General features: G+C 37.6%; 2 protein-coding genes across 2 annotated transcripts; one reads left to right on the forward strand and one right to left on the reverse strand.

Moving 5' to 3' along the window:
- Positions 1 to 28,406: 28,406 nt before the first annotated feature.
- Positions 28,407 to 29,805, forward strand: NKX2-4 (NK2 homeobox 4). Its single transcript, XM_028123722.2, has 2 exons — positions 28,407 to 28,857; positions 29,183 to 29,805. Exons 1-2 carry the CDS (start codon positions 28,407 to 28,409, stop codon positions 29,803 to 29,805), a joined length of 1,074 nt encoding a protein of 357 aa, XP_027979523.1.
- A 6,606-nt stretch (positions 29,806 to 36,411) lies between these two features.
- XRN2 (5'-3' exoribonuclease 2) lies at positions 36,412 to 121,612 on the reverse strand. Its single transcript, XM_028123730.2, has 30 exons — positions 121,422 to 121,612; positions 98,598 to 98,725; positions 98,399 to 98,510; positions 95,945 to 96,056; positions 93,417 to 93,475; positions 93,251 to 93,340; positions 92,164 to 92,236; positions 91,971 to 92,021; positions 91,371 to 91,528; positions 90,284 to 90,358; positions 90,064 to 90,197; positions 89,907 to 89,964; positions 89,716 to 89,823; positions 85,260 to 85,304; positions 83,727 to 83,858; positions 80,273 to 80,391; positions 78,033 to 78,168; positions 76,640 to 76,747; positions 76,464 to 76,553; positions 75,727 to 75,799; positions 70,023 to 70,106; positions 68,612 to 68,709; positions 67,703 to 67,782; positions 66,421 to 66,477; positions 58,018 to 58,086; positions 57,789 to 57,920; positions 56,669 to 56,796; positions 45,393 to 45,456; positions 38,892 to 39,030; positions 36,412 to 36,598 (listed from the first exon to the last, which is right to left on the reverse strand). The coding sequence occupies exons 1-30, from the start codon at positions 121,494 to 121,496 to the stop codon at positions 36,533 to 36,535; spliced, it is 2,853 nt and encodes a 950-aa protein (XP_027979531.1). The 5' UTR covers positions 121,497 to 121,612; the 3' UTR covers positions 36,412 to 36,532.
- Between the last annotated feature and the right edge of the window lie 284 nt (positions 121,613 to 121,896).

Below are 121,896 nucleotides of genomic sequence, written 5' to 3' on the forward strand. Positions count from 1 at the left end.
CTGCATGGAGCACTGGGTGTTATATGCAAACAATGAATCATGGAACACTACATCAAAAACTAATGATGTAATGTATGGTGATTAACATAACATAAAAAAAATAGTTACTATTCCTAACAAACAAAAGTCACTTAAAAATCAAAAATGGAAAAAAATAGACAAATACCTTAACAGACATGAACATGAACAGATAACTCAGAAAAATAAAAACTTTTTATTATTTATTTATTATTATTATTTATGACTAATAAATATGTAAAAGATGTTTGGCATCATTTAAAATTTTAAATATGAAAATAATAAAAATCAAGATATCATTTTTTATTTACCAGTTTGTCAAATATTAAAAACCCATTGTTGCCCAGGAGTGATAAGCAATCCCCTGCACGGATGGGGACAGAGCATCTCAATTGGACCATCTTCCTGGAAGGCAGTTTAGCATTGAATAAAAAATATGCATGCCATATGACTCAGCAATTTTACTTTTATGAATTATCTACAAAGTTTATTTTTTCCTTAAGTATAACTTAATTGTAGTAAAATTCCCTTTTCAGTGTAGTTTTGACAAATGCATACATTCCTACAGAAGAGGTCCATTACCCTCCACCAAAAAATTCCCTTATTCTTTCTCTTTGTAGTCAAACCATTCCCCCAATATCACTACTGATCTGTTCTCTGTCACTATAGTGGTGGCTTTTCCCGGACATCATATAGTGGAATTATACAGGAGGTAGCCTTTTGAGGCTAGCTTCTCTCACTTAGTACAGTACATCTGAAATTCCTTCACAGTGTTGCATGTGGCATGACTGTACTAGCTGTTTCCATTGAATCACCTTTGTACTTTCATTGAAAATTGACAATATATATGTGGGTTTACATCTGGACTCTATTCTATTTCATTGATCTATATGTTTGTCTTTTCACTAATGTCACACTATCATGATTACTTGTAGCTTTATAGTAAGCCTTGAAAACAAGTAGTATTAGTTTTTCCAACTTTATTCTTTTACTTTCCTTTTTTTCCCCCCAAAATCATCTTGGCAATTCTAGGTCTCTTGCCTTTCCTTATAAAATTTTAGAATCAGCCTCTCAATTTCTATAAAAATTTCTGCTGGAAATTTTGCTTGATTGTGTTGAATCAATATGAGGAGAAGTGACATCTCAGTAGTAGGAGTCTTCCAAAGAACATGATATAGCCCTCCGTTTATTTAAATATTTGATTTCTTACATCAATGTTTTGTAGTTTTAGGTATACAGATCCTGAACACATTTTGCTAGACTTATATTTAAATATTTCTTGGGGCGCCTGGATGGCTCAGTCGTTGAGCGTCTGCCTTTGGCTCAGGTCATGATCCCAGGGTCCTGGGGTCGAGCCCCGCATCGGGCTCCCTGCTCTGCGGGAAGCCTGCTTCTCCCTCTCCCACTCCCCCTGCTTGTGTTCCCTCTCTCACTGTGTCTCTCACTGTCGGATAAATAAAATCTTTAAAAATAAATAAATAAATAAAATAAATAAATAAATAAATAAATAAATATTTCTTTTCTGGTACTATTGTAAATGGTACCTTTTAAAAATTTCAATTTCTAATTATTCATTGCTAATATATATATTTAATATTTGTATATTGGCCTGTATCTTATGATCTTGCTAAACTCACTTATTAGTTCTTGTAGCTTTTCTTAAATTGAGATATAATTAACATATACAATTGTATTAGCTTTAGGTGTACAACATAATGATATGTATAAATTGCAAAGTGATTACCATAATAAATTAACATCCATCACTACACAGTTTTTTTCCTTGTGATAAGAACTTTTAAGATCTACTCTCAGCATCTTTCAAGTATGCAATATGGTACAAGTTAACTATAGTCATTATGTTGTATATTACATACCCAGGACTTTTTTATCCTATAATTGGAAGTTTGTACCTTTAGGCCACCTTCACCCATTTCACCCACTCCCATGCCCTGCTTCTGGCAACCACCAATCTGTTCTCTAGGAATTCTTTTTTTAGATTCCACATATAAGTGATATCATATACTATTTGTCTCTGTCTGACTTATTTCACTTAATGCCCTCCGTCTATATTGTCATAAATGGCAAGATTTCCTTCTATTTATATAGCTAAATTACACACACACACACACACACACACACCCCTACATATAACATTTTCTTTATCCACTCTTCCAATGATGGACACTTAGGTTGCTTCCACATCTTGGCTATTGTAAATAGTGGTGCAGTGAACATGGGGGTCCAGATATTTTTTCAAGATAATGATTTTGTTTCCTTTGAATAAATACCGAGAAGTAGAATTGCTGGATCATATAATAGTTCTATTTTTAATTTTTTAAGCATCTTCATACTGTTTTCCATAATGACTATACCAATGTACTTTCCCACCATCAATGCACAAATGTTCCCTTTTCTCCACATTCTTGCCAGCATTTGTTGTCTTGTCTTTTTTGATAATAGTCATTCTGCAGGTGTGAAGTGATATCTCGTGGTTTTGATTGTGTTTCCCTGATGATTCATGATGTTGAGCACCTTTTCATGCACCAGTAGGCCATCTCTATGTATTCTTTGGAAAAATGTCTACTCAGATCCTCTGCTCATTTTTTTAATCAGATTATTTGGGGTTTTTTTCTATTGAGTTGTAGGAGTTCTATTCCTAACTTTTCTGAGAATTTTTATCATGAATGGATATTGAATTTTGTCAAATGCTCTTTCTGCACCTATTGAAGATATCATATGCTTTTTTCTTCTTTCATCTGTTGATACAGTGCATTAATTACACTGATGATTTTTAATTTTGAACTAGCCTGCAATGTCATGAGGTATTTTAAGGATGGAAAAACATTTAAAACCATTCTTATTCACAGACAATAGGATTGTGTGTGTAGAAAGTTCAAAATAATCTACAAATAAATTATTAGAATTAGTGCATTTAGCAAATTCGCTGGAATTAAAGTATTTCTAGGGCACCTGGGTGGCTCAATCAGTTAAGGATCTGCCTTTGGCTCAGGTCATCATCCTGGAGTCCTGGAATGGAGCCCCACATCTGGCTCCCTGCTCAGCAGGGAGTCTGCTTCTGCCCTTCCCCCTGGTCCTTCTCTCTCTTGCTCGCTCATTTTCACTCTCTCAAATAAAATCTTTAAAAAATTAAGTATTTCTATACAACTATATTTCTATATATAATCAGAAAATGAAAAATTTAGGTATTTGTTATACAATAAAATTTAAAAATCATTTTATTAGAAGTATATTTAACAAAATATGTGTAAGACTTTTACACAGTAAGCTATAAAACACTGAGATACCTAAACAAATGGAGAGACATGCCATGTTCATGGATGGAAAACCAACATCATAAATAAGTCCATTCTTCCAAAATGATCCATTCCAAACATCCTAAAAGCTTTTTTTAATAGAAGCTGACAAAGTGATTCTAATGTAACTATGTATGGTGAGGGATGGTAACTAGACTTATTGTGTTCATTTCACAATGTATACAAGTATCAAATCATTTTGTGGTATACCTGAAACTAATATAATGTTGTATGTCAACTATACCTTAAAAAAAGACTTCAACACCAATATGTAGCAATACCTTTACATTGGCTTTCCTCTAAACTCTGCTCAGCCTTTTATTTTAATCTAAAGGATATTTTTGATTTTAATCTTTAATTCCATTTCTTCCTGAACAATTGTTTCTGTGTTTTGTGACCTATTAAGTATTGTGTTCACACTGAAGTTGAAAGATGGCTTATGTGTGTGTGATAATTAACCATAGAGAGAATTATCATATTAATTTCCTGCCTGAAATATAGACTTGACTCCAGTGTAGGCCTTCCCCATACTTTTGTAACACCTTGTTTCACATGTCTCTTGATAAACTATAAAATGAATATCTCCATTAGGCTAGGGCTGAGATGCAGAGCAAATTACACTCTTTATGCCCTCTTCCCTTGCCTTTCCACTCCAGCATTTCTTTCTGAGGGTAAAGCCAGGTTAATCTGGAAGGGGAAAGAAGTCACAGAAGGTTTGTGTGGTCTGAAGTTTGTGTGTGGAAGTTGAGAAGAAGCAGTTGTATTTTCCTTGGTGGTAACAGTGGTGGTGGTGTCACAGGTCAAATAGGCTCAGGGAGCACCAGTTGATGTGGTATCCTGCTACTCTCATTCCCATCTATCATTGCAGAGTAACCTATTAGTGAAACAGCACAGGAACCCCTGAAACATGTGGCTTCTAGTGATCTTTTCTTAGGGTTTTAGTCATTTATTTGTATGTGCTATCAGCATTTTGTGAGTGATTCTAAAATTTATATGGAAATGTATAGGGCAAAGAATAGCCGACAACTGAAGAAAAGCAAAGTAGGAGGACTTAATCAGGTATCCAAAATTATAAAGTCACAGTAAACAACACAGTGTGGTTTAGTGCTTGGAAAGACAAATGGACTAATGGCAGAGAATAGAATCCAGAAAGAGACCCAAACCTAGATTTGTGAAAGGAGGCATAAACTAGAACATTAAATAGTAATGTTGGAGGAAAAGTTTAACCTTTTCTTGGAAGCTGATAACATCATGATTATACCTATATAGCATTTCATCATCATATTAGTACTATGTTTATTTTCATAGGGAACAATATATAATTATCTTTCAATAATCAATGTGTAGGTATGTTGAATGTAATTTTGATAGATTATAATGATTACCTAGGTCATGTTATACGGTAGGTTATATCAAGATTGTACAGCACTTGCTGAAATTTTTCTGAGTTCGGAGCTTAGTGATTTAATCCCATTTAAGAAACAAATCTAATCCATGTTAATGCTGATAGAACAATCCCTTTGCATTTTATTCATGAGTTTCTGATTATAAGAACAGGGAGCTAACATTACTCTTTTGATTGGAAAATTATTGACCCTATTTAAAATTAAATTTGTTCAACATTTTCCAAGAAAGCTGGACCAAAGACTGTTTCCTATTTTTAACTTTTGAGATTTTTATTTTAACAGTTTTTATATTTGCCAAATATGTCTAGTAAAGAAATACCTCAACTCCATGAATTTGATATCAGTGTGAAATTCCTGTTGATCTCTCAGAAATCTCTGGTTTGTAATTCCAAAAAATAGGATAATGGAAAAGGATTCATGCAGTGAAAGGTGCTTGAGTAATACCTTGAAAAAGGAAGCAAATTTTTGTACATATAGTAAAAACCTATGCAGGAAGCATGGATGAAAGGATTAAAAAACAGTAGTATAAAAACAAAAGGACAGAATACTAACTCTCTAAAAACAAATAGCTGCAAATGGAATTTGTGACTCAAGAGCCTGGTGTATGACAAGCAGAAGGCAAAAATTAATTATATAGCATAGCATTAGGGTGGTGAAAAAATAAGTAATATTTGATTCTTTGGTTTTCCCAACCAATCATTCAGGCCCTAAAAATTAGTATTAAACATGAAACCAAACTTACCTCAGAACTAAATAGATTCACAAAGATATAGGTAACTAATCTAAGTCAAAGAACCCACTGAAATAAAATAGCCACTTACACTCTCAACAAAAGCAGGAATATCTAAGAAGTAAATGCTCCACTATGTCTGTTTGTACTGTTGAAAGTGGTTACCAAGACAGACAGAAAATCTGAAAAGCAAGCAGTCAAGGGTAGTAACTGCTGCCTAAAGAGAGAGAATAAAATTACTGACAATGATGGAATGATTTCAGCAGGAAATGAGAAAATCATGTATCAACAAATAGAATTTTTACAAAGAAAAATAGCCACAGTGTCTAGATACTCAACATTCTAGGAATAAATGCATTGCTGACATCTGATTCATAGGACATTAGTAACTAAATCACCAAATAATGGAAAAACTTAGGACTGAGGCATTATTGTTAGAGGAGTATAAAGTCAGATGTATCCATGTGGCTGAGGAAATCATTTAAAATCTGTTTCAACATAAATGTCTGGGCTATCAAGAAGCCTCAGGTTAGGTGTGATGAACACCCACATCATGATTATCTGCAATTCCTGACACAAATATTCTCATTTTTTTAAAAGGTGTTTGGTTGGTTAGTTGGTCATTTCTGGCTATTAGCAACTACATGAACACCATTCAGTACAAACCAGCATTTTGGGGGGAGTGTAAATTCTTCAATATACTGGTGCTCCCACCTTTCAGGATATGTAAATGCTACTGTTCAGTCATCAGTGGTTATAATAAGAATCTGATCGCTGTGTGAAAGTGAGAAGAAGCAATGCCTCTCTAGAAGCCTGTAAGCCACACCCCTGCCTGTAACCTGCCCCTCTACCCCACATCTGGGAAAGCTGATAAGAAAGCCTGGGTGCTCCTCCTTTGACCCCAGAAGATTCAAACCAAGCAAGTTCCTGCCCACACACAGGAACCTTTTCCCCAGCTCCATCCCCAACCACAATAGCCATGCCAGTCTCCTTTCCTTACTCTCTCAAGCCATTTTGGATCTCTTCAGATGCCTGCCCTGCTCTGCTCTCCCTAAAGACCGGTATTACATAGATAATTAACATTTTCATACCCTCTTGGTGTGTGTGTGGTGTCATCAGTCTCAACATCTGAAACTAATTTTTATTTTTTTTTAAAGATTTTTTATTTATTTATTTGAGAGAGAGAATGAGAGAGAGAGAGAGAGCACGAGAGAGGGGAGGGTCAGAGGGAGAGGCAGACTCCCCGCTGAGCGGGGAGCCCAATGTGGGACTCGATCCCGGGACTCCAGGATCATGACCTGAGCCGAAGGCAGTCGCTTAACCAACTGAGCCACCCAAGCGCCCCTGAAACTAATTTTTAGAGGGTGTCCATTCTGTTTCTCAGAGTGGCTACAACATTAATTAATAACATATTGCTTACCTGGGCTTCTTTCCCCTTACACAAAAATCTAAGCCAATTGGTTAGTGGCCTAAAAATTATAAAGCTGGTATATATTTGGTCAAGGCTGGAAACAAAAGATTTGTTCAACTTAATAAAAGAGAAACATAGGTTCTATCTTTCATTTACTTATGAAACATTTGGGGCAATTATTTAAACAACTGTGTAGACATACCCAATGTCATTGAATTAGGCTCTTGGCTGCACTCAACTTCTATGGTGCTCATAAGATTCTATTTCACCAGACCTATGAAGAAGTGACTTCATATTATTCTTCTTTATTCAGCATGGGAAGTCATCCTACAATAATCCTTCCCTTAACAAAACAAATTCTCCAAGCTAAGAAGATTTTTAAAAATCATTAGGAGCAATAAACACATTTAAATATTTTTATAATCATTAAGTGGGAAAAGAGTGAAAAACCAGAAGTCAAAAAGGAAAATACCAACACATCTGACTGCATAAAAATTTGAAATGACATTCAACAAAAGACACTAGAATCAAAATTAAAAGGCAAACTGGGGAAAATATCTGCAATATATACACAAAACAAAAAGTTAACATATTTACTACATAAAGAACTCTTACAAATCAATACAGAAAAGATGAACACTACAGTAGAGAAGATCATGAACAGACAATTCACAGAAAAAAAGCTCAAATGACTATTAAGTATAAAAAATGATTCTCAACCCCACTGATAATCACAAAGATGCAAATGAAAATATTAAAATACTCTGTTTCCCATGGCATGGGTATGATGTGAGACAGATGAAAAAAAATAATCAAGTCCAAAGCTAGTAAAAGTGTAGGGGAAAGGTGATCCTTATGTACTGCTGGTGACAATATAAATGGTGTTGCTTTCCCAAAGGGTAACGTGTATCAAAATATAAACTCTATATTCAGTTCACTTCTAAGTATACATCCTAAGCAAATCATTGTTCAGGTGCACAAACACGTACATACGTGGATGTTCAAGGAATTGATATTTGCAATATCTGATACTTAGAGCAACATGAATATTTGTCAGTAAAGATCTGGTGAAGTAAACCATGCTAGAACTATACCTTTCCATGAACATGGAAAATGCCATCAACATAGGAGTAAATAAAGACTACTGTCTGTGTAGTATCACCCCATGTATATTTTTAAAAATGCATAAAGGAATGTAGAAGATGACATATCAAATCTTTAAATGGCTCACCCTGGAAAAGAGGGCAGGGGAAGGCATGACTAAAGGCCTTGGGATCATTTGCACAAGTGCCTCTCTAGAAGACTGAAATTTGGAAAGCAAAACAGAGACATGAAGCCTACAGGTAAAAGCCCCAGCTGGTTGCTGCTCCAAGTATTGGGTCATTAAGGGTACAGGAAGATGTCTTCCACTTACAACAGTCCCTTCAAATAAGGCACCATGAACACAATGAGTTTGGGTCACTGAATCAGGAGGCTTAGAATGTTTTTTCATTTAGCACCACTGAAATAGCTATTCCTGGCTATAGTGCCCTCAAAAAAAAGGAGATGAAAGGGTCTGTTGTAACAGTGGAGTGGGGTGGAGTTGTATGTGTGTAGGGGGGGTGTGTTAAAAAGTGCTGAGGAAATCTGCAAACCCCCAAGACTGTCTTAATGAGTTGTACTCTGGTCTAGGCAGAGGGGAGGGTAAAAACAACTCACTTTATCAGGGAGGGAGGGGAATGGCATCAAGTAAAGGGCAATGGCTTGCCTTTCGGGAGCTGTCAAAGAGCGTGTTGGGCAGAGTCCCTTCCAAGGCACACTCTGCAAAGTGTCAATTAAAAGAGAGAGAGCCAAGGTTTGGTAAGCAGGAAACACCACAGTATAGTGGAGGCAACGTAGTGTGACCCTTAGTAGGTGCAGTAAAGAATTGTCCTATCTGTAAGCCCAGCTGTGGCATTCTGGAATCTTGTGCTCGGCCATGTGCATAGTACAGAGTAGGAGATAGCCATGGTCTGGGAGTGACCATGCTCATCCAGTGTCATGGCAGAGGTGTACATTTCCAAGGCTATAGAAAGCCAACCCAATCAATGGTAGAGAATAAGAGTCACTGAGGAAGAGAATAGAACATATCAGGGTGGTCTGGGTCAAGGTAAACAACAACAACTGCTACAAAAACTCTTCTCCTTCCTCTCTCTTCTATAGCCATGGCCACTCCCAGGAATGAGTGATTTAGAACCCCAGACCTGGAGGTGTAGGGAGCAGAGATTTTAGCAGTTGGTACTCCATCCCTTGCTCCCTGCAACCCATCACCTCCAACAATAGAGACAAAACCTATCTATAGGTAAACATGGGTTTGAAGAGAGAGTACCTGAGAAACAAAATAACTGCTGGAATAAAGCTCTTGTCAGAGGAACCAAAGAAGTCTTGCTTTGAATGTAGGCAAGGGAGAAGTTGGAATCCCACCAATTTTGATATACACTCTGCAACTCAAATTCAGGCCAGACAAGATGAAGTTAGACAAAAACAAAGAGACTTGTACTAAGAGTTAAGAGAAGGAAATATCTCTACTTTCTTAGTAATGTTTTACTCTTGAATACTTTTAATATTGAAACAGATTTTCTCGAAACTAAAAAGTAATTATGGGACCAGAGACAAACAGGATGGCAAAATGGTTTCACTGTGATATCTGAAATAGTTTCACATGACAGATTTAAACATGTTAACTTTTTCATTTCATTATACTGGCAACATAATTAGTTTCAGGATATAAGTACCAAAGGTGTTGATCCAAATGTAATCTCAGTATTTTAGATTAGAAATATAAATGTGAATGAGTTATAGTAAGACATTTTTTAAAAGTCAAAATATATATGTATATATACATAGAAATCTTTGCTTTGTACTTTTTTGGCATGTCACAGCTCAAGCAGTGGGATAACGATGGCCATGTTAGGTCTTATCCACACTAATAAATTTAAAATCCATGAGACTTATAGACATATAGATTAATGAAATAAAAGTGAGAGCTCAGAAATTTTATATATGCACATATAAGGTGAATTGATCTTCAACAAAAACAAAAAGGCGAGGCAACAAATGGTCCTCAAATAATTGGATATCCACTTTTGAAAGGAAAAAAGGGAAAAAGAAAGGAGGGAGAGATGATAGGATGGAGAGAGAGAAGAAATGATAGAAGGAAGAAAAAATAACTACATCCATACTTCCTCACATCCTCACAAAAAGACTGAAAATGGATCATAGACCTAAAAGTAAAATCTAAAACTTTAAACGGAGGGGCACCTGGGTGGCTCAGTCATTAAGCATCTCCCTTCGGCTCAGGTCATGATCCCAGGGTCCTAGGATCGAGGCCAGCATGGGGATCCCTGCTCAGCAGGAAGCCTGCTTCTCCCTCTCCCATCCCCCCTGCTTGTGTTCCCTCTCTTGCTGTCTCTCTCTGTCAAATAAATAAATAAAATAAATAAATAAAACATACTTTAAAAGGACACAATTGAATTTTTTTGGTTAATGGAAATATTCTATATTTTTTTTATTTTTTTAAGATTGTATTTATTTGACAGACAGAGACAGCAAGAGAGGGAACACAAGCAGGGGGAGTGGGAGAGGGAGAAGCAGACTTCCTGCAGAGCAGAGAGCCCAATACTGGGCTCGATCCCAGGACCCTGGGATCATGACCTGAGCCGAAGGGAGACACTTAACGACTGAACCACTCAGGTGCCCCAAAGAAATATTCTATATTTTAATTGTGGTGGTGGTTATATGACTGTATGCCTTTGTCAAAGCTCACAGAACTAAACACTAAAAAGAATGAATTTTAATGTTTATAAATTATAATTTAATTTTTTTTAAGATTATGAGTGTTAGGAAAGAATCACTTTATATAAAACCTATGAACTCTGCTACTAACATCAAATGTGACTTGGGCAAAACTTAAATTTTCTGGGCCCAGTTCTATAATAAGTATATTGAAGTCAACATAAGTGGTTCCTGGAAAATAAAATGAGAAAATATATTCATAAATATATCTTGAGTTCATCAGTAGGGGGGGAAAACCAATGAATTGTATAGAGTTCAGAAACCATGAATTATATACAATTCAGAAACATTATTATTTCAAAATATTTCTTAGCCCTTGAAAACAACTTTTTAAAGACCTTATTTTTTAACCTTTGGAAACATGACTATTTCTTCAAAATAAAACACTAAGATGTAAAACAACCAACCAAGGTCTTTCCCTCTTTTTCATTAACAATAAAGCTTTTAGTGCAAAAGCAATACAAAATAGCCATGCCACACATGAGCTTTGTATTTGCAGCAAGCATGCTACATAAAGCAGTTTCCCAGCAATGTGGATAAATTTTTAAGACATGTTGAGCCTATCTCTTCCCTGAACATAAGTTCCTGCATAAGGGGAAAGTCACTTCACAGGAGCTTGTACAAAGGCATTTTCTTTCTCCTCTACTTCATAGGCACCCTTGTGAACAATGTCAAGACAGCTCAGCACTACACATACATGCAAGTTTGCCCACTGGGGTCTCCTTTGGAGGCATGGCTACTACTGGGGCATCCTGCTGCAGATGGGTTCCATGCCTAGCCCTTAGCTGCAAGCCCGGAACGGCGTTCAGGACACTCTACATCAGCTTCCTCAAAGGCCATCACATTACAAGTGTGTAAATGGATTTAAACTCTATTTAGACAAAAATTGAAAAAGGAATGGACTTTTTCTCCTTTGGGAGGCTTAAAAGATACACTGAGAATCAAAGAATCTCCTCATCAGAAGCTATATAGGACCATCTCTCATCCAAGATAGTTTTTCTTTTACTGCAAGTACCTGAAGATTTGTCACTTAGCTTCTGCTTCCACATATTCACCCATGGGAGTAGGAAAGACTTACTGACATTCCCAAATCAATTCACAATTAGAAATGGATTTTCAAATGATAAACCTATATGTCAACATTGTTGAATAATTTTCCTAAAAGTTTCTTATATTAAGATCTGCCTACATATATAAAATTTCTACTAGATCTTTCGATGCCATTGAGAATAAATCTAATCTTTCATATTATAACTCTCTAAATATTTGAAAATGGCTTTAATTTTTCATTTAAAAACTTTTATGTAAGCTGGCAATTTGCAGAACAAAAAAGTTGTAAATATACAAAATTCTACAGTCTAATATAATTTAGTGGCTACTAAATGTTTAGCACATATCACCTAAAACATGCAAAATATTTGGAAGTCATAACTCTCCTTACAATAAGCAAAAAACTGAACACATTGAAAAGCAATGGTTTTTCTTGTACCCATTAGAAAACTGAGGATGCAAGGCTATGTGCTACCTTGAAATCTGGCAAGATGGAAAACCTGGAGTGTCACAACTATCTGCTTGCCTGGAGCAGAAATGCTAAAGCCATAAACTGGTAGGGACCCTTAAATGGTAAATTTGATTAACTTCTGGAGGCTGAGGGCAGACTGGCAAAACAATGATAATCTCTTGGGGGCTTAGCCTTAGTGGGGTTTACACTTTTTGTGGCAGGGAGGGGGGTCCCCACCAACCTCTTATGGTAAAAAGCCAAGAAAGATTTCCTCAACACTGTGGCAGGGGAAGGGGAAAAGTGACATTGTTAAATACACACAGGGAATTCCCCTACAGATGCCCACTCTCCAGGGGGAAGGACTTTACCAGAGACTTATCCAATCTGAGGGAAGAGAATTTCTCCAACTCCAGCCCTCTCTAGGTTTCCTGCCTCACCAGAAATTGTGGGGAGCTAAGAGACACTTCTGAAGTGATCCACTAAAAGACTGAGATTTAATAATAAGATTACAGAATACTTCCCTTACCCACATTTTACCACCACACCGTCAGGGCTCTATTAGAATCAGTGGATTATAGCTGAAAGAGATTCAAGAAACAGATTCTATTTAAGAGAGAGTCCTTAGTTAAGCCCTATAACAACAGGAGAGCCAAAAGCAAGGACACTAGAGAAATTTGAAGCCTCCAGTACCTACCGTTACAGAAAACATTAAACACAGCCCAAATCCTAGCCAGATTAACATTACAATCTTACACTAAAAAGCCTATTTGACACTTACTATTACCTGACACATAATGTCTGACTGTCAGCAAAAAAAAAATTAAAAGCCATGTTGAAAGGCAAGAAAAAGCACAGTGTGAAGAGACAAAAAAAGCATCAGAACCACACTCAGGCATGGCACAGATTTTTTTTTATCAGACAGTGATTAATATGTTATGAGATCTAATGGGAAAAAATAATGGCCAAGAATGCTCCAAATTTAATGGCAGACAGCAAACTAAAAATCCAGGAAGCTGACAGAACACCAAATAAGAAAAATACTAAAAAAATCTACACCTAAGCATATAAAATTCAAACTGTAGAAAACCAAAGACAAAATAAAATCTTTTAAGAAGTCAGAGGAGGATAGGGGCTAACATTATATTATAGAGGAATAAGGATAAAAATTGCAGCAGACTACTAATCAGACACCATGTAAGAAAGTGAATAGTAGAGTCAAGTATTTAAATGATCAGCACTGTGATAAGTGCTACCAGGAAGAGATGATGTTATCTGGAGCCAGAGTTAAATAATTGGAGAGACAAGATTAACATATTAAAAACAGATAATCCTAACAATTGCAGCCATATTTAAAAGGTGAAAATTCCTCACTTTATTTCTCCTACTTCTGCTCCCTAGGGGTAATTCTTTGTAACTGGTGTGACTCTTTCCAAATAATTTTCCAGGCATATAAACAGAATGATCAAGTTTTAAGTATATGTTTAAATACTTTCCTTCCTTCTTTCTTTTACACAATGTGATTATATTGTATGGTTTTGCAACCTGCAAAATCATTCATTTCTATTCATGGCTGTGAATGCAGCTGAATTCTGGCCTTCTCCACTCTTTTCAGCAACTACCTGGCATTTTCCTGTTGATGGGAATTCATATTATTTATAATACTACAAATTATGCTACCATCAGGACAGTGTATGTGTGTGTGTATCCTTGTCCAACACTTTCAGACCAAAAAAACTTTGTCACTTTAAACTGTCATCAACAATGTGCCTTTGCGGTCCTATAGTCTCAAATTCTAGATAGACTATAAATCTTTCTGGGAGAGAGAAATGGCTTCTAATGGCTGTTTTAATTTGCAAATCCCTAATACTTCTGGGGAATGAACACCTTTTCAGGTGGTTATTGGTTATTTGCATTCTTTTGTAAATTGTCCATTCTCTAATGGCTTATTTGTTGGAAGACACTTTTATAGTAGCAATATTAATCTTTTGCATATGTTACATGAAAAGGTGCTCAACATCACCAGGGAAATACAAATCAAACCACATTGAGACATCACCTCACATTTGTTAGAATGGCTATTATCAAAAGACAAGAAATAACAAGTGTTGGCAAAGATATGGAGAACAGGGAACCCTTGTGCACTGTTGGTGGAAATGTAAATTGGTGCAGTCACTATGGAAAACAGTATGGGGTTCTTCAGAAAATTAAAAATAGAACTATTATATGATCCAGCAAGTCCACTTTTGGGTATTTATCCAAAGGAAACAAAATCACTGTTTTGAATAGATATCTAGACTCCCATGTTCTAGTGGTAGCTGCCTATCATAGAATTGTGGCCAAAGTGAACAGCCAAGCCAATGTTAGGATTAAAGGAGAAATGACTCTGAGAAGGGAACCACAGAATCGGAGGCCCAGAACTGTTACTGGCCATTTCCTGCCACATTTAGGAAACTGATCTGTATAGGAGAAACACTACCAACATGCTGAAAGATGTCAGGAAATGAGTGTGCTGGTGACATTTAAGTTTCTGGTTCCATTTGTCTCTAACATCCAGCTGCATGCCTATCCTTCTCTGGTCTATGAAACAAACTGCAGTATCATGCAAAACCCCCTCTTCACATAAGCTACTTCAAGGTAGGTTCCTGTAATCTGCAGCCAAAAATAGTTGTGTATAATATGGGCTTAAATGGAAATTAATGGCATGAATTCCTACATGGGGCTATATATTTTTTAATTTACTAAGTTGACAGGTCTAAAACTGCTAATGGGGGATAAGGGAGATGGCTTCATATGTGGTGACTCTTAGATTTCTAGATCTATTTATTCCACCCCTTAAATATCTTTTAAATCTGTCCTCCATTTCCATGGCTGCTGCTTTAGTTTAAGCCCTCATACATTTTTATAATAGCCTCCTAATTGGATGCCCTACCTCCAACATTAGTATTCCTGAATTCATTCTTTATACTAATGCCAGTATGACTTTCCAAAACATAAATCCAGTCTTGTTGTTCTCTATGGATAAAGTCCAATCTATTTAGCATGGTATATAAGGCTTTTCATGGTCTGGCTCCTGCTTAACTTTCCAGTCGATCTCCCACTAATTCCCAATTTGTATCTTATACTCCAGTCACATGCAGCTGCTTGCCATTCCCTGAACACACTCCATGCTTCCTTGGGCTTGGCACATGGTAGACATTCACTAAATGTTCATTGACTTAAAATGCCTTTTCGAACATGCTCTTTTTTATCTAGAATACCATTTCCATCTTCTAACTCCCTGATCTATAAAGTTCATCCCATATATTACTTCAGCCAAGTCACCTTCCTTGATCTTCCACAATCCATCTTCTCCTCAGACTGAGTTAGGGGTTCCTCCTTTGTACTTTCATAGTACCTTATGCGTAACTACCATAGCACTTTTAAAAATAAATTATAAATGTTGGCTCACTTATCCCTCTCTTTCCCCCTTCCCTGCCCCCTACTAGAGGGCTTCATTGAGGACAGACCCTGTTCTGTCTTCTTTGTATCTATAGCTTGGCATGTGGTGGGCAATTCACAAATGCTACTGAACAAAGGACTGAGTGGGTAAAGCACGTATTCATGTATATGTGGAAAAGGGCTAAAAGCCATTCCATCTCTAGACAAAGATTCTGTAATTGTTAGTTTAGCACCCAAACAATACTGGATGCAATACAAAACACTGTTCTAGTTACAGAAGTGTCCTTCAGTAGCATACCATATATTGTACTGTAGAGTTCCCATCTAGGCTTTATTAAAGATATAACCTTTGAGGTATTTCTACACGGGCACAGAACTTTCCAAACGCAAATTATTTGCATAAGAAACTTTTCTGCTGGGGTACCTGGGTGGCTCAGTCATTAAGCATCTGCCTTTGGCTCGGGTCATGATCTCAGTGTCCTGGGATCGAGCCCTGCATTGGGCTCCCTGATCTGCAGGAAACCTGCTTCTCCCTCTCCCACTCCCCTGTTTGTGTTCCCTCTCTCGTTGTGTCTCTCTCTGTCAAATAAATAAATAAAATCTTTAAAAAAAAAAAGGAATAAAGAAACTTTTCTGCTTGGTTGAGTCCAGGATTATTCAGATAATTTTCTTCCAAAAGGAAAGAGAAAGGTATTTCCTTTGTGCCTGAAGATTCATGTTTTCCCAAAAGGGAGAACACTTTGGCTATAGAATGTGATGGGACAAGAGGAGATTAAGTGAAGGGGAGGTGCCAGAGGATGGTGAGGAAAGACTCAGTCCTCAAAGGTATAAATCTCTCCACAAGTCCAGAACCATTACTACGCTAACATTACTTCTCAGTTATGTCCTTTGACATATTGTGGGCTTCCAACCATTTTGATAAAACATAGTATTTTAGAAAATATGTCCTTTTGTTGTTCTCAGAAAGAAAGCAGTGAGAGCAAAACAAAGCACTAAAATAAAGCAAACATTTTATGGAACTGATATGTGATTTCGGCTATTAAACATATTTAAGCTAACCTTCACATTCTTTTAAAAGATTTATTTATTTGACTTATTTATTTGACAGAGAGAGACACAGCAAGAGAGAGAACACAAGCAGGGGGAGTGGGAGAGGGAGAAGCAGGCTTCCCGCAGAACAGGGAGCCCGATGCGGGGCTCGATCCCAGGACCCTGGGATCATGACCTGAGCCGAAGGCAGACGCTTAATGACTGAGCCAACAACGGACCCCTAGCCTTCACATTTTTACAGATGAGAAAATTGAGTTCAGAATGGTTAAGTAAAATCTGCAGCCAAATTTTACAGTTTGGTAGAGTAGGATTCAACTGAAGTCTAATTCTAAAGCACAATCAATTTGTATTATGCCATATTCCTCTCAAAGAAAAGTAGTAAGAAGAGAAATGCAAATATGTTAGAGTTGTAAGCTAAGATTTCTAGCTTGAATACTTATTTAAGTATTCTTAATCTGGGGGTGCCTGGGTGGCTCAGTAGGTTAAGTGTCTGACTCTTGGTACTGGCTCAGGTAATGACCTCACAGTTGTTAGATGGACCCTACATAGGGCTCCGTGCTGGGCATGGAGCCTGCTTAAGATTCTCTCTCTCTCCCTCTCCCTCCCTCCTCTGCCCCTTTTCCTGTGGTCTCTCTCTCTCTCAAATAAATAAATAAGTAAAATCTTAAAAAAAAAGAGACTGGTTATCTCTGGATGTATTTCAGGGGACTTTCCCCCCTCACACTTTATATATTTCTTGGCTAACTTTCTTTTTGTTTTTTAAATGAACAAATGTACTTCAGTAAAAGAAACATTAAAGAGATACTACATTATGTGTGTAAAACTGAAGTAGACTGGTAAAAAAATTTAATGATTATCTAGTGTTGGTGACAAATGCAGGGAGAAAAGAGTACATTATACACTGCTGTTGTGTAAACTGAGATGACCTTCTTGGATGGTAATTTCAGCATCTGCCAAAATGTATAATGAACTTACCTCTGACCCAATTTCACTTCTAGAAATCTATCCTGCCGAAATATTTGTACCAGTGCACAAAGATCTGCATGTGTGTTCACTGCACCACTGTTTGTAACCGAAAGAGGTGGTGGGGGGAGAAGAGAAGGGGAAGGTTGGGGATGGAGAGAGGAGAAGAAAGGAGAAGAGCCTAGACGCATTAACAGGGGCTGATAAAATAACATATAGTAAAACCATATCATAGACTATAACGTGATCATTAGAAAGAATGATGAACATCTATGTTCAATGCCTTAAGAGCATGTATTTGTACTGACAAGGAATATATGTATAGATACTGATGTGCAAATTAACATAAAATATAATTAAGTGAAAAAAGGAAGTCAGAATATGTATGTGATACCATTATATCTTTTTAAAGTATGAATATAAGATCTAGATACATAAAGAAATATGTATATATGAGTAGTATAAAATTACAAAGATTTAGTGACCAAAAATCTCCTTAATAATTTTAATGTTGGTTGTATTTTGAAATATTTGCATATATTGGGTTCAATAAGATATATTTTTGTTTAATCTCACCTGTTTCTTTTTATTTGTTTAATGTGGCTATTAGAAAATATAAAATCAGGGGCACCTGGGTGGTCCAGTAGGTTGGGCGTCTGACTCTTGCTTCTGGCTCAGGTCCTGATCTCAGGGTCGTGAAATTAGGCCTGTGACGGGGTCCACACTCAGCATGGAGTCTGCTTAAGATTCTCTCTCTCTCTCAAATAAATAAATCTTAAAAAAAAAAGAAAATTTAAAATCATACACGTGGCTCACATTGTATCACTCTTGGATAGAATTGCTTTATATACTTAGATAGTATTTTTAGTTTGTTTTGCATCAAGTTTCTATTTATTACTTTAATAATTTTAATAAGAAGAAGCTAATATCAATAATTAATGCCTATAATCTATAAATCAAATATTTATAATTAACTATAACCTGAGAAATTATATTGTTAATTTTTCTAAGAAAATTATTTTAGTAAGTATAGGAAAGAAACACCTTTTATCACTGCTCTATTAACTCTACTTATAGTCACTTAAAGCTTCCTAACTTTCTGCTGTCCTTATAAAGAAAATGTATACAAAACAAACATCAAGTTGAATAGTAAGTTTGTAAACTTTCTCTAGATAGCCATCAAAATAGTCTATGTAGGAATAGTCTCATTAACAATAGCTACTCAAAGATTGCATAAATTCTGATCCATCAACCTTGCAAAGATGCAGGAAAGCAGTATAAAGAATTTTCTTTGAGACTTCTTTCCCTACTCCTTTTCAAAATATTTTTTAACTTGAATTCACTGCAATGTCAATCAGACTTTAAGTTCTCTTCTATTATAACTATTAAATGAAATAAACACCTACAGTTCATGAACATGCCTAGCACATTAGCAAAAGATTAATAAATGTTCATGATTTAGGTATTAGCTTTATCTTCACCTTACAAATGGGCTATATTCTAAAAAGTTCATTAGTAAATCGACTGTTTAGAACCTGGCATGTATTCTCATACATACATATATACATTCATACACATACACAGACATTCACAAGCATATATAAACATAAACATATGTATATATAATTTGAAATAATACATAAAGTAATACATATATACATATAAAAGTGCTGTTTCAAGATCAAGATATGTATGCCAAGAGTAAGTTTCTGCTCTCTGGTATCAGAGGGGCTCTCTTCCCAATTTTCTAAAGCATTTAGGATACTCTTAAGCATTTAGTAATCACTTGACAAATTATTGGTTAATACAATTGTCTATGTTCATTCCAGATTTTTTTGTTCTGGGGGATTTTTTGTGTGTGAAAAGGAGAAAACATAAGATAATATGGTAATAATATATCTTCTTATATTTAGATGGCTTTATAGAAAAAGGCTAGACTTACAATTTAGCATGAAAGGACTAAATTAGGTAAGATTCATATAAATCACAGTAACTTAGTTAGCCTCAGTATAAGAACCTTCTAATACCAAATTGTTGAACATTGTTGTGGTTTTTAGGAAGTTTTCTTTGAAAAGTACGGAATTCATTCCTGGAATATCAGAAGGCTACATACCTGGACCATATTATTTTGCTCCCACCTTTCATTCAGAGTTACCTTAATTAAACTGATTTGGGGTTGAGGTCTCCAATTTTTGAGGAATGGCCACTGTAGTGAGCCAACCTTAAGGAATAACTCCATCTGCTATAGAACTATGAAGTACTTTATATTCAGTGCTCCCTAATGTGAAGTCCCCCATGAGGAATTTCTAAGTGAAGTGTAAGGTAATGCCTCTTTCCCTGAGGAATCAGGATTTTTTCTTCCTAAAAATAAAAAAAGTGGAAACTGGCTTTTTCATTTGACCACTAGAAAGCTTCGTGTGAGGTCCAACTATAGAACTTAGTAGGCTTCATGGCTTGTATATTTTTTTTCACCTATATCTTAACTTCCTACTCAGAGGATCTTTATTTTCGAGGTTCAGATTCTCACTAAATGTTAAAAGTACACAAATATATTTATAAATTGCCTCATATCCTTTATGAATCAATGTAGAGGAAGAATAAATATATAATTAAGCTTTGCTCTATTGCATCACATAATTAATTCCTCCTGAGTCTCTATGTTAAAATATCTACTTAAGAGAGGGACACCTGGGTGGCTCAGTCAGTTAAGCATTTGCTTTCAACTCAGGTCACGGTCCCAGGGTCCTGGAATAGAGCCCTGCATCGAGCTCCCTGCTCAGTGGGGAGCCTGCTTCTCCCTCTCCCTCTGCCCTCCACTTGTTCTCTCTGTCTCACTATCTCAAATAAAATCTTTTTAAAAATATCTGTGTAAGAGAGATACAACTTACTGCTTGAACACAAAGAAATATGACAATCTTTTTGGAGAAGAAAGCTAAGGACTATTCATGATTAGACTTTCTTGGTATGAAAAGTGTTTGATTTACATTTATTGACTTATTGCCAAGAAGTTAAAGCCAACCTGTATATTGAATATACAGAACATTCTCCATTTCTCCTTTTCAAACAGATATAGTATGACACTCCGATTTGTTCACTTAAGATCCATGACCAGGGCACCTGGGTGGCTCAGTCAGTTAAGTGTCTGCCTTCTGGTCAGGTCATGATCCTAGAGTCCTGGGATAGAGTCCCATGTGGGGCTTCCTGCTCAGCAGAGTCTGCTCTTCCCTCTCCCTCTGCCCCTACACCCAGCTTGCGCTCTCTCTCTCCCCCAAATAAATAAAATCTAAATAAATAAATAAATAAGATCCATGACCAAATAATCTTTTTTTTTTTTGCCACATAAATATTATTTTTCATGAGCAGAGCACTCACAAAACACTTGTACCTACTAAACCAGGGTTTTATGTGATGATCTCAGAGGGCACTGGAAACCCCAGGTTCCTTTTCCATCCTCCAGTGTCTTTAGAAAGCAATTTCTAAACTACCATTTCCACCATCACCCTTTGAATCTCAGCAAATTGTTCATAAGAGCTGCATCAAGGCAGTCTGCCATCAATTATGTTCACAATGGTGGCTTAGTCATATATGCACTATCACTGATTATTCTAAAGAAATACTACATTTCAGAGAATTAACTCTAGATGAAATCATCACACATACCAGATTATTTATAGAAAAATAAAATTTCATACGTGAAAGTTTTCATTCAGATCTTTCAGCATATTTTATGTTTATAACAGTAAGGACATAAAGCACAAATTAAACAATTATAAAGTATTTCATTACCTAATTCCTAGAACTTAAGCACAACATTCAGACTTAATATACCCTTCACAGTTCAAATTTATTTATCCCATTGAAAAGTGAACTTTAAACAATTAATTGTAAATTCAATTTTAAACTTCCCTTTTTTTTTTACTGTGTAATTTTATTTTTTTTTAAGATTTTATTTATTTATTTGGGGTGCCTGGGTGGCTCAGTTGGTTAAAGCCTTTGCCTTTGGCTCAGGTCATGATCCCAGGATCCTGGGATCAAGCTCCGCATCAGGCTCCCTGCTCAACGGAGAGCCTGCTTGCTTTTCCCTCTCCCTCTGCCTGCCGCTCCCTCTGTTGTGCTTGCTCTCTATCAAATAATTTTTTTTCATTTGACACACAGAGAGAGAGAGAGAGAGAGAACAAGCGGGGAGAGGGAGAAGCAGCCTCTCTGCTCAAGCAGGGCTCGGGGCTGGATCCCCGGACCTTGGGATCCTGACCTGAGCCGAAGGCAGAGGCTTAACCTACTACTGAGCCACCCAGGCACCCCATTTACCGTGTAATTTTAAAAAGTTTTTGCCCATTGAAGTTTGCCATTTATTTTTATGGCTTAGTTGGTTTTTTTTTTAACTTTTTTTGGATATATACGCTTTTTATTTTGGAAGAGATTACTCCAAATGTTATACATTTCTTCTACTAAGTAATTCTATATTACACTGTATACCAAATAAGTTTGTTTCATTCAAACCGGTACTTATGTTCTTAAGCAATTCTTATTTGGCATTTTTGGCCAAATTCCAATAGCTTGTGGCTTGTAGCACTTTTCTAAAATTTCCATTATTTCTAGTTCAATTTGAAACCAGTCTGAATCACTTTTTCAGTATTAACCTGTTGTCATTCCCTGAATGGTAAACTACCTTTTAAATTTAGTATTGTACTTCATTTTCAAAAACTTAATAAATACTAGGTTTACTGAAGAGTCAGATTCCATTATTAGTTTACTTCACAAACTTTTATCACTCAGTTCTTCACAGACTTTTATCTGTTCTCTTTATGGCATTTAACATCTATATAAAGTAGATTAACGAAATTATGTATATTTTTTAAAGCAAATTACTGAACCAACAATTAAGTTGCTTAAAATCTACCAAAACTCGGGTGCCTGGGTGGCTCAGTCAGTTAAGTGTCTGCCTTTGCTCAGGTCATGATCCCAGAGTCTTGGGATCGAGTCCCGCATCAGGCTCCCTGTTCCGCAGGGAGTCTGCTTCTCCCTTGGCTCCTCCTCCCACTCATTCTCTCAATCTCTCTCTCTCTCTCATAAGTGGGTAAAATCTTTAAAAAATAAAAATAAAAAAATAAAATATACTAAAACTCATACTGATTTATGAGGTAAACACTAGCCTATTGCTTCAAACACAGTTCTCAACCTAGAATGCAGACACATACATACAAATACCTCATCAACATTAGCAGTACACAGAACAAAAAAGGACAAAATTGGGCAAATTATTCTCAAATTATATTACCATCATAGTTACTTCTTCTAAAATGTATATAGTAAAACTCTATTAATAACAAATGCAACAAATAATTTATTAAAATGTCAAAAACTGGAATTTCTCCTTCAAGTGATGGCAGCAAATAACCCAATTATACCCAATTATATAATTACAATTCAATTTGTAAATGCAAGGTGATATACATCTTTAATGGGACTTGCTAAGAGAAAGAGATTTTACATTAAATTCACTGAAGCCCCTTAGATATAGAAAAATTGAAAGTGAGAAAAATGTTATAAAAATATGTATTTTTTTTAAAAAGCTATATGTACGCACTCTAATCAGGTATGTGTAGAGATATGGTTAAACCTTTAGAACAACTAGCTCCTTCCACAAAATAATACAGTTTTACCTAAAATTTAAAGGATTCTTTTTTCTTATAAAAGAGCTATTTAATGACGTTCCAAAACATGTAAAAATACGTTAAAGATATTGTTCAATGGAAATGCTATTATATTCTAAAAGGTCTTAAACTTTCTATGTAGGTAAGACACACAAGTGAACTTGTTATTCGGAAATAAAAAATAGGTGCGCCTGTGTGGTTCTGTCAGTTAAGTGGCTGCCTTTGGCTCAGGTCATGATCCCAGGGTCGTGGGATAAAGCATGGAGCATAGGGCTCCCTCCTCAGTGGGGAGCCTGCTTCTCCCTCCTGTTCACCGTGCTTGTGCTGTCAAATAAACAAAATCTTAAAAATATATATATATAAAATATATTTCAAAATTGCCATTGTTTCTGCTATCATGTATTTCATTACTCTAAAAAATGTTTTAAAACACACAAAAATTTAAATTTCTAGCCACGCTCATAATCCTAGGGTGAGAGAATTATGGCATACTAGTCAATTTTCATATACTTACATTCCTGGTGTAGCCTAATGTTATTCTCTATCAAAACTGAAAAAACTAGTTGTACAGCTTGACCTTAGAAAGACAGGCTTCTAGTTTTTGTTTTTTAGGAATCAATTGGACCTCATTATTACGATAATTTCAACAACAATAACGTCTTTAACACCTACCATTCATTCTCACATTGTATTAATAATCATCAATTTAAAATATATTCATTGGTCAGAAAACTATTTTCAATCTATTTGAATCTTAAGAAAGAGTAACTCAAGATTTTTTAATAGGAGCTAAATTGCAAAAAGTTTACATTTTGTGAAGAAAATATGAAAGGATGACTGCAGGGATTAGGTGAGGGGTATCAAGTTCTCTAGCCTCTTCCTCTTGTTCTCCCAAGAAGAGAGATTACCATTTCTCCTCAGTCAGAGTCCCTAGCTGCATTTCAGTGTACCATGGAGAGATGGACTGAAGATTCAGAGAGGGAAGTATGGCAGGGAGGCACACAGGTACCGCAAAAATCCTACCTCTGCTGTACCCATTAGAAGAGGGAAAGACAAATAACAAAGTCACATTAATCCAAGTATAAAATTATCATAAGAGATTCAAAATAATGAAATGAACATTTAAAACAAAAGACCTTTATGACTAAAAAGAAATAACCAAATTTCAGAAATTGATGGGAATCAGCAAAAACATTTTCTTAAGATTTTATTTTTAAAGTAATCTCTACACCTAACATGAGGATTGAATTTACAACCCTGAGATCAAGAGTCCCACACCTACAGACTGAGCCAGCCAGGCATCCCAGCAAATTTTTTTAAAATAATTTTTTTTAACTTTTGTTTTATTTCTGTAGTTTTATTTCCTCTTTATAACCTCAAATTTTGCGTCAAAGTACTATCCTCACATGTTTCTTTATTCCTTCCCTACTGTATTTTAAAGTTACTTCCACAAAATAGGAATTTTACTAATCAAATTATTTCACAACTATTTTAAACTAATCACAAATACAGAAAGTGTCTCATTTCTAAAAGTCACTTTTCTTGAGTATCAAACAGAAAGTTATATTTTCAAACACAGTATGTCCTTTTTAGGAAATCTGGGACACATTAGATATCTATTTGCTAGATAGAAAAGCAACAACCTAGAAAAATATTTCCCTTTAAGTACTGGCTAGATAGGTCAGGTTTCTCAACATCACTCAGACCCCTGTCTCTGAGCTTCTGACAGCAGCAAATCCCAAATCTTGAAAAAGCTTCAGATTTTTTTTTTTTTTGCCAAATACCTTTAGCCTTAAAATTAACTAACACATCAGAGATTTTCAATAAATACCTCATTTTTTATATTTTTGTCAAGAAGCCAAGAGAGCCTACTGAAACTTTTTGTCTAGGAAAATTTTCTATCTCTGCCAGAATCCATTTATTTATTGTTTCCAGTGCTAAATGTAATGTGTAAAATTACAAAAACCTAAACTATGAAAAAGGCAAGGTACCAAACCATATAGAACATGTTACCCCTAGTGTGTAAAAATGGTTATATGTTTCAAATTGTACAGACCATCCCAGAAAAAAACAGGTAATAGTGCCTCTGAAAAGGGAAGAGGCTGGAGGAGAGGAGGGCCATCTCTTTTCACTGTATTCCCTTTGGTGGTATTTGCTTTTTTCCCCTCTGTGTGCCAGCATTGTTTTTAAGGAAAGCAAACCGAACAAAAAACATTCCTTAAAAATACATTTCTGTGAAATCCAATTTAGTCAATAATATTTAAGAATCTATGGAGTATAAGTTTCCATACATAATTTAGACAGACAATAATCTGATGAAGTGAATTTGATGAAAAGCTTTAATGGAATATTAAGTGGACTGTTTTAATTTGTGTCTGTATATAAATGTATATATACATCCCCTAGACATCATCTGCATGTATCCAAATAGTGTTTTCAGCATGAAGGTATGTCATTTCTAGAATGAGACACAAATAATTGATAATGAGAAATGTTAAAGATTGTGAATTTTTTTCATAACTACTGACCTCCAGTGAAGGAGTAATATTCAGGGTATCAAGCTCCCCAGCAGCCAGAGTGACTCTCTGCAGAGAGCCTCCAAATATGATAAAGTGCTTTTTTATTTAAAAACGGGATCCTTCCATATGTAAATGAACCTGTAACAGGACTCAATACAGCTGAAAAAATAAGCAACAACTTGCAGTATAACCGCTTGATGTGAATTGCTATCCTGTAGTTCTATAAAACAAATTACACAAGATGAAATGTATAACCTGAAAACAGACTGAATAATAACTGGAAAAAATGTAATTATAAACACTTCTTCAACTTGGGTAACTAATCGACATGAACATATGACAATAAGTTTCATTTCTGAGACATGTTTGAACTTGAAAAATAAAATATAATGGTTCACATGGACTTTTTTATCCGTAAATGCCATCACACAAGTATTTTTACTTACCTTGTTGTCTCTGATAGAAGTTTGAAATGTCTTTCTACTATTTTTTGTTCAAGCCAGTACAAGTAAAGAATACAATTTTAATTAAGCCAAAATTTAAAAGCCAAATTGCTGTTTTCAGTGTTCCAGCAATCACTTAAGTACATACATAAATGCTTCTTTGTGTGTCACCAATTTTTAAAAATTAATAGACAATTCCAGTTGCAGGTGAGGATGAAGACCTAGCCCAAACATTTCAAGTTCAGGAAAGACCTGTAAAAGTAGCATCATGTTAAAATTGTAGCAATACTAACCTTGCTAAGTCAATTAACTGACAACTGCAAACAATTCATGTAACTTTGCCTTTTGTTCTTTCAGCATTTTTAAATACTACTCTACACACTTGTCTGGTTGACACTTTGTTCTCACAGAGGATCATACTGGTCCCTTCCCACCCCCTCACCCCTAGAGAGGGCAGATTCTTTGCAAAACTCACTGAAATGAACAAAACAATGATTAAAACAGTAAGAACAAAACTCTGGAAGACATTCCAACCAAAGGGCTAAAACCAAACAGGAAAAGGAATAGGTAACACTGTTCTTGCCTTCAAGACATGTACTGTTAGGTTGACCTGGAATGGTTTTCACACATCCTTTTCTTCTTCTTTTTAAACAATAAAATATGGCTTAAGAAAGCATTCTCCTTGTTTTTCTTTCTCCTGCCCCACCAGTATGCAGGAAAACTTAAGCACTGTATCTTTGTTTCCCATTTTCATTTTTTTTAACTGCAAGATTGTTTTCAAAATTTAGTCACTATGCTTTGCACACTTCTTTTGTCTTATTCTTTGTCGTGTTCAGCATTTGGTGGAGAGTTCACAATGTCTAAGTTCTTTGCTCTGCAGATAAATTTGCAAATTAAAGAATGACAAAGTTTTTTAAAAATCAGTTTATCTATGGCTTTGTATTTTTCAAGAGAAACTATCTTTTTTACCTGGTTTCTGCATCCATTTCATATTCCTTGAATATGTATTTTCTGACAACAAAAAGACCCATTTCAAACAGCTAGAAATACTTAGGTTTTCAGGGTTTTTTCTTTCTCTTCTTTTTGATCATTGTAGTGATAGGAGAATAAATCCTAAATTGAATATTTACTTTAGAGAGAGAGATGAGGGGGCAGAGAGAAAAACAGGGAAGGAGGGAGGGAGGATGGGGAGGAAAAGGAGCAGCAGCAAAGGAAAGAAAACTGTGAAGAACTTTACAGGTGCAAAATGAACATGAAACATTCTAACAAATAAAAATGTACCCTCTTTCCCTTATCCAACCTCCATCCCCACAGATAAAAACAGAATACTTACAAGTTAGTATCTGTGTATTTGTGGGTGTCTCTGTGTGCATGTTTTCTCTCTTCTTTGGATTTGGATACTTTGAGCTAATTTGGAAGTGCCCGTTTGGATGCCCACAAAATGATGCTTAAGGGTCTAAAGATGCATAAATTAGAAGTCCTACAATGGCAGAGGATGGTTATTGTACCTCATCTCTTCAGGCGCTCTTATGGTGGGACCCAAGAGCCTTTTTTTTTTTAACACTTTAGATGATGGAGGGAATGAGGGGTTGGTCGCTGTAGAGGACCAGGCGAGCCCTGCACAACCCCTCCAAATCAGCACCACATCCCCGCTCCCCAAATATGCTGGACTTTCCTACAAAGTCCCTTTAGGGAAACTCCGGTCTGGACGGAAAGAAGCGCTGAGTCCTTGACGTCAAGCCCCGACGCCAACCTCGGAGTTTCTATTTCTGGTGCTTGAGGGTTGGGGTAACTGCTGGGGATGGAGGCGGGAAGGATGGAGAAAGCAAAGGGGGGTGATCTTCTCAAGAAACACCCAACTGCCCCCTTTACCTTTTTTGCCTCCATTACGGGGGGTGGGGGGTAGAGAAAAAGATGTCAATGACCATTGTTTGCTCGTTTGGGACGTTGCTCCGCCCCCCGAGTCTGTCGTAAACCTGGCGGCGGACTAAAATAAACCCCAGATCCCGCGGCTCGAGGGCTCGCCGCGCCGCCGACTCCTCGTCACAGGCGCTGCCGCCGCAGCCGGGGTGGCGGCGACGAGCGGCCGCCGCGTTCCGCCCGCGCCCGCCCCGGGCCCCCCTACCTGGCCGTCCGCCGAGCCATGTCGTTGAGCCCCAAGCACACGACGCCCTTCTCCGTGTCCGACATCCTGAGCCCCATCGAGGAGACCTACAAGAAGTTCGGCGGCGCCATGGACGGCGCGCCGCCCGGCCTGGGGGCGCCCCTGGGGGCCGCGGCTGCCTACCGTGCGCCGCCGCTCGGCCCCTCCTCGCAGGCGGCGGCGGTGGCGGGCATGCAGCCACCCCACGCCATGGCGGGCCACAACGCGGCGGCGGCGGCGGCCGCGGCGGCGGCGGCGGCCGCGGCTGCCGCCACCTACCACATGCCGCCTGGCGTTTCGCAGTTCCCGCACGGCGCCATGGGCGGCTACTGCAACGGCGGCTTGGGTAACGTGGGCGAGCTGCCCGCCTACACGGACGGCATGCGGGGCGGCGCGGCCGCCGCGGCCACCGGCTGGTACGGCGCCAACCCGGACCCGCGCTACTCGTCAAGTGAGCGGGGCGGGCAGCGCGGGACTGAGGGCAGGCGGACGGCGCGGGCTTTGCCCGTCACAGCCCGGGGCGCGCGCGGAGCCGAGGGTCCCGGGCCTCTGGCCGGGGCGCGCGGGGGGTGCCGGGACTGGGCTGGGGGCGCGCGGAGAGTCCTGGGACCCGGCCGGGGGCACCGGGCCCCTAGGCGCGCGGAGCGTGCTGGGACCCAGCCGGGGTCCCACCGGTGTCGCGGCCCGCGCGGTGCGAAGAGCGTGGGGCAGCGGCGGGAGCGGGATCCCTGCAGGCCTGGCGCTCACCCGGCTTCTTCCCTTGGGGCCCTCCCCAGTCTCCAGGTTCATGGGGCCATCGGCGGGCGTGAACGTGGCCGGCATGGGGTCGCTGACGGGCATCGCGGACGCCGCCAAGACGCTGGCGCCGTTGCATGCGGCTGCGGCGGCTCCGCGAAGGAAGCGTCGCGTGCTCTTCTCGCAGGCGCAGGTCTACGAGCTGGAGCGTCGCTTCAAGCAGCAGAAGTACCTGTCGGCTCCCGAGCGCGAGCACCTGGCCAGCATGATCCACCTGACGCCCACGCAGGTCAAGATCTGGTTCCAGAACCACCGTTACAAGATGAAGCGGCAGGCCAAGGACAAGGCGGCGCAGCAGCTGCAGCAGGAGGGCGGCCTGGGCCCGCCGCCGCCTCCGCCGCCGTCCCCGCGTCGGGTGGCGGTGCCCGTGCTGGTCAAGGACGGCAAGCCGTGCCAGAACGATGCCAGCACGCCGACACCCGGCCAGGCCGGCCCGCAGCCACAGGCCCCGACGCCCGCGCCTGAGCTCGAGGAGCTGTCGCCCAGCCCGCCCGCGCTGCACGGCCCGGGGGGCGGCCTGGCGGTCCTGGACGCGGCCGCGGGGGACTACGGCGGCGGCGGCGGCGTGCTTGGCGCCAACCTGCTCTATGGCAGGACGTGGTGACCGCGCGGGCGCCCCGGGGCGGGGTCCCGCCTGCGGCGCGGAGGGTGTGTAAGAAACTTCGAGAACGGATGGGGAAAACACACCGAAGCTGACTCGAGTACACGGAGATCAAAAACTAATGAACGGGTCATGGAGAGGGGCAGCCTCAGAACCTCTTTGCTGGGGAGGGGGGGGAGGACAGCGACGGCCCCGGAATTGAATAATACGACACCAGGAGGCTGTGAGGTGGTGATTTCCTCCTTCAGAAGTTCCTAAATTATTCGAAAAGCTGGCTGAGTCCACATCCACCACGTTCCTAACCAAAGCTCTCAAGAGTTTTAAAAGTTGGAAACTTTGTTGGTGTTTGTAGCTCTAAAAATCAACCCAGCTTTAACAATGAATCCTTTTTTGAAGTGGAATTTGAGAGATTTTCAAAGGCCTCCCCCTTAAGTGCAATTTCATTAATGTTTGATTGAAAGTAACTTGTAGCTCAAGGTGGATCATGCACATAGCAACATTACTGCAGGGGAATTACTGCCATTTAGGTAATAGAGAAATGGAATAAAAATAATCAAAATACTGTTTATATGGCTTGATAGAGCTTTTTAAATTTAATGGCGATTTTAAAATGTTTTGATCGTTATTTGGCAAATGAGTGTTTATATATTACTCTAAAAGAGGATATTTCCTACCTAAGATGCAGCTCGTAAGAGGGAAGGGTTGTAAACTACTTTTTATGTGGAATCTGCTCTCCAAAATCAAAGGATAAAATAAATGTACGCTGTCTTTCCATGGACCTGTTATTTGCTCTAAGTTATTTGCCTGTCTGAATTTGAATACCTTGATAAAATACTAGAACAAGCAAGCGAATTTGCTAAAATTGACATCAGTCTATATTTCAAAGCATGTCAAGAAGGAAGAGAATAAGGTGATTTATTGAATTGTAATCAGAATGTAAAGAGTAAGAATTATAATTTTCCCATTATATTTGCAACTTAATAAGGGTTGCACACCGCTTTTGTTGGTGTTTTATTGTACAAATAATGTATTTACTCTTTAATATGCCAATTTATATTTCCTATGTTTCAAATGAATATTTAAATATAACTTAAAAGAATCTTAAGTACTTTTTTGGTTAAAGTCAAGTGGTCATTTCTTTTTCACTAAGTTGTATAGGTTTTATTTTGGTTTGGCTTTTTTTTTTTTTAACAGTAGTTGGCATGACAAGACAATGCAGCTCAGTTTACTCATGATTTAAATAACTGATATTGAAGTAAAAATACCAAAAGCAAGCTGAAGAATGTTAACTTATAAAATGAATGAAAATTAAAGACCTAACATGGATAAAGCATGATTTATAAATTATCACAAACTGTCACCAGAGACTCTAAAACTTTTACACATTTGAAGTTTTAGAATTAGTCTGAGACTGAAACATTTCACTTCATTGTTTGGGTGTTTTTCGAATGTGCAAAGTGAATCCTTCAGAAGGTGTTTTTAGAAATTAAACTTGCACTTTCTCTAAACGGTATTTTACATAATAATGATAAAACTCAGTCCCTTTCACAGAGGGGAAAAACAACCACTGAACAAGCAAGTGCATCATCTTTATCAAGGGTGTGTGAATGCATTTTTGGAAAATGAGAACTAATTTTTTAAAAAACATTTTACATAAAAGGAAATAATTTGAGCAGAAAAAAATAGTATGAAAATGGTGTAATACACTTACAGAAAATTCTCCCAATTTGGGTTTTTCCATATTGATAGAATTGACTTGCAAAATTTTTGCCAAGCTAGCATAATTATTACTGATGTGCCAAATTTCAAAATGCTTGTTTATATTGATTTGATTCCCTCATAGCAGTACAAGAATTCTGAAATTTTACTTCTAGAAAATGTATTCCAAAAGTCCACATGGTTTGCAATATTTATATTTTACAACCCACTATTTACCAATAATAGCTTATGGACTAAGGGCTCCAAGTAACATATTTAAAGAAAACAAAATCTTCATGGACAGTTTTTCCCTTGATAATTTATTTCTGGAACAAAGAGTCTAATCTTAGACAAGTGAACTCTGTATCCAAAAGATCATTAAGAAAAAACAGCCTTTATACAGTATTTTCTAAAAGTGTATTTGCTGTAGGCATATCTTTTTCCTTTCAGCATTCCTTTAAGTAATAGAGGAACCACTGCCAGAAGTAATCGCTGCAGAAGTAATCGCTGCAGATGGCTTAACATTCTACACCCAGAAATGCACTGAGTTTATGTGTGCACATTCCGAAATTAGGATAAGGTTTGTTTCTTGAAACACTGAAGTAGAAAATGTTTTTACTATAGAATTCTGCATTCTGATTAATGCAAAGCAAGAGCTTTTTTTCTTTTCTTGCAATTAGTGCTTTGCAGATCTTTTATAAAAACACAAATGGTCAGACTAGGTGAAACTCATTAACTGAAGAGGAGGATAAGTGTCTTCACAACCAAGAGGGAGGGCTGAGGCAGGGTCTGAGTGGAACAAAGCCCTCTCGAAGTTTAACAGAGGCCACAGCAAAACTCGGTTCCAGAAATGCTAACTGCAGATGTGATATTTTCCTAAATGTTTTGGGGCTGTACAACAAACTTATCTTTTCCAGTTGAGGCACAGAAACAAAAACCCAAAATCAAAGTTGCAGAGAGGAACAGCAGGGATTGCAAATACTTTTCTGTGATCTGCGTTGGGATATGAATGAAAGCTTTGAGTGTGTGGCAAGTGTGCAATGTTGAAGGCACAGGAATGGTGTTTTGTATATAAAGCATGGAGGGTGTAACCCAGTTGTTTTCTATTTAAGGCTTTGCTTAGAATTAAAACAGAACAAGTAGTCAATCAGACTTTTATCAACACAGATGTTGTATCCAAACTCCATTCTGCTATCAATTGTTTACTTTCAATTTAAAGCAAATCAGAAACTCTATCCCGTTCACTGAATGCAGGCACCTTCCAAAGAATGGCTTTGTTAGCTGCGTTGAATGATGATTTAGAAAGACTTTTGGAGTAAATTTGTAAGCCACAATCACATAAAGACCCATCAACTGGGTTTTTAGATATGAATTTGTGCATAAATAATGCATATGTAGTGGCAATACAAATTTCAGATGTTCAAAGCATGAATGATATTGCCCAACCGGTTAACACAACACTAACATGTGGATAAACCCCTGTATGTTGACTATTTTGGCCCAATTTTTTAAAATGCTGCTACTTGCCATGCCCAAACCCAATGAGACAGGGAACTAGGATACAACTTATTAAAAAAAAAAGTAAATAGCTTTTTACTGCTAGTGAGAATTGGTGAACATCTGGAGAAGATTCAGAAAAAATGACAGGCGCTGCATTCACATTCTGTCAGGAATTTGCTCTCCCTAGTAAGTATTGAAAAAACTTTGTGATTTCAAGATCACTTCTATTATTTTTAAGTTGGAGGGTAGTGGAAGCTTCTGGGAGAGTTTTTTGGTTTCATTGTTTTTGCTTTAGATGTTTACCTGCAATCGAATGACATGTGTACTGGAAATTGAATGAAAGGCCTTTTATTTTTTTAATCCCTTGTAACCTCTATTTCAGTCATTGTTTAGGTGACTTCTAATAAAGGTTTAACCACTAACATTGCCTAACTCTAAGTTGTGCTAACTATTTTGCAGTAATGAATAACTCTATTCCCATTTCCCATACAAAAATCAAAGCACGTTCTCTCTTGGCCCTCATTCCATAAATACGAAATCCAGAAACAAGCAACACAAGTGGTTAACTTTACCGAGTGGAGGAAAAATCCATCAAGAACGGGCCGTTTGTTATTTTATTGTTTGTTGACTTTTTTCTTGGTTAGAAATAGCAGGGCAGTCGATCTCCAGGAATAGTCTGGCGGGATCTCAGCTCCCTGACCCTCTGGAGTGATCTGGAAGAGGGGTCGGACGAGCCAGACGGAGCCAGACAGCTTTCAGCGGTCCGGGAATGGGGAGTCTTAGTTGACTCTTAAGAGAATGTCTAAACTTTAGATTTCTAAGCTTAGCTAAATTCGGTTACGCTCAGACTTAGAACTTAAAACTGCAGCCTCAGAAGTAAGATCTCCGCTCTCCCCTTACAGGATCGGTGTATGCATTTCGTGCAGGGAGTTGAGACGGTAAAACGAGCAGGTGAGAAAGCTGCGGCGCCACTTCCAGGAACTGAGGATTGCTGCTGCAGTGATCCACTTGGGGCCTGGCGGCGGCCGCGACACACAAACCACACTGCGGGTCGGGGGTTTGAACTTCCCTGTGACCACCCTGCTCGACACCGGCGGCTCGAGGGACTCCGGAGCCGGCGAACGGCTGGACGCGGGCCGTGGCGCCGGAGGGCGGGACAGGCGAGCGCTGAGAGGAGCGGATGGGCCCCGGGCGCGCTTCCCCACCTCGCGGCGCCCCGGCCCGCGGGCCTGGGACCTTGCCTCTGAGAAGCAGCCCTTCTGTCCCCTCCGTGCCAGGCCCGCAGCTCCCGGACGCCGCCACCGTCCCGCCCGGCTGCGATGTTACCGCGCCCCGAGGCCCTTGCCTCGGTCGGAGGTGCGCCCGACCTCCAACGCGCCCCGCGGAAAACCGGAGCTCGGAACCCTCAGCCCCACCCCGGCCCGCCCAGACGACCCGCGCCCTCGGACGAAAATTAACCATCGCTCATTACACGCAATTTGCCTTTGTAACACCAAACGGCAATCTAGTAGTTTGTACATGGCTTTGTATTTTAACGTGCATTACCTCATTTGATCCTTAAAAGGAAGACAACTGCTCATTAAGGGCCCTTAGCGCCACAATAAAGTCAGTTTCATGTTCTAAGATTTTTAAGCATCTTTAATATGAGACCCTGAAAACCTGTGTCCTACTTAAAGATAGTTAATTATTTAAATTTGGCCCATTAACTATTTTTACCCCCGAAAATGGAGGAAATGTTTATAGCTTTAAATACTCCATTTTAAGTTCTAAGAAGCGTTCACTTGTAGAATAGGGCATTTTTTCTGGCAGATTCAGACGGGGGGGAACAAGTTGGAAGGAGAGGGAGGGAGAGTAAGGGGCGAGAGGAGGGAGCAAGGATGAAGGAATGGAGCAGGTCCAGAAGTGAGGGTTCAGCTAGCTGGCAGGTGTCCTGCAGGGCACCCCACCAGGTAGAGGGAATCTAGCTGGCACTGCTTTTCCATCAGGCTTTTTGCTTAGATGTCTTCAAAATACTTTAAACATTCATTTTCAAATTTAATTTGTTATATGTTAATTATGCAAAGGCCGAGCAAAAAGTTATTTTATACACACTCATGATAGCTTAAGATTAAACAAAAACTGGAAATCTGAGAAAATATAGGTTATGTGGAAGTGTGGGTTTGGGGTACCTATAAAGCTATAGAGTAAGACATTTATATGGGCTCCTTTGGAACATGAAATACTTGATTTAGGTGGCTATTCATTTGTAGTATTTGGAAGATAGAGAAATTTAACAGAAGGTGTTATCACTTTAACATATTGTGAAGATTATAATGGTTGTGTTGTTAATTCCCAGCGGAGAGGCTTTGTCTCAACAATGAAGGACCCTACTCTATTCACCCACCACCAGCAAAGAACTCAATAGCTTCAAAATACCTTCCTATTTAAGATTAAGGCGGCCTTTTCTCTGCATAGGCTAAGATTAACAAGTGTACCTTAGCTGAAATATTAAAGCAAAAATGTCCTAAGTCAGAAGGTCAAAGAAAAACCTTATTCTACAATCTTGGCCTAGAATAGCAAATGGAAACAAAGCAGCAAGTCTACATGTGTGTGTAAATTTGTTGTGACAAACAAATGAAAGTACATATGGTAGTAGCATGTATGAACAGTAAGAATAAATTTAAGGAGTAATACTGTGCTGACAGGCAAGAAAAAAATGAGTACAAACTGAAATTATTACAAAAAATGCAAAAAATATGCTAAGGAGTAGAGACTAGCTACAAATTAAACTTTTCACCTTAAAGACGTAAAACGACTTAAGTCCTTAAAACTGGAGCACAAGTCTATATGAAATTTAATAAAATGTAAATAAATGATTCTTACAGAGATTGTACAGTTAGCCAAGTCAGTAGCTGACATACTAATTGAGTTCGTTGGGTTGTCTTGCTTCTTCACTGATTTTCTTTTGACATCTAATTGTAGAAATGAATTGTTTCTGAAAAAATGACTTAAAAAAACAACACGTGGCCAAGATTCTCAATGTTGAAATTTTATAATAAGGACACAAGAGACCAGAGTTTTCATTTTTTTTTTTTACTAAAGTCCAGAAATTTCCATAAGACAAGTACATTAATGAAATGTTTCCAAAGAAATACCGAGCAATATACACTCTAGTTAGCTGAGGGTTCCAGCTCAAGAGTTCATACCTAATTCTTGTGCATTAAAAATCAGCATGGATCTTAGATGATCTAGAATACACTGTGTTTTAAAATCCACAGCTGGTTTGATTTTAACCATAATGAAAAACCAGTATTCCTAATCCATCAAATGTGTTTTACAAGCAATAATAAATTCAGATCCACTGTATTATGCAACACACATCTTTGGAAAGCAACATAAACAGTGAGATCAAGTCAGTAGAAATATACACAGTTAAAAGAAATACACAAAGTACTGTAGTTTTATTAAAAACTACTACTTGAGAAAGAAATCTTTCCACAAATAGCATAAAATTGTAGAACGATGGAAGGATTTGGGAAAGCTTTACAAAAGCCTAATTCCAACTGTATCTTCCTGAGGGTGGTGGCAAAGGGTATTTCCTTCCTTCTCTGGGATACCCCTGAAAATAAGCAAAAGCAAGAGTTTATTTTCTGGATTAACACCCCTTCAAAGAAATTAATTTTACATTTCTCTGGAAAAACACACCATAAAGAAGCTGAATATGCCTTAAAAGTATATCCTATGGACGGTCTCTCATAAATAGGTACCTTAGGCCCCCAGTTTTATGTAACGCTTGCTACAAATGCTACCACAGAAAACTACCCAAAGGAGCCTTAACAAGCACTTAAGAACTCCTTAAAATGCACACAAATGAACTACAGTTAAGTGTTCTGTGTAAAAGACTAGTGGTTCTCAATCTTCCCTGCCATCCCTGGCAGTAATTCAAGTCACATTGTGGTAAGATGTCCACATCATGTTTAAACATATTATACTAGAAGTCATTTTGCTTAACCAAGGCAAGAGCTTGCTAATAAGTAAGTCAGCTGAAGCCTAATGAACTATTAATTTTAGGGATTTTTTTTTGTTTAGCTATAGATAGTAGAGTATTAAGTAACACATTAGATTATTACATAATCAATTACTGGTGACATTCACAACATACCCTAGTAAGCTTGCAAATAACATTTCTGTACAAAAAAATTCCCTCACAATTCCCTTTCCAGGCCTCTAGGATTCTCAAACAGACTCCCCACCCCAGGCCCTGCCTCTGTATTGTCATTCAGTAGTTTTAAATATGAGTGTGTGTAGACCATCAAGGCCTTTTTTAGTCATATAAACTTCACGAAATATAGTGAAGTCATAATTATACTGTTTTTAACAATGAACTTCTGCAATTTAATAGTGCTTTAAAACCTGTGATTTTATTTAAAAAGTAGCTCTGTGAGAAAAGAGACTGAAAAAAAGAAATGTATTTCTAAAAGATCCTAAAAGAATTATAAATTTACCAATTGGTTTATATCTTCTAAGTGAATAATGATTTTACCTGCTGTAACAGCAGAGTTCCTTCCAAGGAACACCTCCTCTGAAGGAGATGAGAAACCGGAGGAACTGGGCTCAGAAGGACTGGGCAGCCAGTCCCCAGCTCTGCTGCCCAAGTGCAGGTGCCGCAGGATTGTGATTTCCCACTTGGAAAATGAGGTGATCAGACTAAAAATTCTCCAGGGTTTCTTCTTGTTTATAAGTATGTCCCCATATCAAAAATACTCATTATGTAGACTGCCTACTATCATCCCGTATGAAGTGGAAAACTACTGATATGATTTTTAGAACTCTGGAGCTGACAGTAATTCAAAGTAAAATTCTTTGAACAGATTTTAATAAACTGTTAACAAAATTCTCTCAAAAGATAATTAAGATGATTATTTTCTTGTAAAGTGAACAGCCTTGTAAAAAGATACACAAAAAAGTATAAAAAAAAGATCTTCCTATGCTTTCAAGAGAGAGAGGTCTTACACAAACGGATGCATGGCAAGAACCTGTGTAAGAAAATTAATATTCAAAGCACTGCAAAAGGCCTATAGGCAAAATCAGGTAAGCAATTTTAAAACGACTTCACATCACCGCAGGTGCTAAACTCCATGAACACTGCCCACACTAAATCATAGCATTCTGACCCTGCTCTCTGGTAAGGATTTGATTGCAGAGCATGTAAATACGGGCCAGGGCATCAAATGGCTGGGGGACAAATAGACTGAGGCAAACAGACCTCTGTCTTAAATTTTGCTAAAACTGGATGCTTTATAGAGAAGGAAATGAAGCTTACACATACTAAATAAATTTGTCTAGGAATTGTTATACTCAATATACAGCTATTTTAAATTTAGCTGAAGAAATCTGGGAAAAAATGGAGAGATTTCTTTCCATGAAAAGGTATATCAAAGATGAATCAAGACAGGAGACCTCTAAGATGAATAAAGGTAACAGCTAAAAGGATAGACTGTTACTTTCAGCTTCTAGAAAATTATCATCTATTATGAAATCTAGTTTCTACTAAAACAAAGAACAACATCCTTAAAGGATAAAAAAATGTTTTGGCAACTGACTCTATTTATGCTAAATATTACTGACTGCTATGATTAAAAGGGCTATTGCTTCTCGGCCTTTTGGCTAAGATCAAGTGTATCATTAAAAGGGCTTTGGGGCTGGAAAATCTTTAGCATCTTCAGGGTAGAACAGATGTAGTAAGGCACATACTCACTCTATATGTTTTAAAATGAAGGACCCAGTTCAGCTGAGCTACTCTATCAGTATCTTATCCATAAATGTTTTTAAGAAAATATGGTGTCCTGAGAAGCATGGCTAAGTACAAAGAGAGCAGCATGCTTTTCATCCCACAGCCCACACTGTATCACCTGTCTCCCTCCACGATCATCACGTCTGGGTGGATACCCGCCAGGTCCAGCTAGCATCTGGTACTGGTTTGGCTGGAAAGCTGCATTTTGGGTTTGGAGCATCCGGTTCCATGGCAGCAGAGGTTCAGCCCCAACGCCTCTGTGGAGAAGTATGATGTCTGCATTGTAAGTCAAACCTGTTATATAGCCCAAAGTTTCAAATTGGCTAGCATCATCTCCAACTCTGAGGACAATTCAATTTGCCTGCATTTATCAAATGGGACATACAGCATCAGAGTGACCTTTATATGCCCCTCATATTTGATGTAGTCTAACATGTTCAAGTATCAGCATTTTGAAAAAAGGGATCTAAACTCGAATGAATCAGAAACATATGACTTAAAAATATTTTGTTCATTTTCAACTGTGAAATTTCTTTTTTGGTCACTTAAAGATTTGGATCCAAGATCACCAAGTTGGTTACATTTAAGATGCTATCCAAAGAGTAAACATGTACAAGACAAGAAAATGGGCTTTATTTTTAAAAATGTCTAGACTCGTTCTTGAAGTCCATTCTTTCTAGTTAATTGCAGGTTGCAAATGAATTCTTACTGCTCAGTATTTTGAATCTAGGGTAGGGGACTTGGCTGTTTTTTCCCATCCATTATTCTGCTCAATATGTCAGAAGGTCTGATCGGGAAGAAACCTTTTCAAGTTCTATTGATGCAGCTTTCAATTGACCACGGTGACCTAGCAACATGAGCACTAATTGGCATGGGCTGACTGGCATTTGGTGTACAGTTTACATGGGAACACAGATTCAACAGCTATTATAACCCAGTTTGCTGGCCCGGATTACTAGTCAAAAGAAATGTTTTAATTGTCTTCAAGTGCCTATTTTAACTTTGCAGATACAAAGCAACAGGTATGATGTATTAAATTATAATGTAAAACTGTCACATAAACAATGTAGCCAAGATATACCTTCTAAAGACAATCACCATTTAAGACACAATTTTCTTGAGGCATTTTCAACTTCCATTTTATAGAACAGTCACTATAAAGAATAAATAGAAGCAAAATTCTCCAATATATTTTAATACCAGATGCTTTGAGGCCATTACAGATTTTAGGAGAAATTACAGAACTTTAAAATTACTAAAGCACTGACTAGTATTAACTATAACCATACCAGCATATGAATTTCACTTCCCAGGTGTTGGGGGTGGGGAGAACAGCTTGAAGTTGGGCTTACTGGGTAATGCATTCTTCTCACAAGCTATTCAAACCTGAATCTATCCTCTCTACCCTCCCACTCTCCTTGCCTTCACTTGGAGCTTGCCCTTTTTTTTTTTTTTTTAATACCAAAGATAATTCTTTTTGTGTGATGACTCAAAGAACAACTCTTTGAAGAACTATAGAGAAGCCAATACTATTCTTCAGTTAGTGGTGAAACCAGAGCTCTAACCAATAAAATTTGCTGTACTCAAAATAAAAAATGTATCTCAGAAGGAATATCCATACATTCAGGGCTTCTAATTACTATTCAGGTTCCTTATTAATATAAATATATTTTAGCATGAGTGCCTCATCTCTTTAGCAAGAACAGTTATGCAGAGAGATAGGAATGTTCTCTTCTGGTCTGTACACGAGCGAGGGGTTAATGTTTTGTACTGTAACCAAGAAGGCTCATCAAAACTGGGTCATTAATGCAAAACCCACACGCCAAAAATGCAACTCACATGTTGTGTTAACTGTAATCAATTTTTATTTTCAGATCTGCAATGATCAAACTTACTCAACTGAGCTTCAGGAGAATCTGCTAGTATGGATGGTATATATTATAAATGCAATTTTACATTATTTTATGTTCTAAAAATAGGTTAGAAAGCCACAGTTTAAAAACAAAGTTCTCTCTTTGTTCAAAATAATTACTTAAAATGTTTTTGACTAAGATAATTTTTATAAAAATAATTTAATTGAAATTAGGGTGCCTGGGTGGCTCAGTTGGTTAAGCAACTGCCTTCGGCTCAGGTCATGATCCCAGCGTCCTGGGATCAAGTACCGCATTGGGTTCCCTGCTCCTTGGGGAGGCTGCTCCTCCCTCTGCCTGCAGCACCCCCTGCTTGTGCTCTGTCAAATAAATGAATAAAATTAAAAAAAATTAAAAAAAGAAAGAATTTAATTGAAATTAAGCAAAAAACAGTAAGAGGGGCAGGTACTATCCTCTTTTGCTTTTTACTGGCAGCCCCTTCTTTTCCACAGGTTTACCATATTTCTATACTAACTGTATTAATTTGCAAATAGTTACAGGTAAATTTGCCTTCAAAAATACACTTTAGGAGACGAACCATGAGAGACTATGGACTCTGAAAAACGAACTGAGGGTTCTAGAGGGGAGGGAGGTGGGGGGATGGGTTAGCCTGGTGATGGGTATTAAAGAGGGCACGTTCTGCGTGGAGCACTGGGTGTTATACGCAAACAATGAATCATGGAACACTACATCAAAAACTAATGATGTAATGTATGGTGATTAACATAATAATAATTTTAAAAAAAGTTGGGGTAAAAAAATACGCTTTAGGGCTACCGAGTGTCTCAGTTGTTAAACGTGTGCCTTCAACTCCTGTCATGATCTGAGCATTGGGCTCCCTGCTCAGCGGGGAGCCTGCTTCTCCCTCTCCCACTCCCCCTGCTTGTGTTCCCTCTCTTGCGGTCTCTGTCAAATAAATAAATAAAATCTTTAAAAAAATATACACTTTAAATCTGGGACTGAAGTACTGAGGTTGACACATTTTAACTTTTTTAAATTAGTGGCTATCTATTGAGGCAACTTATCTGAGGCACTTGGCATCATGGATGGTAAATATATATACAAAATTGCCAACATTCAATTTTTTTTTAGAATTTTTTTAAAGGGCTTTTTTAAGATTTTATTTATTTATTTGACAGAGAGAGAGAGAGACAAAGAGAGAGGGAACACAAGCAGGGGGAGTGGGAGAGGGAGAAGCAGGCCTCCCGCTGAGCAGGGAGCCCGATGCGGGGCTTGATCCCAGGACCCTGGGATCATGACCTGAGCCGAAGGCAGACGCTTAACGACTGAACCACCCAGGCGCCCCTTTTTTAAAAATATTTTTAAAAAATTTTAATTCTAGTATAGTTAACACACAGTGTTAGTTTTAGGTGTATAACGCAGTGATTCAACAATTCCATACATCACCTGGTGCTCATTATGACAAGTGAGTACCTTAATCCCCATCACCTATTTCACCCATCCCCCACCCACTTCCCCTCTGGTAATCAGCAGTTTGTCCTCTATGGTTAAGACTCTGTTTTTTGGTTTTTGTCTAGGACAATATTCTTAAGCTTCTAAATTTCCGTTCTGGAAAGTAGACTGCAATATGAAGTAACTAGTACCAATTTGGATATTTTTAATTTATATATATGGCAGTTTTTAAAGATTTTCCATGACTGACTAAGCTTAACCACCGTAAGTTAAAAACTAAATGGCCACCTTGGATATGGCCAGAAAAGAGAAGTCCCCACTGGCAAGAATTACATGGACAATAGGGTAGAACTCAAGCAACAAAAAGAACTCAGATACTCTGTCTACCATTTACTCAGTTCGCACTGGCTTGTCTCTGTGCGGGGAGGCAAGGGAGGGGCGGTGTTCCTGTTATATATATATTTTAAATATTTATTTATTTTTGAGAGAGAGAAAGAGAGCATAAGTGAAAGGGAGCAGAGAGAGAGGGAGAAAGAATCTCAAGCAGATTCCCTGTTGAGCATGAGCCCGAGGTAGGGCTCCATCCCACAACCGTGAGGATCATGACCTGCGCTGAAATCAAGACTCGGACACTTAACCCACTGAGCCACCCAGGTGCCCCTCTCTTGTATTTTTAAATGAAATGAACATACGGATTACAGATACTATCTCACAGTAGGAAATAATTCAAGAAAGTGTATTTTAGCAAAAAAAAAAAAAGTACACTCAACATTTTCTTTTCTAGTACGGTTCTCAACCAAACACTCAAAATAGTGCAATGGGCAAGTACTGAACTAATAATAAGGATCAGGGGCGCCTGGGTGGCTCAGGTGGCTAAGCGTTTGCCTTCGGCTCAGGTCATGATCCCAGGGTCCTGGGATCAAGCCCCGCATCGGGCTCCCTGCTCAGTGGGGAGCCTGCTTCTCCTTCTCCCTCTCCCTGCCGCCCCCACCCCCCGCTTGTGCTCTGTGTCAATTAAATAAAATCTTTAAAAAAAAAAAATTAAAACTGGTTACAGTAAGAATTCTACTACTTAACTAGTTGTGACATCTCAGCAAAGTCAAAGTGACTACAAGTCTGTATTTTCTCCTCTACGCCTTGTGAAGTCAGAATGGTTAGACACACTTGTCAGTCTGCTTCTGCTAACTGTATCTGCCAACAGGCTAATGGACAAGTTTTGAATGGCTGATTTCAAACTTCATTTTCTTTATGAATGTTATTTTTTTAAAAAAGATTTTATTTATTTGACAGAGAGAGACACAGCTAGAGAGGGAACACGAGCAGGCGGAGAGGGAGAGGGAGAAGCAGGCCTCCCGCAGAGCAAGGAGCCTGATGCAGGGCTGAATCCCAGGACCCCCTGAGCCGTCGGCAGACGGCTAACAACTGAGCCACCCAGGCGCCCCAGAATGTTATGTTTCTTAAATGACATGGTCTAAGACATAAGACAGAATTTTCTTACGCTCACATTTAACTTCTGCTTTAAGGTATGATTTCAAGTTTCTGACTAAAATTAAACCAAAAACGAATGCCCCACAAAACTTGTCCCTAACCTCCTGGGTTCACAAAGGCAGTCAAGATAATACAAGTACTTGGCTAGGGCAGAAGAACAAAAACCTGATGGAAATCAGGACAATGGTGATGATCTTAGGAAATCTTTTAGTGTGTAGAGGGAAGGAAAGCCGCCGGAAATGAAGAAAGAATGTCTCGCAAGTAGAAGGAGATCCTTTACTTCCCCTAAGTCCCTACAGCTTTACTATTATGCAAACATAAGCATTCTGATGAGTACTGTTCGTTCAAGTGAAAGTTTCTTAGTGAAGAATGGTACAGAAGAGAAATGTATGGAAACTGCTCGACTGCTGTGTGCCTAGGTTTCCTCATCTGTAAAAACAACATGTACTTCAGAAGCTTGCTAGGAGGAATAAATGAAGTCATGTTTCTAAAGGCATGTTAGCTCACAGTGCTGACACTTCGTAGGTGGACTGTAAATGTTAGTGATTATTAATAATGCGGGAAAGAAGCAAGCAACAAAGTAGGGGAAACTGAAAATCAAACTCAACAAACTTAATGCAGAAAGACAAATATTTAAAATGAGATCAGTCCCAATGTGGTAATCTGTAATTTAGGAAAAATTTAACCCTTACTCATTTTTAAATTAGTCTGAAAATGGTCCTATACCAAAGATATGGAAGTAGTGCATATGGTGTGCTTGCAACACTTATACTGAAAACAAAACATAAATTCAGGCATTGTATCAGTCATCTTGAATCTCTAAAGAAAAGTTTTCTTAAAGGGCGAGCAACATTTATAACTTCATAACAACACTTTTATTCATTTCAGATGTGAAAAGAATCAGACTGCTAAAATGCTAAAGGTGAGGGGAACAAAACACATTAGAATTGGGAAGGCAAAGAGGGAAGCCTTATTATGGGCTTAATTGGTTTCAGCATTTACTGATGCTGGCAAACCAGCATAAAATGATAGATTTGAAAGCTGCCCTGTAAACAATTATTCTACAGATGTTAATATAATTATTCATAACAAGCCTAGCTGTCTTGTCGTGTAGAGACCACCTGACTTAGGAGCACACAACTTATCAATGGAAGAACACAAGTCAAACATCCCTTGTTATTAAACCATGTCACACTCTTCCTAGTCCCCAGTACTTATTAGACTGCAGATCCCATAATCCTCTTCTGAGTCCCTTCTGCGTTTAATTCAGTTCAGTCTTAAGTAGTTAAAGAAACTGTTTTCAGTGGCAACTAATAACTACTGACCTACAGTGACACTGCCCTACAATAGGCTTGTCAGCCCTGAAAAAGTTGTACCAAAGAAGCTGATTAGGACTTCAAGAGGTTTGTAGCAAGAATCAATGGTTGGTCTGTACTAATGCTGTGTTGCCCGCACAGAAATGATAAAAGTGGAACACCATTAGTTATGCCTCATTAAGCTGCACAAGCCTTCTAAAAAGAAATTTGTTTAGCCTGATCAAAACCTAGTACAATTTTAAGCTCTCTGTGTTGCATTTTTCAGGGCACCTTAAAACATTCAAAAAAATAAAGGCCAAGGACCAAGGAAAGTGGGAAAGTATATAAAGAGGATTCTTTTAATTCAACATGTTAGGCATCTATTTTCCTACAGGACAAGCACAACAGAAACTGTTTAGAGGAAAGAAGGTACATTTTGAACCATGGAGAAAGCCCAAACCTCAAATGTTGATGTGGAAAAATATTTAAAAGTCATGTTTGCTTTAATATTACCTGTCAAATCTTTGCTGCTGGAAAAGGGGAGGAGGACCCCGCCAGGAATCCTGCGGCCTCATATCTGGAAAATAAACAGGGAAAGGTTAAAAGAAGATTTTAAGTGATCACAACCATAAAAATCCTAGAAGAGAGCACAGGCAGTAATTTCTCTGACACAGGAGATAGCAACTTTTTTCTAGATATGTCTCCTGAGGCAAGGGAAACAAAAGCAAAATTAAACTACTGGGACTACATCAAACTAAAAACCTTCTGCAGAGTGAAGGAAACAAAACTAAAAGACAACCTACAGAATGGAAGAAGGTATTTGCAAATGACACATCTGATAAAGGGTTAGTATCCAAAATATATAAAGAACTGATACAACTCAACACCAAAAAAAATCCCACAACCCAATTAAAAAGTAATCACTATTCTGCTACCCATATATTTGCATAATTAAAAATTCTTGAAAAAAATCTGAGACAGAATACAAACCAAATAAACTAGTATAATTACACAAACTGCAAATGTAAAAAGACAAAGAATCAACAGGGTCAGTAAATTTTTCATTATTTTTTTCTTTGATAATGAAACACAGTTTTAGGAGTCTTAGTCATTAAACTCCTACATTTCTCACTGCCTATGTATGTGTGCATGAGTATGTAAAGGTATATGTTTTCCACATTTTTATTTTAAATGCTGTGCAAAAGAAAGGGATTTAGGTTCTTTTCCACAAATGCAACTGAATGAATAGTAACTTCAAAAGAAATCCTGAGAATTTCCCCCTAAGCACGGAAACTGGAAGGAACCCTGGCTTACCTAGCTATCATAACAAAGTGGAGGGCACACATATCTCCAACACAGGCCAGGAAGATGCTAATAAGGGACCATCCACTTTTCTACTGTTTTCTGAGAGTCACACCTCCTCCCCTAACACAAAGCTGAATTGGCAACATCGGACTCCAAGAGACAATTACGTGGCTGCTGCTCCTGCACCTAACCAAGTGAAGCTGGAAGGAGCAGCCCCAAACACCGGCCAGGCGGGTGCTCAGCAGTTCAGCAGGTCGTGTTAACCAACTGCCGCTGCACTCCGGTCCCTAGTCTTGCAGTCACCTTGGCCACCCTTCAGCAGGGTCTGTGTGTGACCTAATTAAAACAGCTGGTTCCAGGAGTTGTCTAATGAGTTCACTGTGTGAGGACAGTAACCTCCTCCAGACTCCTGAGACCCAAGGACAACAAGGCTTACCATAATGTATTCAGGCTCACATTTTAATGGAAACACAAACTAGAAACATGCTTTTCAAAATTACTTTCTTAAAAGAAAGAAGAAATGAAAGCTTATCTCTGGTTAGGAACCAAAAAAATACAATCTGGGTTTACTTAAAAATGGGGGATGGGGTGGGAAGAAAAGTAGAACTGTGCTTAAAAGAAAGCCCCACAAAGGAGAATATGGAAAAAGTAGAGGATCTAGCTGTTCACATGATTCCAGTGTGAACAATCCACTCCTACTGCTTCGGGCTCCCCCCACCTCAACAAGGCTGACAATGCCCCCTGAAGACAGTTTCCTAAAAAGACAACCACCTTGGCCAGGGCAGGGGGGCAGCCATAGCGCACTGCCTCTCAGCCAGCACGAAGTGTCCAGCAGCCAAAGCCATAACAGATGCTTCTCTTGGAAAGGAGCAGGAAGCCTTCACCACCATTACTTTCAGGCAGAAACCCATTCTGAATTGAAAGGTGGCACCTCTAGTCAATTTCAATTAAGTCCCTTTCCTTTTCTTAAAAGCCAGACTAGTAGTGGTCAAACTGAGGAACACTGCTGAGGAGTTTTCATAGCAGTCATCAGATATTCCAAACCTGAATGGGGATGCACAAGGTTTATCACCATACAACCCCCAGGGAACAGGGCCAGAAGGATCCCTACACACCACCTAGAATAACATCTGAATCACTACTATAGACCATATACAATCAGGAAATCATAATCATGAGGTAAAACTCGAAATTCCTACAAAAACAGCAATGATCATCTGTGTGGTTTATTCCTATGGAAAAACATGACATACACTTACCTCAACACATGCATGATTTTCAACACATTACCACTTATGAGAAAGCAATCTACTGAAAGTAAATCAACTTTCGGGCCACTTTTTCTTTTTTTAAAGATTTATTTGAGAGAGAGAGCGAGAGCGAAGAGAGAGAGAGAACATGCGTGGGGGGCGGAGGGGCAGAAGGAGAGGAAGCAGCAAACTCCCCACTGAGCAGGAAGCCTGATTTGGTGCTCAACCCCAGGAGCCTGGGATCATGACCTGAGCCGAAGGCAGAAGACACTTAACTGACTGAGCCACCCAGGCGCCCCTCTGATCATTACTTGGTTAAATGTGGAAGGCCACTGGTCTATTCAGATATTGTACACAAGTTAGTTTCATGAGAACTGGTTAAAGTGTTTCCAGAAGTATATTTTATTTTAGTGTCTTACATATATAAAATTAGCTAATATAACCAAAGTCAAAAGAAATACATGAATTTCATTTGGACCCCTGTCTGTATTTCCCATGTCCCAGAATCACTGTAGTTACCCTGGAAACATGCCCCTTTTTACCATGAAGACTTATTTCCGTGATTCTGGTTCCATGGTGTCTCTATATACATGGTATCATCACAGAATACATACTCTCTGTGGTACTTGTAGAAGCTTCCACACAGGATCCCTAATAAATTTTAAATCAAGCAAAAATAATAAGATACATCTAAATCAAGAGAAACCTTCAGAAATGTTTATCCTAATGTTTCATGAAAAATAAAGGCAGAAAAAAATCTTGTATTATTTTCTCCTAGAAACAGTACAAATGGAGGGAAAGTCACCATCATCCAGCATACATATTCATTAGATTCAAATATGCTTCATGTTAGATTAAGTACAACAATATTTCTAAGTGGAACTGGAATGTAAAGTTCATTAAGTAGAAATAGTTTCTTTGGAGAGAAGGAATCCTTCGTAATAGTCTACCTATACACCTGCCTAGACAAATGGTAAAAGTCCCTATTTCCATCATTTTTAGTATGCCACGTACTTCGCACTCTATTTTGCTTTTAACTATTTCTCACTTCCAGAACAACTGCTTTCACATAAACTTAGCACGTGCAAAAACCATAGATTTCTGTTAAAACCTAGGCAAATTTCATGACATAAAAATTCTGTCATACAGTTTTAAAACATCTCTTGCTTTCAACCATTAAAAAAAAATAAAAAGGGGGGCGCCTGGGTGGCTCAGTTGGTTAAGCGACTGCCTTCGGCTCGGGTCATGATCCCGGAGTCCCGGGATCGAGTCCCACATCGGGCTCCCGGCTCAGCGGGGAGCCTGCTTCTCCCTCTGACCTTCTCCCCTCTCATGCTGTTTCTCTCTCTCTCTTTCTCTCAAATAAATAAATAAAATCTTAAAAAAAAATAAAATAAAAAATAAAAAAATAAAAAGGATCAAAGAAAACCTTCAAGGCTACTTTTAAACAAATCTCTTCATGTGGCTCTGAGAAATATATATAACCCTTAAGTATTCATAAAGCAGAAATATTTCCTGGCTGATAAGTAATGAAGTAGAAGGTAAAACAAACTTATTATCATTCATTTGTATGGCTCTAACAGAAGATCCATTGAGAGGGAGGGAAAAAAAAATTCTAAAGTAGTGAATTGCACTTCAGAAAGGTACCAGCGAGAGAGGAAAAATGAGTTAATTTTTTCCTTTGGTCTTTAAAAACTTATCCCTTTTCTAAAAGCTCTAAGGCCATATAAACCAAGGCTTCGCGAATAGCTCAAGTGACAATTTACCTAATCAGCGTGGCAATCACAGGAAAGATTCCATGTTTACTGATTGCACTAATAAAAAATCACTTTCCAAATGTGGCTAATTGACAAGTTTACCAAGTGAAATGAAGAGAAGTGACATACTGGGTTCTCTGGGTTGCAGGAATGAAATGCTTTATTCACACATGGAGTACTCAAGGCTGCACTTGACTCCAGCAAGTTATCAGCACCCAAACAATTACTCATCAGCCAAAAACTGACATATCAAAGACAAATCAAAAACCAACAGTGAAAAACACCTACAGCAGACACAGAGTTTGACCAAATGTGTTATTTTGTACCACATGAAAAAAATAGCTATGATACTACAAATATTTTTTTTTTTTAAATTAAAGATTTTATTTATTTATTCATGAAAGACAGAGAGAGAGAGAGAGAGGCAGAGGGAGAAGCAGGCTCCCAAGGAGCAGGGAGCCCGATGCGGGACTCGATCCCAGGACCCTGGGATCATGACCTGAGCCGAAGGCAGACGCTTAACCATCTGAGCCACCCAGGCGCCCCGATACTACAAATATTTTTAAAAATTAAATGGCTTAGATCTCAATTTTACTATAACTATTTCTGACCAAATTTCACAGTTTAAGATTCTATTAAAAAAAGAAAGCTTATCTTTTAACATTTATTTAATGCCTTCATAGCACTTACTGTGTGCTAGGCACCATTTCCACGCTTAATAACTTTAACTCCTTTCTTATGGATATTTTGTGAGGGGTGTATTCCCAGTACCATTTTAGAAATGAGGAAACGGGAGTACTGATAAAAACCCAGGGTCACAGGGCTACTAAGTGGCAGAGTAAAAGCCAGGGGCTATATGTTCTCTTAACCACTCTACACTATGCTACACTATGCTACTCCAAGGTTCACATGAACTTGTGCTGTTGGTAGAGGTGACTTGTCCAGGTTACTTACAGAAGATCAGAGAACCACTACCTTAACCAGGAGGCTCACAAGCTTAGGGTTTCAAGAAGGCAGGGTTAGGGATTTAAAAACTACTTTCAACATTTCTAAAGTTTAGAATTAACATTATTCCACACATCTAATTAAGACAGGAAGAAAAATAAATGTATTTAACACATGTACTTTGGTTACTATCTTGACAAACACAGATTCATGGGGAGAAAATAAAAAATTTTTGGTTAAAACATCTGAAATCACTGCTTATTTTTTTTTCTTTTTTTAAGTAATCTGTATACCCAGGCACTTCAACCTGCACAAAATTCACACTCAGCATATTCTTCCATATTCCTTCACCCTCCTGGGTTTCCAATTCTCATTAGTCACCCAGGTTTCCACACTACACACACGAGCCTCATCTTCTCTCCCTCATGTAACATATTCAATTACCCAGTCCTTCAGTTCCCCCTCTCCTATCTTTTCCACTTTGAATCCACTTTGCCACAGATCAGTTCAGACCTTCATTTTCCCTAACTAGAACCACCACCAAGTCTTTTCCAAAACCAACAGAGTTGTGGTTCTAGAAAGGAGATGTAACTGTGCACTCTTCTACTCAGAAAGTTTTCTTAAAGAGCTCTTATAAATAAAAAGTCTTTTTATTTATAATAATTATTAATTAAATTAATAAATTAGCAAGGGGCAAGAACAGGCAATTTATTAAGGAAAAACTGGTTAGTAAAAAGTATGACTGAAGCAGCAGTTTTAAAAAGTATACTTTAAAACAAAGATATATTATTCATTATCAAATAAGCAAGAACTTTCAAAAAATGGTAATACCTGGTATTGGTGGGAGTGGAGATATTAGAAATTCTCATCTGCTGCTATAGGAAGTGTAAATTGGTATACTCTTATCTGGAGGTTAATGTGGTGATATTCACCAGAAGTCTAGAAATTCAGCATACCTTTTGATACAGCAATACAATTTGCAGAAATTTAGCTTCAGTTAAATTAAGAAAGAAATCTATTTTAAAAGATCATTAGGAAAAGCATACATGCTTAAAAATTAAGCAAGCTACTTCTACATAATCCATGTGTATATTAGAAAACAAAATGGAATTCAAAAATTATGAACTGAAAATAAGATGACTATGACATAAAACTAAAATGATCAGAGGGAAATTGATAGAGCACTCAAGTGCATATATTAGATAAGACTGAAACAAATGATCTAAGTCTCTACCTCAAAAAATTAGAAAAAGGATAGCAATTTAATCCCAAAGAAATTAGAAGGGAATAATGAAGACAAAAGCAGAAATCAAAAAACAGAAAACGTATGATGACCAAAAAAAAAAAATTCAACTGTTAGTTCAGTGAAAAAAGAAAAAAAACATCTAAAGTAATAAAATTAAGAGATGCCTGGCTGGCTCAGTCAATAGAGCTTATGATTCTTTTTTTTAAGATTTTATTTATTAGAGAGAGAGAGCGTGAGAGACAGAAAGAGATCACGAGCAGCTGGGAGGGGTAGAGGGAGAAGCAGACTCCCCACTGAGCAGGGAGCCCAATGCAGAACTCGATCCAGGACCCTGGGATCATGACCTGAGCCTAAGATAGACGCTTAACAAACTCAGCCACGCAGGTGCCCAGAGCTTACAATTCTTGATCTTGGGGTCATGAGTCTGAGCCCCATAAATTGGGGGTAGAGATTATTTTAAAAAAATAAATAAGAATTAAAAAATGATAATAAAATATAAAATTAAATGGGCCCTAGCAACAATAATCAAGAAGCAATACTATACATTACCAATACCATAAATTAATTTTTAAAGTTTTACAGTCATTAAAAAGACATTAAGAACATATGATATTAGAATTCTGGCAATGAATGTGAAATTTCAGAATAAATGAACAAATTCCTACAAAAAAAGGGAAATTAGCAAAACCAAGACAAGTAACAAAACATCAGAATAACCTATATCTACTTAATTTGAATCTATAATTAAAAACCTCATGAAGAAACTGCTAGGCCCATATGGCTTTACAGCTTTACCACTGAATTCTATGGGATTAAGATATAACAGTGATCTTATAGTAACCCCTAGGGAGAACAGAAATGTAGGAAACAATTTCTAACTTGTTTTATGAGGCGAGAATGTACAAAGAAATCAGAGTCATAAGCTAATCTCTCATAGTACGCAGATGAAAAATACCCTACAATATACTGACCCACAGAAGGTAGTGGCATATAAAAAGGAATGCTATTATCACACTGAATTAGGCATATTCCAATAATGCCAGGTTGGTTTAATCACCTAACAGAAAGAAAGAAAAACAAAACCCTATTACCATCTCAACAGACAGAAGAAAAGCATTTGATAAAATTTAATACCCACCAGAAACAAGAAACAGAAGGAAACTTCCTCAGTATTTCTTATCTAAAAGAAAAAACTACAGCAAACATCTTATTTAATGGGTAAAATATTACAAGTTTTCTCCTTAAGACTAGGAATGAAACAAGGATGTCCACCATCACCCCTTCTAACCAATCACATTAGAGGTCCTAGTCAGTGCAATAAAGCAAAAAGACCAAAGGGCATTAGAGTTAGAAAGTCAATAAACAAACTGTCATCACTTGCAGATGACATGATTGCGTAGGTAAAAAATTCAGAACAAATGAATTTAGTAAGGTCGTTAGATACAAAGTCAATATGCAAAAATCTATTTCTACATACAAGCAAGCAACTGGAAAATGATATTTAAAATATTACTAAAAACATCAACACAGGGACACCAAACTCAGGTGGTTAAGCAACTGCCTTTGGCTCAAGTCATAATCCTGGAGTCCTGGGATCAAGTCCTGCATCGGGCTTCCTGCTCAGCAGGGAGTCTGCTTCTCCCTCTGACCCTCCCCCCTCTTGTGCTCTCTCTCTCATTCACTCTCTCTCAAATAAAATCTTTAAAAAATCAACACACATCAAATATTGATGAATATTTTTGTCCTCAATTTTTTATTGTGAGGATTTCAAGCCTTACAGAAAAGCTACAAGAAGAGCACAAAGAATTCCCACATCTTTACCCACAGTCCCCAAATGTCGGCATAAACCTCTGTTCCTCACATGGCACCAATTAAAGTGAAATGCAAGCTAGCAAGTGGAAAAAGGAAAGGAAAAAAGTACTTCCAATTAAAAAAAAAATCTCATAACCAGAATTATTTTATAGAACCCCTAAGAAAACAAAAGAACGGAGACAACTCAGTAGAAAAATAGACACTAGGCTCAAACAGGAACATCACAAAAAAAATAAAGCTCAACTAGAGCAGCAAGAAAATGCTAATTAAATGTCAGCAGGAGACCACTACCCATCCAGTAGAATGGCTACAAGTGTAAAGACTGACAATACCAAGTGTTGGTGAGGATGTGGAGCAACTGGAACTTCCCTGCACTGCTAAAAGAATGTAAATTGGTATAAACTGAATGTAACTTGGGAAATGTGTCTGGCACTTCTATTCACAAAAGCTGAACATGAACATGACCCTAGCCTTGTAATGCTACTACTGCTTTATTGCAGGACAGTGGGATTATGGGTGTTTATGTTTTATTATCTGCCATGTTTTATTTAATTAACATGTATTATGGTTAAAATCCATTTAAAATGTCACTAAAAATATGGAGGAAAAAAAATCATCAGCCTTCCCAACCTCATAATTGGTTCCCATTTATGCTCCCAGAATTTTGTACCAGTTATTCTAAGCTTAATACCACCTGACTTTTTGCCATATATTTCAAACTCTTTTTTTTTTTCCTGAACCCAGAGTATCCCAAATTCCCTTCTGTAGGCTCAATTTGGATAGCATATTCTTGCTGATTTGTTCCCATAAACTTTTTCATTCCTACCATTCCCATTCCCTTTGAAAGTCCCAGCACTAATGCTCAGGTGGCTCAATGTTTACAAGTCACCATCCAGAGAAGAACACTTACTTCTTGCTATAAGTCAATCCCTACTTTACAAAACGTATTTCCTATTTTTTAATGATGTAATTAAAATAGAGACTCTGACTGGAATAGATTCTAATTAAAGTCACTCATAAGACCTGTAACAATGGCAAATGAGTTACTCAAGGTAATAAAAAGGGAGAGGTGACCCCACTATTTGAAATAAAATGCACAGATGCTGATTAAGAGTTGACTGTTTATAAAGAAGACAAACTAAGAACTATAAAATTACAGGCCATGAAAGACATGAAATTCTTTACCTCTGGTGTGACCTTGATAAATAAAAGACCTTCCTGACTTCCTTCTTACTCTTACTGTTGGAGATGGATCCTGAGGATGGAAGGGGACCTGAGAATGAAGCACTTGGATTCACATGAATGCCACAATGAGTGAGTGATTTTCTGTGAAGGCAGTCCATGGTTTTTACAGATTCTCATATGGGTCTATGATTCCCTAGAAAATCTAGGGAATACTTCCCAAAGAGTGGTACGCATAACCACAGGTGGTACATAAGATCAGTTTCTGGGGACTGTGGACAAGCCTTTTATCTTCATGGTTATGTATTTATTTTTATGTATATTTGAAAAAATACAACAAGCACATCAAACTCATACTGTCATATACTTTTGATATAATCTTATATTTAAAATAAATCAATTTAAGTGGGGGGAAAAGAGGTTTTTAAATGGTTTTAGGTAGCTGTCTGGGTGAAAATCTGGATAGATGATGGTGGCAGCAGGCCCAGTGACTGGGCCTTAGGAAACATGAAATGGAAAGAAGCTATGTAATGTGGAACACATGCTTTCACCTTTCCTGCTCAAACCTCTTTCCAAATTTCTCCAAGTTTACTCAATGCAACAACCTCAGAAATGCCTCATAACCATCATCTTGAGAAATACCAGCTAACTTAAGGCATAGAGATTATACTTGGTTCTAGCATTCTGCATCTCAATTTTTTTCTTCCTATTTGGAAGCTATGATACCATTATGGATAGAAGTACATGGTGAAGAGCCATAAAAAAGGAACTGATAAGGAATGTGTCAATAAACAGCTGGCTTTATCAATAAACTGGATATGCTTTCACCATTTACTAGTAAAATGTCAGGGCACAGGTAGCTCTTTCAAAGTGATTAGATTTTGCTGTACGTGGCATGGCTTGATATTATATATGGAAATACTCAGAGATGTTATTTGCTAAATATTGGGGGTAAAGCAGCTAAGTAAACTACTGCACCAAGCAGATCCCCATTAAACTCTGGCCCATTAAACTCTGTGACCCTTTCTGTGTTTCACTAAATAGAATAAAACCGCTGAACTCCATAGTTCTCATGGAGTCTTAATAATGCTCCATTCAATGTCATAAAGCCAAAGAGAGAAAGAGAGAAACTGAGACAGACAGACAGAATACAGTGAAAAGAGAGGGCTCTGAAAGAGAATGAGACTTTCAGAACACATTTCTTCCTGGGTATTGTACCAAGAAAATTTGGTGGGCTTCAGGTTAAAAAAAAAAAAAAAAAATGGGTTTGTAACTTATTAGCATGAAAACAGTGGTAGGCACATAGGGTAAATACTTCCCAACAATCTTCACATTAATCTGGTATTTTTTTTTTGACAACTGTAACTTTGGTTTTAAAAGATTTCTCAGAAAGGCCCCTTCTGTTTTTGTTAATTTGCATGAAATATTTCCAACAATCAGAAAGAAACTTAATAAAATAACACTTAGATTTAACATATGTTTAGCATCTTGCGACAGTCATGTGTTGTGTCTCCCCCACCCGCCATGCTGTCCTGGTTTGGTTGGGTAGCAACCAGATAACCAGGAATGGAGAAGCAAAGGCTTTATGAAGAAGATGGTTTTGAGAACCCGGGACATGACTTGAACACAGCCATAGAACTCAAAAAAATAACAAAATGGGGACACAATTTAAAATGAATACAAAATCTATGAAAAGTCTAACATTTAACTCTTTCTTCTCCTTTTCCATTGTAATCCAAATGCCATGTAATTATTTTCAATGGGTAACATTTCTGAACAACTTCTATCCACAAACAGGTTACAAGGGGTCAGGGAAAGGCCAAGATTTTCACAGAACCACAGAATTAAAGGAGCATTCCTCCCTAAAGCAATGCCTGGCTTTATCTTAAGTAGTCCTGAGCTACAATGTGCATCATGAAAGGGATACTGTTGTCTTTCAATTGATTAAGAGGTTGCAATTCTGCATCTACTGCACCTGATTTAACTGCCCCAATACTTGTATTAATGGAATAAACAGCAATTCACTCCACATACCTCCTTCTACATATGTTCACTGTAGCAGATTTATAGATGAAAATAAGAAATCCAATTCTTATTATTCAATTAACTATATACAGCCAAGGTAAAAGTATCTGAAAGACTTTACATTCTCTTACAATTCTTCTAAATTATGTTTTTAAGTCCACTATTTCTGCCCTGATAAAATATATCTTTTTAGCAATGAGATTAGAAACCAACCTTTGTTGTAATATTTAATTTAGCATGTCAAATAATCAATTTGTAAAAACTTACTTGACATAAGTTTTGGAATCTGGGCTTGTCCTCTCAACAGTGGCCTGTATAAGTTCCCCTGATAAGTTGCAGGTGGTGGTGCAGCGTTGCCGTAAATGCCAGCCCCTGAGCCTCTTGGCATAACATGGCTATAAAAAGACCCCACCAACCAGAAAAAAATTTATAGACAGACCCATCACATCACAGCTGATATAAATTAAATAAATGCTAGTAGTTGTCTCTTTACTACTAGATCTGATTAAGATAATACAAACTTAAAAGATTTATGATTAACAAAGTTCAAAACAGTACCAATGGTAAGGGTGATAGCGTATATTCGTTGCCACATCAAGATTAATAATTACTTAAGTAGTAATTAATTACATCATGTAAAGAGTCTACTTTTCTTTTTTGTATCATATTTCAGTTTTGCCCTCAACGATTCATGCTGTTGCTATCACTATACTTCTGCTCTATACCTTGCCGTTTTCAATTCTATCAAACATTTCCCTGTATTTTTCATAGTCTTCATAATTATAGTATGCATATACCTATAGAGTACTTTACAATGTGATGTCTCTTATTTTATTAAACCAAACCATTCCTCTCATTTAGTACTACTATTATTGATAACAATGCACTACAGATTTAGGCATATAACTTTATGCTCCTCTAAAATTATTTTCTCAAGATAAATTCCAAGAAGTAGGAATATGGATCAAAGTTAAGAGTTATCTTCATGTACTGATCATATATTGTATTTTGTACTTGCTATGTATTATGTATCATATATTGTAATGTACTGATTAACACTTTAATCAGATTCTGCCATACATTAATTCAGCTAAAACTTTCTGGAAGGTAAAGAGAATGTTTTATTCCTTTGAAAGATCTGTCAGAAAGACAGGAGAACCTTTTAAGAGAAAATAACAGAATTCTCAAACAGCACATAAAGCATAATGCAAAGAAACAGAAGTGAATTTTAAAAATGAAGAGCATAAGAGTATCAAAGTCATTAAAATATTTGCCAAATAGTTTCATTTAATGGTCTCTTAAATATCTGTAGCATAAATACTGACTTAATCCTTGTGAATGATTCAGAAAAAGCAAAACATACAAAGGACAGCAACCTACCACTCACCCCAAAGTCCTGAATGCAGCCTGATCCAGGTGGACAGGCCGCCGGTCCCGATTAAAGCCAAGCTGGGGCTTCCACTGCCGTCCATTGCTGGACTTTTCCCAGTCACTAGGTTTCAGTACTGGTGCTGGTTTTCTGACCATTTGAAAATACAATATTCAGTACTGGGATAAACATTGTTCATACAAAATAAAACTAGACAGTTCATATTTTATAGCCACATCATTGTTACCTTGCTCCTGGAAGCATTACAGCTTTAAAAATGTAGTCTTCAGCAAACTGTGGGTCTTTAAAATTAATACTAGAAGAGAGCAACATACAATTTAATCACTTTATTATGTTACCTTGGCTCAACTATTATGTAAACTGAGGTACATTTCATGTTTAAAAAGAGTAACTAAAATTCCAAAAGTCTTCTCCAAAAATTTCACCAAATAGCTAAATATCTTTTTCACCAAACTGCTGCTAATTCCTAGTACACAGCCTTCATGTAATTTTCTCTGTGGGAAAAGCCATGCTCTAACTAACTGTGGGTGATCAGAGTGAAGAAACAGACACTGCTTCAAATCTCAAGAAATTCCAACAGGATACTGGAGACAGGTGGAAAAGGTTTACAAAAGCAACAACAACAACAACAAAAAAAACCACCTTTCATTTTGTTTCGTATGGGGCACTTACCCTCCAGCATCTTAGGGAAAATTAGTTCTTGTTGCAAGAAAGAAAAGATGCAAACACTACTAGAAACACTTGCAAAATCAGAAAGTGAACACAAATAATCTATGGGGAAAAAAACATTAAATTTCCCAGTTGGAGCCCTCTCTTAATGTTTCTCTTGTATCAGGAACAGTCACAATTTGAAAACTATACAGAAGGCTTATTTTATAAGTCTGTACACTCAGACTGTTGAGTATAAGCTGGATCAAGCTTCCTTTCTGGTGGGGTTTGTGTGTCCCAAAGGCTGGTAAATATTTAAGTTTTCCTTTTGATATAGCAATGCCTCTTTCTAGGACTCTGGATCTGTACCAAGTTTATACCTAAGGATGCTCACGACATTTGTATTCATGCTGAAAAACTAAAACCTAAGTGTATGACTAATAGTGGACTGGTTAAAGAAACTATGGTTCTCCCTAAAAATGGAATCCTCAATTGACATTTCAAAAAATATAGTAATAGAATACCTACTGACATGGGGAAAATACATATACAACAGACTAGACATATATTCATCAAAAAGTTATCAGTGATATTCTCTGTATAACTGTCTCCTTTCCTTCTTTGTGCTTTTTTAATATTTTCTAAAATTCCTCCATGATTACAATTGAAAACAGTTTTATTCAAGGTTTTATTGAAGTGGTTGACATCTTAGATAGCTAACTTTTTTCTCTTCAAATACTGCCACTTTAAATTATCAGGGCCTATTTTCATTGCACTGGGATTTAACTGTATATTTTAAGCACACAAAAATAACTTCATTTATAATAAAAATGATTTCAAGAGCAGCTGAACAATACTTCATTTACTGAACCCATTCCTCTTACAACTCACTCTTCACTGGCAACCGTCTTTATCTCAAATGTTCTCTACTGGGCAAAGTGGCTTAGGACAGTGTCACAGGTTTAAGAGGGTGACAGAGAAAATGGTAGTTAAGTATAGAGGTTCATTAGGGCCTTCAGATACAAAGAGAGAAAATCAGTAATAGAGCAAGACTTGCAACGAGAATGTCTCAAAAACAGTTATCTTTGTGTTAGCAGGGCTCTTCAGCAGTTTGTCTCAAAAACAGTTATCTTTATGTTAGCAGGGCTTTTCAGCAGTTTACCAAACAAACTTTAAGAGTTCCCAGGGCATAAACAGTCTCAGGGTGGGCGTGGGGTTACAAATACTGGCCAGGTATTAAGCTTGCCTCCCCTTCTGATAAAGGAAATGGGAAATATTTAATAACATTTTCGTAAGAAAGAGGAAAAGACAACAATAGACCAGAAAAGATGCTGAGTCAAAGCATGTGTGTGTACATACCTTCCACACATGTCTTTGTGAACGTGGGATAAAAGCATGTGTGTATGGGGGAGAGGGAAGAGGATTCTTTCACCTGGGACCAAAGAAACCATCATCCAAGAGTCCATGATATAAAGTGGTTATAGAATGGGAGAGGAAATAAATGTAACCAAGACATGGAAAGGGGTTCTAGAATCAAAGAATAGCTCAGTTTAATTGGAGTAGCCTTCTCAATGGGGATCTGGGAGAGAAGTAAGCCTTATACAAATGCTCTGAGTGATTGCATCCTCAATTCTCCTAAGAAAGACACAAAACTAGTCCCATTCTAAAGGAGCAGGACACAAACCAACTGGTTACATGCAATGAATGAAGTTCTCAGGCCTTTTTTAAAAAATTTGTATTTATTTATTTATTTAAAGATTTTATTTATTTGAGAGGGAGAGAGAGCACAGGAGGAGGAAGGGTCACAGAGGGAGAAGCAGACTCCTTGTGGAGCAGGGAGCCCGATGCAGGAACCGATCCTGGGACTCCAGGATCCTGACCTGAGCCGAAGGCAGACACTCAAATCGACTGAGCCACCCAGGCACCCAGGCCCTTTTTTTTTTTTTTTAATTTAAGTGGAGCTGGGCATGGAGTTTGGGTATGGAGCCCAATATAGGAGCTGAACTTACGACCCTGAAATCAAGATCTGAGCCGAGATCAAGAGTTGGTTGCTCAACCGAGCTACCCAGGTACCCCAAGTTCTCAAGCCTTAACTCCCAAGTGGGACCTCAGTTGAGAAGAGCTAGATTAGAGTGAGCAAGTTTATGAAAAGAAGTGAGCAGGAACACAGACTGACCAAACTGGGTTAATGTCATTGAGGGGCTGTTCTGACCACAACATGAAATCACTTCAGGTAGTCAGTCAGTGAGGGAGTAAATGAGATCAAGAATGCAACTCAAAAAGAACCTCCTGGCAGCAGTGTGTAAGAGAGCAGAGGGAGAGAACCAAAAGAAGATCATCGACACAGTCTAGGTAAGGGCCTTCAATATGTGCTGGAGGTGGGAATGCTGGGCAGGCAAAAGAAATGGCAGGGCTGGAACTGGAATGAAGATCACATTCCGATAGGGCTTGAGATGAAAATCTGCATGTCATGTACAGAAAGATGGAAACTAAATAAAGGAAACAGCCAAGGTAATTAGTTCCCAGGCAGAAGAGGTAACCCCAGGTTCACAGGGATAATCTCTCCAGAAGGACAATGGTTATAAGAGACATACTAAAACAGCTGAAACCAGTGTTTGAGAAAACAAACCCATTTATTTATGAAATATGTGCAGTTTACTGTCAATTGTTCCTCAATAAAACTTTAAAAATTCCATCATTCATGCTCATGTTCTAAAAGGGAAAAAATTTCCAAGATAATAGGAAAAAAATCTCCAAAATCTCCTCTACTTACCCTCAGAACTAAACTCCACAGAGTGATCTATATACTTCTTAGGGAACAAACCATTAGGAGACAAAAAAAGAGCATCTAAAAATAAGCTTGGAGGTCCCTACTGAACAGACAAGTGATACTATTTTTGATCTCCAAGATTAAAGCATTCTTTTCCCTTGGATCTTTGAGAACAATTTGAAGACTTATTCTCTCCTAAAATGAGTTAAGCTTTCACTGGTTGAGAGGTTTTTTTAGTAATTTGTTCCCAAAAATATATACTAAGAACTATTATATTTTTAGAAAATAAAGAACAAAAGAAAAGCACAACTCAACTATACTTTTCTAACGTGAAACACCAGCCACAACTTAAACAAACCTCTCCAAAAACTGAAATACATAAACCAGGCAGGAGCTCATTAGTCCCAAAGGGGAACTTTACTGAGATCCAAGCTTTCAAAGTTCCTTCATTTTCTTCAGGCTTATGTTCTTATAAACAGAGAAACTAAAATAACAGAAATAATGTTATTATAATAAAACTAGAAATAATAAAGAAGAAAAACAGATTATTCTTTGGCAAATTTCTACCACCAGAAACAAAAGAGCTTACTGTGGAGCACGTCAGGGGAGGGAAAGCAGTAACACTTAGATAAGACAGAAGCACCTTCAGGGGCACCTGGGTGGCTCAGTTGTTAAGCGTATGCCTTTGGCTCAGGTCATGATCCCAGAGTCCTGGGATGGAGCCCCGCATCAGGCTCCCTGCTCAGCAGGAAGCCTGCTTCTCCCTCTCCCACTTCCCCTGTCTGTGTTCCCTCTCTCGCTGTGTCTCTGTCAAATAAATTTTAAAAATCTTTAAAGAAAAAGACAGAAGCACCTTCAGAGAGGAAATGAGTTAACAGAATAGCTTATAGATTCAACAGGTGGCCCCTCGAGGTAAGAGAACTATGCTTAGATGTATACTGCTTCATCTAACTCTGTAAACACAAGCATTTTCCACCACTTCTTCCAGGTGGCACAGGGCTGACTTACCCAGCCTGGGCTTCTATCTACCAGCCCACCCAGGAGTAGCACAATGGACCCGTCCGTTGGTAGGGAACTTCCCTATTATTTTAATCACCTGTCAACACAAACACCCTAAGGACAAAATATAAAAACTGTAAACCTAAGCGTGGTTGAAAATAAAACTGAGCAGTGTTTTTATTTGTATTACAAGTAGCACTTTAGACACCATTAGTAACAAGAAAATACTATAGCAAAGTCTCAACAGAAAAGGAATGGAATGTATAACATCCCTTTCCAACTCAATTTACTGTAAGAATTATCCTTAGAAATGCTATTTTAAGTACTATTACTGTTTGAGTGCTAGCACACTTCACAAAGATACCAGAAAACTCCAAATATCAAGTTACATATTTTTACTCTACCTTTCCCTGATACATTCCTTAATTAATGCTAAATCAGCATACCAATGCAAACTGTTCTTGTAAGAAAAACTTCGTGATTCATATACTTGACATTTTAAAGCACTTTAAGAGTTTACAGGACTTAAGATGTCTTTTCTGACATTCTATCAGAAGAAGTTAACCCAGCAGTGGAAATTAAACCCTCCCAAGAGCTTTCACCATCAAGTCTGTGACTGATTGTATGTATTCCTCTTCTTCTAGGCTTCTGATTTCAAGTTATCTGCTTGCCAACCACAAGTCTTACAGATACTACAGTTAACGGTTACGTTTAAAAAAGCTCCTTGAAGAGAAAAAACATTCTACCCCTTGCCTGATTCACAGAAAGTCTGAGAAACACTCCTTTGAAGGAATAAGGGCTCCTGGAAGATGCTGGCAAACACTGGGCTTTGACACTATGAACACTTGGGCTTTTACCCAGGTTTAGAACTATGCCAGGTGTTATGAGGAAAAACAAACAAACAAAACACCCAAAAAAATTTAACAATGCTACTGATAAAAATAACATCTAAGATTATATAAATTCCAGATTACATTTCAGAAGAGAAAAAAAGCTATGAAAGATAGGCTACAAAGGAACGAACATTCCAAACAATGGAAGGAAGGTACAGAGGTCAATGGGATACTCATGGGAAGAGCCTGGGTTGAAGGAAGAGGTAGGTGTCCTTGAGGAACTGTGGGGATTCAGGCACAGAGATATGGCTCTGCCAAACCATGACAGGCCTTGAAAAAGCAAAGAAGTGTAATTCCACTGACACTACAGAGCAAAGATTTCTGAGGAGCAGTAGTGTTTAACAAAGATAAGCCTCACAGTGTATGCTAGTAGATTTAGTGGGAAGGTAGAATCAAATAAATTAGCTGGGAGATCATTACAGTAATTCAGGAGAAGAAACTACAAAATGAAGGGGAAAAAAAAAAACACTACAAAATACACGCTCACTGGGAAGAGCCAGATATAAAAAACAACTGGGAAAAAGAAAATCCAGAACAGTGGTGTATATATAGGGATTAAGGTAGAATGAGAAGCCAAAGCATATAGTGTAAGAGAGCAGAATCTAAGTCTGGGCAACAGGATGGTCAGGGACACAAAGGGGAGATCAACAAGGAGAACTGGTGAGGAGCACTGGACAAAGAGGTCTGGAACACTGAGTCTGAGGTAAAACAAAGGGGGGTGTGTGTGTGTGTGTGTGCGCGCGCGTGTGTGTGTGTGTGTGCGCGCGCGCGTGTGTGTGTGTGTGTGTGTACTCCTCCAGATGAATAGAACATTGTGCTGCTGCAGTACCTTTTCTTTAATTTTAAAATCATATGAGGTTTTATATATTTAAAATGTTTTTTTCTTAAAGATTTTATTTATTTATTTGAGGGCAGGGAAGAGCACAAGCAGGGAGAGTAGAGGGAGAGAGAGAAGGAGACTCCCTGCTGAGCAGGGAGCCCACCTGGAATCATGACCTGAGCCAAAGGCAGACACTTAACCGACTGAGCCACCCAGGCGCCCCTACATTTAAAGTTAACAAAGAATTAGTCTAAAGATACTACGTCTAAGCAAATTACAATGGTGAAGAGTGGGATGAGGAAAAATACGGGAGATAGCTCTGTTCTATTCAAAGTTAAGCGACTAATATGTTGACTGATTTATGGAATCAGAATTGGGAGGAAAAAAAAGATCTCCTAGGTCACACCTGCTTGTATTTTTCCTTCTAGGAACTTAAACACTTCAATAACCCCTATCATATACCTTTTTAACACTACAGGTAAGACCTCTGTGATGGGAAAAACCCACCTAAACTCAACTTGAAGAAACAACTTCTCAAATACAGGATGGAATACTGGATGCATCCAAATAGAGAAGGGAAAAAAATGACAGGAGTCAAAATAGAAATGACCAGCAACTGGCACCAGAGCCTGCACTCTCAGATTTTCATTTATAAAGCAAACACAACACTGGGATGAAAAACAAACCCCCAAACAAACAAACACACAAAAACTGTAATCAACTGGATCAACCTCATTACCCCTCAGAGGAAACACTGAAAATTAGCTCATAAGGTAAAAGTTAACATGGTCTTTCACAAATCTCTAGGAAATTAACTCAAATCAATTTTATTATGAAGTTATTTTCAACATATAGCTGAATATGCACCTAGATCTGGGATTTGTCTTATAAGTTTAATAATCTTATGAACACAATGGGTACCAAATAATATCAAAGGCCTCTTCAGGCTCAGAACCAACCAGCCAACAATAACACCACCATACAAACAGAAGCTAAAGGATTTGTCAATTTTGTAATTTTTCCCTTGGACAAGTCTTTCTATCCTAATTAGAAAGTTAAGTAGAATTAACTACTTCTAAAGGGCTGGGCAGAAAGGCCCCTGAAAATAAGGCAGAAAAACTGAGGAGCACGAGCAAGCACGTGACAATCCAAAGACAGAACTGGTGGGATTAACTGGCCTGAAGCACCGCTGGAAGGCAGAGACTCCACCGGTTAATACAGTGTCCACACTGGATGTGCCTGAACCAGACTGTTCATGATGGGTGCAAGAGCTTGGCTCACAATTCTAAACCCCACCCTTAACAGAAGAGCTCAAAGACAAAGAGCCAGAACAAATTACACGTAAAGATAAATTAAAAATGTGTGTAAAGATAAATAAAAGCAACTAATCCAGAAAGATTTTCCAAATTCATGACAGTTTTCTTTAAAATAAAAGCCCTTCTAAAGTGACAGTTGCTATCTAAATCCATTAAGGATAGGAAAATGAACATGCTTACACTTTACAATGATAAATCTAAATAAAATCTAAAATACTTCCCAAGAGTAAGAGAAATAGTAAGAATGACTGGGAAAAAAGGATTCAGTAACAGTCTTCCCAAGCAGGCTTTTACAAAATCCTTGAATTACTAGGCTGTGTTTGCCTTAGTCTTGCCTACAGACTGAAGAAAAAGGTAACATAAATCCTGCCATCAAGATCAGTAATTACATACAAGAATTAAGCAAATGAGTAGGGTGTTGGTTTTTATTCTCAACAGTCACATTATATTTTATACATATGGAATGTTGTCATCGTGACAGAAATGAAATACAGGGGGGTGGGAGGGATGGGGTGGCTGGGTGTTGGACACTGGGGAGGGCGTATGTTGTGGTGAATGCTGTGTATTATGTAAGACTGATGAATCACAGACCTGTTCCCCTGAAACAAATAATATATGTTAATAAAAAAAAAAATAAAGAAAGAAATGCAAGTACATTTTCCAGGTAGCAGAAGTTAACCCTTGATATAATTTTAGTTTTTATAGTAATTGTTGGTAAACATTTCCACAAATTCATTCTATCTCAACCAAAATAAAATATGTAATAGTTTTGTTTTTCAACTCTGCAGGGCCACACCTGTAAATATAATGAAAATAATCTGTTATAACACAGAGAAGCTGTGTGGGCCTCTGGGGTGAAGAGGTCTGTTTGCTCCTACATAGTAAACTACTCCTAGAAACTCCTACTTTCTACCTCCCACTTTCCTAATCCGGGAAGAATTAGAGGTTGTCAGGGGAAACCAGAAAGCAGAGAAGCAAGCTTGTTAAATCAGTAACCTTAACAATATACATAATTTAAAGTCAAGAGGCCGTGTTATGAGGTCTGCAACACAGGGACTCTCCAATCTCAAAGCACTGGTGGAATAATAGCTGCCATTTCCTTGTGATTCAGAGGTCTTCTTAAACTTATTTGCAAGTTCAGAGCTGTGTTTTGGTCAAACGACATGAATTTTGGAAGACTTACCTGATTGCAGTGTTCTGTGTTAGATCCCGTAACATGGGGACAGGAGAACATACTATTCTAAAGAGAAAGAAGAATAAGTTGTAACCTTTGGATAAGTGGAATTAAGATGTTGCTTTAGGAAAGAGAAATCATTAAAATATACCAACAAAAATGACATAACCAATTATATCTTTAAAAAAGGACCCTGTCTTCCTTGTTTGTAATCTCCTTAACAGAAAACTATGATGGGCAAACGGCTCATATCAGAATTTATAAAGGATACAAACAAACCAAAAAGGGGCACGGGGGGGGGGACGACAAATAACTGAACAGAAGAATAGAAAGGGACTTGATAAATGAGGAAAACCAAATGGTAAATGGTTAATAAATATACCATATGGCATTCCATTTCATTAGTAATCAGAGAAATGCAACTGTAAGCCACAGATGCCAATAAGCATCCACTAAACTGACAAAAATTAAGGTCATGACAATCAATTCCAAGGGTTTGCAAGAATGTAGAGCAACAAGATCTCTCACAAACTGCCACTGAGATTAGAAAATAGTGAATCGCTTTGGAAAACCACCCAATATTATCTACAAAAGAGGAAGATACAATTGACCGGCAATTCCCAAACTCTGATCTCAGAACCGCTTTAAAACATTCCTAAAAATCAAGGACCTCAAAGAGCTTCTGGTTATGTTGGTTATGTCTATCAATATTTACCTAATAAAAATTAAAACTAAGATATTTCTAAAATACTAATTTAAAGATAACAGTAATAAACCTATTACATGTTAACATAAGTAACATTTTTTATGAAAAACTATTTTACAGAGCAAAAAAAAGAGAAGTATCAGTGTCTTACATTTTTGAAAATTTCTTTAATATCTGGCTTAATATCTATCTTAATAGCTGGATTCTCTTATCTGCTTCTGATTCAATCTCTTGAGATAGCTATCACACTACATTCAGCTTCTGGAAAACTCCACTGTACACTCAAGAGAGAAAGAGAATGAGAAAAGCAAATAATATCATAGCATCTTAGTATTATTATGAAAATAGCTTTGACCTCATGGATCTCCTCGTAAGGGCTTTAGGGACCCTGAGGGCTCCCTGAACACAGTGACACAGCTATTAGGCTGAAGAGGTGGGCTCTGACCCCAAGTCTTTTTTATAGTCTAGCTGGTTTTCTGTTTTGTTTTCTCACTATTACCAGAAAATAAAACATTTAGGCAACAAGGAAAAAATGCTAGCTAAACTTCCTCCCAGTCACCCCAATGTGCACAAATGAATGCTTACTGATCTGGAAGAACAGCTTCTTCATCCAAAGAAAACTTTCCTTGAATCCCATGACATAGTTCAGGTGGTACATCCACTGGCTGTGGAAAAAAGCATTCCTGATCATAAACCCAAAAGAATGGAAAGCAGGGACTCACACATATACGTGTACACCAATGTTCATAGTAGCATTATTCTTAAATGCCAGGAGGAGGAAACAACTCAAGTTCCATCAATCAACAGATGAATGGATAAAGAAAATGTCGTATATACACACTATGGCCATAAAAGGAAGGAGGCCCTGATACATGCTACAACATGGATGAACCTTGAAAACATTATGCTAAGTAAAATAAGTCAGACAAAAGAGGACAAATATTATAGGATTCCATTTATTCCATTTACAAAGAACAGGTAAATTCAGAGACAGAAAGTAGAAGACAGGTTACCAGAAGTAAGGGGAGAGGAGAATGGAGATGTATTGTTTAAGGGATAACCAGTTTCTGTTTGGGAAGATAAGTAAGTTCTGCGAGTAGATAATGGTGATGGCTACACAACACTGTACACAGATTTAATGCCACAAAATTATACACTTTTTAAATGGTTTTTAAAGATTAAAATGGTACACTTGTTCCTATTTTTTTTTTTAAGATTTTATTTATTTTTGAGAGAGCAAGCACATGCGCACATGAGCTGGGGTAAAGGGCAGAGCGAGAAGCAGGCTCCCCGCTGAGCAGCGAGCAGGACACGGGACTCAATCCCAGGACCCCGGAATCATGACCTGAGCTGAAGGCAGATGCTTAACTGACTGAGCCACCCAGGTGCCCCACTTGTTTCTATTTTATCAACATTTAACAAATGTTTTTCTGATGAATTAACCAAATAATTATACTGTCTAAAAGCATTTTATGACGGAAAAAGAGACCATACCTCTGTGGAACCTGTCTGGTAGAGTTCTAAAATGAAGTCATGGAGTGGGTGATGTTTCCCCACAAATAAGACGTCACCGCCAAGACTGTTTCTTTTAGCTGGGGGGATAATAAGGAAAGAATAAAGATCAAACAATTATATCTGCAAGAGCAACTTTTATAAGAATAAAATAAAAACATCTAAAATTTAAAAACTTAAGTATAAGGTCTACAAAAAATAACGTAAAAGTGACAGACCTAAACTTGTGAGGTCTCTGTAGAAGAAAAACAAGTTTGACAATAAGGTTTCAAAGATCAATGACTATCAGAAAAAATTATCACTAAAACAATATCTGAATATAGTATTATAAGATAAGGGACAAAGTAATTTATACAGAACTCAATTTCTTACTGTAAGAAATATATAACCATTTCCTGAGCAAACCCAAACAAATTATACCATCTGATAACAAAAACTATTCTAAGGATGGCTGACAGAGAAATTATTTCTATAGGTTTATTATACTGGTGTTAAATAAATTTTCCAACTGAGTCTAGCATTGCAATTTCCCAATACTTTTAACTGTATTTTAAATGTCATTCTTTGTACAAAATAACATTTCAGGTTAGCAATCTAAGAGTAAATGCCTTTGTTTCAACATAACTTTTTAAACAAAGTTACTGTTATTTAGAGAGGATGAAGGGAAGAAGGGAGAAGGAGGCAATTAATACACTCCCAGCACAGAAAAATATTTGTGTGTGCGCATGTCATATAAGAATCAAAAAGCCAAGGGGCAGGTACTTGGGTGGCTCAGTCAGTTAAGCAGCTGACTCTGCATTTCGGCTCAGGTCATGAGCTCAGGGTCCTGGAAGTGAGCCCTATGTTGGGCTCTGCACTCAAGGCAGAGCCTGCTTGAGGATTTTCTCTCTCCCTCTCTCTCCTGCCCTTACCCCCCGCTCATGCATGCTTATGCTCTTTAAGATAAATAAACAAATCTTAAAAAAAAAAAAAAAAAAAGGATCAGAAAATCAAAGGATATTCTTGAAAAAAAAATTTTTTTTTTTAAAGTAGGTTCCACACCCAGCATGGAGCCCAACATGGGATCTGAACTCACAACGCTGAGACCAAAACCTGAGCTGAGATCAAGAGTCAGACGCTTAACTGACTGAGCCACCCAGGCACCCCTTAAAGTGCTGCTTTTTAATAAATCTAACAAACACTTGAAGTTAAAAAAAAAAATTGTATTTACTATTCAATCTGGATAATACATTTTAAGAAGTAAAGTTGACTTCTTATGAAGAAGTAAAAACCTATGGTTTATGCCTTTATGTGAAATTTGACAAATGGAAAAGAGAGTCTAATTTCATAGGGAAATGTAAAGTCTGTATGATACAGACTCAATGTTGAAACCAAGTGGAAGTGCAGTTCTTACTCTCTTCTGGAGTGAGGTCTGGGTATACCTCTTCTAGAGCAGCTCGCAGCCTTCGCTCGTCCACAAAAGGCAACAGAGCAACACCTGGGGAAAAAAACGCACACCAACCACCCAGCTATTAGGATCACCCAAATTCCACTTATTACTCGTCCAAATAAACATTTCTAATAGAATATCCCTGCTGACGTAAAAACACTTTGGAACTGAACTCTATTCAAATCTCAAAATGCAAATACTTTCCGTGTGTTCAGAGAAGAAAAAAGTTTCATATACTTTCCATCCTTAAGATGGCTCATATATGAAAAACCATATTTGCAGATTCTTAACTCCGTGATGATAAAATTTTTAAATTAAGTGAACAAGTGGCCACCTGGACACCAGTCTCTGTTCTCGTGCCTTACTTATGCAGATGCCCTTGGGCAAGCCAGTTAATCTGACAAGAGTGTGAGCTTGTCCTTTCATCTTTCTAGGACTTGGTTTTCAACTAAAATATTCAGAAGATCCGTTCAATGTGAATAAATACATGGAATGTCTTCCAGTTCTAAAACTGCACAGTATTCTTTTTTTACATTTTAAAACCCAATACCTAATTTAGATACAAAAAGTTTTTAAGGACTGGCTTAAGTAATTTGGGTGCTGGGTAGGAATGCAACTATTCATACTCAGGCTGAAAACGGTTCGGTCCTGTGGAATGTGCCGGAATTAAAGTAATTCTTTTATTTCAGCCTACATTCATAACTTTCAAAGCAACATACCAGTAATACAATTATCTATTTCTAGAAAAATACATGAAGTTATTGAACCATTTGTATATGTTGTGCTGTATATAGTCTTTTAATAAAATACAAAATGTAAAATAAATAGCAAGGAGAAATGCTAGAGCTAATAATTCTGAAACTACTGACAGTCAAAACTGCCATACTTGTGATTGTACCTTTTAAAATGAGAAATGAATGGTTCCCAAAGTTGTCATTAATTATTTAGCTACCATATTTTCAAAGTTTAGAAACAGATTCAATTTCATCACCTAGAAGGGTAATATGCATTTTTTTAAAAGTTAAAAAGAAACTAAGTTCTAGTGTGAATTTTGAAGGGCCTAAAAAATAATTTCAAGAATATCAACATCTATCACCTGAGTTAGGCTATTTCATCTACTGGTATACATTTACATGGAAAAAACATAGGGAGTTGTTCAAGTTTTGTTTGGTCATACACTTAAGATCTAAACAAATTATCAGAAAGACTTTCCTACAATATCAACTCCAAAAGCCAGCTCCAACTGTCAAGCAACTTGCAGTGCTAATGACAGTAATAAGGTTACTAAGCAACAATCAGCCCTACTGGGCAAGATAGGAAGAAATGCCTTATACCCAGATGTGATAAAGTTAGTGCTTGGGTGAGCTGATAGTAAAAATGACATTAGCAGCGAATTTCTCCTGAGTACTTATTTATTATGTTAACATGCATTAGCTCAACAACACAAGTAACCCAAGTAGTGGTAACACTTAGGTAAATACATGTAGTCACACTCCCTGGGTCCAGACCTTAGTTCAGCCACTGTGTGACTGTGATCAAATGACTTAAAATTCTCTATTCATATATAAAATATGTAGCATTCGAAATTATGTATATTAATATTATAAAAACACAACATTGTAAGGGTTCAATAAATGTTGAAAAAGTACCCAGATATATTTTATCTTCTATCATTTTAAGACACACTCAACTTAGGTAAGAACTTAAGTATTACCATTACTTTCAACAAGTTTTGAACAGCTGGGTAAATAAATGTAACTCCTCACAGTACTAAATTTGACCTCAAAAAAGTTGTGTTGTTACAGTCTAATAAATGAAAATACTTACATAAAATATGAAAATATTAAAGGTCTGAGTTTCAACTCATCCTAAAATTCATTTGGAATCTCAAGGGACCCCAAATAGCCAAAACACTTGAAGAAGAAAAATAAAGTTGGAGGACTCCCACTACTTGATTGCAAAACCTACTAAAGCTACAGTAATTAAAACAATTTGGTACTGGCATAAGGACAGGCATACTGGGCAGTGGAACAGAGAGCCCATAAATTAGTCCTCAGATATGCAGTCAAATGATTTTCAACAAGGGTGCCAAGACTGTTCAATGGGGAAAGAGCAGTCTTTTCAATAAATGGTGCTGGAGAAAATGGATATCCACAGCAAAAGATGAACCCTAACCTTACACCCTACACAAAGGTTAACTAAAAATGGATCAAAGACCTAAATGTTAAGAGCTAAAACTGTAAAATTCTTAAAAGGGAGGAAGCTTCATGACACTGGATTTGGCAATGACTTCTTGCATACAGCTCCAAGAACACAGGCAGTGACAAAATAGTCCAACAAAAATTGAACTTCCATCACAATTAAAAACTTTTGTGCATCAAAGGACATTATCAAACAAAGTAAAAAGACAATCACAAAATGGAAGAAAATAAATGCAAAGTCATATATAAGAGACTGGTATTTAAAATATATAATGTACTCCTACAATACAACAACAAAGACCCAATTCAAAAATGAGCAAAAAACTTGAATAGACATTTCTCCAAAGATACAGAAATAGCCAGTAAGCACATGAAAAAATGCTCAACATCATCAATCATTAGGGAAATACAAATCAAAAGCATAGTGAGATATTGCTCCATACCCATTAGGATGGCTATTACCAAAAAACAAAACAAAAATAAAAAACCCAGAAAACAGACACAAATAAATGGAAAAGACATTACATGCTTATGGACTGGAAGAATACTGTTAAAATGTCCATACTATCCTAAGCAATCTACAGATTCAATGCAATCCCTATTAAAATACCACTGGCATTTACCACAGAACTAGAACAAGGAATCCTAAATTTCGTATGGAACTGCAAAAGACACCAAACAGCCAAAGCAATCTTGAGAAAGAACAAAGCTGGAGGTCTCACACTCCCTGACTTCAAACCATACTACAAAGCTATAGCAATAAAAACAGTATGGTACTAACATGAAAACAGACATATAGATCAACGGAATAAAACAGAAGGTCCAGAAAACCCCCCGCATATATACGGTCAATTAATCTATGACAAAGGAGGCAAGAATATAATAGGAAAAGACAGTCTTTTCAAGAAATGGTGTGGGGAAAACTGGAAAGCTACATTCAGGAGAGTAAAACTAAACCATTTTCTTGCACCATACGCACAAATAAACTCAAAATGAATTAAAGACTTGGATGTAACACCTGAAACTATAAAACTCCTAGAAGAAACTATAGGCAGTAAGCTCTTTGACATCAGCCTCAGCAATATTTTTTTGGACCAGTTTCTTCAGGCAAGGACAACAAAAGCCAAAATAAACAAATGGGCCTACATCAGACTAAAAAGCTTTTGTTTCAGCAAAGGGAACAATCGATAAAATGAAAAGGCAACCTACTGAATGGGAGAAGATATTTGCAAATCATACATCCAATAAGGGGCTGATATCCAAAATATATAAAGAACTTACACAACTTAATACCAAAAAAACAATCTAATTAAAAAATGGGAAGAGGATTTGAACAGACATTTTTCGCAAAGATGACATCCAGATGGCCAACAGACACATGAAAAGTTGCTCAACATCACTAATTAGCAGAGAAATGAAGATCAAAACCACAATGAGATATCACCTCACATCTTTAAGATTGGCTATTATCAAAAAGAAAAACAAAAACAAGTGTCTGTGAGGATGTGGAGAAAAAGGAACCCTCATACACGGTGCAGCCACGATGGGAAACAGTATGGACGTTTCTCAAAAAGTTAAAAATAGAAACACCAGACAATCTAGCAATTCCATCACTGGATATTTATCCAAAGAAAAGAAAAATACTAATCTGAAGAGATAAATGCATCCCTGTATTCCCTGCAGCATTATTTATAATAGCCAACATATGGAACCAACCCAAGCGTCCATCGACAGACAAATGGATAAAGATGTGATATATATATATAATGAAATATTACTCAGTCACAAAAAAGCTTATCATTTCCAACAACATCAGGTTATTATGCTAAGTGAAACAAGTCCTGACAGAGAAAGACAAATACCATACGATTTCACTTATATGTGGAATCTAAAAAAAACAAATGAACAAAAACAAAACAAAACAGGAACAGATTGACAGATAAGGAAACAAACTGTTGGTTACCAGAGGGGGAAGAGGTTGAGGGAATAGGCAAACTAGGTGAAGTGGGTTGAGGGGTACAAACTTCTAGTTATAAAACAGGTCAGTCATGGGGATGTAACATACAGTATAGGGAATACAGTCAATAATATTGTAGTAACTTTGCATGGTGATAGATGGTAATTAGACTTATCATGGGGATCACTTCATAACGTATAAAAATATCAAATCACCATGATGTACACCTGAAACAGGATAGTATATGTCAATTATACTTCAACTAAAAATACATAAATACATAAAAGCCATTTACTGAATAAAAAAAGAGTAACAAATGTTGGCAAGGATATGAAGAAATTGCTAACCATTATGCACTGCCACACTTTTCCTCTGGATGATTTATACTACAATGATATATATAGAAAGCAAGACATCTGCATGTTTATATATTTACTTATTTATTTAACACTTACATAAACATGCTCACTTATGTACTTATTTTACTTTACTACCTCTTACCCCTTTCCCTCTAATCAAAATATCCTCCACAAAGCACCTTAAAAACAACCTAAGACTCCAATCCATTTACATATAACAAAATATGACCATAGAGCACAACACCTGCTAACCTCAATCAGTGGGCTGCATTTCCCATTATCATTCCATTAAAGTAATACGAAATTTCCTTCACTACATAAACCAAAAGTCAACTCTAAAATCTCACAAAATGATTTCCAATTTGTAAATTATTATTCATCCCCCCCCCATCTCACAATTCTCTGAGTCATGTTACTGGTCATCTGCACCACAGGAAATAACCAAGGAGAAAGTAAAAACATGGTTTTACCAAATGAAATTATCTTAGAAAAATACACGGTGGAAGTAAAGGTTAAAGTGATTTGCTGAAAGGGGCTTTGGCATGAAATAATAGTTGACTTACTGTGTGAGAGACTTCTTTATTGTGTTTTACATTCAGTCATCATCACACATTTGCTGAGTGGTAAACAGCACGTTAAATTTAGTAGTAATTTAAAATTGACATTCTTAAAAAACTGTAAACAGAAGGAATGAGAAAATAACAGCTAAATAAATAAATAGGAAATAAACTTTAATGATTACTGTCAAGTATTTAAAACTAAATTTCTAAAACATTTTTCATTTTCAAATTTCCATGGAGTATAAGTGAATCTCCACATAAATGCAATCATGTTTCTGTATTTCTCAGCAACCTTACAAGGTGTCAGTGAGCTACTAACTAGAAGCAAGTCCCAAGACCCAAGTCCCATTAATTAATCACAAAAAAAACCCACAAAAGAATGATCAATCTTTTCAACTCAATTTACTATTTAGAGGAATGCTAATCATTGCTAATGCCAGGATGGACAGAAAAAAATCAAATTTTGACATGAAATTCTTAAAATATTTATCTTTTACAGAAATTCTTTCATCACCTAAATCATGTTTGCTTACAGTTTACTAAAAAGAGGAAACTGTTTTAACAAAAAAAAGAATAATATCTAAATTTTACCTTGCCATGCATATTTCTTCCCATTCAAATCAATAGCAAAATCTTCAGGGTAGAAGTCAATTATACTAGAATCCTATGTCAAGGAGAAAAAATAAAGATTCAAAACAAAGTCACACATGTCTGAGTTATAAAGAATTTGACATTTCTTTCATTCATGTTACCAGGCCTGATGAGAAAATCAGGTTTCATTCCTTTAAAAAATGTTATTAAGATATCAGGTCATTAATCCCAAGAGTAAAACAAAATTAACAATTTTATTAAAAAAAAAAGGCATTATTAGAGAGGAATTTCAGAACTGACAACTGTGGACCCAAGACAGTCAATGAAGAGTTTACTGACTCTAATAATTCCTACTTCTTGCCTGGCTCTCCTTCTTTCTATCTGGCACACAAAATAAGCTCAGAGACAATTTTAGGTAGGCCAGTCTGAACTGTGGTAGCCACCACACATGGCTGGAACAAATAAAAATAATGATTTACAGGTAGGCTGAGAACAAAGTAACTGTTTTAAGAACTGCTCCCAAACACTAATTTTATTTATACCAGGTAGGGCTCTCATAGCCAAGGAAAGTGGGGGGTGGGGGAGGTGAAAAATATACAGAAGAACTCAAATACTTTTACTTTGTTTTTGGACTTCACTGTTTTAACTATGAGATGCAAAAGCAACTGTGTCTAATGTTAGTGAAACATATGACAAAAACCCAGTTACTAACACACTTAAAATACTAAGACACTAACGGGATCACTCATGAGCTTCCGCCATGATGGAGGTAGAAAGTTACCACTTGCAGCTGGAAAAACTCCCATAAGTTGTTCCAATGGTTTAAACTGCAAGAAAGAAAAAAAGTTTAAGACACAATTTTTATCTAAGCCAAAATTCTATGAATTTTATGACTCTAAATAATTAAGCTTACTGGTTTAGTGCCCTTCTCAAAATCAGATGGCATGTCTGCAATACCTTCAAAGTCTGAAGCAAATGGTGCATAATGGAATGGATAATACCACTTCCAGGAAGCACAGCCCTAGAATCATAACAAACAAACAAAAAAAAAACAACAAAAACAAAAATCTACGTTCAATACGGACACAGAAAAGCAAACAAAAATTAGAATATTAGCCTATAACATTCCATTTATAGAACACATGACTTCCAGCGTACATTCCATATATTAATTTTTTCCTATGAGTCCTAACAGTTGTTTTAACTGAACTTTTACTTAATATCAATGGCTCCTTGATTTAAAAACTACTGTAAAGCATCTTTAAATAATCAGTAGTAAATACCAAACTTTGTAAATATAATTTGTAAAATACAATTTTATTTATTTCTATTTACCCTTAAAATGTGCTTGGTTACATTTCTTTACAATTTTAAGCTGCCATCATCAAATAAAATGAAGAGCAGTGGTAGCTGGCACTTAGCATATAGATGGGTAAAGGACATCACTGGAACAATGACTAAATAAAACTTCCTAAGTTTCATTTTACAATTCCCTATTATATTTTCATTGTGACAACTTTCTCTTTATTATAAAAGTATTTAAGTAAACCCATCAAAAAGAAAACAGTAGGTTTTACTGATAGAAAAGAGAACTCCTAATACATGTTTTGATTCTATGCCTAGTGAATTAAAACCCTGAGGACAAAAGTAAAACATGAATTTACTATTATACACTCGATAATGCATTAAATTATACTTTCCACTTAATGACAAACTTCATCTTTTCCCAGATCACACCAAACTTAACTTGCCTTGCTCTCAGAGAATGAAACCATTTATTAACTACTAGTGTTAAAATTCCCTATATGTCTACCTAATCTCTCACCAATCTGACATCTCAATTATCAAAAGCTTTAAGTCAGATACGGATTACTCCAATTAGAATACACTTTATGTAACATCACTACATTACACGGAGGAAATGGTATCATTCAAATGCCTTTCAAATTCTTACTAGTATTTTCTAGGCTTTGTCCTTTGTTCAGTCATTTAGTGACTATTAATTATTTTTTACTTCCAATTAAAAAACCACCATACTTTAATTATGTTAAAGACAAAGTACACTCAAACCCACACTACTTGATGCTGAAATCCTTAAGCACAACAAAAATTATCTTTATATATTAACACTTGAGAAGCATCAAAGGCTTTACAAACAAATATTATTTAAGGTAATGAATTTCTAAACAGGAAGCTTTAAAAAAATGAGTCTGGATTTAATCTCACAATACAGCTCAGTAATACACAGAAATTATGATCTTCCTAGAATGATTAGCTAGGTTTAGAGGAAAATATTCTCTCTGTACCTGGTAATAATATCGAAGAACCCAGCAGAGCCCCTCAACATAAGACTGTACAACTTTACGACGGAATTTCTCATCAGCTGCATCAACGTCAAATTTGTTCTTGTAGTACCGCTGCTTCCAACCAGCTTCCCATAGCCTAAAACCCAGGCAAAGCCGGTTCATGTTGAATTAGTACTTTCCATAATTGTCCACTGGTTTATCACCCAAATCATTTTATATTTAACATCCAGGTCAAATGTGAATGAGATAAACAGTAATGCTAATACAGCTTCATTTAATTATTTCTAAAAAGCCCACTTCCACAGAATTTATTAAAAGATAGTTAAACATCAAAAATCCAAACACTGATTCTAGTAAGACCATTATAAAACTACATTTTGGAAAAAGAGAAAGTTAACTATTAAGGTAGATACTGAACACTTGTTTGTTCAAATTTTAATACTGTTTTACATGTTTTTTGATGGTGGACCAATTCTGAAACTACACTGTAAGATTCAAATATTGAAGATATTTTATACCAGTTCTTCAGTTTGTTAAAATACATTTAAACTAAACAAAGGAGTCAATCAAATTACTTTAAAAAAAAGATTTGCATGGGTAATTTTTTAAAAGGTAAAAAATGGTTTGTAAAATAATAATCTAGGAACCAGGCAGAAAATTATGTTTATACCTATTCTCCCATCCTTGGGCCTTATCCTTCTTTCAGCTAAGAGTTGTTGGCTTAAAGGAAGGACACATACACACATGTATGTATGTTCTGGTAGAACTTAGAAGCAGGTCAATCAATTCACTAAATTATCATTAATCACTTAAAATACATGTGAAGAACCACTTTTTCAAAGTGTTTTTTCTTTTTAAGTACTCATTTTTCATTCTCTAAAAGATTTAAACACTTTATTGAAGGAACACAAAGAAGCCAAAGAACACTAAAGAAACAAATCAGAACAGATCAAGAACATCATGATGATTCTCATTAAGGGCTATTTTCTACCATGTGCCACAATTTACAAATTAATTACAGTCATGTTCCAGAATACACCACACCAATTTTAATTACCTCCCACCTGCCCCAAGCATTCACAGAACATCAATTAGGACAAATATCTTCTATGATGTGGATTATAACTGTTTTACAGAAAATATTAATGAAATACACATCAAGAGTCTCAAGCATTTCTTGAAAGAAGCATTTCCACCTTGACCATTCTCAGCACTGGGATTACACAATAAAGTACTAAGAAATCAAGTTAACTATTAAGCTGGTATTGATCAAGATGGCTACACAATAAAACAGATAACATACTCTAAGAGGAAAGTCCAGAGTTGGAGAAACAGAGGATCAGGTAAATGCTCAATCACAAGTCACCACAGATCTCCGAATCTGACACCAAAGGACGTTAGGAAAATACAGAACCATACATGACACTTGAGAAGTTTCTCATCATAAATGCAAACATATCATCCATGTCCTATAAAAGAATCATGAGTTGTGGCCCACTACTGTTTAACTTTGAAATATATCATTTTGATAAATTCTTAATGAATTACAATTATTAAGATTGTTGGCCTTTTGCACTCAGAACCCAGGGTTCAAATCTGGATTTAATTATACGAGAGGCTATTAATCTTATATAATGATCTCAAATTTCTGGATAAAGAATCAAAGTTTCCTTTTACAAATTTTAAGTATATAGCTTCATTTAATTATTTCTAAAAAGCCCACTTTCTCCATCATGAAATAGAATTGTATATATGCAAGTCTGTGGTTTTAAAAAATATACATATTTATCTCTTAACTAAAGGACTTTTGCTATTTCATTTGAGGAAGAACCTTTCCAAATGAGAAGATTAAAGCAAACTATGTTACGTATCCAAGTGTAACTGAACTTTCTATGTTAAGCAGCTTGAAAATTTAATCTCAAAACAGTAACATTCAGATCACATAGTCAGAGCTAAACACCTCATGTCTAGCCGATCTAGTGCCTGGTCTCAGAGGGAAAAGTGGCTTGGAGGACAAAAACCTGCACGCATACTAATCTAGATACTTAGATTTAACAGCTATAGCTTACACATCTCACTGGAATTTACTGACTATTCTAACCCTCCACATTAATTACTGGTGGATAAAAAGATCACAGGCAAGCATCTGAAGGCACTGCTGCTCTAAGCTAAACAGCATTAATTAGACAGCATCTATTTCAGCAATTTGATAACAAAGAGTTACCAAAAAATGGTTTCACCTGACGTTATCCTCTGGCTCAGGTTCACTGTCACTGTCTTCTGCTTTTCGCTTAATTCCTCCTATTGGAGATGGGGAGCCATCAGAAGTGAAACTCGTATTAGGAGATATTGAAGGACTCTGCAAACAATTATGACATTACAGAGAAAGGATTTAATTATTCATTTCACATAAGAAGTTACATCCAACTGCTATTACAATCATGCTTCATGATAATACAACTGTTAAAGCTATTAAAGAGATATGGTAAATATATTTAGAAGACTGTTCTTGGCCTACTCTATATAAAAGAATTATATTGTTCCAAGCTTCCTATGCTTAAACTGAAAAGAATCTGCACATTAGAATAAAATTACTTCAGAGGAAAAAAGAATTTAATTTTATCGATTTTAAAAAATTAAAGGACTGGAATTGTTTTTTCTTTGGTGGTTCCCTCATGTTATGAACTCATGCTCACTTTCTACCAATCAAACAGCAAAGTTGTAAGGGGGAAAATATAAATACCTAATTAGTAATACACAAAATAGTCAGTGCTGGTGAGAATGAAGTTAAGCGGTAAATGCTCAACCTCACACAACCATTTGGAAAGCAACAGTTTAATAAGACTCTGCCAGATAACTGCTAAATTATTTTACAGATAATGTTTTAAAATTCAAGGTCCAAGTAAAAATGTATTAGTAACTTAGAAAAATGCAGATTTATTATTTTAAAGACTTGGATACCACTTTAAATTCACTATTATCTTCCGTTTGTATGTAATTCAATGAACACAGTGAACACCCTAAAGTATTTTAATATTTAAGTAAAAAATTAAAATTCTCTGCAACTTTAAGTTTTGTTATGTGACCAAAACCACAAGTGGCAAAAAAGGTTTTCATGGTAGTTTTTCTTCTGTTATTCACAGCATATTAGATATTGTGATTAAACTGAATTATTTTTAAATTGAAAGCTTAACAGGCTATTTTAATGATACTGTTAACTAAAACCTTAGTATGAATGTAGTTCACACCACAGGCCAAAAAAAGTTACAACAAAGCAAAATTATATTTCTCATAGAGTTTATAACTTTCTTTAAAAAAATGTATAATTTCCATTTTATTCATGATACTCTACGGCCAGTATGTTCAAAAAACCCAAAACTATAAAATTCAGGAAGGCGCTTGTTGTACTTGAAAATGAGATGGGTACTTTTAGACAGATCTGAATTTGAAATTCCAAGTCCAACCTTTACTGGTTGTTTGGCCTTGGGCAATTTATTTAATCTCTGTCAGCCTCAACCTGAAATGGGGATAATGTTCTATCTCTTTGTTGGTTACTGCGAGGATTAAATGAAATGATATGTATAAAGGATCAACAGCAAGATGACGGTGTGGCATATGGTGGCTCACCTTTCAGTAAGTCATCACTATTATTTTGTAAACACTAAATCCATATGGATTACATTATGAGAATGATATTCTTATCAGCTGTCTAAGTACAGAGAAGCTGGGTAAAAAGCAACCTTTCCCAAATTGAAAAAGATACAAACTATATCTGATAACAAAAATAATATACCTGCAGGGGAAAACAAAAAGTGGCTTATTTTTTAATACTAAATCTCTACTGCTCTTTTCTGCTCTCTCTCTACCCACAGTCTTTCCTGACCATACCAGATTCACACCAATTGATTCAAATTCCTTTTTAAAAAGTTCTTTTTGCAGTCAAATTTTATGAAATGGCCACAGATATAGTCAAACTGTATTTCAGAATGCAAAATTTAAAAACACATATTTATGAGGAAACAGAAGCCAGCTAGTAAAGCATTAACAGTGTGGACCACCAGGTAGACGCTACTCAGTACTGGACACTAATATGCCCAATGGCTCAAACAAACAAAACAGCAAAAAAATCTGTCACTTTAAAGGCTCCCTCTAAATAAACTGGTAATTAGGCTTTGTGATTTCCTTAAATTCATAACATTCTAGATGAAAATCCCTCTATGCAAAGACTCCAACAGAAATAATTGAGTCAAGGGGAATTAAAACAGGATCGAATAAGCAACCTAATCAATCATCAACCTCCCTATTCGTACTCCCATGGCAGACATTATTAATCAACAGTGGGTCCAGTCCTGTGGAGACTCATACTGAATCCTCAAAGCAATCAGAGCTGGCAAAGTTTAAACCTCCCTGCCTCCCTGGGAATAAGAAAAAATATTCTATCATGGACATGGTGTTAGACAAACAAGTCACTCAGTTCCACTTTGGAAGACAGTCACTATAATCTTAATGAGGGACACAAGCTTTTCTGTTCTATTCAAGCATTTCACTGCAATCCCTTCACTGGCCCTCCATATCCCACTGTTAACCGTGTAAGGAGTAAGACAACACAAAAATCAAACAGAAGAAAAAAACATAACAGAAACCCAGGCTGCTTCTCTCAGGAGATGCAAATTCTCATGAATTTTCAAATTCCATAGCTAAGGTCCTACAACTTTGAGATGGGAATTTGAGAAATATAACTCCTGATATGGCAAAAATTCCACAAAGAAGATTGCCCTGTAATAAAGGATCTGATCATCAACAGGGTAACCGTTAGAATAATGAAATATCAAAACTTATGCAATTTCCTTGAACATATCAAAACAAAAACTTACATTAGATACCAAACCTTACAAAATATATTTCATCTCTCTATAACACACACTCTCATGCCTACCAGCCCGAAATAAGCAATAGCTTTGATTCTTTGCTGTACATCAATTCATGGTCTGTTCCTTCACCCCTGCTGCTGCCCTGCCATGTACTCTGGGCTCATGGTATGTTGCCACTACAACAGGAAGCTACTGGATGGACTACAGCCTTGCTGGCTGAGATGATCTGCTTCTTCAGTCTGGATCACCAAGTTCAAACAAGGAGGAATATCAGGTGGCAAATCCATTCAATTCCTGAGTTTCTAAGTACAGAGCAACTAGAATCTACATAATGAGAGCTACCTTAAATTATGTATTCAGATCTATTCCATGCCTGAGTTGGAGAGCAAGAGTTTAAGCAGTGAGGAGTACCTGTACTTGACAGACTGAGGAATATATATATAATAAAATGCCCAGAGCTGATTCCTGGAAAGAAAGGGGAAAACCCACCTTACCCCCAGCTATGAGATACTCCGATGTCCCCATCATGCTTCTAGCACCCAGTACCTTTAGGGGAAGGGGGAAGCACTGCGCCCATTTGCATTACAGAAACATTGCTGCCACTTAGCTATATTTACATGCATTTTCTTTTCTTTCACATCATTTAGATATTTACATATTGATAACCATGGATGCAACAAAGCTGAAAATATCTCAAGGGAAAAGAAATTGAGAAAAACTACAAAACAAAACAACTCCAGGCTGAGTAACAAAATTCACACACAACCACAAGAGACCTCCGATGTCACCACTTTTCAATGCCACGTAAAAGTAAGCCACTTACAGAGTTATTCTGCATCCTCATTTCATAGGCTGCTTGTCTCGGATTACTGGCTACTTGAGAACCCGGTGAATTTCTTGAACCCAAGGCATGAGGCGTTAATATTCCACCAGGAGAGAAAGCTGGTTGATCTCTCTAACATAAATGGAAACAAATGTAGAAATTAAAATTAAATCACAATACAGTTAGATGACAGGAAGAAAAAAAGGCAATGGAATAGAGTCCTCACTGTAAGCACTTATTAAAGGAGGAACTGGATTTCTGTTAGCCTTTACAGGACTGTCCACAATTTGATTTGATGTTAACTCACCCTGTAAACAATATTATGTACTATTTAATAATAACCATTCTAAAAATACATATAATACACTGTTCTGATACACAGAATCTATTCAAGACTCAGTAAGCTATTCCATTATGTTTACTGATAATTTCAGAAAACATTCAAGAAACAATTTCAGGCACATAAAAATAATATAACTATGAAGGTTAAAAAACTAGTTAAGAGTTTGATTTATACTTAAGATAACCCACTTTTATTTACCCTTCACCTTACTAGAATTTAACTCTTTATTTCCAATTAATTTTATCTATGATTATAGCTGTAATAGGTGACAGTTGTGGCTGGCTGGTAAAACATACTTTTTACATAGATACTGACTGAAAGAAAATAGTAATACGTAAGGTAGAAAGCAGATATTCCCCTTGCAATCTAAGTGGTTTTGAACCTACCTGTAACAATAAATAATTCTACTTTTCTCCCTTCTAAGTTCCCCAACTTGCTCACTTCTAAAAAAATATAATAATAAAAGGCATTCCCTAAATTCCATGAGTTTAAAATCCAATAAAGACAAGAAAAACAAGAACCAAAGAAGTAACTATAGAGCATTATGCAATGAGGTAAGAAAACAAATATCACAAGTAAGCAGCAGCAGAGTTCAAAGAAAAGGACTGCTCATCCCTGGACTAGGGCCGAGGTCCCAGGGGAAAAGCCAAGATGTGAGGGAGTCATTAAGTCAGAAATCCACTCAGAGCTAGCAAATGTAGGCAACACTCTGAGTCAGGAGGGATGTGGTACATTTAGAAGACAGCACAGAAAAGTCGGGCAGCTAAAATCAGACCAGATCAGAGTAAACACCACATGCCAGTCTGAGAGAAAAGTGGGCTCCAAGCAGATTATAAAGTCGCTGGTCATTTCCGAACAGGGAAACAGAAGTTTCAGGAAGATTAGTCTGACAAAGATGTCGACAGAATGCAGTAACTTATAAAAAAATATAAAGGGTTGACTATTTTTATTACAGAAACAATACCTGATTATCACACAAAAAAAATCAAATAGCTAAGCACCCCACGCCCATGAAGTGCATCTTTTCAGACTCGAGAGTTTAGAAAAGACTTGACACCAGCATTCTTTCTCCAGGCAAAAAGGCAGCCCTATCCAACTCTACTCGATAAGGAATAACGTTACTGCAATAAACATCTTTCTCCCAAATCGTAAACTTATGCTATTGCCAATCTTATGAAATTAAAACTCACCTTCATTCTCTTTCTTTTTTCTTTCTGTCGTCTTCTAAAACTGTCCTAAAAGTATAAAATCCACATATTCTGTCAAATAATTACACAAAAATGTCAGAGTTAAACATTACCAGGAATGATTTGGGAAACAATTTAAGTTTTAAAGGAAGACCCCAGAAACCTAAGTACATAATTAAACTAGGCAATGGACCGTATGTTCAAAGTGCTGTTTATCAGAACTTTAGAGGGATAGAGAGCACTGTAAATGGAGTTCAGATATAATTTAATTGTTCCTCTTAATATTTTCAGATAGTTTTTGACATCATTTCAGGAAAGAATGCAAAAGTCATGACAAAGACTCTTGGCTTTACCCTGGAGCGAATAGGCTGTCAACATGGAGAAGACACAAGTAAGTAAGAAAACAGTTCTTAAGTTTTAGCTGAATACAGTTAATAACCAAGATGGCCATTTAAAAAATATTAACAAGACAATTTAATAATGAACTTCTGTTACCTAAAAAGGGCTCGACAGTTCCTAATTCTGTAGCATGCATGGCACAAAGTGGGTAAAGAGAAAAGTGGGGCTCTGTGCAAACACTACCTCCCCCCGGCCTCCCCACCGCCGCCAGGTTCCAAAAAGTCAATCTCATGAAAGAAAGGAAGGAAATTCAGATGTTTGCACTGCTCATTCTGAGCCAACTTAATTCACAGGAAAGGGTCCAGTCTGCATTGATTCTTCCCCTCCACTCATTTTCAAAATGTAGTCACGGTTTCAATTAAACAGATTTGGGACTGATCTTGTTTCTCACTAACTGGCCATTCAAAGGCCTCCCTGGCCCCAGGGGTGCCTGGGTGGCTCACTTGGTTAAGCAACTGCCTTCGGCTTGAGTCATGATCCTGGAGTCCCGGGATCGAGTCCCACATTGGGCTCCCTGCTCAGCGAGGAGTCTGCTTCTCCCCCTGACCCTCTTCCCTCTCGTGTTCTCTCTCTCATTCTCTTTCTCTCAAATAAATAAAAATCTTAAAAAGAAAGTTTAAAAAAAAACAAAAACAAACAAACAAACAAAAAAACGCAAAGGCCTCCCTGGTCCCAGAAAGCACTCCTTCCATGCCCAAGATTCTGTAAGTATCAAGGCACTGGAACAACTAAGGTCTTACAATAGCCCCAAGCAGGGACCAGTAGGTACTATACTGACTGCCACCTGACTAGCGGCACTTCTATCCCTTCCAGGTCAGTAATGCCAACTGCAAAATAACACCCTTAATAAGATCTAAAATTTATTACTTTCTGCCAGAAGAGAAGCTGAATGTTGGATATATGGTGAATAGCTACCTTAAAACCTCCTAAGATATGAAATCCACCAATTTCTTTAATCAAGCTTTCCTCTCTACCTTTAATTTAAATGTTTCTTATCCAGTGTACCAACGAGCTGCAGACAGTGAAAGCCATTAGTTTTCAGTCCTTATCTGACCATGACTCTTCGGTCTTGAATCATGCTCTTCACTTGGCTTCCAAGCCACTACACTCACCTGGTTCTCTTTTTTCACTCTTGCTGCATTGCCTTCACTCCATTACTCCCCAACCTCTCAATGTTAGTGTTCCTCTGTACCTAATACTTGGACTTCTCTACTCTTATGAGAGTAATCATCTAGTCTCATGGCTTTAAACACCATCTATATGGTGATGAGTCTCCAACCAGGACCTCTCCCCATTCAACATCTCCAACTGGGTGTCCCAAACTTAATATTCCCAAAACGGAATCCCCACCCCCAACTCTGCACCTCTCAGTCTTCTTCATCAGTTGCTCAGACCAGTTTTCAACTGCTCAGAAAAAATGCCTTGGAGTCATTCTTGATACTTTTCCTTCTCTCAACCTAGCATTGAATCATTAGCCAATCCAGTGGTTCAACCATCAAAACATTTAAAATCCAACTACCTCTTATCATCTTCACTGCCACCATGCTGGCTCCCTTGGACTGCTGCAAAAGAGCTTCCTAACCAGGCTCTTGTCTTCTATCTTTGCCTCTATACAGTCAACATCCTGGGTACATACCCTAGAGCCTCTGCACTGGCTACTCCCTCTGCCTGAGAAGCTCTTCTTGCAAACACCTGCATGGTTTACTTCTTTATGTTCTCCAGGTCTTTATTCAAAGTCATCTGTTGGTGAGGCCTTCTCTAATCCCCTTTTCTAGAACTGCAACAACCCCATCTCCACGTTTCCAGTATTTCCTCACCTGCTTTAATTTTCTTCCCAGCACTCATCATTCTCTAACACAGTACACAGTTTACTTAGCTTTTGTGCTTATTGTCCATTTCTGGAAGAATGTAAGCTCCATGAGGTCAGGAATTTTTGTTTGCTTTTTTGTTTTTCTGTTATATCAATGACACTCAGAATACTGTCTGGCACATGATAAACACTTAATAAATGTTTGCTGGATAAATGAAGGACATTTGCAAGATAAAGGGCAAACATCGAAGCTTATAAAATAAAAAGCATCACCTTCAACTGCTCAGTTTTAGTAACAAATACTGATGTATTCCTTTTCTACTATTTTGTGCTAGGAACTCCTCCTTTGGCAATCAGTCAAAAGCCACAGACACACTTTCCAGGAAAATACATACACCTGGATACTTTTATATTGAATTTCTGAAGGTTCATTTATTTCCACCAATGCCCAACCTTGCTGATAGACATCGTATGATGTCAGGAACACCAAAAAAGATCCAAAGAGCTTTAAAATGCCCTCTCTGCTAGTCCAGTTGGAAATCATATTACTTAAGTCTGAAGCACTTTGGTACCTATCAAATCTCATACATCCTGCTCTATGCCAAATATCACCAATATTTATTAGTACAAAGTCTGCTAAAGCCACATAAAAGGGCTGTTCTAATATAAGGTTTTTATATCAAGTAGTACACAGTACAGTTTTAGTTTTTTTCTTAAGCATAAATGGAAGCAGGTCAAGTGGAGCCAACTCCACTTGTTGAAGACTTAGTTTAAAATGGCTATGCTGCTACACATTTGATATCCCAAAGTCAGTTCTGTTATTGGAACCTTACACATGAAAAATTCTTGCCACCATAGTGGATTACCAAGTACCAAAGGTTTTGGAAAGAATGCTTAGAGTCCACTCACTCTGTTACATAAAATGGTACCGAAAGTTCTAAGAAAGAGACCACTAGCTACAATACACAAAGTTGAAGAAAATATAAAATCCTGTCAGACACAATGACATATTTTAATCTGTAAGGAAATCATGAAGCAATGTAGCAATATTTGCTCAAAATAGACATATGAATTTTTTAAGATCAGTTTCTGAAAGGATTTCCTTCACTCTCTAAGGAGCACTATCTGTTAATTTTACCTACTGCTTGCCTCCCTTGACACTCCCCCACAATCACCCTCCACCCTCCTTTGACTCCAGGCTACCGCCCCTAAGCCCCACTGACTCCCCAGAGCCTCTGAACCCCTGGCCATGGACTAGAGGCCTGTCCATCTTGCCCTGACACGTCACAGAGCACCAATGGCTTCTCTCTTTAGGGATTTCCTCCATCTCTCTACAACTAGCTCCTCTCTCTCTTTATAAATGTCCATGTTTCTCAACGTTTCTTTTGGAGGCACTTTCACTCCACACAGGCTCCCAGGGACTTCAAGTTCACACTGACAGCTTGAAGTAACTCCCATCCACTAATGGTTCTCAAATCTCCTGTCAAAAGACTTCTGCCCTGAGCTTTACACAAATCTATCTAATTGCTTCATGGACTTTCTCCTCTCCAGTGTCTCCTATATGGCACCTCAAACTTAGTATCTCCAAAATGAAACTCAATTTCTACCTTGTCCCCACCTCAACCTGCTCTACCCCAAGTGCTTGCTATCTCAGTGAATGGTACCAGCCAATCTCCCAACTGCCTGAGCCAGAAACCTGGACTTCACCTAAGCACTCATCCTATCATATGTAATCAATTTCCAAGTGCTTTGTTATTTTATTTCTTTCTTTCACGTATAAATTTCTTACTCAGACCTGCAACCCTCTGCTTTGGCTGATGCGATCCAACCCCAACCCCTATACTCCACTACCAGAGTAGAGAGTTCCTAAGTCTTAACCTGTCTTCCAGGGCATAAATATTTCCTATAAAACATGGCAGCCACGAGTTCAAGCCCAGGATTCATCTAGCCTTGGCACCTTCATTTCACAGCCTACTGATTAGAGAGGTGTTTGGATTTTTATCTTAATTAAAATTATGAAGAGAGAAAAAAATTACAATGCAACTCACACAGTGTGCAATACATAGTTCCACACAACAAGCATCACCACCTTTATAAAATAATCAAAGCACTGACCACTCATGATTACAATTGTGTTTGATACACTATAATAATAACAACGCACTCAAAGAGGTTAAAAGTACAATCAGAGGATCATCACAGCCTATTAGAGACAGGAGCAATTTAGCTACTGCAATAGAAACACTTTACCTCATCATCCTTTCTCTTTTTAAAAATGCTATCCTCAACTTCACCAACTGCTAACATGATCATCTGTACTCTTTGCAGATTGACATAACCACTTTCTGTAAGGTAACCCTGTAAGTGATAAAATACATGTAAAATGATCTTCTTATAAAAGCAAATACTTCTGTTTTGAAATTATTCAAGAGTGAACTTACCCCAGTTTTGTGTACCACATTTTTGTATATGTTAACCAAACGGTCAATTGCACCTTCCCTGCCACCAGGAAACAAACATTTCGCATTAGGACCAGTGTGCACTGTAAAGGCAAGAAGGCTAAAACACTAGTTTGAAAACCCACACAAACACACGTACCTAATTTCTAATGATGGCAGGTGAGGAAGGAAGTCATTTCCCACAAAGAAGCACATGAAGACCCAGTCATCAATACTCCTCTCAACATCAAATGTAAACGGCAGGCTGGCCATGGTGAGCTCTCTTTCCAAATACTACAACCAAGAAGGAATGCTACCATTAAAGCTATCAAAAGCCACCCTGCTTTAGAGCACTAATCCCAATGTTTACTGCTACGTACCTCACGAAGAACATTAAGACGAAGGAAGATAAATTCTCCTTCTGCACAAGGAAGACTATCTGCAAGTTCATCATGCTGCAGGAAAGGGGAGTCAAGATTAAATAAGTCTACTCTAAAGGCTATAACTTGTTCCAATGAAATAAATATCATGGCTTTCTCTAGAGCAAGATTCATTTTAATATTACAAGTATTAACCAAAAAAACCCAAAAACCTCACCAAACCATTTTAAAAATAAAAAATCATCCATAATCCCAATCACACCTAGACCAGAGATCAGCAAATGTTTTTTGCAAAAGGCTAGATAGTAAACATTTTAGCCTTTTGGAGACACATATGGTCTCTGTTGCATATTTTTTCATGTTTTGTTTTTACAACTCTTTAAAAATATAAATACCATTTTTAGCTCATTGGTCAAATCTGGAGGGCTGTAGTTTGCCAACCCCTGACCTACTTCCAGGCAATATGAAATTTCAAGGTATATACTTCTAGACCCTTCTCTATGAACATACAGTAAATTTTTTACCTTTTTTCCACTGAGCATGTCTTTTAAAGAGGCACCATATTCTTAAATCAGATGAAAACCCATTCAAAGGGGGCTGGATATAATCAAGTGAACCCAAAATATATAGGAACTAGGAGTAACTTAAAAGTATCAAGCAGATTAATATATTTTATTTATATTCTTTTTAAGAAAAAATAATCATTTGAAACAAATACGTCTATAAACAAATCATGTGTAAGAGACATTATTAACTAGGAGACCTAAGTCTCATGTAGACATAAACTATGTTAGAAGTGAGAGGAGAAAGACTGAGTGCATGCATGCTTTGAATGTGTGTTCACTTTAAAGGGCTTTGAAAGATACAGTCCTGTGAGGGTAACAGAGCAAGTAGGTAAAAATCTAATACAATATAGTCTTCTCTTTATCCATTCTAAAAATGAAGTAACCTGAATATACTTAATGCCACTAAACTGTAAACTTAAAAATGGTTAAAATAGTATATTTTGTGTTAAGTATATTTTATTACAACAAAAAATAAAATAGAAAAATTTTAAATGAGGCAACTACCATTTCAAAATTCCTACCTTCCCCTTCTTTTCTCTTGGCAAACCTTCACAGTCCTTGACCTCATGTCCAAACTGGTTACAAAGTCCACACGGTTTGGGTTTGTTTGGTTTGAATTCTTCTCTAATGATGGTAAAGTTGGGTTCATGTGTAGCAAGGCCGAGCATAATGAGATCAGCTATCAATCAACAATGATAAAACAATGAACAGTGAGCACTTTAAGAAGACCCTACCACAACCAATGATAAAAGACACCACAGTAACACAAGACACCAACACAAAGAAAAGCCCAAATTAGCACATAAACAGAGGTGGTAAAGCCAAAAAACCTAAAACTTCTTAGTTCTCAGGCAACAAGTTGTCCTCTAGACACATGGGCACAGAAAATCTTCCATTTAAAGGTATACAATATCAAAAGGTTGAAAAACATTTTTAAAATATAAACATAAATGAACATGAATCACAGATTAAACAACTTAATACCAGTTCCTTCTCAAACATAAAATGAGCAAGGCCTATTAGAATTTCCAGGAAACCAGGAATAATCCGCTACTACACACCAACCCATCAACTTGCTATGGTTTAATCCAAGAGAATCAAATCCCAAAGAAGAAACTTACCATCTGCTCCACATAAGCAATGATGAGTGTTTGGGTCATGGTTAGGTTGGGCTAAAGAGGGGGAAAAGATACATTTTATTTATATAAATGTATTTTATACCAGAGGAATATCACATTCTACCAAATATTTTCTATATAATGGCTTAGCTTTTTTAATAGAACATATAATAAAATATTTATAAGGGAGTTTTACCTCTTTGTCTTCTAATATAATCCATGATTTTATGTTCTCCTTCACCAGGAGCACTAGCATCAGATAAAATAACCTAAAAAAATAGTTTTTAACACTGTCAGTTCATCCCCAATTTTTTAGCACAAAAATCAATAAAATAGAATAGCTTAAAACAAATTAGGATCAAAAAAATAAAAAAATAAAAAAATAAATTAGGATGATTCTATTAAGACAGTGTTATTAGAAATTTTTCATAAGGTGTGTGATGAACACCAAAATTGTTTCACTGGTTAACTTACTACAGGAAGAGAAAAAATGAAATGTTTCAGTCAAATTTAGCCAAAAGAACTGATCAGTTCACAGGTTTCTAGTATTCTCACTGCGACCCAAGGATACAGCCCCAAACCACATACGCCCAGGAAGTAATCAATAAAAAATATCCATTAAATATAATTCACCATGTCTAGTTTATAGCAAAACAAGCTTTGAATTTTTTTTTTTTATTTTTGAAAAGATTTTATTTATTTAAGAGAGTGAGAGAGAAGAGTGCATGCATGAGCAGGGGGAGGGAGAGAAACAAACTCCCCACCTAGCAGGGAGCCCGATCCCAGGACCTGACCTGAGCAAAAGGCAGACTCTTAACCAACTGAGCCACCCAGGTGCCCCAACAAGCTTTGAATTTAAAATTACATATAAGTTCATTTAAATCTTACTTAAACACGTAGAAGAACAGAGCTATTCTTTAAAGGCAGCCCTACGACTTTAATCTTGCTGTTTCGATTTCTAACAATAGAAATTTTCATTTCAAAATTGCTTTCCTATATATATATGTATATATATATTTTATATAGAATACAAAATATACATATATTTTTAAATCATGGGTCCCGTGTTATAGCTTCGTAGTGATGAAGAGGACAAAACTGACATTGAGAGAAAATTCAGCAGTCTAAAACTGGACCATGCAGGGCACCCCATCTCTAATAACCCTGGAAGCTTCTCTTTCCTCTGACAGTCAACTAGCATTTTATGGGGTTATCAGTCATATCAAAGTACAGCCTAAAATGATCACCCTTATCTTTCTGAAGTACCAAAATGTGAAACTTACTGTCAAGTTTTTCCACCCAGGGTCATTATTTAAACGATCAGCTATGTAATAGCGAAGGCATTTAGCAAGATTGTCCATGAACTCGGTTCCCTAAAATGACAGAAAGAAATAAATTAACCTACCATTTAAGAGTTAGGAATAGCTGGCAAAGTATGAGACTACTTACTGGTGTAATACAGTTGCTGTCAAATCTTTCTTTTATTTCTTCTGGAGGAAGAAAGCCACCTACAGGAAAAAGAGGCAATGTTTTGTTCTCCCCATAAAAAAGTCAGGTATTAATCACAAAGATACAAATGTAGGGATCCGAAGGGGTACGTGCACCCCTATGTTTATAGCAGCAATGTCCACAACAGCCAAACTGTGGAAAGAGCCAAGATGTCCATCGACAGATGAATGGATAAAGAAGATGTGGTATATATACACAATGGAATATTATGCAGCCATCAAAAGGAATGAGATCTTGCCATTTGCAACGACGTGGATGGAACTGGAGGGTGTTATGCTGAATGAAATAAGTCAATCAGAGAAAGACATGTATCATATGACCTCACCGATATGAGGAATTCTTAATCTCAGGAAACAAACTGAGTGTTGCTGGAGTGATGGGGGGTGGGAGGGATGGGGTGGCTGGGTGATAGACATTGGGTAGGGTATGTGCTATGGTGAGCGCTGTGAATTGTGCAAGACTGTTGAATCACAGATCTGTACTTCTGAAACAAGTAATAGAACATACGTTAAGAAAAAAGAAAAAGAAGAAGATAGCAGGAGGGGAAGAATGAAGGGGAGTAAGTCGGAGGGGGAGACGAACCATGAGAGACGATGGACTCTGTAAAACAAACTGAGGGTTCTAGAGGGGAGGAGGGTGGGGGGATGGGTTAGCCTGGTGATGGGTATTAAAGAGGGCACATTCTGCGTGGAGCACTGGGTGTTATGCACAAACAATGAATCATGGAACACTACATCAAGAACTAATGATGTAATGTATGGTGATTAACATAACAATAAAAAAATAAAAAAAAAAGGTATTAAGTATTTCAGTATTAAGCCAGAACAACAAAAACAAGTCCAAATACAAAAGAAAAGGAAATATTGTCACCTAAGGAACAAATGTTCCCCCTTTGGGGAAGAGAATAAGATTCATGCTCTCAAATTTAATACAAGCTTTAACATGACCATCAAACAATATATGATATACAAAAGATACTACAGTTATATAGAAATATGAAAATGATGACATTCTTCATAATGCCCTCTGCAGCAGAACATACACATACACACACACACGTTAGGAGTTCTCATTTTGATAATAATTCCTGAGATAAATGTACCTTAGGAAAAATTAAAGTGCTGAGTTGTTTGTTTTTAAAGATTTTTATTTATTTATTTATTTGAGAGAGAGATAGAGTGCGTGTGTGCTCACAAATGAGTGGGGGGAGAGGGAGAGGGCCAAGCAGACTCCCCACTGAGCAGGGAGCCTGACACAGGGCTTGATCCCAGAACCCTAAGATCATGACCTGAGCCAAAGAAAGATGCTTAACCAACTGAGCCACCCAGGTGCCCATAAACTGCTGAGTTTATAACAGCTTTATATGATAAGAAATAAAATTATCAGCTGTGATATAAAAGTCCTATTTGTCCTCTATATCACCGATTAGCTTTTTTTAAATGACAAATATATTTCAAAACATCTTCAAGAAAGAAGACATCTTTAAAATCGAAGACTATCTTTTATAAGTGCAAACAGGTTTTTAGCATATTACAAGCTGCAGCTAAAGTAACTATCCAGTTGCACACTTCCAGCAAATTAAAACAGAAAATGTGTCCTAATTGTAGGCCTGAGGTGACTACACTATGGTATCCTCTTTTACCTGCAAAGTACAGTATCTTGAGCCAATAAATTGTGGCTTTCCTGGTCTATCATACTGCCTCTGTAACAAAACACCAAACAAATCACCCTGCTACAACCACACCCCATCTCACAGACAGGTGTCTTGGGAGAGAACTGGTCCCATGGAGTATCTGGACTCCCTGACCTTCCTCCCCTGAGACTTCAAACTTCTACCTATATATCCAATAGGAATTTCAAGCTCTGGGAAACTGCAAAGATGATCACACCCCACCCCTCCCCCAAATCAAGGGAACCCTGGGTACTTCACCGCCTCAGTGCCTGTTGCATCCACCTCCACTGAAGTGTGTTTGACTTAGTGAAAGCCTGTAAATAGGAGCACATCATCCCAGGCTTCCTCTTACAGACCTCGGAGTTCTGAGGGGAAGTAATAAGCAAGCTGCCCAGACTGATTTAAGGAAAATGTTTACAGAACTGTAGCTTTCGAACAGCCCCCATAGAAAACAAAAGTAAGAGGCACTCTTAATGTATTTCTCCTTTACAGATACAACAAATTAGCTGAAGAGTTGTGCTTGCCCTGAGAGGGGCTGACAATCTGCTCTCTCTACCAGAATTCCCTCCTTTTATTCCTAAGTTTCCCTTTTACTAGAGTTGGGAAAAGAAACAAGCTTGTTAGGGGGAATGAAGGATTCCATTAACTACTTTTTGACAGTGAACATAAATTTTCCTCGGATATTCTAGATCCTAATTAAATTAAAACCATACCTACTGTGAGCGAAGTTGACACCTCTCCCCCCATTCTATACACATTTCATAAAAAGTCCAAGTTCAAGATGCACATTCTTTACCTTTTGCCAGTATTTCTTCCCTGACTCGCTGCTTCTCCACTGCAGCTTCCATTCCTTCTTTTGATGCTCTGAACCTTCTGGAACGCTGCTGGTTCATTTTAGCACGTGGTGCCTAAGAACATTATTTCACAGTCATACAATACTATTTAAAATATGTATAACGAAATCTGTACATTATTTTCAACCAGTTGTTCTTGTAAAAATAGTACACCAAAATGGAAAATAATATATCCAATAATCCTTTCATGACAGATAGTAAATCCTGAGAACTTAAATTTGGATCAAGAACTTAAAAGCTGACCTCAGTCAGGTAAGTGAGTGACATATCAAATGGACAAACATCCTAAGAAGCCACTTAATACTGCGCCACTTCTACTGGGCTATGGTGCTTCAAGGCACCCAAGAAGGAGAGCTCACTTTACTCAAAGACCCAGCCAGCATGCAGTGAATAGTTACTAGTACAGAACCAGGATCAGGAAGAACTTATGTCCATGCCTAAAAGCAAAGATGGTCTCCAAATGAGATTCACCACGCCCCATAAAAGCAAAAGAAAACTACTTCTTAATCTGTAGGACCTCAAGGCACTTTTTTTTTCATTAAAAAAAATTTTTTTAAAGATTTTATTTATTTATTTGACAGACACACAGTGAGAGGGAACACAAGCAGGGGAGTTGGAGGGGGAAGCAGGCTTGCCATGGAGCGGGGAGCCCGATGCGGGACTCGATCCCAGGACCCTGGGATCATGACCTGAGCCGAAGGCAGACGCTTAACGACCGAGCCACCCAGGCGCCCCAAGGCACTTCTATAATGTATTTCCCACAATAACCACTCTGTCTCTACAAGAAAGCAAAGCAGGTAAAAAGGGAACAAGGTTTTAACTGAAAATACTTTTGAATTACTCTGACCAAATGTAATTTAAAATCACTGGATAAGCTTGAATGAAATGAACTGGACTCTCAGGGTTTTTTTTTTTTTTTTTTTAAGATTTTATTTATTTATTTGAGAGAGAGAATGAGATAGAGAGAGAGCATGAGAGGGGAGAGGGTCAGAGGGAGAAGCGGGATGCGGGACCTGATCCCGGGACTCTAGGATCATGACCTGAGCCGAAGGCAGTCACTTAACCAACTGAGCCACCCAGGCGCCCTGGACTCTCAGGTTTTGAAACTCCTAAACTGAGTTTTGTGGTTGGAAGGGACTCAAGTATCCTGTCTACATAAAAGTTATTTTAAATTCTCTTTTAAATAGTTCCCTTTCCTGTAAAATAAGACCACCTAGCCTAACTCTTTCAAGTACCAAGTTCTTTGATCCACATTTATATTTCAACAAAAACATGTTACACACCTGAGCATACAAACATACAGATATACAGACACTCACACAGGTATGCATACAGTTTATACTTGTTCTAGCAGTAAGGGCACAATGAATGTAAAATGACAGATTTTCTTCAAGAACTTTCACTAATACGAATTGGAATATGCTCCAAATAAGATATTTCCTGTTCCCTCTACTTGTCAATGCACTTTAACTGCAACTTACCAAGTTATCAAGTAGCTAAGATTTTTCAGTGCATAAAGAGAACCTCACAGAAAAGTTAATCTTGGACCCAAAGTTTTCTAGATCTTCAAAATCATTGCATTAGCCACTAGGGATTACTAAATCTAAAAGAAAGATAATTTATTTGTATACAGCTAAATAAATTTTAGAGTTATGATTTATCTTAATTTTCCTTGAACTCTGATACATAGTTTGCTGGTTATTTATAAACTAAGCTAGCTGAGAGCTGACCTATCACCCTAGGTCAGTAAGTTATTGCCCTCTTAAAGCATTCTGAGGACTACTCACTGCCCATAGGAGAAAATCCAAACTCCTAAGCATGGCAATAAGGCCTTCTCAAGACATTGCTCTACTTCCCTTTCCAATCTAAAACACCTGTAATTGCCCAAATGTGTTAGTGTGGTCAAGGCATGGGAAGTGTATTTACTGGGCCCATTTGAGAAATCCAGAAGGTCTTCCCTCTTCCTTTCTATTCCACTGATCCCCCTCCACTGCCCACCAATCTCCTGTTACTCTTTATGCTTCAAGAGATGAGACAAAAGTCACCTCCTATCTCCTAACCCCCTTACTAGCACTGATTTCCTCTTCCCTCAGCACCCTGCCTGTGTTATCTAGTACCTATAAAGCCCCCAATTAACTACCTTGTTCATTTATCTCTGTCCCATTAGTGGTAAGCCCTTCAAAAGAAAGGGCAGTCACCATTAACCCCAGTAGCTCACAGTATCTGGCACAAACAGGTACAAGAAATGTCTGAATGAATGACTGAAGGATCAGGTTGCCTGTCTCAAGTTCACCACCGTCAACATTTTTCGTTATTTAGCTGACTCTCACTGTAGACACTCAGAACACAGCAAAAACAAAAACAGAAGATTCTAAGTTAACTTTTTTAGCACTTACCACTCCATCTATTGCCATGTAGAGAAGTCGTCTTGGTCTTACAATATTGAAAAGTCTGTCAATGTACTCAAAAATTGCAACCATCATTTCATCCTCATTTTTTGGTGCTGGTCTACAAGGACAAACAAACAACGTAATAGAATACAATACTCCCCTGTAACTTCTGCTATCATGACAGTGACAAAAATGGGTTACATACTTGTCTTCGGGATGAGTACAAGGATGGATGATTCCATTCATATCCAAATACAGATTATCAAACTCCACATCATTTGGATTTGGTTTACTGGCATCAACAGGAACCTTTACACCATTGCATTCTTTTGGCTGTGAGAAAGTGACAATAATAGTTTGATTGTTCAAGTCTAAAATTAACACACCCTAGGCTCAGTATGAACCCATTTCACTTCTGAATTGGAAACAGAACACTTTAAGTCATCTTTAAATTATAAGAAATGATTTTACTCCTTAAAGCAAACTAATACAGATATTTTATCTGTAGAAAGCGGATAGCTTCCAACACAAGTTAATCTCAACTACGTGAGGGATATTTATCAAAATCTCAAATCATTCAGTTGTCCAAGTGAGAAACCGTGGGAGTCATCTTAGAATTCCTCCCCAATCCCCCCCGCCATTATCAGTAAGTCCAACAATCTAACCTGAAAAAGGCCTCTCGACTTCATTTCCTCTTGGCCCCACTGCCATGACCATCAACTGTATCAACACTCACCTCAAAGATCAACACTTATTAGCCTTCTGTCCTGCCACAGTATCATTCCAGCCAACCCTATCTCTTCTAAGTTCCTAGAAAACCCTCTTCCATCTCCCAGTGCCTCTGTACACTTTCTCCTTCTGCATTCCTGACCACACCCACTTCCTGAGACCTTACTAATTTTCCCCAGTCTAGATTGAGATCAAGTCACTCATTTTATAACTCTTCGTACACACCTCTCAGAAAACTAACTGCTCCTCCTTCTGCATTTATTTATTTGAGAAAGAGAACAGGGAGCAGAGGGAGAGGGAGAAACATACTGCCTGCTGAGCAGTGAGCCCAACATGGGGCTCCATCCCAGAACCCTGGGATCATGACCTGAGCTGAAGGCAGACACTTAATTGACTGAACTACCCAGGCACCCCTCAAATGTATTTTTGTAATGAATATTACCTTTGTTTTTTCTTCGAGAGCTTCAGTGAATGATAAGAATATGAGATCAGATTTTTACTGTTAGTCAATGTCATTAAAAAAAAAAAGTTTAACACACACAGAGCATATAAAGCATCATTTGTAACAGCAAAAAACTGTGAACTTAAAAGCCATCGTGTACATCATGGATGAGTCTCAAAAATATTTTAAGTGAAAGCCAATCACAAAAGACCACAGAAGATCCCATTTATATGAAAAAATCCAGAATAGATAAATCTATAGAGACAGAAATAGATGAGTTTCAATTTGGGGGGTGGTGATAGGAAATGAATGCAAATGGGTGCAACATTTCTTTTGGGAGTGATAAAAGTGTTCTAAAATTAGGTAACGGCGACAATCTGTATACAAGCCACTGAATTGTACACTTTCAACAGGTGAATTTTATGGCATATAAATTACATCTCAAGAAGACTATAATGAAAGGTCAACTTAATTAGGGGAAAAGAAAGAGTCCACAGAACGGATTGATAAACTGTGGATGTCCATATACGGAATGCCAGACACAAGTGAGAATCAAAGAAACAGAGCAGGACAGTCACAAATATATTGCTGAGCCAAAAACAAACAAACAAAAAACAAAACCAAAAGCCACCAGGCTTCAGAAGGATACATACAGTACCATTTATAGAAAATTATAAAATAGACAAAATAATAACAGGTATTGTTCAGGACTGAGTACGTATACAGTGAAAGCATAAAAAAGCAAGGGAACGATTTCGTGACCCTGGTTGTTATCTCTGAGAGAGGGAAAGGAATGAGATTGCATTTCAATGTACATTTATAATTGGGAGAAAAGGGTATTACAAAAGGGATTTAAAGGCAGAACAGGGAAGCAGCTTTCAGACAGTGCTCTGTACATATATGCTTGTATATCAGGAAAAAGTGGCTTGATCAGAAGCAGTGAATGGGATAAAAATGTAAGGAAAACAAGAGGTCAATTTTGGTGGTGTCTATTTCAATAGAGAAGAACCTGATAAACTCTCCCCAAAAAAACAAAAACAAACTCTATGAAGGCAGGAAGCTCTCTACCTCTCCATCTAGCCTCTACATTCCAAAGTCCACACATTCCTTTCTCTGCACCAAGCAAGACACCACACTCAGGAGAATCAAGACTCATTGTCTTTATGCTCCCCAGGAAGTCAGGTTAAAAATATTTTAGACTTTGCCATATGATCTCAGTTGCAACAACTTATTATCTGCTTTGTAGAGTGAAAGCAGCCATAAACAATATGTCTATGAATGGGTATGATTGTGTTCCAATGTAACTGTACGTACAAAAACAGGAGGCCACTGGCTTGCTAACTTCTGCCCTTTGTCCAAAGTACACCACTAGGCATAGTGCAGCTTCTCAATGAATGCTGAGTGTAGCTGCATGAGAATTTCTATTTATACTACCTAGAAGTGCAACATGGTGCAGGGAGGCATTGGGGGGTGGGTTGGAGGGGAGCGTTAATTTTGGGAGGAAAAAAGAGCATTCCAGGGATTTCCAATAAGAAGACTGTGAACATATTTTCCTCTCAGAATTACTGTAGATATATACAACATGCTAATTACATAAATTTATAGAGTTTCTACAAGAGAAGATTTTGATGCTCAACAAACGAACTCATTCCTCAAAAGCCTTGCCAAATACAATGCCAATGTGTCTCTCGCTGGTTAAAGAGAGATCTTTATCAATCAAAGGGCAGATAAAAGAACAGCCACTTTGAACCCCAAAATCAATTCATTTCAATTACCTTTTCATTATCTTTTGGGTTTTCACTGCAGCCTTCCCTTTCTAACCCAAGACCACAAAACTAACAACAAACATCCCAACTGCAAATCTGTGACAAAATCCTCTGTGGCTGAAAAATCGTGAGGGATACCTGAAATGTGGAAAACTAGTACATCTAACAGCCTAAAACATGCAGAGGAGATTTCCTGCCAAGAAGTGGGAAAACACAAGAGGGCTCCAGGCCCAGAGAAGGACTCAAGGGACAGCCTCTGGATGATCTATCAGCACCAGGAGCACTAACAGGGTCAGTCCCCTCCATTCTCCCCCTCCCTTACCACTCAGGCCCCACACGGACCAAGCAAAATGGGTGCTTGAGGAGGAAAGGTAGTGCAGTACCCTGGCTGAGTGGCAGTTTCCCCAGAGGAACAAGGAGCATACCTACCCAGAAGGCTGGCAGTCAAGGTAGTTCTGCCTAGCAGGAAGCCCATTCCTCCTCCACTTCTTGGAAAAAAGGGTACATATATCCCAAGTAAGCAGCTTGAGAAATCATCCTATTTGTGATAAAGATGCCAAGGAATCAAGGTAAAGAAGATATTTTAAGAAAGTAAAGATAGTACAAATACACAAATAGTGAGTCTGTATAAAAAGATACTCCACAGGTTTTAACATAAACCACTCAAAATTAATTTCACACCAACTTACTGTCCCAGTCAACCTTACAAGGCTTTCTGGCTCCTCAAATGTGAAGCAGAAACCACTACTTTTAGTAATAGCTAAGTAGATGCATTTTTGTTTAAGCCTGCCTAGTATCTAACAGCAGCATTAGAAAAATCATGAATCCTAGCTGAGGTTCCTCTGTAAGGAAAGTTCCCATGTTGAAGCAAATACCAAACTACAGAACTCAGTTTTAGATTCCCCTAGTTAGATTTCCTGAGCCAGCTAGTTTGCAGCAGAGAACCAGGGAGTAAGACAGCTGGGAGGAACCCTCCTTTGGTTGGAACAAATACCCAGTATTAATCTCAGAAACTAATCCCTGGAAGAAACCAGTTTGACTGGATTAGTCTATAGAGCAATTTATGCCCCAGGGCACTAATGAAAACAACAGACCAAAGGGCCAAAATTAGTGAAGTTTAACTGCTGGGTGTGATCAGAAAGTGTGAGAGAGCCCTACCTGTACCACAGTCATCCCCAGGATGGCTATGGCCACCTATGGCCCCAAACTGCACCTCCCTGAGGAGCAAGATCAGAGGCATGTAACACAGTGAGAAAGAAACATAGTTCACTACAATAATCTAACCAGTAAATAAACTAAGAACACGTAACAAGCCCTGGAATGGGGCAGGGAGGGGGACCAGTACCCATAAGTGCTATAGTATATTATCTAAAATGTCCTGTTTGCATCAAAAAACTACTAGGTATGCAGAAAAACAGAAAAAAATAAACCACAGACCAGGAAAAAGACAAGCAAAAAATCCACCTATGAGTGTGTCCAGATGTCATATTGAACAGAAGAGATTTTAAAGCAGCGATTACAAACAGGTTCACAAATATATTTATAAAACTAAAAAAAAGTATGCCTAAGGAAAAAAACGCAGAATTACAGTCTGTTTCAAATAAAGAATGTCAGCAAAAATAAAAAATAAAAATAAAAACATTACAATTCTGGAGTTGCAAAGTACAGTAACTAAAATAAAAAATTCACCTGAGAAACCCAACAGATTTGAACAAGCAAAAGAATTAGAAAACCTGGACAGATGAACAGACATTACACAAGCCAAAGAGCAAAGAGGAAAAAAAAGGAAAGGAAAGAAAAGAAAACCAGAGAGGAATGTGGGACACAATGAAATGCATGAACACACATGTAAATGGAGCACCTACTGGAGGGAGAGGGGAGAGAGGAACAGAAAGAATATTCAAGGAAATAACCAAAAAACTTCCCAAATGTATTGAAAAACAATAGCCTAAACATGCAGGAAACTCCAAGAACTCCACGTAAGATAAACATAAAGAGAACCACAGATGGACACATCAGAGTAAAAATGCTGAAGATAAAAGATAATGAGAAACCTCAATGAGATTAGCACCTGGCTCCTAGCAGAAATAACAGAAGCGAGAGGGCAGTAGGATAACATTTATAAAGTACGGAATGCAAAACCTGTTAGCCAAAAATCTTAAACCGAGGAAAGTTACTATTCAGAAATGAAGGTGAAGGGGTGCCTGGGTGGCTCAGTCCATAGAGCATGCGACTCTTGATCTCAGGGTTGAGTTCAAGCCCCATGTTGGGTGCAGAGCCTACTTAAAATCCAAAAAAAAGGTGAAAAATGACTGCCAGATAAACAAAAATTGAGAGAATGCGTTGACAGTAAACCAATTTAAGAAAATACTAAAGAAAGTTCTTTAGGTTGAAGGCAAGTAACCACAATAAAGGTAAATACACATATTTTTAATCCTTTCTTTTCTTAACTGACTTAAAAAGCAATTGGAGGGACGCCTGGATGGCTCAGTCAGTTAAGTGTCTGCCTTCGACTCAGGTCATGATCCCACGACCCTAGGATTGAGTCCCGCATTAGGCTCCTTGCTCAGCGGGGAGCCTGCTTCTCCCTCTGTCTGCTGCTCCCCCTGCTTGTGCGCTTTCTCTCTCTCTGAAAAATAAATAAAATCTTTAAAAAAAAAATAAAATAGGGAGGGGTGGAGGGAGGAGTTAGCCTGGTGATGGGCATTAAAGAGGGCACGTATTGAATGGAGCACTGGGTGTTACATGCAAACAAGGAATCATGGAACACTACGTCAAACACTAATGATGTAATGTATGGTGATTAACATAATAAAATAAAATTAAAAAAATAAAATAAAAAGCAACGGGATTAAATGATAGTATATGATGTATCGTGGCTTATAACACAATGTAACATAGTGCAATATATTTCCCAGTAACAGCACAAACGGAGTTGGAGTGGGAGTAAAGTTGCCATGGGCTAAGAAAGTTCCTGTAAACAGTAAAGTAATAATTACAATAACACACTGTTGGGTTTGTAACATTTTTAAGTCCAATATGTATAAAAGCAATACCACAGAAAGAGGAAAATGGGAATCAAGCTATGTAGCAGCAAAGATACTATAATAACACTAGAATTAAACTACTACAAATCTAAACTTGGTAAGATCTACAGTTGACCCTGAACATGGGTTTGAGCTGGCACAGGTCCACTTACACACGGATCTTTTAAGAGTTAACAGCAAAAGCCACACAACATTTATTAACGACTGCCCACCCCAATCTTCATGGGACCAAACTGAAGGTGACCTGCTGCCTTCTGAGTAGCGGAAGAGGCCAGCTAAGCCTGTCAGCAGCCCCCAGAGAGCCCCAGGACCAGGTAGGGCTGCAGGTCACCACATGTGCTAATGGGGTGGTTGGACTGAGTGTCCAGGGCTGGCAGACAAGAGGCCAGGCCCAAGCTGAGGAATCCACCCAAAGGGTAGGAATGGTGCTGCACAGGAAGCAGGCTTGGACCTCAGGCCCTCTTGGGCCAGGCATAAACTCCTCCCCAAAGCTGTGCCCCAGGCCTGTGGCCTCCCAGATGTCAGTACACTCACACATGGTCACAGCTGTGGATGGCCACAGGCTAGTGGTACACTTCCAGGCAGATGGGCTTCCAGACCATTGTTGCTGCCCATAGGCCTGCCTGGTGGTTGCTGCTCCTGCGCCCAGGCCACCAGGCTGCAGAACCATCAGCATCCGTGGGCCAGGCGCACCTATATGCAGATGTTTTTCAGTAAATACAGGTATGCTACTATAAATGTATTTTTTCTTCCTTATGATTTTTGTATTAACATTTCTTTCCTCTGGCTTACTTTACTGTAAGAATACAGTGCATAATACATACACAAACTATGCGTTCATTGACTGTTTATGTTATCAGTAAAGCTTCCAGTCAAGGGTAAGCTATTAGCAGTTAGGTTTTGGAGAGTCAAAAGTTTATAGGCAGATTTTCAACTGTATGGGGGCCAGTAACCCTAACCCCATGTTGCTCAAGAGTCAATGGTATTTGGAAAACCCTAGAGCAACCACTTAAAAAAAACTGAAAAAAGTAGAGTGAAAAAAAGGTCAGTAATGAAAATTAAGTTCTACATCATAAAATATGTATGGGAAACAGAAAATAAAACAGCAGATATAAATACAACTACATCAGTAACATTAAATGTAAACGGATTAAAGAATCCAATCAAAAGTCAGAAATTGTCAGACCAGATTAAAAAAAAAGATCCACCCATATGTTGTTTATAGCTACAGGGGTTTACAAGGGACATACTTTTGACTCAGAAATAAAAAATGAAAGTAAATGGATAGGAATACCATGCAACAGCAACCACTAGAAAGCTCGAATTGTTATACCACATCAGACAAAATAAATTTAAAAAAAAAATTACCAGAAATGATATTTTATAATGAGAATCAATCCATCAGGAACTTTTAACAATTAAGAACATACACGTTCCAAATAACAGAGCATCAAAACACATGAAGCTTTCCAAAGCCAGTACAAAAAAGGAAATGATAAAGGTGAGAGCAGGAATAAATGAAACAGACTAAAGAAACAATAGAACAGAACAATAAATCCAGGAGCTGGTTTTTTGAAAAGATAAATGGATAAATCATTAGCCCGACTCACCAAGAAAGAGAGGACTCAAATCTGAAATGAAAGAAGAAAAATAATGACCAACATCACACAAAGGTTTATAAGAGAATAGCGAAAAATTATATCCTGACGAACTGCACAACCTAGTGGTAAATTCCTAGAAACATAAACTGCCATAACTGATTCTGGAAGAAATAGAAAATTTGAACAGACTGATTGCTAGCAATGAAACTGAATCACTAGGGGTGCCTGGGTGGCTCAGTAAGTTTAGTGTCCGACCCCTGATATTGGCTCAGGTCATGATCTCAGGGTTGTGAGATCGAGGCCCAAGTCAGGCTCTGTGATGGGTGTGGAGTCTTAAGATTCTCTCTCCCTCTCCCTTGCACTCCCCCCCCAATCCCCATACTTAAAGAGTTAACACCTATTCTTCTCAAACTATTCCAAAAAACTAGAAGAGAATGGAAAGCTCCCAAATTTATTCCAGGAGGCCAGCATTACCCTGATACCAAAAGCAGATTAAAAACACTACCAAAAAATAAAACTACAGGCCAATATCTCTGGTGAACATAGATGCAAATATCCCCAACAAAATATTAGCACACTGAACCCCAGCAATACATTTAAAAAATCATTCACCAAGATCAAATAGGAGTTATTCCAGAGATTCAAGGATTCAAGAGTGGTTCAATACTCATATATCAATACACTATATCACATTAACAGAGAAAAGAAGATATAAACCATGGGATCATTTCCATAGATGCAGAAAAACACCTGATATCAAATATAACATCTATTGATAATTAAAAAAAAAAAACTCAACAAAGTAGATTTAGAGAAAACACACCTCCACACAGTAAAGACCATATGGGGGTACCTGGGTTGCTCAGTGGGTTAAGCATCAAGCCCTGCATTGGGCTCTGTGCTCCGTGTGGAGTCTGCCTGGGATTCTCTCTCTCTCTCCCCACCCTGTCCCTCCCCTGCTCAAATAAATAAATTTTTAAAAAAATAAAAAATAAAGACATACATGAAAAACCCACAAGTAACATCATACTCAATGATGAAAACCTGAAAGCTTTTCTTCTAAGATCAGGAACAAGACAAGGATGTCCACTCTCACCACTTTTATTCAACATGATACTGGAAGTCCTAGCCACAGCAATCAGACATGAAAAAGAAATAAAAGACATCCAAACTGGTAAAGAAGAAGTAAAACTATTACTGTTTGCAGATGATATGATATTATACATAGAAAACCCTAAAGACTCCACCAAAAAACTATTAGAACTGATAAATGAATTCAGTAAAGTCACAGGACACAAAATTAATATACAGCTATCCATTGTATTTTATACAAGAATAATGAAATAGCAGAAAGAGAATTTTTTTTTAAAAGACTTTATTTATTTGACAGAGAGAGGGAACACAAGCAGGGGGAGTGGAAGAGGGTGAAACAGGCTTCCCATGGAGCAGGGAGCCTGATTCGGGGCTTGATGCTAGGACCCTAGGATCATGACCTAAGCAGAAGGCAGATGCTTAAAGACTGAGCCACTCAGGCGCCCCGAAAGAGAATTTTTTAAAAAAAACTCATTTACAGTTGCACCCAACATAATAAAATCCCTAGGAATAAACTTAACCAAGAAGGTGAAAAAATCTGTGCTCTAAACACTATAAAATACTGATGAAAGAAACTGAACATGACCCAGATATTCCATGCTCAAAGACTGAGAAAACCAATATTGTTAAAATGTCCATACTATCCAAAGCAATCTACAGATTTAGTGCAATCCCTATCAAAATACCAATAACGCTGTTCACAGAACTACAACAAATAATACTAAAGTGTGTATGGGATCACAAAAGACCTCAAATAGCCAAAGTAATTTTCATACGGAAGAACAAAACTTCAGGTATTACAATCCCAGATTTCAAGATGTACTACCAAACTGTAGTAATCAAAACAGTATGGTACCGGCACAAAAAAAGAGATATAGATCAGTGGAAAAGAATAGAGAACCCCGAAATAAACCCATGCATATATGGTCAATTAATCTATGACAAAGAAGGCAAGAATATACAATGGGGAAAAGACAGTCTCTTCAAACAGCGTTGGGAGAATTGGACAGCTTCATGCAAAAAATAAAACTGGATCACTTTCTTACACCATGCACAAAAATAAACTCAAAATGGGTTAACGAGGGTTGTAAATGTGAGATCTGAAACGATAAAACTCCTACAAGAAAACATTGGCAAAAATTCTCTGACATTGGCCATAGAAATAGTTGTCTACATATGTCTCCTCAGGCAAGGGAGACAAAACAAAATTAAATTGCTGGGACTATACCAAAATAAATGCACAGTGAAAGAAACCATCAATAAAACAAAAAGGCAACCTAGCAAATAGAAAATATTTACAAATGATATGTCCTATAAGGGATTAATATGCAAAATATATTAAGAACTTATACAACTCAACACCAAAAGAAACCAAATAATCCAATTTAAAAATAAGCAAAGGCCCTGAATAGATATTTTTCTAAAGAAGACATACAAATGGCTGACACAGGAAAAGATGCTCAACACCACTATCAGAAAAATGCAAATCAAAACCACAATGAGATATTCCGTGCCTGTCAAAATGGCTAAAATCAACACAAGAAATAAGTGTTGGCGAGGATGTGCAATAAAAGGAATCCTTCTGTACTGTTGGTAAGAATGCAAATTGGTGCAACCACTGTGGAAAACAGTATGGAGGTTCCTCAAAAAATTAAAAACAGAATTACCATATGATCCAGTTAATTCCACTACTGGTATTTACCCGAAGAAAACAGAAACACTAATTCAAAAAGACACATGCACCCCTATGTTTACTGCATTATTTACAACAGCCAACATATGAAGCAACCCAAGTGTCCATCCACAGATGGATAAAGAAATTGTGATATATACAAATGTAGGGATCCGAAGGGGTACGTGCACCCCGATGTTTATAGCAGCAATGCCCACAATAGCCAAACTGTGGAAAGAGCCAAGATGTCCATCGACAGATGAATGGATAAAGATGTGGTATATATACACAATGGAATATTATGCAGCCATCAAAAGGAATGAGACCTTGCCATTTGCAACAACGTGGATGGAACTGGAGGGTGTTATGCTGAGTGAAATAATCAGAGAAAGACATGTATCATATGACCTCACTGATATGAGGAATTCTTAATCTCAGGAAACAAACTGAGGGTTGCTGGAGTGGTGGGGGGTGGGAGGGATTGGGTGGCTGGGTGATAGACATTGGGTAGGGTATGTGCTATGGTGAGCACTGTGAATTGTACAAGACTGATGAATCACGGATCTGTACTTCTGAAACAAATAATGCAATATATGTTAAGAAAAAAAAAAGAAGAAGATAGCAGGAGGGGAAGAATGAAGGGGAGTAAGTCGGAGGGGGAGACGGACCATTAGAAATGATGGACTCTGAAAAACAAACTGAGGGTTCTAGAGGGGAGGGGGGTGGGGAGATGGGTTAGCCTGGTGATGGGTATTAAAGAGGGCACATTCTGTGTGGAGCACTGGGTGTTATGCACAAACAATGAATCATGGAACACTACATCAAAAACTAATGATGTAATGTATGGTGATTAACATAACAATAAAAAATTATTAAAAAAAAGAAATTGTGATATATATATATGTGTGTATGTGTGTGTGTATCCACACACACACACAGTATTACTCAGCCATTAAAAAGAATGAGATCTTGTCATTTGCAACATGATGAACCTAGGATGTAATGCAAAGTGAAATAAGTTAAACAGTGAAAGACAAATACATATGATTTCACTCATATGTACAGTTTTAAAGACAAAAAAAAAGACAGAAAGATAAATAACAGACTGTTAAACACAGAGAAAAAACTCGTGGTGGCCAGAGGGGAGATGGGTGAGGGGATGGGTGAAACATATAAATGGGATTTAGAATGCATTATCCTGGTGAGTACTGAGTACTGTATAGAATTGTACAATCATACTGTACATGTGAAACTAACACTGCGTACATCTAAATAACACTGTGTGCTAATTATACTTCAATTAAAAAATAAAAAGGTGTTGTAAAAAACATTTTTTAAAACACAAGCCTTTTAATACATGACAGAAATAAAAAAGATAGACAATTCAACAGTAAAAGTAAAGACTTCAATACTCTACTTTCAATAATGAGTAAAACTAGACTGAAGATCAATAAGGAAATAGATGACATGAACACTATTAACCAACCACATCCAACAGACTTCTATAGAACACTCCATCCAACAACAGAATATACATTCTCAACTGCATACGAACATTTTCCAGCAGACCAAACACTAGGCTATAAAACAAATCTCAAAAAATTTAAAAGCACAAAAATAATTCAAAATATGTTCTCCAGCCACAATGAAATGAAATCAGAAATAACAGGAGGAAATCTGGCAAACTCACAAATATGTGGAAATTAACACACTCATGAATGAATAACCAGTGAATTGAAGAAATCAAAAGAGAAATCAGAAAATACTCTGAGGGACGTCTGGGTGGCTCGGTCGGTTAAGCAGCTGCTTTCGGCTCAGGTCATGATCCCAGACTCCTGGGATCGAGCCCCACGTTGGGCTCCCTGCTCACTGGAGAGCCTGCTTCTCCCTCTCCCTCTGCCTGCCTCTCTGCCTACTTGTACTCTCTCTCTGTCAAATAAATAGATAGATAGATAGATAGATAGATAGATAGATAGATAAATAGAAAAGAAAATACTTTGAGATGAATGAAAATGAAGATACAGCATACCAAAGCCTAGGGTATAGAGTCAAAGCAGTGTTCAGAGAAAAACATAGCTGTAAATGTCTATATTAAGAAAGACCTCAAATCCATAACATAACCATGCATATATGCACCTTAAGACACTAGAAAAATAATAGCAAATTAAACTCAAAGCCAGCAGAAGAAATGACATTAGAGGAAAAAGTAATAAAATAGAAAATAAAAAGATAAAGAGAAAAAACCTATGAGACCAAAAAATTCGTTCTTTCAAAAGATCAACAAACCTTTAGTCACTTTGACCTAGAAAAAGAGAAGATTCAAATTACTAGAATCAGAAACAAAAGAGAAAACGTTACTGCCAACTTTACAGAAACAAAAAGGATCATGAATAGTACACCAACAAATTAGATAACTTAAATGAAATGTACAAATAGAAAGACAAGCTACAAAAATGACAAAAGAAAATACAAAAATGACAAAAGAAATAATCTGAATAAACCTATATGAGGCAAAACCAGTAAAAAGAAAAAGAAAAAAGAAAAAACTACCCACAGTTAAAAGCCCAAGCTTAGGGATGCCTGGGTGGCTCAGTTGGAAAAGCATCTGCCTTCAGCTCAGGTCATGATCCCAGGGTCCTGGGATAGAGTCCAACATTGGGGTCCCTGCTTCTCCCTCTGCCTGCTGCTCCCCCTGCTGTGCGCACCCACTCTCTCTCTCTCTCCCTGACAAATAAAATCTTAATTAAAAAAAAAAAAGTAAAACCCAAGCCTAAATAGTTTCTCCACTAAATTCTACCAAAGAATTAATACCAATTCTTCACAAATTTTTCCAAAAAAAGGGAAGAAACACTTTCCAACACATTTTATGAGGCCAATATTATCCTGATAACCAAAACTAGACAAAGATATCACAAGAAAACAAAACTACAGACTCTTATGAACATGGATGTAAAAGTCCTCAACAAAATACTAGCAAACTGAATCTGGCAATATATGAAAAGAATTATACAGCATGACCAAGGTAGGACTTACCCTAGCAACGCAAAGTTGGTTTAACATCAAAAAATCAATTAATGCAATACATCACATGAATAGAATGAAAGACAAAAATCACATGACCAACTCAATAGATATAGAAAAAGCATTTGAGAATATCCAACACCCTTTCATGGTTAAAAACAAAAACCAAACAACCACTCAATAAACTAGGAATGGAACATAAGTGCCTTATATAAAGGGCATCTACAAAAAAACCAGTTAACATCATACTTAATGGTGATGAAGTAGTAGATGGTTTCCCTTTAAGGTTAGGAACAAGGCAAGGATGTCCACTCTTTTGCCATTTCAATTCTAAACTGTCATGGAGGTTCTACCCAGGGCAATTAAGCAAAAAAAAGAAGTAAAAAGCATCTAGATTGTAAAGGAGGAAGTAAAACTCCTTATTTGCATGATGTGATCTCGTATATTAAAAATCCTAAGGAAGCTACTAAAAAACTATTAGAATGAGTTCAGCAAGGTTGCAGGATACAAGATCAATATAAAAAAAAACCAATTTAATTTCTATACAGTTGTAATGAACAATTCAAAAATAAGAAAACAATTCCAGTCGTAATAGTATCCTAAAACTAAAATTAATCAAAGAAATGTAAAATCTATACTCTGAAGTGGATTGTAAAATTCATATGCAATTCCAAGAAAGCCAGAATATAGAAAATAATCCTCAAAAAAGAATAAACTAGAGGACTTATACTTCCTCATTTCAAAATTTACTACAAAGCAACAGTAATCAAGACACTACGGTACCAGTACCAGGATAAACATATAGATCAACAGAACAGAAATCAAAGACCAGAAATAAACCCATATATCTATAGTCAACTGCTTTTTAACAAGGTGTCAAGACCACTGAATTGGCAAAGAACACTTCTCAACAAATGGTGCTGTAACAATTGGATAGCCGCACACCAAAGAATAAGTTGGACCTTAACCTCACACCATATGCAAAACTTTATTCAAAATGGATCATACACCCACATTTAAGAGTTAGAAGTATAAAGCTCTAGGTAGAAAACACAAGCATAAATCTTCATGACTTTGGATTTGGCAAATGGATTTTCAGATGTGACACCAGAAGCACAAGCAACTAAAGAAAAAATAAATTAGATTTCATCACCAAAATTAAGAACTTCTTGCTTCAAAAGACACTGTCAAGAAAGTAGAAAGACAACCCAAAATAGGCAAAAAAAAAAAAAACATTTGAAAGTCATATATCTTTTAAGGGCCTCGTATTCAGAATACATACATTTTAAAAACTCTTCCAGGTCAATCAAAGGACAACCCAATTTAAAAACAGGCAAAGAATATGAATAGACACTTCTCCAAAAGAGATATACAAATGGCCAATAAGCACATGAAAAAAGATGCTCAGTATAATTTAGACCTAAGAGAAATGTAAATAAAAACTACAATGAGATATCAACTTCACACCCATTAGGATGGCGAAAATAAAGTCAGGTAACAAGTGTTAGTGAGGATGTGGAGAAACTAAAACCCTGAAACCCTGCTGGTGGGAATTAAAATGCTGCAGCCACTTAGGAAAACAGTCTGGCAGTTCCTCAAATAAACATAGAGTTACCCTATAATCCAGAATTCCCACTTCTAGGTATATACCTAGTAAATGAAAACATGTCCACACAGAAACCTGTATGTGAATGTAGCACCATTACTCATACCAGTCAAAAGGTGGAAACAACCCAAAGTCCAGCAACACACAAATGGATAAACAAAATGTGGTATATCCACACAATGAAGCATTATTTAGCCATAAAAAAGGAAGTACTGATACATGCTATGTATCATGGACGTACCTTGAAAACATAATTTTTTTTGTTTGTTTTTAAGATTTTATGTATTTATTTGACAGAGACACACCAAGAGAGGAACACAAGTGGGGGAGTGGGAGAGGAGAAGCAGGCTTCCCGCAGAGCAGGGAGCCCGATGCAGGGCTCTATCCCAGGATCCCAAGATCATGACCTGAGCCAAAGGCAGACACCCAACGACTGAGCCACCCTGGCGCCCCTGAAAACAAAATGTTAAGTGAAAGAAGCCACCCAGAAAAAAACACGGACTATATGATTCCATTCACATGAAAGTCACAATAGAGAAATCTAGAGAGACAGAAAGTAAACTAGTGGTTGCTTAGGGATACGAGTGGCAGGGGATAGTGGGTTGGTAGCTACAGGGTACAGGTTTCCTTCTGAGGTGATGAAAATGTTCTAAAACTGACTGTGGCGATGGTTGCCCACATCCATGAATATACAAAAAACCATTTAATTATAAACTTTAAATGGGTGAATTGTATGGTACATGAGTCATATATCTCAATAAAGCTATCTAAAAATGTAGTAGCCATCTCCCCCAAAATTATACTGAGCAAAACTGAATGCAGAATCAGGAACCAACAGCCTCCTTGTTCATTACCGTCCCTCCTCCCCTCCTCAGATTTGTGCCAGTTATAAAAAAAAAGTACTCAATCAAATAGAAGGAAGAGAGAAAAAAAAGCAGGGTAGGAAACCTGGATTTCACTACATAAAAACAGAGCACTATCTTACACTACACAATATTACCAAAAGTTAGACACAAATATATCCCCACTTTTACTTGGACATACAAACTCCTTGAAACTTAACTTAGCAATAACATTCTGAAATATCAAGAGTCTGTACAAAGCAATGTTTGAAGCACTTAACTCGTATTAACTGATTTAATTCACACAACTACCCTGTGGGGCATATACACCACTGATCTTCATTATTCATGACTTCTATTATTTGCTAATTCACCTACTTACTAAAAATTTTTTGGTAACCCTCAAATCAATATTTGCAGCACTCCCACAGTCATTCACAAACATGAGAAGAGCAGTGAAAAATTTGAGTCCACCAACATGAACATTCCCAGCTGAAGTCAAACAAGACGACACTGCCTTGTTTCAGCTCTCACACAGAAATAACCAGAGAATAGAGACTGTAGAAAGCAGTGCAGTATAATGCAAGAAGCGCTAGTTCTTCAGAGTTTAGGAGAGTTTAAGGCATTTTTTTTAAAGATTTTTATTTACTTATTTGACAGAGAGAGACGCAGAGAGAGGACAAACAGGAGGAGGAGAAGGTAGAGGGAGAGCGAGAAGTAGGCTCCCTGCTCAGCAGAGACCCAGACATGGGGCTTTCGATCCCAGGACCCTGGGATCATGACCTGAGTCTAAGGCAGATGCTTAACCGACTGAGCCAACCACGCGCGCCAAGGCATTTTTCTTAAGAATGCAAAGCTAATGAATGGAGGCCTATATAAGCCAAGGACACAAAGTGAAAAACTGATGATTGAATGAATAAAGAGTAGTTAAATCAAAAGAAAAAATAAAATGAAATCATAAAAAATACTCAATCCAAAAGAAGTAGAAATGGAAACAATGAACAGATGAAACAGAAACCAGCTGATAAATTTAAATCTAACCATACCAATACTCATGTGAAATGTAAATGTCCTTAATGTCCTGCTTACAAAGTGGAGACTAGGAAAACAGTCTGGCAGTTCCTCAAAAGGTAAGCAGAATTACCACAAGATCCAGCAATTCCACTAGGCATACACCCCAAGAGCTGAAAGCAGGGACCACTCATAGGTATATACCCTAAGCATTGATATGAATATGGATAATTATACACCAATGTTTACAGCAGCATTATTCACAATAGTCAAAAGGTAAAAATAACCCAAGTGTCCAAACAAAATGTGACATGTATATACACACACACAAAATGGGATATTATTAGCCTTAAAAAGGAATGAAATTCTGATACATGCAAACATGGTAAGTCTTGAAAACATTATGCTAAATGATAATCCAGACACAAAATGACAAATATTATACGATTCCACTTACATTATGTAACTAAAACAAGCAAATTCACAAGACAGAAAGTAGGAGAGGAGGGAGCACAGAGAATTATTGTTTAATGCGTAGAGTTTGGGACGATGAAGAAGTTCTACAAATGAATAACGGTAATGGTTTCACAATACTGTTGAGTACTTAATGACACTGAATTCTACACTTAAAAAATAATATGGAAAATTTCATATTATGTGTTTTTTGCCACAATAAAAAAGGGAAGAGATCATCAAACAGTATACAAAAACAAGACCCAACTCTCTGATGCCTATAAAAACTCACACTCTATATATATAAAAACACAAAAAGAAATAGACCTAGTCAGAAGATCTATCTTAACATTGAACAAAACAGATTTCAGAACAAAGGCGCAGAGATACCAGGGATAAAAAAGATAATTTTTAAAAAGATTTTATTTGAGAGAGAGAGAGGGAAAGCATGAGTGGGAAAGGGGCAGAGGAAGAGGCAGAGAATCACAAGCAGACGAGGCAGGGCTCAATGCCACAATCAAGATCACGACCTGAGCTGAAACCAAGAGTCGGATGCTCAACTGAGTCGCCCAGGAGTCCCCCAAAAGTTAATTTTTCAACGATAAAGGAGCATTTTCTTCAAGAAGACATAATAATCCTAAGCATTTATGCACCTTATAAAAGAGCTACATAATGCAAGGAGCAAACACCAACAAAACTGAAACAAAAAACAGATGTAGCCAAATAATTATATAATAGATTTCCATACCCCTAACAGTAATTGATAGAAAAAACAAAATTAGTAAGTGTTGTTCAACTCTTCTATGTCTTATCAACCAGCATGATAACATTTATAAAACACTCCACCCAACAGCAGAACTTCTATCTCTTTTAAGGCAAAACGACATTTACCAACTCCATATTCTGGGCCATAAAACAAATCAGGTAAACTTTAAAAAGATTCAAATTATGCAGAGTATGTTCTCTGATAGTGAACTAAATTAGAAATCAGTAAGAGAAAAAAGTCTAAAATCCCCAATATTTGAAAATTAAGTTAAGTTATAAATAACCAAAGGGCCAAAGAAGTCAAAAAGTCTATTAGAAAGTATCTGTTACTGAATAAAAATTGAAAACACAACATGTCAATATTTGTGGGATGTAACTGACACAGTAGTAGCAGGTACTCCAAAACTACATGAGAAGAAACAATGTATCAAAGCAATGACCTCAGCTGCCATCTTAAGAAATGAGGACAAGAAAAGCAGCTAAACCCTGGGTGAGCTTAAAAGAAATAAGTAACAAAAGTAAGGGCAGAAATCAATAAAAAGCAGAAGAAACAACAGGAAAAAAAGATGAATGAAATCAAAAGCTAGTTCTTTGAGATCACTCTAGCCAGACTCATAATGAAACAAAAAAGAAAAATTAGTATCAGGAATGAGAAAGATAACATCACTACATTTTCTATGGAAAGCAAAAGGATAGTAAGGAACCCTACGAACAACTGTATGTCAACAAATTTGACTACCTAGATGAAATAGACAAAAATCAAAACACACAAACTCCTTAAAAAAAAAAAGATAATCTCAATAGTTCTATGTTCACTTAAACTGATTTTGTTGGGGCGCCTGGGTGGCTCAGACGGTTAAGCATCTGCCTTCGGCTCAGGTCATCTTCTCCCTCTCCATCTGCCTGCCGGTCCCCCTGCTTGTACACTCTCTCTGTCAAAAAATAAAAATCTTTAAAAAAAAAAAAACAATTTGTAGCTAAAGATTCTCAAAAAACTTTAGGTTTAGATGGCTCACTGGTGAATTCTACCAAATACTTAAGGAAGAAATAAAACCAATTCTACCAAGAGTTTCCCAGAAAACTGAAGAGGGCATACACAACACAACCCAATCTGACATCAAAATTACTCTGATACCAAAAGTGGACAAACACCTAAGAACACTGGAAGACAAATATCCTTTCTGAGCATAAAGGTAAAAATTGTCAAGAAAACTTTAGTAAATTGAATCTAACAATACATAAAAATAATATACCATGATCAAGTGGGATTTAGCCAAGGAATGCAAGGTGGTTTAACAATTAAAAAAAAAAATCAATGTAAGGGCACCTGGATGGCTCAGGCAGTTAAGCAGCTGACTCTTGATTTTGGTTCAGGTCATAATCTGATGGTTGTGAGATGGAGCCCCACGTTGGACTCTGCACTAGGCATGAAGCCTGCTTAGGATTCCTTCTCTCCCTCTGCTCCCGCCCCCCTTTCTCCCTCTCCCTCTCTTAAAAAAAGGGGGGGGCAAAAGATCTGAACAGACATCTCACTCAAGAAGATATATGGAAGGCAAATAAGCACCCAGAAAGATGCTCCACATCATTTGTCATTAGGGAAATGTAAATTAAAACCAAGAGATAAAACTACATTGGAAGGACTAAAACTGAAAAAACTAACCATACCAGGTGTTGACAAAGAAACAGAGCAACTAGAACTCTCATAAACTACTAGTGGCAATGCAAAATTGCACAACCACTTGGGAAAACAGTCTGGTAATATTTCCTTTTGAAATTACCACACATCTACCATACAATTCAATCATTTTACTCCTAGGCATATTCTCCAAAGAAATAAAAGCATACATCCACACAAAGGCTTGGACACCAATGTTCATAATTGTTTTTTGGTTTTTTGATGGTCCAAACTGGAAGCAATCCAAATGTTCCTTAATCAGATGAACGAATAAACAAAACGTAATATATGTACAACACAGAACTACTCAAAAATAAAAAGAAACAAACTGCTGCTACACGTAACATGAATAAACTTCAAAATAATTATTCTGAATGAAAGTAATTGAACCACGTTAAAAAAAAGAGTGCCTACTATGTAATTCCATTTATACACAATCATAGAAAATAAAAACTTATCTATACATTCAGAAATATACCAGCGGTTGATTAAAGATAGGCAACAGGGTGGAGCTTTAAGGAGAAATAACAAAAGGGCAGATGGAATGTTTTAGAGTATTGTTTATTATCTCGATTGTGGTGATGGTTTCATGGATGTACACATATGTCCGTATCTATTAAATTGTACACTTAAAATATGTACAGTTTGAGTCAGGTCAATTACATCTCAATAAAGCTGCAAAAGGGGAGGGGGTAAGGGAGAACAGAGAAAAATGAAAAATAAATCAATCAGAGGCCCGGTATCCAGAATTCAGAGGGCAGAGAAAAAGGTCAGGAAAAAAATCAAAGAACATTCTCTAGAACTGAAGAAATCAAGTTTCCAGACTCAGTCAGCCTAGTACTAATCAAAATGAATTTAAATTTTTAAAAAACCTATACCTAAGTACATAATCATGAAAGCTTACACTACCAAGGATATAAAGATCTTTAAAAAATTCAAAAAGAAAAATAGATCAACTACAAAAGAATGAAAGCAGAAGAACACAGAAATTAAGCGCATGGTCTTCCACTGGCTCTGACATTGGCTGAGTGGCCTTAAGTATATTACTTAACCCCTCTGTGCTTCAGTTTTCTCATCTATAATAATAATCATACGGTTATGAAGAATTAATAAATCTGTAAAGTGCCTAGAACAACACTCGGTACATGTTAAACACTACGTAAGTGTGTTGGTTAAATAAATAAATCACATTGACATTCAACTTCTCATCACCACCACTGGATGACAGAAGTCAAAAGAACAACGCTTTCAAAGTTTTAAGGGAAATATATTTTCAAACTCAAAATATGTTTAGCTAATGATCATTCATGTGCACAAGGCTACAACGGACTCAGAAAACTCATATCCTACACAGCACTTCTTAAGAATTCGACTGAAAATAAAAACCAAGGATTTAAGCCAAGAAAGATGATCAGAACACAGTACCTCCAACTGAAGAAAGAAACTGTTAAAAATCTCAAACAGCTTTCCAGCAACCCTAAATAACCAGGTGTGACAGCAATAGAAGTAAAAAACCTCAAGAAGCAGTCTCCAAGAAGAAAGAGGACTTAATAGGCTGAGACAAGTGGGAGTTTGGACTGGGAACGACCTAAAGAGGGAAAGAGAAAAGCAACACCAAGAAAAAGACAAAAGCAGCACATAACCTGAATCGGCATAGTGACAATAACTGACAATACTATTTGATTTTTTCAGCTTTTATTATTTTTTTAAAGATTTTATTTATTTGAGAGAGACAGAACAAGCGGGGGGGTGGCAGCAGAGGGACAAGCAGACTCCCCGGTAAGCACGTATTCCCAACTCGGGGCTTGATCCCAGGACCCCACGATCATGACCTGAGCTGAAATCAGACGCTTAACTGACTGAGCCGCCCATGTGCCCCTAATTTTTTTAGGTTTTTAAAACAAATCAGTATTGCCAACGCCCACACAATTTAATTTTGGATGCCAACAAGGGAAAAGTGTTGCTGACAAACTGAGGTGAAGAGTAAGGGCAGCGGGAGTAGAAAAGCTAATACCTAAGCTTCGACAGTGAAAAGTCAAGGGATCTTTATATAGAAGATACAATAAAAAATAAAGCCACATAAAAATTATCAACTTTACCCTTAGAAGAAATAAAGATAGCGAAGTACTATTATTAGGAGGATTGGTGTGTGTGTGTGTGGGGGGGGAGATTGCATGAGCGACTAAATCCTCTTCTATCATAGCTAGAAATCCACAACTAGACCCAAAACCAATAAATCAGGAATAAGCATGATATTCAGAAATAGAACCAAAACAGAAATGGTTATCACTAGAAAGTAAAAATGGAATGAGATGCACGTTAAATCTGATAAAAGTTTTAAAAAACAAAGGAAACGAGCATTCAGTTTAACAGTTTCTCTTTCAGAAAAAAACAAGGAATACTGGGAATACCATCAAAACAAGGCTTTCAATTCCCCCCTTGGATAGCAAATAAACAAAAATCAAGATCCCACCACCTTTACCAAAAGAAACTAAGTTTTCACAGTGACGGCTGGGCACTTCCTTCAAAAACGAAGGGGTGGGAGGCAAGATGTGACCCTGAACCTTCCCAATCTAAAAATTCTAATTAAGAGTACAAAATCGACCTCGGACTGGAAACACGGAAACGATAAATACAAAACTGAAGAATGGACAAAAGTCTATACATGTATTAACAAACTAACAACAAAATGTATTGTTCGAGTGCATCCAGGAATTCCGAAAATTTTAACAAGCAAGCTGTCCAACAGTAGGGGACCTAGACAAGGGGGCACTTATCAGACTTCTATCTTGCCCTAGACAGCTGCTTTTGCCGTCGAATCTAACTACAGCAACAAATGGCCTCTCGCACTGGGGTAAACAACAAAAAAAGCCCGCCGCCGGGTATTACTTTACAAGGTTGTTAAGTCCAGGATCAGCATCTGAGCAGTCCTAACCAGCTAACTCTGTGGACGGGCCGGGAATGGTTCAAAAGCCTAACACTCTTCCGAAACCCAAACGCGCGGCGCCGGGAGGAAACAAAGCCGTGGGCGGGGCCTTCCGGTCCCGGAAAAAGCGGGCCAGGGAGGAACAACCCTCAAGCGAGTTCGTACACCTCTCGGCCCTCGCCCCGCCCCGCCCGCTTTCCCGGGCCCCGACTCCGGGTGCCGGCGCCCAACCGCGTGTCAGACCGCCGCTATCCGCGGGCCGACAGGGCGGAGCGGGACCCAGCACGGTGACCCTGGGGCAGGCGGCGGGCGCCGAGGGCCGCGGCCTAAACGCGCCTGAGCACTGGGCTTTAGCCGGGCGGCCGTGAGGCGCCTCCTCACCTTCTCTTCCACGCAGTTGACAATGATGGACGGGTACTTGCGGCTGAGCCAGCGAAAGAAAGCCGGGACTCCCATTGCGGCTGCCCAGCTGGAGGAAGCGGCCCGACCGGCTGACGAACGTAACCAGAGAGACGAGCAGGAGCGGCGGCCGCGGGCACCGGCACTTCCTCCCACGTGCGCGCCGGCGACGGGAAGTGACGTCACGACTGCGCCGCCGGGGACGTCGACCGGCCGAGGGGCGGGGGCGGGGTTCTGCTGCGGACGGAGTGGGGCGGGCTGGCGGGGCCTGGCATGTGGTGCTCGTTGTAGGTGGGGCCAGACGCAGAGTCCGTGCTCCTGCGCGTCTGAGTCGTGTGGGTCCCCGGGATATGCCTTTGCCGCAGCTTTGCCGGGGTAGGGGAATCCCGGCGCTCCGCAGGTCCCCGGGGAGCTCTTTGTGGGTTTATCACTGTTTCTCACCTGTCTCAATTCACAA

This window comes from Eumetopias jubatus, unplaced genomic scaffold (assembly GCF_037043125.1).
Source record: "Eumetopias jubatus isolate StellerSeaLion01/CBP00866 unplaced genomic scaffold, mEumJub1_p1.0 scaffold_9, whole genome shotgun sequence".
NCBI classification, from domain to species: Eukaryota; Metazoa; Chordata; class Mammalia; order Carnivora; family Otariidae; genus Eumetopias; species Eumetopias jubatus.

Coding starts and splice junctions, on each gene's coding strand:
- NKX2-4 (XM_028123722.2), top strand. CDS start 28,407: ATGTCGTTGAGCCCCAAGCACACGACGCCCTTCTCCGTGTCCGACATC. Junction 28,858..29,182: donor GGACCCGCGCTACTCGTCAA/GTGAGCGGGGCG, acceptor GGCCCTCCCCAG/TCTCCAGGTTCATGGGGCCA.
- XRN2 (XM_028123730.2), bottom strand. CDS start 121,496: ATGGGAGTCCCGGCTTTCTTTCGCTGGCTCAGCCGCAAGTACCCGTCC. Junction 96,057..98,398: donor ACATGGCAATAGATGGAGTG/GTAAGTGCTAAA, acceptor TAATGTTCTTAG/GCACCACGTGCTAAAATGAA. Junction 39,031..45,392: donor CAGCAGCAAAGATTTGACAG/GTAATATTAAAG, acceptor ACTTCTCCACAG/AGGCGTTGGGGCTGAACCTC.